Consider the following 125,630-nt stretch of genomic DNA (forward strand, 5'->3'; position numbering starts at 1 on the left):
TCTCCCTCCACAGTGGTACTTTTACTGATCACACCATCTTTTGGGACAGCTTTACAGCATCATTAATTTTATGGAGATCTTTGAGATTCTTGCATCGGGAGGGCAAAGGGCTGTTATATCATTGGGCATCTCCATGGAGCAGTGGAGGTGCCCACCACAAAACAACCCTTTGCCTCTCTCTTCCAGGACTATTTAGGACCCTCAGCCTTGCTGAGTTAACGTGTTGCCGGTCTTCACCTCTGTTGCTGCTGCTTTTTTCCTCCCTCTCTCTCACTCCCTGTTTCTCTCTCCTCCTCCTCCTCCTCCTCTCCCGGCTCCGTAGCAGTTTCCTCGGGAGTGTTCAGCTAGCTGACACATTTGCCACAGATGGATGGTGCACACGGAGACAGCTGTCACTCCCGATTTGTGGTCCACTGCGTGACAGCGGGACTGATGCCTTCTGAAAGGCCGTCTTGCGGAGCACATGCACTCTGACATTCTTCGAGATGAGCCCTACAGACACCTCTCAGTGGACCTCAGGAGAAGCTGGCAAGCTAACCCTTCCTGCTCCCCCTCCCCGAAGCAGCCTGCAGGCTGGAAGAAAGCAAGCACTCTAGTGTGCGCGCACACACACACACGGCCAACCTCCTTGGGTAGTTCTGTGCCACTACTGGTCTGCCAGGTCCCAGCCCGGCTGTTTGCTCCTGATGCTGGTGTATGAAGTGAGGCGGGTTGAGATTTGCAAGAGGGAAAGGTCACCAGCAATGCTGCTCTTTTCCCCTTTTCCGCCTTTTTAATTGCAGGAGGGAGGGATGTGGGCTCCAGTTTCATGCTGTCAGAGCAGCTGCCTCCAGCCTCTTGAGTTCTCCTGTCACAGCAAAAGCTGATAGACTTCGCAGCAATGGCCCCGTCAGGCCTCCCTGTCTTCTTCATCACCCATGGTGGCCTCTATCGCTGATGATGGTTGCCATCACCTATGACCCACACAGCAATATGGAAACTGCCCCTCTTGGCAGAGGGTTTCCCCCCACCTCTCCACCCCAGTGTGGCTCAGTGCAGTGAGGCAGGCTGCCCTAATGTGACCCTGATGCTTCCTACAGAGGTTCCTCTCACCAGCTTGAGTCTAGCTGCCAAGGTAAGAGTGACATAGGCAAGACTGGCTTCTTTGGCAACAAAGCCCTCTGCCCTTAGCCAGGCTGAGGTTCGTAGACCCAGCTCTCAACCATCTGTACCCATCCTACACATTGACTTGTAGACATCCAAGTATTCAGCTCTGAGACCTTCAACGAAACCCTTCTGGCGGGGTTTCCAGTTGGACAGACTGAGCAAAACAGAGGAAACAGAATTTAGCTCTGGGCAGAAAACAAAATCTTCTGGATGCTAGACTCCATGGGAATGGGAACTGGTCCTACCTTTGGTCCTCGGAGAAAAATCTTCCTTACAAAACCCAGATATGCACGGCTGTTAATTGTCCATCTTGCTTGTGGAAGGTTGTGGTCAAGGAAACAGGTGTCTCCGAAAGAGTTAGGGTTAGGATTAGGGTTCTAGAAGATCTCATTTGGGCCCCTCTGGAACTGATTTGAGATTTCCCTGTCTTGTTCAGGGTCTGAGCAGGTTACACAAGAACCTGGCAGCTGCACAAAGTCATGCCAAAATTCCTTCTAGTAAGGTATCTGGATGGTGTCCAACAATAGACAACCAGGGCAGACAACAAAAGCAGGGCAAACTATTTGAGATTTCTCCTGTATGCTCTCCAAGCGTTTGACCAGTCATAGCTGAGGGACTCTGTGAAACAGCCATGATTTCTCTGTATTTGGTAACTCCTGGTGGAGTTTAAACCCCAGCAGTGCCTGGCTAGGTCTGCTTACCCATCCACTTCCGAAGTCTTTATGTAAATATACAGGATGACCTACAGAACCGCAAGGACATTGGTTACCCTGGTTGCTTTCATCCCTTGACTCCTCCTCCCACCCCCTTGGAGCAGGCTGGGTCTGTTGCTCAGCAAGACACAGAGGGTGTGAATTTGCACCGGGACTCAGCTTTCCTGGGTCCTTCCACAATGAGAATGGTGTCTCCCATCGTGTTGGCCACGCTGGCTGTGTGGTGGTTCAAAGCAGTCAGCAGGTCACGGGCACAGAGGGTTTGTGCCTCAGATGGGCTTTAAGGCTGAATGTAGCTCTGTTACCTGGGCAAGGACACCTCCAGCTCAGAGGGATGTCATGCCAAGCTGGAATCAGCATGAGAGGAAGGCTTACTTTCATATAAGATAGTGCTCCTCAGAAGGAAGATAGGGCACTGACTCAGTACGAAAGCTGGCAAGGCGTCTGTGTGTGTGGTAAAATATCAGGAAAAGGATGGATCCAGCAAGAAACACCATCATCAGAACCTTAAGTTCAAGATTGCCGAGTCACGGAAAACCCCAAGAAGAGACTGAAATGAACCAAGTGCAGTTGAAACTAAGGAGGAAAGAGCAGCACCATTTCCCTCTTGATGAGAGCACCCCAGAAAGGCAAAGACATACTCTGCCTCTGGACTCATTCACCGGTCAAACTACCTCTAAGCAGGGCTTGCTGACCCCGGGAGATGGGATGCCCAGGTCATAAGCCAGCAGCAATGGCTGTGAGAAAGGGTCCTGTGAGGGAACTGCGCTCCTCTGTTGGAGAGAAGGAGCTATGGAGTCTACAAAGCCTCAAGCCATTCTGGTCACAGCTGTTATCCTCAGCTTCATCTGCAACACAACAACGAGTCCCTGGAGATGATGGTCCAGAGGCACATCCTTTACTCTGACAAAGCAATTTGAAATGAGGTTGGGAAGACCAGACACATTGGCATTGACATGGGCTCTTCTACAGTGGCATCACCAGGCTCCAGAGCATGCAGGGACATGAGAAGGAATTATGTTGTGAAAATGTGGTTTGCTGGGGAAATCCAAGTCCATCTGGACAAACCATGGCCTCTCCAGGACTTCTCCTCTGAGATCCTCCTGAGAACTCATAAGACTGGGCTGCCCAAGGAGGCTCTGAGCTTTCGCAGGGTGTATGCAGGAGCTTCCAGGTAGGAGACCTCAAGTCAGTCCAGCTCTGATGAACCAAAGGCAGTAGATACAACCCCTGCCAGATGTCTTCTGCCCAGATAGACTCTTCTGTGCAGAAACATGACCAGCCTGACCCTTGGCCCTTTAGCTCCTAAGACATTCTAAGGAAATCTTTGCTTACGACCTCAGGGGGTTCAGTTCCACATGACATCTAATAGATGGTCCTATCAGATGCCACCTCAAAGTGAAATTCCCTGTTTGTGTCAGTTGGAGATGGAGGGTCCCCCTCCCATGGTCAGCTGTGAGTGTATCTGACATTCCAGAATTGTTTCCATTAAGTATTGTCACACAATGCTCTTTTTCTTTCCAAATATTTTTGAATGAGGTGCAAATGCAGGTCACAAAAAGAAGAAGATCCGTGGGCAGGATCTCAGTTATCAGCCCGGACCAGCCAGGCGGGGATGTTTTGGGAAGGGAGCAAACCAAGTTTTAAATGAGAAATTCTTAGGTTTTGAACCTTAGAATAACACAAATAGAAACATTTGAAAAAGGAAACATGATACCTTAGAGCAGCTTCCAGTACTGAAAGGGGCTCCAGGAGAGATGGAGAGGGGCTCGGGATCAGGGGGTGCAGGGATAGCATGAGGGGGAACGGTTTTCAGCTGCAAGAGGGGCAATTGAGATGTGATCTTGGCAAGAAATGGTTTTTTGTGAGGGTGGGGAGGCCCTGGCCCAGGTTGCCCAGAGCAGTGGTGGCTGCCCCATCCCTGGAGGGGTTCAAGGCCAGGTTGGATGGGGCTTTGAGCCTCCAATCCAGCGGGAGGTGTCCCTGCCTGCGGCAGGGATGGAACTGGATGGGCTTTAGTTTCTTGGTTCTCTTCCTACCCCAACCATCTCAGGATTCCGTGATTCTATGATTCATAGAACAGCTGGGAACACATAAGTATGTGTAGAGAAATTATTTATCTGTGCTGTATGTGACTAAGCCCACCAGGAGAAAGCCTGCTCCAAGGAAGATGGGGTTTGGGAGGGATGTCAGTACCTTGATGACCCCTTGCTGAGGACAGGGAGGCCAAGTCACCCGCATGGCTACTGGGAGAACCAAGCCACAGTGATGTGGTGACAAACCCTGTGCTGACCCAGAGACGTCCCTTGGGATGTGCCTTCCTGGAGGAGCTCCAGCTGGGAATGACAATGTGCCCCACTTAGTTCCCAGCCAAGAGGCACAGAGGGTGAGCAAAGAGGCAGGACTGGCGCTTTGCTCTGGGGAGCTGGTGGGGTGGCACCAGGGGCTGAGAAACCACCAGGTAAAATTTGGTGAAGGTGATGGAAAGGGGATTTCTGCCCACAAACTATGGCCACCATGCCATGCAACCGGGAGTGCACTTGGCTGCTGGGGAGGCTGGAGATGGAGAAAAGAGAGAAAGATGCTCTGATCCTGCTGGATTCAGTTCCTCAAACCATTGGGGACATCAGGCAGGACAGGAGGTGCAGCAGCCTCCTGCCTCTTCTCACCGTCCCCACCACAGTGGTGGCCGGGACACCTGGCAAGCCTGACCATGTTCCAGTGGCTCCTCACCTGCACCCCTTCCCTTGGATGGATGAAGAGTGCTACCCTGTCCAGACACCACACAGAGCTCTTCCTGGCCAGCCCCCAGCTCTAGGAGATGCTGTCTCAGCAACTTTGCCCCAGCACGGTGGCCCTGGTGCCTCAGGACCTGGTCTCTGGGTGTGTTCAGGGAAGGATGGTTGGAAAGCCCTGGGAGCGCCCAGCTTTGCCCTCCCTGGCAGCACTGGGGGCATTACTGGTCAGGGAGGAATGTTTTGCACTCAGAGAGCTGCCCGGGGACGGTGGTGTTTGGAAGCGAAGCTGTAGCCCCTCACCTGCTCCGCACCAAGGCAGGCGCGGGATCAAGGCAAAGGCGCCTTCGCATCTCGCCGGCCTTGAACAGCAGATGAAAGGGGACTGCTGGGAGCCAGGGATAACAAAAGGAGAGCGGGGAAAGTTCGGGTCAGGCAGGGATTTCTGGCTGGTGGGTTTTCCACTGAGAAATTCTCTCTGCCTCTTTCATGATGATGAAGATCCTTTTAATTTTTTTGTTCCCCCTTTCTCCTCTCCTTCTTCTTTTCCCCCTTCGCCAGGCTGATAGCTGGGAGCTGCGGAGCATGTGATGCATCTTCCATATAGGGGCAGGAGCAAAGCAAGACCAACTGATGGACGCCCTAGGGCCAGACTTGCAGACAATATATAACCTACTGCATGATCTAAAACGCTTCCCACTTTCATAGAGTGAACATCAGGCAGAGCAGAGCCGCGGAGAGCGAAGAGGAGTCCTGCACGCAGGTAAGCCCTTGTCATCTCCTTCCCCAGGAGGCTGTCCTGGGGAGGGGGAAGGTGCAAGGGACTTGGATGTTGTGCAGGCAGGTGGGATGGGGCAATTATTAGTGTTGTCAGTGTGGGGGGGGTGGGTGTTTAACCTTTTGGTGCCAGCAATGCTGTGAAATTTGGAGTTCAGAGTGGCAGTGAGGTGTGTGGGAGATGGAGGCTGGCAGAGCTCAACCTTAGCCTCTGTCCCTGCAAACACCGTGAGCTGGAGAGCATCCCAAACCAGCCGCAGGTTCGTGTGCTCACATTTATTGGCTGTGGCAGCACGCAGCTCCTGCTGGGCTGAATCTCTGAGCCATCTCCCACCCAGGCACCGTCCCGGCCACGTCAGGAGTCCCGTTGCCTTTTACAAAGGAGCAAAAAGAATTCTCAGACAACTTTACAAAGCACTTGTGCTCAGCCCGCTGCCTCCGGTGCCTGCTTCGGCTGCCTTCACTTCCCCGTGCTGGAATCTCCTTTGCGAAGGGAACAGTTCCCAGACTGGACTGAACGCGGGACGTGTGCTGGAGGCAATGCGGTGGCAAAACGTGAAACAATGCGTGCGGGGCGAGTGTCTGTGCTTGTGTCTGTGTGTGTACGGAGGGGTCTACGCTGCCCACTTGCTGTGGCTTTCCCTAACCCATATACCCAGCCTCCCGGTGGGGAATGGACTTGGTGCCTGAGATAGTTTGTGTCCTGTAGAATGGAAAATAATCCTAGCAACAGCTCCGTGCTCCCCATGGCCATGGAGGGTTTACAGCAGTGTGGGGGGTGTTCTGGGTTTTCTTTGGGGTATTAGCTGTGTCTGATGGGGCTGTGGGGACTGAAAGAGTCCCTGGCTGTGTTTGGGGCTGGAAAACTCTCCAATCTCCAGGATACTTGGGCAATACCCCACGATCCCAGGTTGTGGTTGGAAATAGGTTAAAGAGGGGGAAGATCATTAAAATGAATGTTTTGAGGCATTTCTGCTTATATACTCCCTGCAATTGCATGGATGATAAAACTGCTCTTTGTGTCCAGGGGAGGCCAGGCTGAGGATGTTCCCTTGTTCTGTGCCTCAGTTTCCCCGCCTGTGCTTCACCTTTCCCCATTGCCCCCTCACAGCAGTAGCATTTGCTGCAGACTCCGCGCACGTACAAAGGGGTCTGCCCAGGGCAGCAGCTTTTCATCAGGGCATCAGAATCCAGTCATAGGTCATAATTAAGACTGTAATTAGAGTTGAGGGTCTGTGCTGGGTGTCCTGCCAGGCAGTCAGTGATTTGGGCCAAACTCTCTGTGTTGCCACGAGCTTTTCCTGGATGAGGAGGCAAATCTGATTGCACTGAGTAGCTCAGTCCTGAGCCCATGGCTTGGACCCCAGCCCTGGGAGAGGAAAGGACACCAGGCAGAGGCTGGTGGTGGCTGCATTCCCTCAGCTCTGTGAAGGGGATGGCTGATGGACCTTTGAAAAACCTTTCTGGTGGCAAATGCTCTCAGATTTGCGCCATTGAAATGAGGGCAGTGCAAACCCCCATGGCTTTCCAGAGCCTCCTCCTCTTCTCCCCAACTAAGCCCGTTGTGCTCAGCCTCCTTGCTGCAAAATCCCAGCCGCAAGCAGGGCACGAGCTGTGTCCCCCAGCGGGGAGGATCCCCCAGTGCAGGAGCCCAGCAAAGGGCTGGCAAAGCAGGGACCACTGGGTGCCCATCCCAGCGCCCGCTGGTGAAGCAGGAGATGCACGGTGCTGTGCACTTGTGCTCAGCCAAAGAGAGAAGCGAAGATGTCAGGGATTGTTTTCCCCTTGTAGGATCAGATCATCCCCATTTCCCAATGCATTTCTCCTCTCCCATCCATCCTAGATTTTCAATTTGGGACAAATTTCAGGGCTCTTTTAGCCAAACTGAAGTCTAAAGTCAGCCCTGCCCCTTCTCACAGATCTCAGATTGGTTTCACCTAGCAGCTGTGGTTTTGGTGGTGAGGCCTGAAGCATCCACTCCATCGCCATTCCCTTGACATTCCCACTCTTGATGAGCACCATCTGGAGAAGATTTAGCCTCTACAGTGCCTTGCCTTAGTGCAGGGATCATACCAGGTTGTACTCTGGGTTTCTCAGTGGCACTGCCTGTATAGGAACCCCAGCCCTGCAGGGAGCAGGGCAGCTCCAGAGCTGAGAGCAGGACCTGTGTCCCTGGTCCCCGTCTGCACCAGCGCTTGCTGGACCTGGAGATGCCCTCAGCTTGCTCTTCTCATGCTGGTGGACTTGGTTGCCAGACTTGGCACTAGGGCTGCTGTCTGTGTTAGGCTTGGGCTTGTTATTATTTATGATCTGCTTGGAGCAGGGAGGTACAGAGCAGTGGGGCTGGTGGGTGCGTTGATGGGCACAGAGGGCAGAGCCGTTGTTGTTCCATAGATCCTCACCATGACCCTACAAGAGCTTGGGAGCAGCATCCTTCAGATCTGGGGACAAAAGGGCCAGATTTCCAACGTGCCATACCACAACGAGCAAGATGCAAGATGCAAGCCTGGCTGGAGGGAGCCGCGGGCAGTGCAGGGACTGCAGAGGCATCCAATTGCTCTCCGGCATGGGTCCCTCTCCGGGCTGCATGTGGTTTCCTGGGCACGATATCAGCTGCCCCAGCCCAAATCTGGGGTGGGCATCGAGCCTGGCACTGGGAGCGCCGGGAAGCGCTGGCAGAGGGGCTGGCACAGCTGTGTGGCTTTCAGAGATACTTGATCGATAGCTTCTTCCTACCACTCCCCCATTCCCCCAGTCCCCATATGCATTTTTCATGCTAACCCCTCCTGGGCAAAGGCTGTCTGCGCAGGAAAAGAATGAGAAAAAAATACCAAACACAACAAACCGCAACCCAAATCTACTTTTGTTTCTCTGGTCCCCGGAGGTTGGTTTGGTTTAAGGGCCGATCTATAGATTCAAGGCTGGGAATATCTTTGCTGCACGAACAAAGAGGCATGAAAAGTCTCCCCGGGGCTTTTCTTAAGCCTCTTCAGGTTGGTCCAAAGCTGGAAAAGACTGGGCTTTGTACAACAAGGCTGAGTCTAATGGTACAACACCACCTGGGCAAGCTGCAGAGGCTGGAAACAGGAGCTGTAGCTCTTCTTGGGTTCACAGCCCTCCCAGGATGTGCTGGGATGAACTGGGTAGCTATGGGGTCAGCAGCCACACTCCCTGGGCTGCAAAGGGTTCCCATGTCTCCCCGTATACCTGCAAGTTGATCTATGCACACAGAACTGGGTCCAGGGTGATCCCAGGACACTGTGGCTGGGAAACCCAGTGGGTCCCTGGGCTGGTCCTGCCCAATCCCTCAGGAATCAAAAGCTCAGGTGAAGGTTTGGGCATTTCCCATACTTAGGGAAAAAACTGCAGGGTTTGAGCAATGGGCAATCTTCAGGGCAAATCCCTTTTTTGGGTCTCCTGTTGTCTATGAGAGCTGCCCCCTTTTGCTCCTCATTTTTGGGTGGTGGCACCAGTAAGACCCAGGAGCATCCCACAGCCTGCGCTTCACCAGTGCTCCTGTGACTCTCCCACCACCAGAACCAGCCCAGAAGAAGCAGGGATGCTAAGACCCGCTGGCAGCTGCCTGCCTTCTGAAGGACCGAGCCCCTGGGCTTGGTGCTCCTGGTGGTCTCTCCAGACCCACTCTCCCCATGGCACGCCTATCCCCACCCCACCATGACATTGGGTGCACCTTTGTGCCCGTGATGCCCAGACCAGACCCCTTTCCTGTGGGTTTTGCAGCAAGGACACTCCAGCAGCATCACTTATGCTGCCTGCATACCCAAATTCCCATTATTTCCTTGTGAAACTGATGGCACCGAGGCCGCGCACAGCTCTCATTGCCCAGCAGCAGCTTTTCTGATCTGAAAAGAGCCCAACCGGTGTGGGCAGCTGGAAAGCATCCTCCCCGCAGCCCTCCCACACACCGCCGGGGCCAAAGCATCAGTGATGCAGCCACACCAAGACAACGTGTCCGGGGTCCAGCGGACGGGAGAGCTTCCCTGCTCTGGCGGCGAAAGGGCACAGGCCAGAAATAGAAGGGGGAGGAGGACACTGTGACCTTTCCAGCAGCCAGCGATGAATAAAACTTTCTGACTACCTGTAGGAAAGCGCAGGACAGGCTTCGTTGTCTGCTCATCAAAGGATGTTGTCCCTTGCGAGCAGGACAGCGGTGGCTGCAGTGCCAGCAGCTGTACAGCACTGGGCACGCAGCAGGCTCCGGCCGTGGCCTCTCAGGATGCTCCTGGAGCGGATCAGGGAGGGACACGAGGATGTCAATCGCCACCAGCACAAGCAGCAGGACAGATCAGAGCTCGTAGCCAACAGGGTTTTGCGGCTGCTCCCCTCGGGACACCCCTGCTCCAGCCCCGGCCAGGAGGATGGGACCCAGTGCTCGGCCAGGTGCACAGCGTGGGGAGGGTCCTCATCCCAGAGATACACTTCACTGGGGTCTGTACCTGCACAAGGGAAGCACAGAGGCAGCACAGAGTGCGATGCTGCAGCCATGGGGGGGGAACGGGGTGCAGACTGTCCTCCTCCCACAGAACACCCCAATCCTGGGTTACCCCCATCCCCTCCTCTTCCTCCCACCGGGGGTGGGCGGCAGTGCCAGCACCCTCAGATGAGCGAGTCAGCCGTGCCCCCCCCGGCTGTCCCTCTGCTCGCTGACCCCAGCGGGGGGACGGCAGCCAGCTCCCCCCCTCGCAGATGGCGTGGGCAGCCAGCACAGGTGGCCCTGTGCCACAGCAGATTGGGGCCATCCGCCCGCAACGTGCCTCAGAAGGGCTCTGTCCCAGCCACAGCTCGGGGACAAGAGCAAAGCCAAGTGCCCCCCACGGCCCGGGGGTTGCGGAGCTGAGGGGGCACCGAGGGCAGCTTCAGGGCCCTGCGGTGCCATGCCTGGTGTCGCATCCAGCGCGTCGGCATCGGCACTCTGGGAAATACTAACCCAAGGACGCAGCCAGGCTTCAGGGACTGGTGGGTCAGCAGCGAGGGGAGGCACAGGGTCCCCTCACTTGGCCACAAAGAGATGAGCTGGGCCAGAGCATCGGGCAGCTTTGTGAAGGTCCAATTTTAAGGAATTGCATTAAGCAACCTCATGTCAGGCCAGTCTGACCCCAGTCTGGGCCAGATGCAGCATCTCCTTGCAAGGAACTTCTCCGTCTACAGCTGCCCCTGGTCTTCCCAGCCAGAGAATACACTTAGGTGGAAACCAGATGCCAAAACTGGGTGCGTGGGGGCTCACCAGTGTGGGGGAAAGGGACCTGCGAGAGGAGAAGGAGGCACTCAAGGTCTGGGGGGCTTCTGTCTCTCTCCAGGAGTGATGGTGCTCAGCCCCACACAGGGATCCCAGGGAACAAGCTCCAGGGTGGGCATGGTGTGAGGATGATGGTGGGGCTGTCCCAGCCCAAGAGGTCCATTGCATCACGTAAAAGGGGCAACTTGTCCTGCAGATGTGCTGCAGGAGTTGTCAGGGCAAGGCTGGTGGCTGGAGCAGGTAAATCATTAATGCCGGAGAAAACCAGGTTGGCACCCTGCCCGTCACTCATCAGTAGGGAAAGCTGATGTTGGGAGGGGAATTTTCACGACTAACTTTCCCCCCCTGTCCCTGCCTCCCCCCCCTCCAGGAGCAGAGCACAAGGGAACCAGGCACGCACCCAGCCCCAAACCAGCCTCTCCCGGAGCACCTTCTCCTCCAGCCCAGCTGGTTTTGCTCCTAGCCTGCTCCGTCTGTGCACAGTAAAGCTTTTTCTAGGTCTGAACTGCTTTTGGCAAGCCAGGCTCCTGTTGGGCTGTCCCTCTGCCCCCACCCTGCCCACGGCTGGCTCCCCCCATGCGCTCCCCGTCTGCTCCCCCTGCACGGTGGAAGCCCTGCCAGGGACAGAGCAAATCAGCACGAAGCCTGCGGGGCAAATCGGTACAAATGAGACCAAGCGAGAGGGTGGGGAGGGACGGCAAAGGGGGGGAATGACTTCTGGGTTGGCGCTTCTGTTCTCGAGTTTGATGTTTCCTGCAAACAACCCCATAAATGCTCAGGAGCAGCTCAGGAAGGCACCTGCCCTGCGCTTCGGTGAGGTCCCAGCCGCGGGTGACAACCCTCGCCCTGTTATCCCAGTCTCCCCGCAGCCCCCCGGCCCTGAGCGCGGCCCCGGCTGGGACAGGAACAGGGGCCAAGCTGTAAGTCTGGACATTTCAATCTGCTTTGGGGCTGGACAGGGTGAGCGGGGGGTGGAAGGCATTGCGGGTGGCTGAGGGTCTTTGTATGAATGAAAACGCATTGAAGACCCAGCGGGGAAAGTATCTGCTGTTTAAAGCCTCCTTCTCCCACCGGTTTGGTGCTCTCCCCAAAAAGCCCAACTGTCCTGTGACGAGCCCGGTGCCGTGCTGCGTCCAGGCACTCAGCTAGGAGGCAGGAGCCGGTGCCGGGATATGCAAACTGCGGGAACGGGCAGAGAGACCACTGCGTGCAGCGATGCAATCGTTTCCAAGTGATGCTCTTTGATCCAACTTGCCAGCCTCTTTGCGAGCCCTCTAACTCCTTCTTATCAAAGGCGCTTGGCACTGGGGAGGTCAGATGGGGCCTTTCTGCTTGGGTTGCTCTCCTAATAACACGTCCGATCAACTTCACTGGAAGTGTGCTCACGTGAATCTCTGACAGTGGGAAGTTTGTGGTGGATTTTGGATGGGTTCCCATGACCGTGTGGTGGGTGCAGGGTCTGACTTTGCTGCTCCCCCAAAAAATGAAGCAATGCATTGAGAACTCGCCTCGGCAAGCACCAAGTACAGAGGGATTTTAACGTATTTACCTCTTCGCATTCGTATAATGATCAAGCGGAGAGATGGTTTCCTGCAGGCTTGGAGAGAGGATCAGTTTGCAGTTGCGAAAAAGAAATATGAACAGAGGGGAAGGGTGAAATTTAGCAGTAAGACAATATCATCTGTATTATTTGTGATTTTGTTTTCTTTTAAATCCTTAATGGAAGTGAAAACTAAACCGAGCTACTGCTCTGTTGGAGGAGGTTTGTTATTGAAATGCTTAATGGTGCCGACTAGGAATCTAGAGCTTTGCAGCAGAGAACGCGTGTTTGCAGTGATATTGGCAATTAAATCCAGAGGTCATGTAAGAAGGAGCACCTCACAGCGGGCAGAGCCTTCTTTGGGCTTTGAAAAAACAAATAGCAAGGCAGTGTCAGTCTGGTCTGTCGGAGTGGGGTATAAAGCCGTCGACTGGGTTGGGGAAAGGTTTGGGATCCATTCGGTGCTGCCTGCAAGGATGCACAGGTTTGCTCTGCTCTCACCCATCCCGCTCCCTCATCTCTGGATTTGAGTTACCCTCTGTGAAAATTCAGGGTGGGAGGTTGTGGATGTGTCACACACACACCCCTCCACCTCCTTGGATCTTTTCACCCTTTCCTGGACTCCCCAGGCATTTCCGAGCCCTGCCTGACTCAGAGGTGGTTTTGAGGGAATCCAGGTTTGAAAGGAGGGAGGCAGAAAGTCATTCTTCTTCCTAGGTGGGCATCTCGGGAGCTTTCAAGGTGTCTACTCTTGACATCCCCAGTCCAGCATCCTCCGACGCGCGGTGCTGGAACCCGCAGGAGCGCAGCTGCACAGCCATTTCACAGGGGCCCATGGAACAGCACCGGTTAATGAGCTGCCTTCCCGGCTTTATGCACCAGCTAATAGCATCCCTGGTAAAGTCCCGGTGGCTTTGCCTCAGGCCGTTATTACTCCTCCTGGTCATTCCTCGGCCAGCACCGGCCTCGCTAGGTGATTTTGTGGCCAAGTGCTCTCTGCCCGCTCGGCATCTCAGGCTGCCGTCAGCGAGATCCCTCTGCTCCAGTTCCTGTGCCACAGCCCAAATGCTGCCAATGGTGCAGAGCCGGGGACTGAGCTGCTCTGCTCTTTCTGAGGGGGGTGAAAGGGCTAGAAAGGCAGGGAGCAAGACCACCAGGCAGCATCACCCTGGGAGCTGCCTTGGTCTGCATTAAAAACCCCCAACCCTTATCCAGAAAGAGGCAGAAGGCAGCAAGGCGCCCGCTGCCTGCAGGTGAGCCCGCAGCATCGCAACTGTTCCTGCCGGAGCCTAAATATGTGGGTTTTGGGGAGGAATCTGCCTGCAAAGCTGCTGCAAAAAGAAGGGCTGCCTGGTTCTCTCCTGCCAGGGCTGTGTCCCTCCTGCTTCTGTCTTCTCTGTTGGGAGTGCGTTATCCCACAGGAACAACCAGCGTTTCTCTCCCGCGGACTTTGCCTCCTGGCCCAGGGTGGTCCTATCCCTATGAGAGGGCTTCTGGCTGCTCCAGCACCTGCGCTTTCATTGGCATTGATTCCAATCGTCTCTCCCGCTCTGCAATTCCCTTTGCTGTTCCCACACTCCCAAGGAGCAGCAAACCGTTTCCCCTTTCATATTTCAGATGGCAGCTGGAGTTCCTTGGGCTCACCTATGGATGGAGAGGGAAAAGCAGAGGAGGGTCCTGACTGGGGCTGTTTCACTGCGGGGTTCACAAAGGGCTGGATTTTATGGATGTGGTTTCCAAACTGTCCTGGTGCTGCGGTCTGTGCTGCACGCAACGCTGCCGGACTGGCACAGCAGCCCAAACACTAGTTTTGTTTATCAGATTTCAGCTTAAATCTTAGAATCATAGAATCACAAAATGATTTGTGTTTGAAGGGACCTCAAAGCCCATCCAGTTCCACTCCTTCACCATGGGTGGAGACACCTCCCACTGGATCAGGGGCTCAAAGCCCCATCCAGCCTGGCCTTGAACCCCTCCAGGGATGGGGCAGCCACCACTGCTCTGGGCACCCTGGGCCAGGGCCTCCCCACCCTCATCATGAAGAAATTCCTCGTGTCTAGGCTGAATCTGTCCCTCTCCAATTTAAAGCCATTCCCTTCATCCTGTCACTACAAGCCTTTGTAAAAATTCCCTCCTCAGCTTCCCTGTAGCCCCTTCAGGCACCAGAAGCTGCTCTAAGGTCTCCTCGGAGCCTTCTCTTCTCCAGGCTGAGCAACCCCAACTCTCTCAGCCTGTCCTTGTATCACGCTCCAGTCCCCGCATCATCTTTGTAGCCTCCTCTGGACCCGTTCCAACAGCTTCATCTCTTTCTTATGTTGAGGGTTCCAGAACTGGATACAATACTCCAGATGAGGTCTACACAAGAGAGGAATAGAGAGGCAGAATCCTCTCCCTCCCCTGCTGGCCACGCTCCTTTTGATGCAGCCCAGGACACAGTAGTTTCCTGGGATTTGAATGCACACTGACAGCTCATCTCGAGCTTCTCATCAGTCAGCAGATTTGGAGATTGCCCTGAGTGAGCCAGAATCCCAGACAAGCAGAAGGAGAGGTGTAGTCGGGCTGTGCCTGCAGTCCCCTCTCCCGCCCTCTCTTGCCCACTCCTGCCCTCCTGGGCTGTCTTTGTGGGAGGAAGGGAGTGAATGAATGTGTCTGCCAGTAAATCTGTGTCCCGAGCATGCATGGAGGAAGGCTCTTTGGCTGCATGGGGTGAACCAAAATGAGAGCTTGGTGGCTGTCACTGGCAGAACGCTGCTTGGGAAGCCCCCAGGGATGCTGACCCACCTATGAAAGTCCAGGAGGATCAGCTGTAGGACAACCGAGCAATCCTCCAAGCACTGCTTGCTCCTCCCCATGCTTGGCTGAGGTGTATAGGAGGCCCTGCAAGAAAGTGGTGGCCCGTGGCTCAACGTGACCTGTGGCACAAGTGGCTCAAACCCTTCAGGGAACATCCAGGGTGGACCAACCTCATCTTGGAGTCTGGGATGGCTGTGAAGCAAATCCTTCCCAACATCCTTTCCAACATCAGGCTGGAACTACCGGGGCAAACGGTGCTGGAGCAGCATGACTGCTTTCTGCAAGGAGATGACTGACTGCCTGGATAAGGCGAGAGAAAGGAATGGTGTTCATGTGACCTTAGAAGGTCCTCTGATGTGGTCTCCTGCAGTATCCTCGTGGCTGAACTGGAAACATAAAGATAAAACTGGCTGGGCTGCCATGCTCAAAGGGTTGTGCTGAGCAATGCAAAGTGCAGTTGCTGGCTGAAGAAATGGGCTGGCAGTGACCTGCTGGAGCTCGGCAAAGTACAAAGTCCTGCATGTGGAATGGAGGAACCTTGTGAAGCAGGACATGTCCTGGGCCAACAGGCTGAAAGGCAGCTTTGCAGGAAAGGACCCACAACCACCACAAGGGCGAAGCCAGAAAGCTGTCTGCCAGGAGCTGAACCAAGAGGAGCGGATGGGAAAGACCCTGAAGAAAGCAAGAATCATTGAATGGGAACATGAAGATATGGATGGGGAAGGCTGGAGGAAGTGCTTGTGATGTCCTTGTGAGGACATCATCTCCTGTAGCAAAGGCAATGAGGCAAGTGAGGATACACAATGAATACATACAGTAGCAGGAGAGGGCTGGACTGCAAGGGAGAAGGTGGGCAGGCAGGGAAGGAGTGCAGGGTCTCTGCTTCATCCTCAGAGGACATTGGGTGGATTTGAACTCCAAGAAGGTGAATTTTCTGGTTGCAAGATGGAGACAGATTTGGTGGAGAAGGACACATAAGTAGCTCGTACCAGCACAATGGGTATGTTCACGAGAGAGAGCTCAGGGTACGGAAATATTCTAAGACAGGAACCTGTAGCCAGCTTTGGGGTGTCTTAGGAGAGGCAATAAGAGCGGGGCTCTTCTAGGTCAGCCCAAGCAAAGCAGAGAAGGCATCTTCTTCCTTTCGCATCATTCTCATCCCCAGTGCATTTAAGGAGGGTGAACTGTCCAAGGATAAATGGAAAGGGAAAAGGAAGACAACATTTCTAAGTATTGGTTCTGAGGAACTTGATTGCAGAAGTTTGAGAAGGACATGGATCTTCTGATGGGACTGGGGGTGACAAAATGCACCTCATTGTGTGACAGACCTCATTGCTTTCCAGGGGAGGTGGCAAGGTGCACTGTGCACATAATCGGCCTGGAGACCCATCCTCTCAGTGGCGCAGAAGAAATAATCCAATGTCTTTGACCACACTGAGGACCCTCACATGGCTTGGTGTGTGATGGCAAAACGAGGTGGATTTGGGGAATCAGCACAGAGCTGAGCCCCACATTGCCTTGCTCAGACTGCCGCCTGGGTGCCACAGCACATGGGAGAGGACGAGCCTGGGTGACCAGGAGGAAGGGGGTTTTGGAGATGAGCCACCATCCCCTGAGGTCTGCCATGGGGAAGGCTGAGAGGGCACCTCCCAGAGAAGGTGGTCACAAGCAGTGGGACACTGTCCTGGGTTGTCAGACCAGCAGGAGAAGGAGAAATTTGAAAGTGAGGAAAGATACTTCAGGGGTCACAGAAACTAGAAGAAGTTATAGAAATTATTTATGCACAGCATATCATGTCCAGCATGAAGGTGACTACACCAAGCACCCTCCCAGCCCCTGGGAACAGGGAAGGTAGCGCTGCAGGGCCATTTGGACCTCCAGAAGCCCTGCACATGACAGGCGTGACACAGACTTCACTGCACAGGAGAGCTGGACTGTACCTTCCTATTCCAGCTGCATGCGCTTCTCAAGTGCCCCCACATCTCTCCAGATGTTCATCATCTTTCCCTGCTCACCACGCCCGTCTCAGAAACCATCTCCTCTGCACACCTTTGGGTTCCAGCCGTGCTGCTGGCCCTCCTGGCTTGCACACAGCCACCTTCCCCTCCACCCAGCTTCACAGCTTCCTTTGGAGACTGATGTCTTTACAGATTTGGAGGCCTGTTTGCCATTGAGCCACTGACTCCATGGCTGGGAGCCTGCAGTCTCCTGGGGCTCCATTAGCAGGTAGAAGTGGAGGTGGAGAAGGTGTAGGAGACTCCTGTAGTGGGGCCCAGGCACAAGCTTGTGCGGATGGTTGATATGATGCGGAGAGACAGTGCTATATCTCCTCACCAGGTCCTGTCTCTTCCCCTGAAGGGCTTGCAGCAGGAAAGGCTGTGGGAGGAAAGCCTTTCGTGGTGGAGGACACTCGCATCTCTGGAGAGTAGCCTGGAGGCGGTGACGGCCTGATCTCATCTCTCAAGGAGCCTGTGAGTTGTGCTGTGTGTGTCACAGGCAGAAGACAATGATTCCAACCCATTGTCACTTGGTTGAACACTTGCCACCACGTGTGCTTTTCATAGGAGGCTGGGGTTGCCCCGGGGAGGCTTCAGGCTAACGGAGATTCAGGGAGAGACAGCTGCTTTTTCAGGATGGAGGTTGAAGGCAGAGGTGCTCAGGAGAGCTCAGAGATACAGAAACACCTCTTGAACAATGGTAGAGAAGGGAAAAGATTTTGACCCAAAACTAGGGAAGACTTGTATGCGTGAAGGTGCTGTGGCTGTCACACAAAGCAAGGAGTAAGTCCATCATCTGACCTGAGGGACACTCTCAGGCCGGGTGGGTGATCCCTGACAGCCGCAACTCGGCAGTGCTCACAAAGACAGAGCCACCTCCTGCCTGGGCTGGGGTTCGGGAAGGGCTACAGACTGGCTTTGAGTCTGCAGGTGGCCCTCACCAAAACCTGTCTGTGAAGGGAACAGGACTCTCCCAACCAGCAACCCCAGAGCCCCCCAAATGCTGGAAAAGGGAAGGTTGGAAACACAAATGCTATCAGCGTTTTGGACCACGATGCTGAGTTTGCCTTTCCCTGGGATGAGAAGCAGAGGGTTTGGTGACCCCACCCACATGCAGCTGGTGATGAAGAATGCTCAGAGCCATGCTGAGCTATGGGACACGGGTCACAGCCTCTGGTCCTTACACCTGAGGATGTCATGGTTGGGCAGACATGGAAGGACTGGGAGTCTGGGGCAGATGGGAAACTCTGGGCCTTTCTGATGACATTTTGTGGCCACGGCACGGAGGAGAGATTTTGGTGCAACAATTGAACCCCAGTCAGAGGAATGCATGTCTCAAGGTGGGAACAGTTTCAAAGCTGCTGACGTAGAGACCCCCAAAGGCAAAGGCAGCAGGATGGCTGCACACGGTGACTCTACAAGAGCCATTCAGTACAGCCGTTCGGGAGGTGCAGAGCTCCCAGGCCCCACCAGCCAGGCTTCTCCTCTCCTGCCGAATGCCTGCTGCTTTGCCATGGCCAATTGCTCTTTTCCCAGCCTCCAATAAAAGCTTAAAAGCTCAAATCACACAACCCCAGGCTATGAAAACAAAAAAGGGACAAGATATCTGCTAATAGCCAAGCAGCCCCTGCGGCAAAAGCGTGTAGCGTAGGGAAGTGGTTTGTATTGATCGGTGGCTCCCGCTCCCCTCTGGCTGCTCTGGCCTCAGCACTGGTGGAAAAGGGATAAAAACCCACAGGGAGCACCAAATTAGGAGAGTCTGAGTAGTGGCAGGAAAGGGATGGTTTGTGGGGTCAGAAAAGACACCCTCCCCGTTCTCCCCACAGTAGCATCCTGGCCAGCACGGTCATCAGGGCAGCGAGCTCCCTGTGATGGCCATTGCTGCCACCAAGACAATGCTGGGACCGCACATATGGGTGTGATGCTGGCCCTGAGAGCACGCGTGACCTGGACAGCCCAGAAGGGAGAAGTAGGGTGGATGTAGATGGTGTTGTGAGACCTCATCTGGAGTATTGTGTCCAGTTCTGGAATCCTCAACATAAGAAGGAGATGGAGCTGTTGGAAGGGGTCCAGAAGAGGGCTACAAGGATGATCCGAGGGCTGGAGCACCTCCCATATGAGGACAGGCTGAGACAGTTGGGATTGTTCAGCCTGGAGAAGAAAAGGCTCTGAGGAGATCTTATAGCGACCTGAAGGGGCTACAAGAAAGCTGGAGAAGGACTTTTTACAAAGGCTTGTGGTCATAAGACAAGGGGCAATGGGTATAAACTGGAGAGGGGCAGATTTAGTCTAGACATAAGGAGGAATTCCTTCACTGTGAGGATGGTGAGGCACTGGCCCAGGTTGCCCAGGGAAGCTGTGGCTGCCCCATCCCTGGAGGTGTTCAAGGCCAGGTTGGGTGGGCTTTGGGCAGCCTGATCCAGTGGGAGGTGTACCTGTCCATGGCAGGGGGGGTGGAACTGGATCTTCGAGGTCCCTTCAACCCAAACTATTCTACGATTCTATGATTCTATGTCAGTGCAGGGAAGAGTTGTCTCTGCCATTGGGGTTGGGGATGCAGGGGACCGCAAAAGAATTGCCACCTGTGCAGGACAGGATCGGTTCCTGAGGGACCACGGGAGCCTGCAGCTGCAGGATGAGGGGCAAGACAGGAGATTCAGCTCAGCATCACTGAATGGAGAACTTCAGACTCTTGCCAGAGCCCCTTCATCCTGTGGCCATCTAGGAAGGCTGAGGGCAGGCAGTTTCCATGGGAGCATTGCTACTCCCTGGCAGCCTACGTGCAGTGTTGGAGGACTCAGAGGACAGTGGCAAAGAAGAGAAGAAAGATCAGGTCTTTGTTCCAGCCAGAAAAGCTCTTGGGGTTTTGCGAAAGCAGCTGTCAGGACAGGTTCACATCTGCAGAGCTTTTCTGATGGCCTGACAGCCTGCAGAAGACCTGGCTTTGAACCAGACTGCTGCGCTTGAACAGAGCTTCTCTCTCCTTCTTCTTAGCAGTGGGCACAGGCAGGCCTAGGTGAGGGTGGAGAGGGCTGGAGCCACGGTTTGTGTGGATAGAGGAAACCCACCAGCCAGAGCCTCTGCTTGCAAACAGCTGCTGCAGATCAGGAAGCTCAGGGAAGAAGAGGTCTGGAAGGGCTTGGCATTGTGTCCAGCTTCAGCCTGGAAAGGAGATGGTGAATCAGGGGTGTGATGGTGTGATGGTGAACGATGTGGCTGGAGGATGGACAAAGGCTGCGGCTACTGTCTCCTCCAGCCAGACAGTTGGGGCACATCGAAAGAACTTGTGCGGACCAGTTGGCTTGAGAAGGCAAAGGAAGAAGCCCTCTGTGGTGTGCCAGGAGGTCTCTGCTGCAGGATGCTTTGCAGGCTGAAGATTCCCAGAGCTCCCAGGTTCATGGCGAGGAGGTGTGATCTGCTGGGGGCTGTGCTGAGGTGGCGAGGGGTTAGGAGGACTAACATAGACGCTTGTCCTACATCCTGGGCATCTGTTTTTAGCTGTGATTAGAGACACAAGCTAGCTGGCCTTTTGATGCCATCCAGTTCAGCTGTCCTGACGGTTGTATGTGCTTCTCTTCATCCATGTCTGGAGCTCAGGCTGGGATTTTTAATGAACCGGAGCACCAGAGAGTGCAGATCTCTTTCCTGAGCATCTCTCCCTTCTTCCTTCCCTTTGTCTCTCCCTCTCTTTCTTCTCCCTTTGCCATTCCACTCCCTCCATCCGACCATGCCCCCCTCTCCCCTCGGCAGTCCCGGGGAGAAGAGCGGGGATGCTGCAATTCCCAGGCACAGGTGCGCGGTCCCTGCCGTGCGCTGCCCCCAGGCACGGCCCCCACCGCCCGAGCTGACAGCCCACTGGAAATAATGTGTTGTGGCAGAGAGAGACTCAGCAGACCACGAAGATCTGCTGGTGCGGGAACTGCTCAGCAATCAGGAGCCGCAACGCCTGTCTCCCAGCTCCGCAGGGCCTGATCCAGCTCTGGGGATGCCTCCACTCTGCCAGAGTCTGCCTGGCTCACACGCCAGGCACTTTCTCACCCTCTCCCCTTCTTTTTCTTTGCTCTTTCCTCTTCTCCTTTGCCGTTCTTCTCTGCAACAGCCGGGAAGCAGCCAAGCTGCCTGTCCTTGTGAGGGACGGCTCCTGCTGTCCCCGGCATCGCCTGGCACAGGAGGGGAACGGCTTTTGCAGCAGCGTTGGAGAAGGAGGATCAGGTGTGCAGGAATGGAACAACCAGTTCCAGTCTCCCAGCAAAGATTTAATCTGCCTCTGGCATATAAACGACAAATGTTTGTTCAACTGACCTGCAAACGGGTGGCGTGCATCGCAGCGGGGCCAAGGCACCCGGCTCCCCGCTCCGACACTCTGGCCCTCCAGCAGGGCAAGGGTACCCGGGGATGGGGCAGGAGACTAGGGCACAGCCAGGATGCTTGGGGCACCCCAGGCTCGGTGGTTGGAGCCAGAAAGTGATACTCAGAGGGACCTCATCCTACGCAGTTGCTGCCGCATCCCTTCTGCTCCCGTGAGCATCGCAGCGGGTGTGCAGAGCTCTCACAGGTGTGACTCACGCAGAAAGTGTCTGAGGGCTCAAGGACGAGTGTGTCCCTCCAGGCAGGTAGTCAGGCTGTCGCTTGCTGCGGTGAACCTGCAGGCAGGAGGCTCTGAGCTCTGCCTGTGCATCCTGCAATAGGAGAAATCAGCCTTGGCTGCTGCAGGTCAGGTCTGCATCCCTGGAGCCCCCTGCAAAATCCCAAGGGACACACGGTCATCATGAGGGGATGGTTCTGCCTATTTTCTGCAAGACTAGGTCTTAGTGGCAGGGCCGGCTTCCAGCTCAGCACATATATGGACATGCAGAAGACTGTCCCCAAACCCTACCTGTGGCTTAGCCTGTCCCACAGCCTCCAGCACCACACTGCGAAGCCACAGCGTGGCTTGTTCCTTGTCTCCATCACAGGCAGGAGACACTCTCTGCTGCTTGATGGCAAATATCAGGAAGAAAGTGGGAAGGGTAGGGCAGATAATGCCCTCTCCCACTATGTGAATGCTCTCACCATGCTCCCAGGGGAAGGTGATGCCCCTTGAAGCCGGTGGTGACGAGAACGGGTAGCAGAGCATCCTTCAGCCAAGCACAGCCATTTCCTCCGCGTAGGTTGGTGGCATTGTCTCTGGGTGCCACCGCTTCTGCAAGGCATGCAGTATTCCAGGCTGTGGCCAAAGCAGGGATGTGTACCTGGAGTGGGATATTCAGGAGAGAAAGCACAGGGCTATGGGATGAGCAGCGAGTCCTGAGGACGGGGGAGGTGAGTAGAGCGTTGTGGAGCCACATGGCCACCTACATCCTTGTGTAGTGGCACTGCCACATGACCCCCTGATCTGTTGATCCCATTTGGATCCCTGCTGTGCCTGTCCCCACTGGGAGCTGCCCTGCTCCCCCCAGCCCTGCAGGGAATGTGGCCAGGTTATGGGCTACTGCTGGGATGAGTCAGGTCTAGCGCACTCTGGTCTGGTGGGGAGCAATGCCTGCTGTAGGGGCAGCTCCTGGTCCTGGCTGCCCAAAGCCACAATGTGCCCTGGTGGGCAGGGACATGCTCTGTCCCTTCCAGGCCCTGCAAAACTCATCTCCACCTTCTGAAAAGCCAGGCAGCAGATTGTGAACAGCCCTGGCTGCTATGTCTGCAGCAATTCCAAGATGCTGCTGCCCCTTCTTCTTCCCAGCTGTGCACCCTTGTGCCAGCCTGGCTGCAGGGTCTCCTGGGGGAGACCTGCCATGTCAAGGAAGGATTCATAGAATCATAGAATCATTTGGTTGGAAAAGACCTTTGAGATCATTGAATCCAACCATACATGTCCACTACTAAACCAGATCCCTGAGTACCTCGTCTGCCCACCTTTTAGACCCCCTCCAGGGATGGAGACTCCACCACTTCCCTGGAAAGCCTCTCCCAGTGCTTGAGAAACCATTTGGTGAAGAAATTTTTCCTGATGTCCAATCAGATTTGGCCTTTGAGAAATGAGCCCCATTCACGCAGAATGAGCCTGCAGATTCACTGCCCTTCTCCAAAGAAATGCAGGGTTTGTTCCAATGGGGAAGAAGCCAGAGTCCCTGCAGGACAGAGTGGCATCTAAGGGGTGATGCAGGCATGCACATCATCAGATACCCTGCGACTGCAGGAGATTGCTGCTTGGCCCTGTGTGGAGGAGTCCAATATTATGAGCACAGAGCATCTGCAGATGTGGTTCCAGGGCAAGGTGAGGAGCTGGAGCGAACGGAGTGACAGGCACCAACCCGCCATCCCCAGGTGGCTGCAGTGGCCAACCCTGCATCAGGGGCTGCGGGGACATTTCTCAGACGTTTTGATCTCAGGAAAGACACTTGGAAGTGGGGAGGTGAGTTCTAGCCTGGGCTGGGTCTCCAGGCTGGATTGCTCTGTTCTAGCACAGGAGGGGGACCCAGGCAAGGGTCAGCCCCTGCAGCCGGTGAGGCAGGACCACCTTTCCATGTCAGGTAAAAGGCAGTCAGTTCGTGGCCTCTCCCCATCCAGTCCATCTGTCTCTTTGTGCCACAACTGCACATTCGTGTGCAGGGTTGTAGGTATCTGCTTTCAGCCCAGCTCTGCACCAGCTTTGGCACGTTAGTTTGGGAACATCTCAGTCAGGTCTGGCACTGCAGCACACCAGGAGATGGCAAAGCCATGCAGGTCCATGCCCACAGCAGCGCCTGGGACTGTGGGAGAATTTCTCCTCTATTCCCTGCCCTCAGCAGGGGAATCATCCCTGGGCTGGCCTGGGGCTGCCCCGGTGAGGCTCCAGCTGGGCAGGCATGTCATCCAGGAGCTTCAAAGTCAGCTCAAGACGGTTTAGCTTCAACGCCTTTAGGAGTGTTTGTTTTCCTTTTCCTCTGGTGTCATTTAACAGAAAAAGGGTAAAAATGGGACCAGCGGGTATGGGTGTACCAATAGGGTTTAGGCAAAAATTCCATTGCTTGCCTGGGTTTAAATCCCAAACATAGTAGTTCCACAGTGAGGTCCCCCGCGCTCCATTCCCCGGGGCCAGGAGGTGCCCATGGAACAGAGCCATCATCCCAGGGAGCCACAGGCACAGCTCACCAGCTCCATGCTGTCCTTCTTCCAGGGCACACAGTGGTTCCCAGAGAGGTGTGGGAAGATTCACACGCCGTGCCCCTCCATTCCCACAAAGAGCCATCTCCAGGCACCTAGCACCATGTCCAAGGACAACGTGGGCTGCAAGCTGACCTCAGTCTACAAACACAAGGAGAGGAAGCCAAAAAAGCCCCACTACATCCCAAGGCCATGGGGAAAGCCGTACAACTACAAATGTTTCCAGTGTCCCTTCACCTGCATGGAGAAGTCCCACCTCTACAACCACATGAAGTACAGCTTGTGCAAGAACTCCCTCTCCCTCCTTATTGAGTCTGACTGGCCCTACAAGAAGGGCAATCTGCTCCACCCAGAGCTGCGGCTCCTGCACGCAACAGAGACCTCCCGCATGCGCGGGCAGCAGGACGAGCAGGAGACCTGCGACTCCTCGGCCACGTCAGGAGGGTCAGTTAAGACCAAGCAGGCCTCCGTCAGGGATGGCCATGAGGACAAGCCGACATCAGGGGTAGAGATCTTGCCTGCTGAAGGAGCTGGTGCAGAAGGCAGCCTGTTCCAAGAGGAGGAAGAGGATGTTGCTGGCCTGTTGAGGGACATTGATGCAGGAGAGAAGAAAGATAAAAATGAAGAGGCGGGTTGCCAAGGTGACCCAGCTGAACCAGAAGTAAACACTTTGGTCTTTGGTTTCAAGAACAAGAGAGACAAGCCTTGCAAGGAGGTGGAGCCCGACTTCATCATCACAGATGTGTTCTCCCTCAAAAACCATGTCATGAAAAGCAGGGAAATGGCCTCCCCAGACCTAGATGCTAAACCAAAGCATTGCAAAGTGCCAAAGAAATGCCTGGCCAGCAGTGGGATCCTCATGGAGCAGTGGAAGCTGGTGGCAAATGGGCAAAGGAGGAACACACCTGAGGTCTCCCCACCTTGTACTGACAGCAATATCATCCCGTGCTACCCTCCTCCAGCCTACAGTGACTACCATGAACCTCAGGGCCTCAACCTCTCACTGCTGGGTATTAATTACCCATTAAACCCCAGTCTCTTCTCCTACCTGAGTCCCACCATGGCCAACAGTGCTACAACACACTCACACTTGGCACAGCTGCCCTTCCTGGCCTCCACGGCCCAGCTGATGCACCCACATGCCTCCCACTTCCAGCATCTGCAGAGCCCTGAGCGCTCAGCCTTTCTTCCCCGCTTCTACTACCCCTTGTTCTTTGAGCACACCTTTGGCTCCACTGAAAGCAAGATGTCCTCCAGCAAGCCAGAAGCCCAGCAGCTGGTGGGCTCTGTCATGCCCACACCACCCCAAGCCAAAACTCCCAGTGAGCCAACCAAACCAGGGCTGCTGAAGGTACCAGTTCTGAAGACAGGTTTTCCTTGGTCCAAAGGTGTCAGAGAGGAGCCAGCCTCTGAGCGCAGCCACCCTGTCATGCTGGGGCAAGAAGAAGAGGAGAAATGGTTGTCCCAAGAGAAGGAGAGCAACCCAGCTTTGGGTCTCAACAACCTACACAAAAAGCCAGCTGCTGACATCTACCAAAACATGGTGGGGATGAAGGATGGTGCTTTTGCCCCCAGCGGCATCCAGAAGACAGAGCTACCAGTGTTGACCTGTCTGGAGACCAGCAGCCCTTCAGGCAATCCCCTGAAGAGAAAGTTCACCACCAATGGGATGGATTTGATAGGACCTGAAAGGCTGATGCCTGGAAAACTCAGCTACCAGAGCAGGTAAGGTACCTGTGATGTCTTTGCCTTTTCCTCACACCCGGTTGGCCCTAAACATCTCCATACCGTACCGTATTATTGATCCCCCCCCACTTGCCCCTAAACCATGAGATAAGTCTCCAAGGGCTGAGCACAACCCAGGCTGGTGGTCCAGACCAATGCCCACTCCAAGATGCCCCCCAGGAACAAAGGACCTGAAGAAACTTCAGCTGTACCCAAGCACCTGGGCGATGTCACTACTCGCTGTCCCTCATGTTCTCCTGGTTTATACAGAGCCAGAATTGCCATGGTGTCTGTGCGGTGAGACCTGCACTCCCCAGGTACGAGGAAATGTCCTCTCAGGTCCCCAGATATCCCAGGGCTGCTGAAACAATCATTACCTATTTTTAAACACACACATTTGCATTCCTTTGATTTGCCTTCTGGTTCCAAAGCCCAGAGGGAGGGTCACGTTTCCAAACATTTCCTTTTACCTGGGGCTAGAAATGTGCACAGCTCCTTTTAACCAAATCTCCATCCCTCCCCTGGCTGTGCCAGTCCAGCTGTGGCTCCAAGAAAAATGTCACAGTAAAACCCACCACTTTTGGCACCTGGAGGAGCTTTCTCTGGAGATGCTCTCCATGGTTTTCTGTCTCCACCTGCCTCTTCCCTGCTCTCAGGGTGGCTGGAGATATCTCCTCCAACTGGGCTTTCAGGACTGTGGGATGGTCATTTTCATCAACAATCTCCGGTGCTCCAAGAAGGAGAATCCAGATTTGGCTGGGTGAGGTGCAATCTCTTACTAGCACCAGGATGGTCTCTCCATTTGTTGATGGGTCTCACACAATAGCCTGTGTCAGGGTCCATCCACCTCCTGGGAGAACAGTGCCCAAAGCAGGTCCAGCCAGGGCTCTGCATGCTCAGACCAAAGCCCTTCCTGGAAGGGCCTCATGTTAGCAGCAGACAGTGGAGGAACCCTGGCTGAATCTGGCAATGCTGGACACATGTTCAAGGATTTTCCTATCTCTTCCCCTACTGACTGTACCTACTTCTTCTCTGCAGTGGTTCAAAAGCCAACCCTGGCCACATCCCCAAGGCCCTGGACCACTGGCACACGGAGGTCCTCGCAGGCTGGCCTGAGGAACCAGAGAGGGGCAATGACATCAACATTCTTCCCTCTGTGGGTGCTGGCCTCGACCACAACCTACGCAAGCAGAGCAGACCCCAAGAGATTTCTGCCACCATGATAAACTCTGAGGCCACAACCATGCTTATAGGGGACCTGTCCAAAACCTTAGAGGAGTACCAAGAGGTAGAGAAGAAACTGTCTGATCTGGCAAAGGAGGACACCCCTGGGCAAAAAGAGCTGAGGGATCAGCTGGTCAAAATCCGAAGGGAACTCTACCACATCCACCAGGCACTGGAGAAAGCCACCAAATCCCACGAGGGGCCTCTGGACCTCTCGGTGAAGAGATCCTCTGAAGGTCTGGAGAAGGTCCAGCCGGCCAAGAAGGAGCCCTGCAACATGAGCCTGGGAAGTGAGAAGCTCCAGAGCAAAGACCAAGGGGCCCTCAACAGATGTATGGCCACTGGGGAGGCTGGAGATGGAGGGGGGCTGCCAAACTGCCTCCTTGAGGCTGAGAACAAAACCATCGATCTGCTGATCAAGATGAGCCGCTCTGAGAGCCTCCGGGCATCCTCTTCCGAGGCTCAGCTGGGAGCTGTAATCAAGGCTGAGGTCCTGCCGCTAACCATGCCCCTGGAGCTCCGGCACGTGATGGAGCCTTACTACAGCCGTACCACCAAGTGTGAGGCAGACTCCAGTGTCTTGCTCTGCTCCGATGGCAGATCCAGCACTACCCAGGGCCCTCAGCTCCCGGTCACTACTGAGGATGGGCCCCTGGGCTGCCGAGCCATGCAGCGCTCCCTGTCCTGCAGCCTTCCCAGTGAGACAGACACAGTGTGTGTCCACAGCCCTCTGCATGCCGACCCCTAAGTCCACTTTGCTTGAAAGCTCCTGGATCTCATGGACCACCTCATGCTTCACCTTCCTAGTGTCCCACCTCTCCACTCCCCCTCTTCCCCATGGATGAAATCTTAACCACTGCCTGGCTGGGGCGACATTGCGTGGGGTTCCAGCACGCTCCCCTGGCTGACTCCACTGGGTATAGAAAACCAGTCCTTGTCTCACACCGATGTCAAGGACGGTGTTCCTGGGCTCTGCATGCTCCACAGCCTCAGCCTCCTGGTCCTGGAGCTCCTTTCCAAAGGGAAGTCACTGGCAGGCAAAAAAAGCAAACTGCTAAAAGCACCGAGCTTTCAGCAGAAGGCTCATCCAGCCTTGTCGTCAGAGACACTCAGGGACTTCTGCAACCCAGCTCCCATGGTCTGCGGGCAGAGGAGAGACAGGGCACCTGCGAGGCCGAGCCTCAGACCAGCCATGGTTGAGCTCAGAGTGCTGCTGTCATCTCATACAGAGCAGAGACACGGTGGCTTTGCCGCACGGCCCCGTGAGGGTCACAACAAGGAATTGATGCCCAGCTGGACTGACCTAGAGGCCAGATACTCTCCACACTGTGGAAACAAGAACATCCTCCCAGTCTCAATGACAAGATGACACAGGAGCCATGTTGCCACAACTCCTGCCCGGGTCCCGAGCTCTCCTGCCAAGGGCATTTGCCATGTGTGGGGACTGCTGGGCTGTAGGGATTTGTTCCTGCCCACCGGTCCTCCAGTGTCTGGCTTCTTCTTTTGCCTTTACACAGAAAGGACACTCCCTCCTTCTGCCCCCATGGCCTCTCCCCACACAGATATGCACGCTTCTCCCAAAGGCCCTGATCCTGCAGACTACAGCTCCCATGAGCTCCTGCTCACTAGTCCTAATCCCCCAAATGACGACACATGGGACAGCAAAACCGGTGAGATGATGCCACAAACCACACTGTTCAAGGGGCAAAGACCCTAAAAACAACTGTGAAGGGACAAACTTGGCCTGTCCTGAGTTGGAATGATGCTGAGCAGCCAGAGCACTGGACAGCCCACCACCTGGGCAGGTACCTGCTTCTTGCAGGATGACAACCAGCCTCTCTGAAAGGTGCACCTTCTCCCTGTGTTCTTGCCTCTTTGGGGCAGGCTGGCACCTACCACAGGGCAATTGCACTTCCCTGTCCCTGCCACCCTGCTGAGCAGCATCTGCTCTGGCTCAGGATGTCCCCATGCTTGGGGCAGGATTTCTTGGACTCCCTCCCACTGTGGGAGGTTTAATGTGCTCTCCTCAGCTTGGCAAAGCCAAGATACCTTCCCTCTTCCCTCCACACTCCCTGTTCAGGGGATGATGGGGTCTTCTGTTAGCAGCCAGGGCTTTCACTGACTTGACCTGGCAGCTTGTTCTTTGCAATGAGAAGAGCTGGTATGGGAGAGTGGGACAAAGAGGACAGCAAGTAAAGCCACGAATAAGGGACCTACACGGAACAGCAAGGGAGCTTTTGACATTGGCTCTTCTCTGGGCACAAAGTGGACAATCTGACTGCAGGTGGCTGAAGAAGGCAGAAGCCTCCATGTGAGACTGGTGACTCCCAAGTCCAGGGACTCTCAAGTACTTTGATGGACTCAGACAACAGGAAGAGTTGGCTCTTCTCACCTGGTTGCTCTCTGGACAAAACTTTCACCTCCTCAAAGGGAATTATTTCTCACTTAATGACTCTGCTTAGAGCACACAGGCCTGTGGAGTTATTGATCTTTTCTCTTTGGAGAAAAGCGTGGGGATGCAGGGCAGGGAACATCAAAAGGCTCAGCTCAGGACTGTGGCCCTTTTGAGCCAGCTCTTCCTCTTCCTGATGGGCCATATCCTGCTGCTTCCCAGCATGGCCCTGGCCACAAGGCCCAAATGAAGGTCATGAGACTACAGTAGAACAGACAGCAGAGCTTGGGTGCAGGATGTTAAACACCAGAGCCCAGGGGAGGTGGCATTGGGCCTTTCTTTCTGAGTTTGAATAGTGCTGTCATCTTCGGATGCCATAACAGCAGTAGCACAGCAGTCCCTCCCACACCAAGCATCTTGCTCACATTCACCATTCCCAACGGCCTGGCAGCCTCTCTCCAGCCTCTTCTGTGACCCTGTACAAAGTCTGTCACCCACCCTCGCTCACACAGCTCCTGCTGCTCCCCCAGCACCAGCAGGTCCCCATATTTCCATTCCCATATGTTGGGGCTCCTCACTCTCCCCCACACCAGCTTCTCTGTGCATCTTTCATGGTGGGACCCTCATCCAGCACACAGCAGGGCACCCACAGGCACAGCCCAAAACCTGGAGCCCATTTTTCCCGTGACATCCTTTCCTGCCCATCCAGCTTTCACCTCCTCTGAGGAACAACAAGATGTGTAGGTCCCTCTGCCCACCTGGGAGCCCCAGCTCCTTTCAGCTCCAAGCATTGTGCTGTTTTTCTTAGCAGATCCACAACTGAATTTGGTCATCTTGGAGGTCCGAGACATCTGAGGAGCAGCTGAGCTCTGTGAGCAGCAGCCCTGCCCTTCAGCAGGAGACCCGTGCCCAGCCCACCAGGCAGTGCTGCCTTTCACCACTTTTCAGCTGAGATATTGCCTGCACACAAGTCACCTCTCCCACTGCAGCCCCAACTCCATCCTGGCACCCAAACTGGGATGCTGCCCTGCTCTGTGGTGCCCTTGCTGTGAGCTGGGCACATCTCCTGTGTGTGGAGCGGGCGCCAGCAGCTCTCACCACATCGCTCACGGTCACCCTCGCCTCTGCAGAAAGCTGGGGGGGCAAGCAGGAGGTGGAGGCTGATCACACAGTATTTAATGTTCACAGTTTTACGAATGTACAAAACCAAACCAAACCATTAAAGGGAAAAACCTGCGAGCAGGCATTGCTGCTGTCTGCTTTGTTCTCCTCACCCGGGAGCCTTAGCCTGATCCTCCTGCGGCCCCATGCTATGGCTCCTCATCCCAGAGGTTTTGGAGGCTCAGGGTTAACCATCAGCAGATGTTGACACTGGCTGTACATAGTCGGTGTTTGCACGGGTGGGTTTTGACTGTTGGATTCTGCTGGATCAGCCGCAGGACCCCACTGGTTGGACTGGTGCTGGGGAGACAGGTGGTCATCAGGAGCAGAAATGCCCCCATAGGACCCGGGAGGGTCCTAATTCCTCCTGCAGTACTCACTGCATACACACAGACACTTTTCCTTTGGAAAGAGGCAGAGCAGCTCCTTTGACAAGGAACCACGGCTGGGCCATGGAGCTGCAGGACCAGAGCTTGAGTCTTGGCGCAGGGCAGAACAGAGAGGGCGTGGGGTCAAGTCCCACGTCCCCAGTGCCACCCTGCCACTCAGGCTTTGCGTCTTGTCCCCAAGCGTGCTGGTGGCACCTCTGCAGAGGGGATTGCTCCATTTTCTGCCCTGCCATGGCTGTCCTGGGCTGTCCCTGCCCAGGCACTCCTGCCTGCAAGCCGCCAGGATGGGACCTTGAGGAGGTGGCTAAGCTGGTGGCACCATTCCAGCTGAAAAGATGAAAGCATTTACCTTTGCATTTAAATAATGGATGGGAGTTGAACTATCGGGGTGGCTTATCCAGTCTGCAATCTGCACCCCGGGGGCCCTCAGCCCACTCCAGCACGAGGCCCATTACACAGCTATTTGGTCACCCTAAAGGCATCTGATGACGAGCCATTACTTGCCCTTTACGGCAGGCCCACCTGATAGCCATCTTTCTTGGTCATGGTTGACCAAAGTCCCCCTGCTTTCATGTCCCCCCACTTCCCTGTCAAGCCAAGACCAATCCCAACTGACAGCTGGAGTACCCAGCCAAAGCCGTCCCCAACAGCCCCCCTTCTCACAGGGATGGGGGGATGTGGGGTCACAGCAGGTCCCCAGCACAGCTTGGAGCCCAGCAGCTCCTGGTCAATGGAGCTGCACAACTTTTATGGGTTTCTAACCCCAGGTGGGTTCTCCTCCAGGTTCAAGAGCAAAGGAGAGCTCAAGGATTGGGAGGGGGGAAGTTTCCTAATAAACAAACCCTCAGGGAAGGCTTATCTGGAGCAAGGCAGCAAAAGGAAGGAGATTTCAAGGTTCCTTGTAACCTTGTAAGGAGGTTGTTGCTCTCCCCATCCCATTGGCACAAGGATGTGTCCCAGGGAAGCTGAGTATGGAGGACACAGGGTGGGTTTGCTGCATCCCCAATGAGTTTTCCAGCCTTGTTGGCATGACTGTGAGCTCTGGTTCCGCATGCTGCTGACGTCAACAGCGAGGGGAGACAGCGAGGGGCAACCCAGGACCCTGCAACACAGAAATGGGGGGACAGTTTTGGGGGAAGGGCAGCAGGACATCAAGGCAGGATCCTTCTCATGAGTAGGGTGGCTTAGAGCACAAGGTAGGAACATCACACAGTCCCACGAAAATGCTGTGTCCCTCAATTTTCCTGGCTTTTTGGCAAAGGGCCAGTGGCAAATTTTGGGGACAGAACCCAAGCTGGAGCAGGACAGTCACTACAGAGGCACAGCCCCAGGCTATGGCGTAAGGACACAGGATGACAGGGGCTGTGGTGGGCTTCACCTTCTCCCACCATATCCCAGCCTGGCAGGGTAAACCACAGTCTGAAGGCTGGAGCGGTCAATGTCCTTGGCTTTGGCTGCAAGTAAAAGATGGGGTAGACACAACCCCGTGTTCGGGGAAAGAGGGTACTGCCGCGGACCGGCAGAGTGGCTGCCGTGGCACCTAGAAATGGGGACATATTTGATGCCAGAGTGACTCAACCCCTTGCACACGCCCACACTGGTGAGGGATATCTAAGTGATCTGGGACCACACAGATCCAAAGGCTGCGGCTGAAGTGACAGTGGGAAGACAAGTGCCAAGGTGGGCTGCCTGTTGCGTCTTGCCTGGCCAGCCATGTCAAGGCATCCCGCAACTCACCTGCAGCGGGGCCGGGGAGCTGGGCGCTCACTCGTAACGGTGGGCTACCAGGTGGAACCAGCTGGGGATGAGAAGTGGTTCCTGCCCAGCACAACCAGTTTTCTCTTACCCCAACATGGGCAGGCCAGAGCTCGGAGCAGTGGAAAGTTACCAAACGTGGACTAAAGAAGGGCCAAGGTCGGCCAGGAGATTTGTGAGCAGACGTGTGAAGCTGCAAAGACAACCTGGAGCAGAATTTCTCTGTCTCGGGCAGGAGGGAAGTAATGAACCAGTTTGCAGTAGTGACAGGCTGAGTGCAGTGCACGGTCTGAGGGCAGGTGGAGATACCAAGTTGGGAGGACTCTGGAGATGGGAAGACAGCTCAGGAATTGCCTCACAGGGTTCTCATTGTCCCTGGGAGCCTGTCCCAGCCCACCTTGCACTTCCCACTTGGGCAAAGTCATGCTGGTCATTCCTGCCATATGACCACATAGCCCAGGGAAGTGGTGACCGTAAGTGAGGAATGGTGGTGTTTTCAGAAGAAGCTCCAGCTGAAGTGTCCTAGAAGATACGAGCAGGGCCTAGAGGAACACCATTCTCTTTGTCTCTTCCTCAGTCCTCTTCTCAGCCTTGTCCCTCCCTTTACTTGGAAGCATCTGCACACTAGGAGCAAGCAGAGGAGGATGCCAACTCCCCTGAAGGCAGAAATGCCATCCCCAGGGCTGGTGGCACATCATGGAAGCAGCACAGATGTGCTGAGAGCTGGCAGGGGGTTGATCTGCAAGGGCAATGCAGCCGCATGGATGGACACCCAGCCTGCGGCAGTGCCTGCTCCCACCGAAACTGCAGCTCTTGTGGAAGAACCACAAGTCCTCCACGGCCTCCTGGGATCATCTCCAGGGGAGGGAGAGGAGGCGAGCTCAGCCAGCCCAGAAGGCATCACCCCACGCATTGCCTGCAACTCATCTTGGATCTGCTGGTCCCAGCTGTTTGTGGCAGTGGGCACTACTGCTCCTCTCTGCTCTCACCACCGCAACCACCGTGGTGGTATCACTGCTTCTGGCTGTGCCCTGGTGACTGTCCCCTGGCTCTGCTGGGACACTACTGCCGTGCTGTCTGCCACAAACTCTGCAATCCCCAGCGGGCAGCAACAGACACTGAGCTGCAGGGCAGTCCCAGGGAGCTGCTGCTCCTGAGCTGCTCCAGTAGCAGTCATGTTCTTCATCCCTCCATGGCGAGCAGCGTGGGTGGGCGTGGAGGAGCAGCTGTCCCATCCCCTCTGTTTGAAGTGTGGATAAATAGAGTACAAAAAGCTACAAAACTTCCCTGCTGTATTTCCCCCCTGCCCATCTGTTACTGCAGTTGGAGGTTTCCTTTCCCTGCTCCTGGATGCCTTTGAATGGATCCTTTCTGTGGGTATTTGCCCAGGGCAGAGCCATTCTGGCTTTGGAGTGGGATCAAAGGCCCATGGAGAGAAGCACTGAGGGTTTAAATGCTTAGAAGTGTTGGGGCAGGTAGAGAGAATCATGGAATAGTTTGGGTTGGAAGGGACCTTAAAGATCATTTAGTTCCAACCCCCCTGCCATGGGCAGGGACATCCCACTGGATCAGGCTGCCCAAGGCTCCATCCAACCTGGCATTGAACACCTCCAGGGATGGGGCAGCCACAACTTCCCTAGGCAACCTGCTCCAGTGTCTCACCACTCTCATGATGAAGAAATTCTTCCCACGTCTAGTCTAAATCTGCCCCTCTCCAGATATTGCTCTGGCTCTAACCCGGGCTGATGCCTCCCTGAAGGCAGCCAAGCCAAGCAGGGAGAGATTTTCCCTCAGGCACCCTGACCTACGCTGGGGTGAGATCCCAACTGAGGAAGGTGTTTGATCAGCTCCTGCCTTGCTGCCTGCTCTCCTGCTTGGAGGCTGCACCCAAGAGGCCCCCACCCTGGTTGGGACCTGGTGATCTGGGAGATGCCAAGGCACCAGAGGCGGTATGCTCCCTGCTGCTGCATCCTTGGAGTGCAGGGAAAGATGTTGAGTCAGAGGCTTGAGAGGGAAGGAGGAAATGTTCCTCCAAGGATGTGGATGGGCAGGGGGAGCAGAAATTGCGGTCGCTTCTTGTCCATCTGCAGCTGGTGCCCAGCAGCCCACCACATGCCAGCATACCAGCCTGGACTCTTCCTTACTCGAGCTGGAGCAACCCCTTCTGGAAGCCCAAATGGCCCAGTATTGTCCATAAGAGGATGATTCTGGCACCTAGTTTTGCTCCAGCAATCCCCATGTCCCTGGGGTTCAGTGCCCCTGGGCCCCCAGGACCCTCCCCACTGGGATGAGAATGGAGCTGTTTGCAGAAAGCATTCTGTCTCTCTCCGATTTCCATACAGCCTCGGGACATTGTCCCCTGCCAGGACATGAGGACACTTTGCTTTCCTCCCACCAGCCTCCTGAAGCCAGCATGGAGAGGCTGGAGGAGCTGGGCCAGAGCAGGATGGAAGGAGCCAGCCTGGTGGGGCTCCTGCCCAGGTCCCAGCACCAGAGACAGGCTGATGTGGGGTGGCAATGGGGAGGCTGCCACCAGGGCTGGCTGGGGCTCACCCATGGGGCTGCTCCCTGCGGGAAAGGGGCCTTTGAGGCTGTGCCCCACTGTGCTTTCACAGTTTTTCTGCCTCTCCATTAGGGTCAATGGGGAACTGGATGCCTTAACGGGGATTTTACTCCCTAATCCTCTCATGAGCCTGTGAGAGCAGGAGGTGGAGGAGGAGGAACAGAGGTGTCAGCTCAGCCCTCATGAGACCGTGGAGAGTCTCCACGGGGTGGCCGGCCAGCATCAGGGCCTCTGGGGTGCCTGTGCTGGCTGTGGGACGGTGTCAGTGCAGTTTTAGAGATCAAAGTAATTACAACTTTCCTTCTTGGAGGGGTTTCTGTGATGCCGGAACAGGAGTTCAATTCCTGCTCTCTCCACATACCGGGGCTTAGGAAGCCCCAGCGCCAGTGTGTGTGGGATCTGGGCTCTAAGCACCATCCCCCGGTGTCTCCCCGTGCCCCTGCATGACCCCAGCTGGACATCTCTTTGGGGACAGTGGGGGAGCGTGGCTGGGACGAGGGCTCTGTGTGGGCTGGAGATCATGTTTTCTGCGTGTGGCTGTGCGGGGAGGTGCTCTGGCTTCCCACCAAAAGGACTCTTGAACAGTCCTTTCTGTTGTCCCCCTCCCACTTCCCCCCACACAAGGGAAATTGCATATTTTGGATAATTAGAGCCAATCCCCTCGGTTGTTTGGACAAATGGAGCCGCCTGGCGACTATGCAAAGAAATGGCAAGGCCATGTCCAGCCCCCACCAGCTGGACACTCACCAGCCGCCCGGCTTCATCCCTGCACCCGCTCCTGCTCAGAGCAAACAGCCACAGCCCTCAGCTGAAATTGAAGACGATGGTCTGGTCTGGTCTGGTCTGGTCCTGAGTAGCTGGGGACCACTGGGACCCTCCGGGCTGGAGAGCTCCAGCATCTACCTGAGCTACTTGGAGGGGGATGAGGGTGGTCATAGAATCATAGAATCACTAGGTTGGAAATGATCTTGGAGATCATCAAGTCCAACCATTTCATTGCACCACAATTACCCCTCCATCCACGCCCTCTGATCCTCTCCCCAGCCAGGGAGGGTGGGATCCAGTTGGGGAAATCATAGAATGGTTTGGGCTGGAAGTGGCCTTAAAGCCCATCCAGTTCCACCCCCCTACCATGGGCAGGGACATCTCCCACTGGATCAGAGTGATGAAAGCCCCTTGAACACCTTGAACACCTCCAGGGATGGAGCAGCCACCACTGCTCTGGGCAAGGTGGGCCAGGGCCTCCCCACCCTCACAGCAAAACATTCCTTCCTGAGATCTCATCTCCATCTCCCTTCTTTCAATTCAAAACCATTCCCCCTCATTCTATCCCCCCACTTCCTGATCAAGAGCCCCTCCCCAGCTTCCCTGGAGCCCCTTTCAGTACTAGAAGCTGCTCTAATGTCTCTCTGAGCCTTCTCTTCTCCAGGCAGGACAACTCCAACTTTCCCAGCCTGTCTCAGGGGATGGGTCTGGGTTTCTTTCCACAAGTCTATTGCAGGTAGAAATGACATTGGCTCATCCCATAGGATCTCCCTCCAGCTCCTTGTACACATCCCAGGCAGATCCTGTGCCCATATCCTTGGGCATGGGGACAGGCAGAGACCCAGGTCTTGTGTGTTCCTTGTGGACTCTCAAGCAAGAGCTGTTGTCCCTGGGCCAGGGGAGGAAAAGCTCCAAGTGGAGAAGTTCACTACTAATGACTGCAAGTAAAGTGCTCCAGGAAAGCCTGAATTGGACCCAAAGTTCGCTTGTTCCATCTCCAGCGCCAGCAGCCAGACCATGCCTCCATTCTTGAACGCTGCAGCTCCTGGTGTCAGTGTTGGTGTGGGCATGGGCTCCACCAGGACCCTGCTATGACACAGGCATCTCCTGGGGTCTGGGGGTGGCTTTCAAACAGGTTGTGACAGAGTCATGGACCTGGAAAGGTGAACAGGAGCCCCAGGGCCAGGCTGTGTTTGTTTATCCTGGTGATGGAGCACACAACAGTGAAACAAAAGGTCAGACCCTGTTGCCCTGGGAGATGGTTTTTGAAGCTGCCTACCATCCTGCTGGGGCTAGGATGGAGCGGCCCGACGCTTGTCACGTCAAGTCATTTTTTGTAATTTTGGCTGGTAATAGGTCTGAAGCAACCTCCCAGATGCCGTGAACTTCGAGAGGACACTGATATAGGACCAGAAGGGCCCTAAATGCGCTGAGAGAGGAGCACCCAGCCTCAGGGCTTTGGAGGCAGATCCCTGGCCTGCAAGCTCCAGCAGCCAGCTGGACCCCAACCCACGTCCATCACCTGAAGGGTCCGGCACACACGGCTCATCCAAGTATCTGGAAAGGTCGAGGAGTCTGACCCAAACTTCATTTACCTTTGGCCCATCTGAGAAATGAACGGACCAAAATTTCTTCAATAGCCTTGGCCAGGTTTAAGGCAGATGCTCTGAGCTCACTGCTGGCAAAGGGTGGGCCTGAGTCAGGGAGGAAGGGCAGGCTCGTACTGGCCCCTTGCAGGCTGGTCCTAGCCAACATTGCTTCCATTCCTGACCCTCTTTGCTTGAGTGAACCAACAAATACCGCCGTCAACTCCAAACGCAGCCTTGCCCAACTTGAGGGGAGCCAAGGTTGAGTGTCACGGACATGGAGAGTGGAACTGTGCCGAGGAGGCCCAGCTGGTCTCTCTTCCAACGCTGGATCACAAAGCCTGACACAGCAAACATCAGCAGTTGCCTTTTTGCGAGTGGGGAGATGGCAGCCACACAATGTCCAGGCTGGGAGCACGCAGGGAGCAGTGAGGAAAAGCCAGGAGTCCTGATGCGAGGTGTGAAATGTCCCTGTCCCAGCCCAGTAGCTGTGCTCCCACTAAGGGTCAGGAGCAGCACATCAGTGCCTTTGCCTCTGCAGAAGAGCCTGCAGCTGGGCACCTTGGGGCTTCTTCTCCCTCTGGCAGGAGCAGGTAGATGGGACATAGCCCAGTCTTGGAGGAAAGGCACCTTCTCTGTGGGCATGAGAGCAGCAGGGAATAAAAACTGTGTGTATCAGCCCTCGTCTTGCTGTTTCTCGTTGTTAGCACAAGGAGCTTTTTTGTTTACCCAGACTCAAGGGCAATCGCCCGTCACTAACAACACAATCTCCCTGGCCCTGCTGCCTGAGCCTGGCATAGGAAACAGGACAGAGCCGGTGGAAGGGCAGTGCTGCCAAGCAAGGACGAGCAGCCCCCAGAGCAGCAGGACAGAGGTACGAGATCAGGTAAGCTGGGCTTGTAGTTACAACTGGTGGTTGTTGGCCTGAGTGGTGCTGGGGGCAGGGTCAGAGCCTTTGTTCTGCATTTAGACCTTAAATTGAGCAGCTCAGGCTTGGCTCAGGATACACCATCAAGGGTTTGATGCCAGCCCAGCACCTGGGAAGTGTGGGAGAAACTCCTGGTGCGGGGTAGTGTGGTGGTTGGCATGTTGGGTCCCTAGGTTGCTGACTCAGTTTCCCCATCTGTAAAATCCAATTTCTTGGATTTTAATTCTGTCCAGGTCTGAAGGAGGACCCTAGGAGCAGTTGCCGATGATGTGGGTGGTGGAAGGTTTAACTTCTCCAAGTAGGTATCTGCTGCCAGAGACACAAAGCACAACTGCTTTGGGGAAAGAAGGTGGTCAAGGCTGTACCCAAGCCCCAGAAATTGGATTCCCTCCTATATTCACACTCATCTCCACCATCACTCAATTTGCATTTGATAGCTCTGCAAGTATTTAGGGGATGATTTGTAGACAACTGTCTACAACTGTCGGCTGTGGTTGGGGAAGCAAAGAGCACATGATTATGGGACAGAGGGCGATCAAGTTTGAGCAGTGACTTACAAACAACTCCGAACAGGCAAGTGTGTCCATTACAATAATAATTATAATCACATTTAAAACAAAGTTATCTTCTGGCTCTCCAGGAGCTTTACTGAGGCTACATTTTCTCTTACCCGTGGTCCTGGCTGTGTGCTGTGAGCCATGCTCCGTCAGCCCCCGGCGAGCACAGCAAAACCAGGCCATTGGCTCTGCCTTTTGGGGGACTCAGTCCTTACAGTTTTAAAAACAGAGGGAGAGGAACAAAAGAAGAAATTATGGTTCTCATGGTGGCTCTTGTTGTCTGAAAAAAATTGTATTGAGTGTGCCCTTCAGAGCAGCACCTCCTCCATCCTCTAACAGGTTGGTTGCTGTTTCAGGAATGAGTAACTTATTTGGATGGGGAGGGGGCTGCCCTCAGCAAAGACGGGCACTGGCCAAGTGTGACATCTGACCCAAGTGGAGTGGAGTCATCTGCAGCGTCAGCATGGACTGAGCATGGTTTGGAGACCTGAGGCTTGTAGAAAATAGGGAAAGAAGTGTTAAAGGCCTGAGAGACGTAACAAATTTCAGGAAATAGAGAGGTGGAGATCACCTCCAAAGTGCTCATACACAGGGCTCTCCTTACACATCAACCCTCAGGCCAGATCTGCATCAGTCCAGCTGTTTGTTGAGGCTCATGGACCTTTTTGGCTGGTTACTCCAGCCTGCAGATCCAGCTTGCCAACACTTTCATTTTTGTGCAGGGGCCCCTGTTTGTCTTTATAATCTGAGCACGGAATTAGCTTGGTAGGGCTACACTCTGGTCTCTGCCGCATCAGAGTGAATCCAGACTAGCACCGACACCTTGACCCTGGATAGACAGCAAGGACCTGAGCTCAGAGCATGTCCCCAGCGATGTCAGCAGGCAGAACAGTAACAGTCCTACTGCTTACCCCAAACAGGGACGAGAGATTTGTCATGGACTACACTCTGGAGACCAGTCAGCAAAAGGAGAAGCTTCTAAAAACCATCTACACCCTCCAGCTGAAGTCAATCGCCACACTCCAGACAGCCAGCCCGCTGCTAAGCAACCAGCGTGGCATGGGCATGGTGACGGAGCACCAAATCCACCAGCTGGCAGATAAAGCCAAAAGCCTGTGTGGAGATCTGGACAACATCAAGAACCTTCCTCCACTATTGCCAGGATGACCTGGTCCGGCGGATCCCCAACCCCACTGGCAGCCGCTATGGAGGTGTACATGGAATCCATTGTTCTCTGGATGGATCCATCTATGTGACAGCTGAGAGTGCTCCCGGGGTTTCACGTCCTCAGCAGCACAGGCCAAACGCTGCAGTCCCCTATCCTGCTGGCAAATGGGGAAGGAAAATGGCAGTTTCTTTCCTGAAGATGTGACCTGTGACTCGCATGGGAATGGTGGCTGTGGCTGACATGATGAATGGAGCCATCTGGGTCTTCAACCCTCACAACACCTTCTCCAAGGGGGAATGGATAAAGATCAGAAAGGTTGATTCCCCTATGGGTATTGGAGTGGACTCCACGGGCAAGATCCTGTAGCAGACTACTGCACAAGGCCAAGTCCACAGCTTTGCTCTGGAATCATGCTTTCAAAGACACTCAACATCCACTCTGTCCCCAACCTGCAGGGACCCTCGCTATGTCAGTCCAGCACCCAATGGCGGTTTTGTGGTAAGTGAGGAGTGTGGAGATGTCAAGGTCTCACAAGCAGCCGTAAGCTCCTCTGCTCCCTCAGCAGCAAATACAGACACTGGTTTGGCAACCCAGCTGGGGTCTGCGTTGACATTGGATGGCAGTATCCTGGTGGCAGACGAGCAGCGCCGCACAGTCCACTTGTTCCCAGAGCAAGGGGCTCCTGTCTGCCTGGTGTCCACAGGGCTACGGAGGCCCGCTGGTGTGGCTTGCTCCTCCTTCGGGCACCTCTTTGTGGCAGATGCGGGAGAAAACTGTGTCAAAGTCTTTAAGTACCACACGAGACACCGTTACAGCCCCGTCAACCCTGGGGCGCCGTGTGGTGACCCCAGCCTATCACCCAGAAGGGGCATCGGGCAGGGTCCACCGCAACCCTGCTGAGCTTTGGGTCTGTGGGTGGGCTACCAGCTTCACCACTCCCATAGCCAGGCATTGTCCCCATACTCAACTGCCTTGTTGCCTTCCATCTCCTCCAGACAGCAGAAGCAAAGACTAAGCCAGCTCTGAGTTTCTTGGACCCACCAGAGTAGCTAATGGGAGATGGAGCAACTTGGAACTGGACACATATTGATGCCTTGGCAAAATTCTTATCACCACAATCCCAAATCCTCATGTGTTTTCGCAAAGATGATATAATTATTTCTCTTCCCTGCACATCATTTTCAGAGAATCACAGAAACGGTTTGGGTGGAAGGACCTCCAAAGATCATCAGTTCCAACCCCTGCCATGGGCAAGAGACATCTCAAGGCCATCCACCGGGCTTTGAACATCTCCAGAGATGGGCAGCCCACACTGCTCTGGGCAGCCTGGGCCAGAGCCTCCCCACATCACAGAAAACTTCCTTAAATCTCATCTCAGTCTCCCCTCTTTCAGCTGAAAAACGTTCCCCCTCATCCTGTCCCTGCCACACCCCTGATCAAGAGCTTCTCCCCCATCTTCCTGGAGCCCCTTTCAGTACTGGAAGCTGCTCTAGGTCTCCTCATATGGCCATGGTTCCACCTTCCTGATGCTGGAGCATTGACTGCAGGGGCAAGGTGGAGCTGGCAGCCAAGGTCTATGTGGCACACTAGGGTTTACAGCAAAACTTCAGGAGAATGCCAAAATGGATATAACCTGTTACGTGCTGCATTCCTGACCTCTGCAGGGAGCCAACAACCACTGCATGCAGTAAACTGCATAGGGACATGTAGGGCTACTCACACCAACCCAGGACCTGGGGCTGAGCTGGCCCTGCCACCCTGTTTACCCCCAGGAGAGGAGGGCTTGGGGAGACAAGCCACCCCATTCTCCCTGGAGAGGTGAGCTCAGAGAGCGGTTGATAAGTGCAACCGCTGCATTTATCAGCAGAGGCCAGGGGAAAGCAGGCAGGGTGTGGTGGCAGAGAGGAGGGCATTTTCCTCTCCCTGCTCCACCCTTTGGTGTTGCACAACTTCTCAGCCTCTGTGGATGTCCGAGACTGGAGCGCAGTCACGACCTCTCACCCCAAACAAACCTCAGGGAAGACCCTCTCTCCTTCCTGGCTCTGAACAAGTGTTAAAAATGATGGATACCCTGTGTTGCCCTCACAGCCCTGGCAGCAAGCGTCACAGCAGGGAGGGAGGCTTCCTGGTCTGCCGGAACAGGGAATAAACCTGTTCCATCCCCTCCCTTCATGTGAGCGCCCAGAAAATCAGTCTTGTCCCCCTAACTTATTTCCAGTTCTGTGGCACCCAACAAAAAATATACCGACTTTTTGCCTAGCCCACCCTCAGGAGTCTTGTGCTCCCACTACTGCCACTGCTCTCTCTTTCCATTGTGGGACCCCTGCAAAGTTGCTCAGTGGCACCCTGAGGTCAACTGGCAACCTGGAGGCCCCAAAACAGGAGGGAAGCTCCTGGATGCTGGAATCTGATGGCCATAGATAACTGCCAGCACAAGGGCCTTGCTGAGGAAACGGGAAAGAAGGACAACAGGGTACTAGGAGGACAGGAGAATCCCTGGCCTTTGGGGATGGGAGACAATGAGGTCCAGTGAGGAAAGGGTGAGTCCTGGCCTTTTGGGATGAGGAACAATGGAGGGAGGGCAACTCCTAGGACTTGGAGATCGGAACAATGGGGTCCTAGGATAAAGGCATTTTGAGATGGGGAACAATGGGGGTCCCAGGAGGGAAGGCAACTCCTAGAACTTTTGGGATGGGGATGATTTGGGCCCCAGGAGGGAAGACAGACCCTGGCCTATGCAGATGGGGACAATGGAGCCCCAGGATAAAGGCAAAGAGCCTGGTGTCTGGGAATGGGGAACAATTGGGGTCCTAGGAGGGAGGCAGCTCCTAGGACTTTGGGGATGGGGACAATGGGTCCCAGGATAAGGGAAAAGTGCCCTGGTATTTGGGGATGGGGAACAGGGTCCCAAGACAGAAGGTGAATCCCTGGCCTTAGGGATGGGGGACAACAAGGTCCCAGGAGGGAAAGCAAGTTCCTGGCCTTTTCCGATGTAGGATGTCAGGCAAATCCCTAAGGATTATAGGGAACAACAGGGTTCCAGGAAGGAAGACAAGTCCCTGGCCTTTTGGGATGGGGGGTGATGGCAGTACAGTGAGGAAAGGCAAAGTCCTTGGGGATGGGGACAGTGGGGCCTCAGGAGGGAAGGTGAATCCCTGGCCTTTGGGGATGGGCAACGATGGGGTCTCAGGAAGAAAGGCGAATCTCTGGCCTTTGGGGATGGAACAATGGGGTCCCAGCATAAAAGCAAAGTCCTTGGGTTTGGGGATGGGGAATGCAGGGCCCCAGGAGGGAAGGTGAGTTCTTGGCCTTTTGGGATTGGGGGACATCAGGCGAATCCCTGAGGATTACGGGATGAGGGAACAATGGGGACCCAGGAGAGAAGGCGAGTCCTAGGACTTTTTGGGATGGGGGACAATGAGGTCCAGTGAGGAAAGGTGAGACCCTGGCCTTCGGGGATGGGGAACAACGGGGTCCCAGGAGGGAAGGCGGTCCCCTGACCATTGGGGACAGGGACGATGGGTCCCAGGCTAAAGGCAAAGTGCCTGGCGGGTCCCAGGCGGGAGGCGGTGCCCGGCCTCGCCCCGCCGATAGCACAGCGAGCCGGTGCCCGTCACCGCCCAGCGCGGCCCGCGGGGACTCGCGCTCGGGCGGAACGCGGGATCGCGGCTGCGGCGCCGGCCGAGCCCGTCCCACTGCGCACCCGCGCGGCGACCCGGCCCCGGGCTGCGGGCCGGCAGGACCGCGGGACGCCGAGCAGCGAGGAGGCGGTGGGACCCGCGGGCGAGAGGGACCGGCCGTGCCCCTGCCCTGCCCCTTCTCCTTTCCTGCCCCTTCTCTTGCCCCAGCCCCTGCTACTCCTGCCCCGCCTCCTTTCATTTCCCCATCTCCTGCCCCTATCTACTTCTCCTGTGCCCTCTCTCCCGCCCCTGCTCCTTTCCTTGCTCCTTTCCCTGCTCCCTCCTCCTGCCCCTTTTCCTACGCACTGCTCCAGCCCCCTTATCCATCCCCTGCCCGTCTCCTTTCATTGCCCCCTCTCTCCCTGCCCCTTCTCTCTTCTGCCCCCTTTCTCCTGCCACCCTCGTCGTGCTCCAGCCCCTGCCACTTCTCCTGCCCCTTTCACTACCCCCGTGGCTCCTGCCCCGTATCCTTTCATTACCCCCTTCTCCTGCCCAATTTCTCCCTTCTCCTGCCCCTGCTGGCCTGGAGAGGTTCAAGGCCAGGTTGGATGGGGCTTGGAGCCCCCCTGATCCAGTGGGAGGTGTCCCTGCCTATGGCATGGGGTAGAACTGGATGGGCTTTAAGGTGCCTTTCAACCAAAGAGTTCTGTGATTCTGTGATTCCATGTCTTCGGGCCTAGGAGCCCTCGCCCCACGGAAAGACTGCAGGATGCTCAGGGGTGGTTTGTCAAGGGCTCAGCACTCACTTTGGCATGGCCGGTGGCAACCGGGCAGCCCATATGGTGGGACCGGGGCCACATTCCACTCCTTGCCCTTACCTCTCTGTCTAAAATTCTGCAGTGAATCGATTGTGGGCTCATGTCTTCGTTTGTTGGCTATGTTGATGCATTTTAGGCTGTGTCCTTTCACTGGTGTTATTGCTGCACCTGAGATCGTTACATTGATGCTATGTGGTATCTTGGAGGGAAAGATGGAATATTCCAGCAGAAATGAATGCATCGGGAAGACTTAGCTGCATTATGAGCACAGACTGAGCACATCAGTAGGCTATTTCTGTTAAAATTAGCAGCAGTGAAACAGTGGACTGTGATTACATTTCAAACGTCAACTTCAGGCTTGAAACAATCTATTGAAATGAATAAGGTAGGATGCAGGACCAGTTGTGGGTTTGAGGATGCAAGCTCTGACTGCTGCCTGCTCCCATGCCAGGTCCCGGTCACTGCCATGTGCCACGCAGTAACATAGGAGTGGCTGATCGGCTGGTTTTCAGGAACCGAGATACTTCCTACTGCCGTACTGAAAATTGCATCAGAGCCTCTGCCTTATCTACAGCAAGCCAGAGGACCTAGGATGTGTTTGGGTATCATTTGGCATGAGCTATAGCAAAGATAGTGAGACAAATAAAACTAAGTTAATTTAAAGGTTCAGACGAGGTATAAGAGGAGAAACTCGCCAAACTAGAGAAAGATAAGGATAAGAAATGTTTTTCCCTCTCTGCAATTTCTCCCAGATGACCGTGGCTAACTTTCAGAAACCCTCAGTGACAAATAAGAGTTTGAATTCCAAGTCAGTTGATAATTCCTCTCTGAAACATCCATGGAATGGACAAACTGTTAAGGAGAGCCGTGTAGGAACACTGGGAGTCTCGTAATGATACTCTCAAGCAATTGGATATCTCTTGAGGAAAAAAGAAAACTAAAACTCAATTTTTAAATCTGTCCAGTATCACTGGTGGTAGTTTTCGGTGTTAAAAGAGAAATACTGAAAAACTATCCATTCAAGTACGTATTTTCTTCATTTTTTCTCAGGTTTCTTTAAAATCTCGAGCTCAATTTCAGTTCCTAGAGTGTTCAGTTATTGGAATGCATCGCTTCTAAGGTTTTGGTGCTGCCGCTACTGCTAGAATGTCTTCACTCTAGCTAAGTTTATATTATGTTAAGTAATTCTGAGCATATACGTGTTTGTATGTTCCCAACATGTTCAATTTGTTATTTTTCCCTTGGAGCTCCTGTATTGATGTAACTTATTTTTTTTTCCCTGGGAATATGTCTGTGGGTCTTAGGTTGAAAAAAAAAGAGAAGATCCTTTTCAAACCCAAGGTAAATGATGGAGCAAATCTCTTCTTGCCTGGTAATGTTTCTTTAGCAGCCTGGGTTCAGGCAAGGAGGTGGGAGAGGCAGCGCCGAGGAGGAGACCACTTTGGCTAGTATCCTCAGACAAACAGCGGAGTTAAAGAAAAGAACCAGTGTAGGGGATGGGCTTTATGCCAGACTTTGTTAAGGCACTAATTGTGCCTGTTTAGCTGCTTTTCACCAAGTTTCCCTGTGGGTGTCAGGATCAGGTCTTTCAGGTGGGGTCTGTGTTCTTTGTTGCCCTTCATGGTCTTCCAAAGTACCCACCCAAACTGCTCAAGCCTGAACTATTTCAATTGAATTGAAAAGTAAGCTCAGATGTCCTGGTTTTCGGCCCATTCGGGTCTAATAGTTTGTTAAGCTTTGTCCTGGTGAAGGATGAAGTTTCTGAGTTTTGTGCTGCAAGTCCTTGGTTTTTTCACCTGCCTGGTGTCCTGTACCCTCACAGTCCCAGGGTGTCACCTCTGCCATTTTTCTACCCTTCTGTCATCATTCTTTCTGCTTTCCCCTTCCACTTCTGCTGGAGGCTTGCAGCCCTTTGGAAAAAGACGTATCTGAGGTTCATTCTGAGATCCTGCTTCCTCACAAACTCCAATTCTCTGAGGTTATCCTCCTGGTCAAGGCAGGGGAGATGGAGATCCCTCTGTGGCCGTCCAAATCTCGCTGTGGGCCGGAGGGTCTGTGATCCGCAGGGAAGGATGGACCTGTGGATGCTGCCTGCTTCCCACAGCAGACGTGAACAGAATCCTCAGCAGTGCCCTTTCTGCCTGTCTGAGGGGAGGTCCCTGGGTGTGCTGTGGGCAGTAATAAAGCAAAAATTCAGTGCTGGCCTCCTTGCAATATGCGGCAGTACTGCCGATGTCTCTTCTTCTGCCCATGTGCCAAGGAGACCCGGCCTTGCTGCCTGAGGGCCTGGCAGCTCATCCCTGAGCATGCATTCCTTATCACCTGCGCTGGGCAGGGCTCGGAGGCTGGGAACAGGTTCATCGCATGCCTTTGCTGCTTCCCCATCGCCTCCTCTGTGCGGTAGCGAATTGCCAGGTGCCAAGATTTGCGTGGATCAGTTGTTCTGTCTTAAAAAGAGAAAAACAAAACAGTCAGGACCTCCACGTTGTGCATCCTCTCTGCGTGTTATAAATACACTCTATTGCTCTTTCCGACTGACTGGGTCCCTCGCAGAGGAGCCAGCCTCGAGGCCCTGCGGAGTTTTGACATCTCTAGCAAAACACTGAAGGACGGGAAAGGACAACGGGTGCTGAGTGCCGCCTGTTCTGTGCCTGTGCCTCCTTAATGCAATTAGATTTCTGTTAGAAACCCTCTCCTTACTGAAAGAGACGTTGTCAACTGCCTGCAGAGCTTCACTTTGTAAGAGACTTACAAAACCATTGAGTTTTTTTCTTAATGACATGAGAAAAATATGTATCGCAAAATCACAGAATGTCCTGAGTTGGAAGGGACCCACAAGGATCATCAAGTCCAGCTCCTGTCCCTGCACGGGAACACCACCATATTAACCCCGTGGGGCTGAGGGCCTTGGCCAAATGCTTCTGGAATACTATCAGGCTTGGCACCATGACTGCTTCCCTGGGACACTGTTCCATGGCTCCACCACCCTCTGGGGAAGAACCGTCTCCTAATGTCCAACCTAATCCTCCCCTGGCATCTTCTGCCATTCCCCTCAGGTCCAGAGATAAGAGCTCAGCACCTGCTCCTCCTCCTTCCTGTGTGAGGAAGCTGCAGAGTGCGATGAAGTCTCCTCCAGGCTGAGCAGACCCAGTAACCTCAGCTGCTCCTCACACTCTTTCCCCTCTAAGCCCTTCCCCAACTCTGTGCCCTCCTCTAGACACTCTCCAGCAGCTTTAGATCCTTCTTATCTTGTGGCCCCAGAGCTGCCCCCAGTGCTTGAGGTGGGGCTGCGCCACGGTGCAGAGTGGGACAATCCCCTCTCCCTTGCCCGGCTGACAGCTGCTGTGCTGGATGCACCCAAGGACCTGGTTGCCTGGGCACCTGCTGGCTCGTAGTCACTTGCTGTTGACCAGAACCCCCAGATCCTAGTCTGCAGGCTGCTCTCCAGTGCTCTTTACTGTAGATCAAAAGTACTGATAGAGCAGGGATGCTTCAACTTTTTAAGATCTGGTATCTAAAGAGTTAATACTACTTTGTTAGCTTCCATCAATTAATGACTGTAGTCCGTTTTTGGGAAAGTTTCTAGATGAGGAGAGTGATCTTACGAGGATTGTGCAGAGAGGTTGTTGCAAAGCATGGCTCTGGGTTCCTGGATGATAAAGGAGGCCTCTGAAGTTACCTGGCAGTGTAGCATAAGCCAGCATTTGATGGTCAGTACCAGGAGATATTTGCCAAGTGGCGTTGTGCTGTGCTGCGATGGAGTCCCTTCTCTAGGAAATGCGCACGCGCATCCAGTGTCAGATCCAAGATATGAGGCTGGATGGATTTCTGGTCTTGGCTGGTCCAACTGGCTGTGCTTCTCAGTGTACCATTGTGAAACTCTACTCCAGGACTGAGAAATGGGGTTATGCTGAGGAAACTCCAGGCTCAACACCCCTCAAATTCAAAAGCTGCAGGTTGTCAGGAACCTGCTAAATCCTCCTCTGATTTGAGATCCCTGTTGGCTGTCCTTGAATCATTATCTGGTTCAGTGCACAACATCCTCGGCTCAGTATTTTAAATGTCGGCTGCACCTCCTCACCAGTGACTTTAATCAGCTTGAATTTTCCTTGCATGTGATCACTAGTCTCACTTCTGTTTCTGTGTTTATTGGCAGGTGTGCTGCTCTTCCAGCATCGCTGCCATGGTGCTCAAGGTCTTCTTTCCATCCTGCTGTGCTTCAGCAGAAAGTGGCATTCTGATTGGCCGCTGGATCTGTGAACAGAACTCTGCTGTGATCCTTGCCGTGGTCCATTTCCCCTTTATTCCTGCCCAGGTGAAGCAGTATCTCAGCGAAGTCCAACGGGTGACCAAAGTCAGTGTTTCTGTGCTCGGCTCGTGGAGCAACAGCAAGCAGGAGAAAGAAGAGAGTCTGAGTGAGTTCTTGAAAGACCTTGGGACAATATTCTCCCATGAGCCATGATTCAGATAAGCAAAGAAGGAGACAGCAATTCTGGAGCTGTTCTACCCTTCAGAAACACACTAGCAACCCTGAAGAGGAAGAAATCATCTTTGTATACTATGACCAGTGCAAAAGTCATGCTTTCCCATCTGCATCCTCCTTTGGATACGGCTTGCCTCCACTGACCATAAGGCCGATGATGCTTCCAAGCTCTCTGCCATCTTTGACACAGTTGCGAGGAGCAAGGTACTGTTCATGACGGACCGGTACGATGAGGGGCCCATCAAGCTGACCCACTGGCAGTCGATGGTGTCGAAGCCAGCATCATCGTGGAGCTGCTGAAGCAGGCCTCAGTGCCTGCCTGCATGCTGCTGGCATTCCTGCTCTCGCTGGTCTCTGGGGTCTGCAGGAGCAGGTAAGGAATGTGCCACCAGCCAGCTTATGTTTTCCATGGAAATGGAATTAATGTTTAGGTGTTTGCAGGGTTCATTCCTCAACCCCAATGCGAAATACAGTCGATACAAAATTGTTCTGTTGGAAACAGGCTGCTCAGAGCTGATATTAGAGTCTGGGGAGCTCCATTGAAAACATGAGGCTGAAGGCCTTGTGGTAGAACCTCGCCAGGGAGCTGGAAGATTTCCTGGGAAGTGCTGCTCTCCCCCTGTTTGCAGTAGGGGTAGCTCAGCCCCACTGCAGTTTCATCTCAGCTGAAATGTTGGGTTCCAGCTGTGGCATGGCTGATGGAGTGCCATGAGGATCTGCTTGATAGCTCCATAGCTGAACTCCCTGCTCCCTGGTCACTGAATCCTACCACGGCTGTGAAATTCCAGCATTTAGCATGTCCAATATCCGTCATTTCACTAAGTCAGTGGTGCTGCAAGCTGGAGACCTCACAGCAGGTTACAGGGAATAGCTGGCCTACAGGAATCTGTGGTGAAATCTTACTGTCGCAACAGGACAGCTGAGCAGGATCCATCCAGTGCAACGCATGCAGGTACTTGCACTGAAGAGGAATGCTGAGCAGATTTGAAGGAGAGAAGCTCCTGTGTATAAATCTCAGTGCCACATCTGGTCAGCCTGCCTGGAGAGGGGACTGGGCTCAGGTTCCAGGCTGCAAGGGGGACACTTTGAGTGATGAAATTTGGATAACAGCTACTACAGTATTCATAGATAAATCTTCTCAAGTACAGCCTAAGGGTTTGGGGAACCAGAGCCTTTTAACAGATTTCCAGTTGTGCCATGCTGTCGTAAAAAGTTACAGTGAAAACACTCTTCATATGCAAAGATTTTGTGAACGGTTGGGTTTTCACAAAGGGAAAATGGTCTGGTTTTGGACTGCTCCATTGGAAGAGATTTAGGATCAGACCCAAACCTGATATAATCAGGGACCATTCGTTCCTGAGACTGCTCTGTAGATGCTGACTGTGGCATTACTGGTTGTTAATGGTGAATGATTGTTAGTGGTAACTAAACCAGAACGTAGTGGTTGGTATGAAGTTAGGGGCCAGCTCTGAACGTCCTGTTTCTGGCTGTGCATCCACCGTGTGTGCCGCTACCAACAAACAGAATGATCCAAACAGGTTATCTTTTCCTTTCAAGTCCCAAATCTAGGCTTGCCCACCTTGATCAGTGCTAGAACTCAGACCAGGCTCAGAGCCAGGGTGAAGTCAAAGCCGTGGCTGGTCTCCAGAAGGCCACAGTCTGAGCATCGTTAGGGAGCTGTAGCTGAGCCTGGCAGGGTGGGCACAGAGAGCTGCTACTCGGTTTATCGCCCGTGCTCTGGTTTCAGCTTTGCGAAGCCCACTGTGGGCGTTTCTGAGCCAGAGGAGCAGCCAGAGCAGCAGCACTGCTGCAGGTACCAGCAGGCTTGCAATGCACGAACCTGAGCTGAACTTGGTCTTAACCATGTGAGGTAGGTACCGGCTTCTTTCTGCTTTGTTTATTCACTTGTAGTATCAGCATGATATTTACTTGTCCTACAGGTAACATCTCTCAGAGAAGAGACATTAGTATCTGGCTTTATAACAAACCTCCTGCTTGACCTTCTGATGATGCAGGACACCCCATAATATAACATCTGCCAAGTTTGTCTTCTCATCACAGGACTTATTTCCTTCCCAGGTTTTTGTGATGTGAAAGGATAGGCAGCTTTGTAAAGCTAAAGAAAGAGATCAGCGATGTCCTCTCGTCTTGGGGGGCTGGTTTGGATGTGCCACTGTTTGTGTGTGCGCAGGGGAGGCAGAGCAGCGTGGCTGGAGATCTCAGAACGCGGGTGCTGACATCCAGCACAAAGTGCTCTCGAATCCTGTATATCACAAATGTCAGGCATTTTTTTAGCACCACCTTGTGCTGCGGAGTGGTCGTTGCAGCTCTCTCTTCTGAGGGATTGGTGGGCAGGATTTCCATTGCCGCTGAAGCGATGTGCTGTTGGGGACTTCAGGATGAGTTAGTATTGAAACAATAAACTGTGCACTCCACAGTCCATTTACGAACACCATGAACCCAATTCCTCATCCAGAAGGGAACACTGGTCCTGCAGCTTCCAGCAAGGAGCAAGAAGGCAACCAGGGGTTCTGGTCCACGGAGCTTTCACATTTGTGTGAGATCCTGATTTGGAAAGATTGCTTTTCATCCGATGTCTGGAAAATTAACTCTCGCTTTTGAAAAAACTTGGATTGGAAAATCCAGACTTACTCCTACAGGCTAATTTATTCCCAAAGTCCCTTATATTGGAAATACCCCAGAGATCTCCTTCTGCCTAATGACACAGCATCCCTGCTTTGCGTTTGGTGAGGTTTTTTTGGTTGGCTTTCCATTGCACTTGTGAAAATCATTCCCTATGCTGTGTGGTGAACAAGTGGGAGCGTTTATGGCAGTGCAGAGTCAGTAGAAGGGGTAGGAGACTACATGAGGAGTGGTTTTGGCTTTCTTCCATTTGTAGAGGCAGAGTTCTTACAGCACATGTTGCAAACTGTACATTGAGCTTTGTACAGTGTGTTTGTATTTCTGTTTAAATCAGTTTGTGTGTGGATTTACTTCCTAGAGGAAGCATGTAAGTGGGATTGAGGCTGTCTCTTGATATGAAGTGAGAAGAAAAGAGAGCCAGTTGTGGTGCAGAGAAGCAACAGACATCTGATGTGTCCTCTGGGCCCATCCTATTCAAGGAGATGCGTTTACCTGTTGGGTGCACATCTCGGAGGGAGGTGCTCCTGGAAATCACTTTGGCTTCTACAAGAGATGCCGCAGGCAGAAGAGAGCAGCAGCCTGTCTTCCCTTTGAGACCAAGGGTGTCTGATCAATAGGTGACCGAACAAGCTCACTGCTTCCAGTCTGGAGCATCAATGGGTGCTAAGAAACAGGCGTTGGTGGAGAGGATGGGGCAATCATCCTCACAGTGAGTGTTTAGCATGGGGCCCCAGAGCTGTTGCTTTTTGCTTGAACTGAAATGCTATGGCGGCTGGTGGGTTGGCTGGTAATGTGTCACCTTCAGTTGTCTGTACATAACCACAACAGGCAAAGCCCTTCTCCTGCCCACATTCTTTGCATTCCAACTGCCCTCCTCTGCTCCTAGCAAAGGTTTGCCACACCAGGATTTGTAACCACCAGGCAAGGATGTAATTGAAAGAGAAAAACTCATTTGCGCTCGTGCCTGGGTGAGCCTGCAGACCCTGGTCTCTATGGTCAGTGGCCATGCCGTGGCCCCATGGTTTCTCTCCCCTGCGCAGCGCTTTCCTCCACTGCTTTAGATATCGCCTCCCAACAGAGGCAGCTGAGGAACAGCGCATTGCTGTCTCTCCAGGTGGGAGGCTGTTAGTGAGGAGCTGAGTAACTCGGAGGGCTTACGTTAAGAAGAATGATTCACGGCACAGTGCCTGCGCAGCCGGATTGGGAACGGGGAGGGGAAGGAGGCACCTCAGCACTCTGTTTTTAGCTGACAAACCTCACACGAAGGATGGGTTGAAAGGGCTCAGGAGGCTGGGGGAGGAAGGGTTTTGCAGTCACAGAGAATCGAGCAGGGCTGTCAAAAGCCATACCCTTGCCATTTGTGTGCAGTGTATAAAGAGCAGCCAGAGCTCCATCTCAGCCATCCTGGCCAGTGCTAAACAGCACTCGCGTGCTGTCTGGCAGGCTGAAGCGCTCCACGTGAAAATCTGGGGGCAGCACGCACATACTGCAGGGACGTCTCCAGGCCGTGCTCCCTAATGATCCAAACAGCTGTACAATCTCAAAAGCGAGCAGAATCCCAGGGATAATTTTAGTGTTTGGGGTGAGTGGTAAACTGAAGGAACGTGCCAGAGTGGCCAGAGAGAGTAGGTGAAGGAAAGTGACTAACAGTGAATGTAGGCTTCTTGCCTTCAGTGCAGCACAAGGAGACACTGCAGCATCATGGACAAACCTTTGTGTAGAGGAAATGAGTGATCCAAATTAGGTCCACATGTCATTGGTTTAGTCCCTGACCAGCCAATTTTGGCTGCTAAACCCAGCAGTTGGTCTCCTAATTCATTGCCCACCCACTCCTAGGGAAAGGGGGAGAGTGAAAATGAGAGGGAAAAAGCTTTTGGGTTGGAAACTAAAAACTAAAGTTTTAATCAAGTAATAATACTACCACTAATAATGGTAAAATAAGGCAATAGTAAAATATATACAAATATACTGAGATTGCAACACCTCAATGACTGCGTTGCCACAAATACTGCGAGCACGACGCAAGGGAAAAGGTCCGAGGCTGGGAGGGACCTGGGCTTGGGAAATTAGATTCAGGACACATGGATCTGAGAGCAGGAGCAGTCAGACAGATGAGGTCCTCACTGGATGCTGGCAATTCTGGAAGGAGTGCAAAGACCCTCTTGATCACTCAGTTTTATCCAAGTATGATGTGTATGGGATGGGAATCCTGCTGGTGGTTGGTTTAGGATCACCTGTCCTGTCAAACCCCATCCCTGCAGATGTGGCCTTTTTCACCAGCAACAAGGATGGCCTTGGTTTCTCTAGGAATAAGTACAAGCAGATAGCTCTCCTGCACAACCAATGCCCGTGTCAGCACTGCTAGAGAGAACAGTGTCTACAAAAAACGTGCAGTTAACTTTCAAAAAATAAAGTTAGTTAGACTGAGTTACTGAACTGAAGTTGGAAAACTAACTGTGCTTTAGCTCAAAACCGCAACACAACATCAGAATTTATTCCTCACAACAAGCATGGTGCTTGGTGTTGCTGCAGCCACCACATCCTTCTGTGACCGGTGTCATTTCAGACTGCACGAATCACTGTTCTTCCTTTCTTCATACATTGTATGGCAGTAAAAGTAACTGCCCAAAATAAACTGAGCATCTTCTAGTGCTTTTCATCTGAGTTATAAAATAGAACCTCATGAGGTTCACCAAGTCCAAAGTGCAAGGTCTTACACCTGGGTTGGGGCAATCCGTGGCTTCATTACACAGGATGGGGGAGCAATGTGGTTGAGAGCAGGTGCTGAGGCGAAGGACTGGGGGTGCTGATTGATGAGAAGCTTGACTGAGCTGGCAATGTGCGCTCAAGCCCAGAAAGGCCAACTGTGTCCTGGGCTGCATCAAAAAGCAGCGGGCCAGCGGGGAGGGAGGGGGATTCTTTCCCTCTATTCCTCTCTTGTGAGACTTCATCCGAGTATTGGTGTCCAGTTCTGGAATCCTCAGCGTAAGAAGGAAATGAGCTGTTGGAACAGGGTCCAGAGGAGGCTGCAAGGATGATCCAAGAGCTGGAGCACCTCCCCTACGAGGACAGGCTGAGAGAGTTGGGGTTGTTCAGCCTGGAGGAGAGAAGGCTCTTGAGGAGACCTTATAGCAATGTTCCAGTACCTGAAGGAGCTACAGGAAAGCTGGGGAGGGACTTTTTACAAAGACATGGAGTGATAGGATGAGGGGCAATGGTATAAACTGGAGAGGGGCAGATTTAGACTAGACATAAGGAGGAATTTCTTCTTCAATGAGGGTAGGGAGGCTCTGCCCAGGTTGCCCAGGGAAGTTGTGGCTGCCCATCCCTGGAGATGTTCAGGTCAGTTGGATGGGCCTTGGGCAGCCTGAGCCAGTGGGAGGTGTCCCTGCCCATGGCGAGGGCGTGGAACTAGATGATCCTTAAGGTCCCTTCCAACTCAAATTATTCTATGATTCTATGAATATTTCCTTCCTCCATGGGTGTTACTTTGAAACCTGATTCAGTGCTAAAATGTCCTGTTACCTGTGTAGTGCTGATCACCTGTGGTGAGCAATAGAGAGAAGATAGAAACAAAGAGCCTGAGAAAGGAATTTGGAAATAATAAAGAAAAAAAGCATAAAAGGAGTAAGTGAAGGAAAAGGAAAAGAGGGGAGAAGGAACAGGAACTGAAGAGGAGGACCTAGGCCGTTTGTTTTGCCCAACTCACACCAGCTAGAGATGTGTGCACGGTGATTTGGGCTGGCGAAAGCGAGTTGCCACCCTTTTGTGGGTCACACTGTACACATAACTGTCTTGACCTCCAGTCTCCTGGCAACTTAGAGTGGTGTGCAATCCCTGTGATGTATCCCAGAGGCCAAGGTGGAACCAGGAGTGCCTTCTGCCTTCCTTGGAAGAGCAAGACAGTGGGTTCTACAGAAATGGGAATTAAGAGTTCTTAATCTGGAAAGGCTGCCCTTAGTGCTGTTACTCTTTAGGAGAGGAGTTGGCATCTAGTATTCATCTAGTGGATACGTTGACACCATCTCTGGTTGCACGACCTTAGCTTTACATGGGACGCTTTGCATGGAGTTGTACGCTGTACATCTGCTGTATGGCCAAAGCCGTAAGGAGCTGTTCCTGTGGTGTCTCTGCGGGTACTGAAGTTTGGCCACTAGTCTTTCCTTTGGAGCAAGCTCTCAACTTGTGAGCAGCTGGGACATACGCCTGCAAGCACCTCCAGGTCATCAGCAGCAGAAGAACGCTCAAAACCAGACTCAACTGATGAGGTAGGGAGTACCACATGAAGTCATGCATGTCTTTGCTGGAGCCCTGTCCCTCTCTGGGGAGCCCAAACCACGGATTCTGTGCCTGCACAGCACCTCGGGGTCTTCACTGCACCACCTCATGTTGCCTTCACTGCTCTGCTCCCTGGAGTTTACAGATCTTTGCTCTGCACTCCGTTTATATTAATTATGCCTTTTGCCATATATATGCCTTTCTTCCTAGCCTAGGATATTGCCCACAAAGAGCTTGTGCTGCACCCTGGTGAGCAGTGCTGTGTTATCACAGCTCCCACAAGTTCTTTGCTTTCCCAAGTGCTGCTGCTAACCGAAAACTGCAACCAGTATTTCATTAGCACTTTCCCTAAGAGCAGAATGATTTAAATGCTCCCCTCTTTCATTCAGGTCTTTTGGGGAAAGCTTTCTTGCAGTGACTGCAGAGCGAGAGACTCCAGCAGCAGCAGCAAAGTCAGTGTAACATGAAAAGCAAACACGCAGCACAGTGCATGGAGCAGGGAGAAACGAAGGATCTGAGACAGATATTGAATGCCTTGTGGCCATTACACCAGGAGTCTTATTCTCTGTGGTTCTCCTAGCCTGCGGTACAGACTCCTAGGCAACACTTAAAATAGATTAGCAGCTTTGAAGGCCAAAAGTAACTGTGATTGTTTAGGCTGATTTCCTGAATACCTCAGGTCATGGAGTTTCATCTAACATTCCACTTTCTAGCGTTCAGTCCAGCTCTTCACAGTCCCCCTACTCAAAAGGGTTTGTGGTGTGGCGGGCTCTGAGTGGCTCTAGTTTGGCCACAGAAAGTAGCAGCACATCAGTGAAAAGTGAAAAAAAGATCTCTACACTGTACCTCTTACAGTGACTTGTAACTGGTGTCCCTGGGGCATTAAAAATGCTGTGTAAGTGAAGCCGACGGTTGTCATTGAATATTAAACACTGTCCTTTCTTTTCCTCTGACACTGTTTCTCTTTATCCTGTGTGCAGGAAAGCCAACATCTTTGTTTCTCTGCTGGTGGATGTGGGCGCTGGGGTGTACTGCTTATGTCCTTGCTGTACAGAAAAGAACCGAATTGGGCACCTTGCTGACACTCTGATCCCTGTGGCTGATGTAAGTCTGGCCAAAGCCTTTTCTCTTTCACCTGCTGTGGATACTGATCAGCTCTTGATGCCTGGGGTAGTTGTAAGGCCATACACACAGGGATTTTGGAAAGCATCCTGTCTGAAGTCACACTGTGAATTTCCTTCAAGGATGGTGAAATCTTCAACAGGCCTGCTTGAAAGGAACACAGCTCTGCTTTGTATGTGCAGTGAGTAGTACCAGAAGGCTGCTCCAGCTCCTGAAGTAACAGTTATGGCTTGGACAGAGCTCTGCAGCTGCAGGTGGAGTAGTTATCGAGCCAGAACATTTTTATTCTGGAGTCAACAGGAAGTGTCCTCAAGTTGTTGCTATATGGGGCATTTGGGACAAAAAAAACCCTGTAGCCTGGGTTGAATCTGATAAACTGCTGAAAAGTGAAACTTGATAAGCAGTGCAGGTGTGGGATTTCTTGGGGAAGTCCTAAGGCGTTGGCTAGTCAGGCTACAGACACCTGAAATCCTGCCTAAGAGCTCTGGGGTACAGATGGCAAACTAGGAAAGCTTGCAGTGTTCGGTGATTTTCCCAAACATAATTCCTCTTGCCCACTAAGATCCCTTAGCATCAGCATCAATTCATGAAGGACAGATATGACTCATACTGTCCTGCTTTTCTGGTGGCTCATTTGAGGTTCAGAACTCCAATATGTGTGTTCCGTGGTAGTGGGGAACATATAATGTAATCCAGAGGCTGGAGACCAGCCTGCTCGGCTGAGGTTAGTTCCATTTTAAGAGCTTCTGTGCCCTGGGAATACATGTGCAGCCGGCGCTGAGCAGTGCTGTGCAGCTGCACAGCCTAATCCTTTCTCTGCCCACTTTCCTTTCGTTTCTAGGAGAGAAGGTGTCTCTTTCCATTGATTTCTTTCTAGCAGCTGGAGAGCATCCTCTCTTTGCTCTTTCTTTAGCTTCTTGATTGGGGGGAATTTTATTTGGATTAGAGAATTCCAGCAGCGATTTATTTTTCCTACTTACCCTGTCTTTCTTGGAAAGAGCTCATGTTTCCCTTGATGATGATCTGCTTGGTCCATGTCTAACCCTTTAACCATTACAAGCCATAGGGCTCTGATCATTCCGGTACACGGTATGCGTTCAGAAAGTGTGTATGGAGTGTCCAGCATAGCTGCGGGTCGTGATTAGTGCTATTTTCATTATCTTTCATAGTCAGACTTCTAAGGATTGTGTTTTTTAATGGTTGTTGCAGGCACTATTCAGCAGGAGGCAGGGTAGGAAAGACCACAATCCTTGTAGGACATGTGCTCTTGTATTTGAGCTATAGTCTGAAAATATTTCTCTGAGTCTCATTCCTAAGGTTTTCCCTTACAGATAATCCATCTGGAGAAATTTAAGTTCTCTACAGCTCTCCCTGTGGGGTTACTCTAAGTGTCCAGCTCTCAGAAATCTGATTTCTTAACAAGTCTGCAAGGAAGTGGCTTTTGGCTGCGTTCCTGTTTGCACAGGTGGCTCCAGGAGGGGTACCATCTGCCCAGTGTCTTTGGCAGATGGGCGCTCTCCGTGCTCAAGGTGTACCCAATCCCAGCACCTCTCTGGGATACGCTTGCTTGTGAGAGTTGCTTGGTTCATTCCTCTTTCAGTAATCCAGCTCGTCTGTCACTCAGCTTACACACTATGGTGTCAGTTGTTTTCACCATGTCTCCTGTGAGTGTGGACGTCATTGCCGTGCTGTCACCAGGAGCTGTTTACTTGCTTTCTTGGAACTGCGAACTCCTCCTTGTATGAGTGGCCCAGCAGCCAGTCAGGGCCTTTCTTCTCTGCTTCTCCAAGCTTATCAGTTCAGGCCACTCACAACTCTTCATACTTTCCAGCCTTACTTTCTTCTTTCAAGCATGTTAGATAGTGGACATAAAATCGTTTGGAGTCCTTTTCCTGCCTTCGGTGGGCATTGATTTGTGTGCGTTATGTGCAGGCCTTAAAAAATGCAGCTCTGGGTGATCCCAAAATACACTGATGACTTCAGCGTGTGGCGTGCAAGCCAACACCACTTCTCCAGTATGACAGCAAAATCTCCCCTCAGCCATTTAGCAGTAGGTTTCCTCTTTACTGCTGAGTGTCCATCTGGTATGCATTATCCCCATCACTTGGCCTTTCTCGAGTGCTTCTGTGCTGCCAAGTGCAGTAATGCAAACTTTCCCATGTGCAGAATGAACTGCTTTTCCTTCCCTAACACTCCTCAGTCTTCTGCTTTTGGTATGTGCCCCAGATCTGACGGTGACATTGACCTTACATCTCTGTGTCTATTAGTAAAGAGATGACACCAAGCTGAGTGGTGCAGTTGTCACACCAGAAGGACAGGATGTCATCCATTGGGACCTGGACAAGCTGGAGAAGTGGGGCTGTGTGAACCTTATGAGGTTCAACAAGGCCAAGTGCAAGGTCCTATACCTGGGTCGGGGCAGTACGCAGTTTCAGAACAGAACAGGTGAACAATGTTATTGAGAGCAGCGCTGAGGAGAAGGCCTCGAGTTGGTGATTGCTGAGAAGCTCAACATGAGCCCTCAGCGTGTGCTCACACAGCCAGCCATGTCCTGGGCTGCTTCCAAAAAAGCATGGCCAGCAGGGCGAGGAATTCTGCCCCTCTATTCCTCTCTTGTGAGACCTCATCTGGAGAACTCTGTCCAGTTCTGGAATCCTCAACCTAAGAAGGATATGGAACTATTGGAGCAAGTCTAGAAAACGCCACAGAGATGATCCAAGGGCTCTGGGGAAGTTGGGGAGGGACTTTTTCCAAGCGCCTGGAGTGACAGGACAAGGCAGACTGGCTTTAAATTAGAAGAGGGAAGATTTAGATTACACATTAAGAAGAAATTCTTCATTTTCTAAAATGAGGGTGGGGAGGCCCTGGCCCAGGTTGCCCAGAGCAGTGGTGGCTGCCCCATCCCTGGAGGTGTTCAAGGCCAGGTTTGATGGGGCTTGGAGCCCCTGATCCAGTGGGAGCTGTCCCTGCCCATGGCAGGAGGTGGAACTGGATGGGCTTTGAGGTCCCTTCCAACCCATTCTGTGATTATTTATTATAAAGATATATGCATAACCTTATTTTAACCTTATTGATTTGATTTGTTTTTATATTGACAAGCTGACCTTATATAACACATAACCTTAGTGGTTCGATTGATTGATTTTTATATTGACAAACTCGTAGCTGTGTGGGGACTGGATGCTGTGCTCGTTTGTTTTCCCAGCAAACCTCCCTCTGGAAGGAAGCATATGCAGGTAGGTTATTTTGGCGCTCGACAACTGCCAGGGTCACGAGCTCAGCCTGCTGACGTGGGATCAAGCCGCATTCCCTGGCCGTCATACGTCCTCCTCCAATATAATGGTTGACAAATCAGCACTTAGCTGGCAATTGTTGACGAGGCACAAGACACCACTGAGTGCAGCTCCCACATTCCCAGCGTGATGCACTGCGCAGTGCTGACTGTAATAACAAGTTCCTTTGTCAGTAAAGGAGGCAGCTGTGAATCAGAGGCACCTAGGGAGGAACTGGCAAGTAGCTGTGCAGCGTGAAGGGCTGATTTCGGGAGCAGGCTTTCAAATCCAAGAATGGAAAATGTGAATAATCTTCTCTCTGTAGGTGCCCTCACAACTCCTACCCTCCTCCTTCATCTCCATCCCACCAGGCTTCACAGTGCTCGTCCTTGGTTTTGCCTTTCATGAGACAGCCTTCTTTCAAAAATACCCTATTCAAAGTGGTACATTTGTCTGTTTTAAAAACAAGAATTGCTTAGAAACCATCTTATTTGTTTCTTCTTCACCTCTTTCATCCTTGCTGATCTTTCTTAAGTTGTAATCTCTCTGAAACAGTTAAATATTTATCATAGATTGTGCCTCTAAAAACGTTACTGGGGCTTAGAGATAACTGGATGTAAGCTGCAGTTCAGTCATGTTCAGCTAATCCATAAACAAAGCCAGCAGAGAGGAGCTTCCTGAGCGGTATTCTTAGATGTTTATTTGTAAAATAGTCTAAGTTAGAGTCCAGACACCTGCAACAGACACAGGGCAAATGGCTGGTGGGGAGCGCTTTGGCTCTGCTTTCTCTGACTTGCAGAAGGTGCTCCACTTGGGAAGCTTGCCCTGTGTTCCCCGGTGCCCTCCCGCAGCACACTGTGAGTCCTGCTCCATTGGTGTCACGTCACCATTCGACCCTCTGTGTACGGAGACTAGAAGAGCAGCCCAGTAAAGACAGCACAGTCATCTCCTCCAACCCCTGTTAGTGTTGATCTTCAGCTGGTAATGTCCTGCACCTCATTATGAAACCCTTCCCATTGCCTATATCTCATTGATGAACGCTGCTCAAATCCAGTTTTCGTGACTGCAGCAGGAGAACCACACTTCCGGTCACCTTTTCTGGTTCTGCTTGTATTGATCAGTCCTAAAATGTTTGCCTGGAAAATAACCTGCAAGGTTGTGCCCTAGGACTGTGTTTTGAAATGCCCTGCCCAGCTAACGAGCAGCAGGCAAAGGCACCTTCCCCAAGCAGAATTCAGGAGGCCCTCTCAGCCTGACAGCCTCCAGAAGGACTCACTGCTGGAGAAGAGCCCGGCTGGAGGATGCTTTCAAGCATCTAAATATTTCATTGAAATCCCCAAATGCTTTTTCTGAGTTACGAATCCAACGTTTTAAATATTAAACCCCGTCTATTTATAAAGTAGCAAACACTTCTCAGCCATAGAGGTGAGATCCGCAGGCTCAAATCCATTCTGACTTGCAGAGAGACAGAGGGAAAACGAATGAAATGAAAAGACAGTCCTTTTGGAGAAGTTGAAGATGGAGCCCTTACTTTTCGCTGCTAAGCTAAAAGTAAATGTTTGCAAACTCATTTTGCAAAGATCCTGTTGGTTAGTTAATAAAATGTAATCATTCCCTGGAAATAATTTCCCCTTAGGGGAATTATCCATATGAATTATGGGAAAAGTAGGCTACAGTGCATCAGCTTTATGTAGCATGGCTGGATTCTTCATCTAGGGATGCGGAGATGATGTGAGGGCTGGAGCACCTGCTGCATGAGGACAGGCTGAGAGAGTTGGGATTGTCCAGCCTGGAGAAGAGAAGGATACGGGAAAACTTAGAACAGCTTCCAGTACTGACAGGGGCTCCAGAAAAGCTGGGGAGGGGCTCTGGATCAGGGAGTGCAGGGATAGGACAAGGGGGAATGGTTTTGAGCTGAAAGAGGGGTGATTGAGATGAGATCTTAGGAAGAAATGGCTTTTTCTGAGCATGGGGAGGCCCTGGCCCATGTTGTCCAGAGCAGTGGTGGCTGCCCCATCCCTGGGGGTGTTCAAGGCCAGGTTGGATGGGGCTTTGATCCTCCTGATCCAGTGGGAGGTGTCCCTGCCCATGGCAGCAGGTTGGAACTGGGTGGGCTTTGAGGTCCCTTCGGACCCAAACCATTCTGTGATTCTAGAATTTCTGATGTAACCAGCTGTCTGGGTGGGTTTTTTGCATTGGTTTGCAGGATGTGGTGAGACCACTTGGCAGGAGGCAGCATGTGTGGTGCCCCGGACCTGCTCGGTGTGGTAGCAGGCTTTTATCTCAAGCGTGTTCTTCTGTGTGTTTGCAGCACGTCGCTGAAGAGCTCCAGAACCTGCTCCAGTGGCTGATGGGAGCACCAGCTGGACTGAAAATGAACCGAGCTTTGGATCAGGTTTTGGGCCGCTTCTTTCTTTACCACATCCATCTTTGGATTAGTAAGTGCAGTTGTTTAACTTTTCTGCCTCCCTCCCGAGCATTTAATGTTTGCCTAGAGGTGAATAACGAAGCAAAATGCACTACTACAAGTACCAACTTGACTGTGAGTCTTCCTGCTGTGGGAATACAAGCCAAAGTTGGATTCCCACACACAGAAGTCACGTGCGTTAAATAAAGTGCTTGTACTGATGCTCTGCAAGATGTTCAGGTTAGGACAGAGCATCCTTACTCAGTGCCTTTAGCAGTGAGCGCCCAGGGGAAGGTGTTGGGCCTCATAGAGGCTTTCAGAGGCTTCACCGTGGAAGAGGCAGCTGATAGGACAGGGATGAGAAGCATGCTCTGGGGATGCAGATGCCAACCCTGTCTTGTCACTGACTCCAATGTGGTGCAATTTCCTCATTTCAAGTCCCTCCTTGAAGTAAGACACCCTGCTTCTCCTTGATAATGTCCTGAGTATAGTCATGAGGGACGTGAACTTTGTAGTTCTTATACTGATTTACTTTGCTCAGCAGTCAAATATGGTCTTATTTGTCTGACCTTCCTCTGCTTTAGTGATGAAAGAGACTGTGTGCATCCACATAGTTGTATTTTACAAAAGCCGTACAGGATAGCTTTGTTGGAATAAGAAGAATAGGGGAATTGTTCTAATACAGGCTGATGTTTGCGGTTAAAACTGTAATTAGGAACCTGGACACAAATCATAGAACCATAGAATGGTTTGGGTTGAAGAGACCTCAAAGCCCATCCAGTTCCACCCCCTGCCATAGGCAGGGGCACCTCCCACTGGATCAGGGGCTCCAAGTCCCATCCAACCTGGCCTGGAACCCCTCCAGGGATGGGGCAGCCACCACTTCTCTGGGCAACCTAGGCCAGGGCCTCCCCACCCTCATCATAAAGTATTTCTTCCTAATGTCTAATCTAAATCTTACCCCTTCCAATTTAAAGCCATTCCCCTTTGACCTATCACTCCACGCCCTTGTAAAAAAGTCCCTCCTCAGCTTTCTGGGAGCCTCTTTCAGTTCTGGAAGCTGCTCTAACGTTTCCAGGGGCCTTCTCCAGGCTGAACAACCCAAACTCTCTCAGCCTGTCCTTGTACAGGTGGTGGTCCAACCCTTGGATCATCTTTGTGCCCTCCTATGGATTTGCTCTGATACTTCTATCTCCTTCTTATGTTGAGGATTCCAGAACTGGACGCAAGGCTCTAGGTGGGGTCTCACCAGAGCAGAGCAGAGGGGCAGAATCCCCTCCGTCTTTGGATGCAGCCCAGGATACGGTTCTAGAAATCTAGAAAAGCAAATCACACATGTAGCAAGGTCACTGCTCTGTTCAAGCTGAGCGTGTCCTCCCCTTTCTCACAAAGCTGGACAGAAGCTTGGGGGGCAAGAGTTTTTGTTGGCCCTCCTGAAGAGCAGGTGGCATTTAAATGAGTTTTCCAGTTTTGCTTCCATGATGAAGCTGTGATTCCTGGAGCAATGTTCTGGGTGGGGAGAATCATTCTGTTGAGAATGTCACCTGGAAGATGACTCCTGTTGTCTGATACTGACCCTTTGCAATGTCCACTAGGCTACATCCACCTGCTGTCCCCGTTCATTGAGATGATCCTCTGGTACGTTGGTCTGTCAGCCTGTCTGGGCCTGACTGTGGTGCTCTGCATCCTCTCCGACATCATTGCACTTTTGACCTTCCACATCTACTGCTTCTACGTCTACGGAGCCAGGTGAGTTAATCTCTCTTGGTTGTGGTTGGGGTGTGTTTGGAGAGAAGGGACACTAAGTACTTTAGTAGGACACAGCTTTATTTTGTGAAGTATTCAGTGCTGGTGTAGTTCCCTTGAATTCACGGTTTAGCCAGCAGTTAATTTATTGCGTTCTTTGATGCACTTAGAAGTGATGGCCAGAGAAACGCAAGCAACTTTAAATATTTATTGTGTCAGTGACCTGGAAAACTAAAACTGTGTGGCAGGAAGAAAAAAAAACTAAAACTGTGTGGCAGGACAAGAAGGCAGAAGACAAAAAATGGTTCATCCCCTCACTTCAATTCAGCCTTATAGTAGTCTCTTCCACATAGTTTTGAGAGGAGCTGGAGGGGAGGAGGAGGAAAGGGGAGCCCTTGTACTTCTGGAGAAGGCCCCATGTCCAAGCCTCTGCCTTGCTTCAGGGGTTCTGGTCTGCACTGTGGAGCACAGATAGTAGGTTTAGGATTACAGCATGGCTGTGACACCCTCGTAGTGTCATTGTCTGGAGCTACTGCAGGACCTCACAGCCTGAGAGCCAGGCAGAGGCTCCGAGGGAGCGTGTAGGAGTGCAGGGGGCACTGGGCACATCCGGGGCATGGCAGGGTTCCAGTGCAAATGGTGCCCACCAACATGCTCTGTTCCTGCCCTTGGTTAACACGTGCTGCAGCAAGACAACATGCAGGCCACTGAGAATGGCTACTCTTCTGAGGAAATGAGAGTTGAGGTGATAAATAAAGAACTTTTCGCTTATGAAGTTCAGGACGGTTATCTTTCCTCCCAAGGCTGAGAGTAGAGGGCTCTACACTGCAAACAGTGGAAGCAATAGTAGAATTGCAGTTATGGTAGTTATTAGGGAATGGTTAGAAATATTGAGATATGATTTATGAATGGTACCTGTTGTGAGGATGGGGCTTACACCTGAAATCAGTGCTGTCAGTAATGGAGGGTCTCCTCCCAACACCTCTAATGACTGGAATTTCTGTTTGGGGCTGTCAGGAGTGGCCTTGCTCCTCCTAATTGTGCAGAGTGGAAACAGGAAAAGCATTTTCTCAGCTTATTGCTTTTCCCTTGTGAGCCGCAGGGAGCCAGCCTCCCTGCCTCGGCTGTTCCTTAGAATTGGAGAGCAGCTATTTGTTATCTCACCGCTGGCACCAAATGCCCCTGCTGTGCCAGGTGCCCCCGTGGAAAGCAGTAATCGCCCATCAACACAGCCATGACAACACCTTGTGTTTCTGCAGCTGGTGGAAGAGTTTGCTGGCTCAGGTGCTGGTGAAGCCCGAGATTCCCTTCTGAAATAAACCACAGAGTGAAACGAGAGCAGACAAGTCTGTGCAGGCGTCCAGGGAAGGTGGAGTGGGTGCTGCAGCAGGAACACCCACTTTGTGCCCTGTCAGGGAGTGCGGGGAATGTGTGGCCTCATTCAGAGCCACGGGGAAGGCGTGTACAATCTGGAGGAGTTGTCCTGGGTGCTCTCCTGCCTAGGTATTGGTGCTCTGAGCTGTGCCTGCCAGTCTGGGGGCACCCTGCCAGTTCCTTGAAGCAGTTGGTGTTCCTCAAACCAGATTCTTGTCCAAGAGAACACTCCTTGCCTTTGCTTTCACAACAGTGCCTTGAAATCTGAGCAGCCTCCACGCCTTAACTAGGCTGGTTAACCAGCCTGGCTTTTGTAGCTCAGGCTTTCTCAGGCTCTGTTCTTGCCCCACAGGCTGGTTGTGTCCCCTTTCTCTACATCCCTGTAGTAAGCTTGCAGATATCACCTAGCTGGGTGGAAGTGTCGATCTGCTTGAGGGCAGGAAGGCTCTGAAGAGGCATCTGAACAGGCTGGATCCATGGGCTGAGACCAACAGTGTGAGGTTCAACAAGGCCAAGTGCCGAGTCCTGCACTTGTGACACAGCAACCTTGTGCAGCTCCAGGCTTGGGGAGGAGCATCTGGAAAGCTGCCTGACAGAGAAGAACCTGGGAGTGTTGGCGGACAGCAGCTGAGCATGAGCCAGCAGTGGCCCAGGTGGCCAAGAAGGCCAATGGCGTCTTGGCTTGTATGAGAAACAGCGTGACCAGCAGGTCCAGAGAGGGGATTCTGCCGCTGGACTCAGCACTGGTGAGGCTGCACCTCGAATCCTGGGTTCAGTTTTTGGCCCCTCACTACAAGAAACACCTTGAGGGGCTGGAGTGCGTCCAGAGAAGGGGAACAGAGCTGGTGAAGGGGCTGAAGAACAAGGGTTATGAGGAGCAGGTGAGGGAGCTGGGGTTGTTTAGCCTGGAGAAGAGGAGGCTGAGGGGAGACCTCATCACTGTCTACAATGCCCGAAAGGAGGTTGTAGAGAGGTAGGTGTTGGTCTCTTCACCCAAGTGATAAGTGATAGGATGAGAGGGAATGGCCTCAAGTTGCACCAGTGCAGGTTCAGATTGGACATTAGGAAAAATTTCCTCACTGAAAGGGTTACCAGGCACTGGAATGGCAGCCCAGGGAGGTGATCGAGTCACCATTCTTGGAGGTGTTTAAAAGACAGGGAGATGAGGTGCTTAGGGATATGGTTTAGTAGTAGACAGGTACAGTTGGACTTGATGATCTCAAAGATCTTTTCCAACCTAGGGATTCTATGATTCTACGTTGGACACTGCTGCCAAGGGCTCTTTGTGCCTCTTCTCCGTGCCAGGAGCTCTTTCTTGCTCTTGGCTATTCCATAGGTGTCTCTATTTCCCACCCCTTGTCATCCCAAGCTTCCCTCACTGTTGCCGTTTTTCTGGGAGGGAAGTAGCTCCAAGTGTCGAAGCACTGAGTTATGAAAGCCTAAGGAAGGGATGTGGAAGGGTTTCTACCAGCCACTTAGTTGCTGTCTTCCCACTCTTAGGGAAGTTGGAAGCGGGATTTACTGAAGAAGGCGCAGGGGCTCCAGTCCTCATCCTGGCCTCTCGGTGCCTTGAGGGTGGAATTGAATTGCATTGACTCAAGTGTAAGTGGTGAGACCTTGGCTGCTTCTGTCGTGGAAGGGCTGTGAAGCAAGGGAAAGGGGCAAATCTAAACTGGAGAGACAGAGGTGAGCTGTGGGGAATGAGCATACTGCTGCTTCTGCTGCAGGAAAGGTGGTGACTTGGGGCTGGTGATTGCTGCTGCTCACAGAGCCCCCCTCCAGCAGCACTTTTCATTTCCCATATGCCAACGTCTTCATCAGCAAGAGAGAAATGGAGAGCTTTGACGCAGCCCTGGGACACGGCGTGTCTGTTCCCATCTGTGGTCTGGAGCTGTATGCAGCAGCCTGTGCTGCCCGTGCCCAAATACGGTTGACTGAGCAATTTGTATTTTATCTTCATCATTCTTGCACTGATTTCTTTTGCCGCCCTGAGTGAGTGGGTGCAGGGTGCAGCAATGACAGCTGTTTTGTGTTGAAGCTCGGGAACTCACAGTTCTGATGCACAGCATCTTCTCTTTGCTCAGGCTCTACTGCCTGAAGATTTACGGCCTGTCATCCCTCTGGCGCTTGTTCCGTGGGAAGAAGTGGAACGTCCTACGGCAACGGGTGGATTCTTGCTCCTATGACTTGGACCAGGTAGTGTTGCAGTGCCAGGGCCTCGCTGCAGGACGCTACCTACGGGCAATGTGATCCTGTCCTGCTGGGCTAATCGTGGAATCAAAGAATGTCATGAAGAGACGTTAAATCCCATCCAGCTCCAACACCCTGCCATGGACAGGGACACCTCCCACTGGACCAGGTTGCTCAAAGTCCCATCCAACCTGGCCTTGAACCCTTCCAGGGATGGGGCAGCCACCACTGCTCTGGGCAAACTGGGCCAGGGCCTCCCCACCCTTGTAGCAAAACATTTCTTCCTAAGATCTCATCTCAATCTCCCCTCTTTCAGCTCAAAACCGTTCCCACTCATCCTGTCCCTGCACTCCCTGATCCAGAGCCCCTCCCCAGCTTTCCTGGAGCCCCTTTCGGTACTGGGAGCTGCTTTAAGGTCTCCCCAGATCCTTCTCTTCTCCAGGCTGAATAATATTGAGAGAGGAGCCAAGGGAGGCTCTGCAGTGTCCAGACAAGTGTATTCTGCAGCACTCTGCAGCCGTGGCTCTTCAGTCAAGCCCTGGGCTCTGCTGCGCTGCAGCACCCCTGCGCTTCTCTGCATGTTCAAGAGGCCTCAGTCTGGCAAGTGCTGAGCACCTGAAGGCAGCTGGTGAGCTTCAGTGGGTGCTGCAGATGCTCACAGCTCCTGGAGCCACAGGATTGGGTGTGGGGGAGGGAGGCGGTGTAAAAGTGGTGCCCAGCAGTGTTGCCACAGTAACAGCCGTGCCAGCGTTTCTATTAAAAGGCCCTGTTCCATTCACGCTGTGCTGGAGGCTGGCCCACACGTTCTCTCTCAAGCAGCAGAGGCAGTTTTTTGTCCAATGCTGTAAGCTCTTTTTAATTTCTGAAATGCCATGCAGAAGTTCAGCAGAGCCTGAACAACTCCGCACCGGCAGCTGCAAACATCACTAAAATAACATAGTGATATTGGGTAACTTCCAGGGCCGGTGCCTCTCTCTTGATAACCTCAAACTTCTTACGCCACAGTGGAGGAGTTGTTTTCCTGTTTCTTTGGTGATGGAAAAGTGCCTCCATGCCAGCAAAGCGGTTTGCGTCAGGGCTCGGTCCTTGTGTGCTTTGAGGAGAATTGGTTTGGCACCTTAGGCTTCGTCCTGCTGCTCCAAAGGCCTGTGGGAATGATGTCATTGGCCTGGGTGGGAGTAGACATTCAAAGCAGACTTTGAAAGACTTTTGGAGATGTTAGGCAACTGCAGCAGAGTGACAGGAAGGGAGAAACAACTGCTGTGAAGAGAATCGGTTGGGGAATGCTCTGTTTCTGCCTGTGGGAGTGAAGCTGGGGAGTGGGTCCACCTCTGTGACAAGCCGATTTGGGTTATTGTCTTTCATAATAAACCATGGCTAGGATCTCTTTTGCCGAAACAGCAGAGCTGTGCTCCTGTGGGCTCTGCGTACTGGAAGTGGTGACTGAAAACTGAAGAGTCACATCGCTGTTTGTCACAACTCTGCATTTCTCCCAGTTGGAATTAGTTATGCTGACACCAACTGGGCTGGCCCAGACTAAAAATAACTTTTCCTGTGGGCAGTGAACTTAATGACACCTGCTTTCCTATGGATTTTCCTCCCTCATCATCTGAATATTGCTCCCTCCACCCCAGTAACTCCAACTTCTCTCTCTTTCTCAGTTTCCCACCAAGAAAGAGGCACAAGTTGTGTGCTGGACTGGCTGCTGTTCCGGGGAATATATATCAACCACATTTTGTCAGCTTTTCCCCTTGTTCTGCTGAAACAAGGAAAAACGAAAGTACTTCTCACTTCTCTGTAAAATCTCCTACCAAATTCCTACTTCTTTGTACCCTTCCATCTTTTCCTGGTAAAAAACTAACCAACGGCTTTAAAACTTGCGTGGATGGGGAGGGGACAAAGAGCCGAATCCTGTCCATCCTGTTTCATAAGGAAGTTGGTCTGTAAGTGGAGGTCTTGAGTATTGGCTATAAAGGAAAAAACGCTGTCAGAATCTGGCTTATTTATCTATTCAGCTTATTTATCTATCCAGCTTATTAGCTTTATACGTAATAAGGAGCCTTCTGAAAAGGTACTGAAAATATTCAAGGTAACAGCATTATACACAGAAGTACAAAAATAAATTAAAGAGCCTTGCAAATTTCATCATCTCATAGTTTCCTATGGTTTTATTTTATTTTATGCTCTGCTAATGATTGTTTGTGTTTCCTTTCTCCTAGTTATTTATTGGCACTTTGCTGTTTACAATCCTGCTGTTCCTCCTGCCTACGACTGCGCTGTATTATTTGGTGTTTACTCTGGTAAGATTCAGCCCTCGAAGCCAGTGAGAGAGAAAAAATAAGGGTTCCTGGTCATTGACCGACAAAGCAAATATAAATTTGCCTGAGTGTCCCAGGGGGGTTTGACACACAGGCCGTGTAGGCCAGGCAAGTGGAATTCAGGATACAATTAGACATTAGGATGGAATTCTTCACAATGAGGGTGGGGAGGCCCTGGCCCAGGCTGCCCAGAGCAGTGGTGGCTGCCCCATCCCTGGAGGTGTTCCAGGCCAGGTTGGATGGGGCTTGGAGCCCCTGATCCAGTGGGAGGTGTCCCTGCCCATGGCATGTGTCAACTGGATGGGCTTTGAGATCCCTTCCAACCCAAACCATTCTGTGATCCTATGATACGCGTTTGTGTTTCTCCAAAGGGAATTCCCAGCGAACACCAGTCAGCAGGACAAACTGTTCCCTTCTCTTTGGCTCAGAAGTCATTTCCATCCCCCGTCTGGGGTGACAGCCTCTCTAGTTTGATCCAGAACATTTATTACAGGCAATGATCTCTCTGTGTTCAGTGCTTTCAGGCAGGCTCTGCTTAAAGGGTTGGATTTCTTCATTTGTCTTTTCTTCCTCCAACATGTCCAGTCCTCTCTGAGCTATGCCTAGAGCAAAGTTTTCCACAGACAGTGGCCATCACATGGCTTCAACATCTTTTTTGAGCCCTCTCGTTTCGGATAAGCTTGGCAGCAAAACTAAATGCAGCCTGACAAAAGGAGGTGCTTTAGTCAGGAGACAGAAAACACAGAGCAGGAAGCTCTTTTCTGACTGCTTTGCTCTCGCTTAGATGCTCACTGTGGGGTTTCTTCAGGCAGAAATCAGCTACTGCAGTTCTCTGTAAGAGAAAAATTTACATTCAGTGATATGCAGTGACAGGTTTTACTGGAGAGGGGAGCCTGGATTCTCCTATATAGACCGTGGCCATTGAAAGTGGAATAGCTCTCGTATCCTTGCAGGTCACACAGCCTCTCCAACCATAGGAGATTCATTTCAATTGCACCCCTAAGCTAAGATTGTTTAGGAACCTCATGCAGGATCTGGATGCCCTGCAACCGTAGACATTAAACCCCTTAGGAGGCTTAGCTTAGCACACAACAATGTCAGTTTGCAGACCTCATGAATTTCAGGTGTTGCAGCTCCTGTTTCTCCAAGATTTTCTTATTGAACTTTTTCTCTGCAGCTCCGTTTGCTGGTGGTGATTGTGCAAGGCCTGATACACTTGCTAGTTGACCTGATTGACTCTCTGCCTCTTTATTCAATCATCCTTCGGCTCTGCAGGTCTTACAGACTCGCAGGTAAGTCCTTCAGCACTGCACGTGCAGAAAGTCCAGGACTTTGCATTGTGCATTGAATTTTGATGCAATGTGTAGTGGCTTCTGAATGGAAAGATACCCAAGGCTCATATTGTGCAGTTGTCCATTCTGTTAACCAGTTGCTGCAAGAAATGGGATGGGGATGGCAATGGAAAGAAGTTTGATGCTGAGGCAGAATCAGGAGCATCTTTACAAAGCCTGTGGCAATGAAAACTGACATCCAAACAAGCACCGTATAATGAGTTGATCCTTTGATTCCAGTTCTAGCGTACCAGCTCAGGTAATGCTTCTGAGAGTTAAAGAAGCTGTTAACCTTGTGGGTTGGGCTCTGGAACAAAACATATTACAAAAATTACAGAAACAGTAGGAAAATCTGCAGTTTTCTATAGTTTCAAAGGGCTGGACCTACAGTGGCTGTGAGCCAGCGGAGCTGCTTCAGTTCTGTGCTGGCTTGACTAACTGAAGCCCTGAGCTGAGGTGGTTGGGTTCATTTCAGAGCTCTGGGCAGATTTCAGATCATTGTTCTCTTTTTGAAACTGATATGTTCCCATTTTGAAGCATTGTTTTTCCACTTTTGGTAACTGTTGGCGTCGGGACGAAGGGTCATTTTAAAGGGGTTTAACTGTCAACAGCTGTAGTTTATCTAGTTAAAGTCAAGCAGGCCTGTTCTCTCCCATCCATTTACAGACCATGCAGTAGGAACTTTAAATATAAGAAAGAGCTTGATCATCACTGAACCAAGGCTTGTCATCAAATGCAAAGAAAGCTTGAGGCAACCAGCACAGTGTTGTCTGTTGGAGCAGTGCCAGGCTCGATGTTGGGAAGGTAGAGCTGAGCCGTGTTCCCAGCTGTGTTGCCTTTGCACGAGTGCCTTCAGGGGGTCCCGATGAACTTCCTGGCAGAGACTCTGTAATCCTTCAAAGCTTGCTTTGGAGGACGGGAGATGCTGCTGAAGAAAACTGACACAGTAGACAGCGGGTTGTAGGGCAGACAGAAATATCATTGCCATGAAGAGATGTAAGGCCATATATTCCCGTCAGTCTTGGATTATTCCTCCTCAACTTTGTTCTGCCAGCTGTCTTCTGCAGGAAGATCAGCCTCCACCCAGGTAGAGGATTCTCTGCTCAGCTGAGCTTGTTACCTGACTTTGTTGGCTGTTTGTTTGCTCCTCTTAAACATTTAAAGAAGAGAGAGCCTAGAGAAAAGAAGGCTCCAGGGAGACTTTAGAGCAGCCTTCTAGTACTGAAAGGGGCTCCAGGAAAGCTGAGGAGGAGCTCTTGATCAGGGATTGCAGGAATAGGACAAGATGGAATGATTTTGAGCTGCAGGAGAGGAGATTGAGACGAGATCTTGGGGAGAAATGTTTTGCTGTGAGGGTGGGGAGGCCCTGGCCCAGGTTGCCCAGAGCAGTAGTGGCTGCCCCATCCCTGGAGGGGTTCAAGGCCAGGTTGGATGGTGCTTAGAGCCCCTGATCCAGTGGAAGGTGTCCTTGCCCATGGCAGGGGGTGGAACTGGGTGGGCTTTGAGGTCGTTTCCAATCCAAACCATTCTATGAAGAAAGACAACACAGCAATGCTGTGCTGTCTGCAAGATGAAGGGGCATCTCAAAGAGTTTCTGCTGCTTGTGTTCCTGCCCCAGCACACAAACGTGTTATTGGAATGGTAACAGATGGAACAGTTGAATCAAATTCAAAGGACTTCAGAGAGTACACATCACTTGATGTTCTCACTGCTGAGGTTATGCCTCCTTAATTCAGACTCAGAACTTGGATAAGACATCTTCTGGCATATGTTACGGCAGCTGATTTTACAGGCACCATCAAGATGGTTCCCTCAACAGAAATGGATAGCTTTCCTGTCAGCATGGGGCTAGGGCAGTGTTTCAGTTCGCCTCAGTGCAGTCATGACCTGTGACCTCCAAGTTCTTTAACTCAGTTTCTGAATGGATAAAGCATTGTGTTGATGAAGTCCAGAATGAAGGGTAGATGGACTATCCATCCACACATCAGAAACAAAACATCAGAAGCACCAAAAACACATCAGGATTGAAACACTTTGAACTTCAAAAAGCCTTTTACAAATGTATCATAGCTGGCGTCCTCTCTGTGAGAGTTCTGGCCCCCAGTGTCAGCTCAAGGAATGCCACCATGGTTGGGTTGGGTACAGTTATGTCAGTTTAAAGTGTGAAGGCAAGCACAGCAGAGGGGTTCATGGATCTCGAGTTCTGCCCACACATGGTTGACAACATGTGGTTTGGTCGTGCGCAGGGCAGTTCAGTTTCTCTGTGCTTGTCTTTCCCCTTTGCCTTATATGTAGATATTCACATCACAAACTTTGCAGCAGGTTTCGTTGTGGTTCTGTTGTCATAGAATCACAGAATGGTTTGGGTTGGAAGGGACCTCAAAGCACATCCAATTCCACCCCCCTGCCATGGGCAGGGACACCTCCCACTGGATCAGGGGCTCAAAGCCCCATCCAACCTGGCCTCGAACACCTCCAGGGATGGGGCAGCCACCACTGCTCTGGGCAACCTGGGCCAGGGCCTCCTCACCCTCGTTGTGAAGAATTTCTTCCTAATGCCTGATCTAAATCTTCCTCCTTCCAATTTAAAGACATTTCCCCTTGCCGTGTCAGTCCAGGCCCTTGGAAAAAGTCCCTCCCCAGCTTTCCTGGAGCCCCTTTCAGTACTGGAAGCTGCTCTAAGGTGTCCCCAGAGCCTTCTCTTTTCGAGGCTGAACAACCCCAACTCTCTTAGCCTGTCCTTGTACAGGTGGTGCTCCAGCCCATGGTGGTGTGTCCGTGATCACAGGGATACAGACAAGCAGTGGGCTGTCTTTAATGCACTGTGTGTGAAATAGAGCAGGTGGGTTCATGTCCTGGCCTCTCTTGTGCCTTCCATGATGCCTGTGTACAGAATAAGCAGAACCCCAAGCTCAGGAGCTCATTGGCAGTCACAGGATGGTTTTTGGCTCTTTGCTGCTGGAGTTATCTGCAAGAGACTAAAACTTCCTGCTTTCCCTCTGACATGAATCACTCCAACTCCTGGGCATTGTAGTAGGTTATTCTAAATTAAATTTGAATTGTAGTCTTTTTGTGCGTGTATTTTTCTTGGAGTTTAAGACCCTTGAACAATTAAATAATCTAATTAAGAGATCATTGGCTTGCAGCTGTAGGAGGGAAGTGTGTGGCCACGACCTACAGAAGCAGCATTTTCTGTTCTAATGGTCTGATCCTACGATAAGGCTCCAGCGTGCTCGACCACGCACCTGAAACTTCAGTGCCCACTTGTTTCTGTCTCTAACAAATTGCCTGCCTGGAAAGCTGTTCCTGGAATGGCTTGGACACTTCCTCTTAGCGAAGCTCAGGGAATCACACTTAATGCTTCTTGTCATCCAGCACATCAACTTATTGAGACCCAGGGCACTCAAACATCTTTTTGAAGCCATTGGGGAAGCCTATGTGTCAATATAACCCAGCAAAACACAAATAAATCCTTCGTGAGTTATAAAAAAAAGGCTTTGTGATTTGGGGAGGCACTTGAAACCAGAGCTGTCTGCAGGACAAGAGGTGTTCTCTCCCAGAAGGAGCAACATATATAATTTGAATTAATTCAAAGCCTGAGGAAAAAGAGAAAATGTTTTGGTTTTTTAAATGTGTAAGAGTCGCACAGATACCATAGCGATAGGGCTTACACAGAGGAAGAGCTTTATTCCTGTTTGTACCCTTGAGCCACTGTTCCACCTGTGTCGGATCACATCATTACTCTCGGCTCATCTTCTTACCTGTAGAAAGGAATAATAGGGGCCCACATGGCTGGAACAGGTTTGCAGAAGATGGATTGGTTTTGTTTCTGTGAAGTAATTTGAGATCTTTCAAAGGGTAAAACCTCGCTAGTCCTGGTTACCTGTGTTTGAAACTTTGCATTGAGTGTTGGTGTGCAGCAGGTCACCATTGGAATCCAAACTCTTTCCTATTTATCTTTGACGTGTTAGGAATGTAGCAAGTCCAAGAGGAAGTATAGAAGTGGTAGGTTTGATGGGGTTGGTGATGTGTTAAAAACATGAATGTAGGGGTTAATAGGCAGTGATTGCTTTGAAGTGTCTTTAATGCCTCCAGGCCAGCCACTTCCTTCCCTTAGTATGAAAAAGAGAGAGATTTGTGCTCGTGCTCTATCCACATAAGCACACGTTAAAGGTGAGTTCTCTGCCTGCTGTTAATATGGAATTCCATTCTGGTGGAAGTTTGAGAAAAGAGAAAGATTTTCCTCAAGTCTGATGCCTAGGATTTATTTGCTTTAGGACTCTTGTTTTCAATCTGGAAGTTGGAGGGCTGCTCTTAATGGAGCTCAAGGTAAACACATTGTTTGTCATTCCTCTTAAAACAACAAGAGAGAGAATCCAAGCCACCTCCTGAAAATGTGGAAGGATTCACAAATCAAGAAGGATGGAAGCCTCAGTTTCTAGGAAATGGGTACTTGGCCAACAGAGCTGAACAGCAAATGCCATGGGCTTTGCTCCTGCATGGAGCTGATTTCCTTGATTTGTTTCTTTTCAGCTGGTGTGAAGTTCAGAGTCCTTGAGCAGCAGGATGGAAAACCTCTTCGACTCCTGATGCAGGTAAAAACCTGTTGTACCCTCCTCCGAGGCATTTCCTGCTGCTGGCTCCCCTCAGACTGACCCCAGGTCTTTCTCTGCTGGAGCAGCTCTGGGACCAGCCCTGCTGAAAGGCCCTGCTTAGACCTCAACTGTGGAATGCTGAAACAAGGGAAATGCATTTCACATTGTAGTGCCTCGCTGCTGCTTTCTCTTCTTTTTAATACCTTGTTTTAGTCCTCCTTTTAGAGAAAATGCAGTGTCCAGTGTAGAAACGTGAAAGAGAGGAGGAACATGGAGCTCTGTTATTTTTGGAATTCCTGCTCTGTGCAGCTTCACCTTAATCACTGCTGAGCCCTGAGAGAAGCAAAAGGTGGCAGCTAAACCCCTCGAGAATGAACAACAGTGAGGGACTTGCAAAAGATGTTCCCCTCCTGATGTGCTGAAGAGCCTTCGTGGCTCCGCGGTGCTGGCAGGATGAGTGTACGGGCGAGCCAAGAGAGGGAAGGGCCTCCTGTTTTCTCCCAAGTTGCTCTGGTGAGGTGCATAGGAAAAGGTACCCTCTGCTTCCATAATCCCGTGTTTCCGTGCTCTGTCATCAGAGATACTAAAGGGAATTTTTTTCTGAGAAGAAACAGTGTGATTCTCCCCCTCTATTATGCTCTGGTGAGACCCCACCTGGACCCCTGTGTTCAGTTTTGGAATCCCCAACATAAGAAGGATATGGAACTGTTGGAACAGATCCAGAGGAAAACAAGTTGATGATCGAGGGCTGGAGAACCTCCTGTATGAGGCCAGGCTGAGAGAGTTGGGGTTGTTCAGCCTGGAGAAGAGAAGGCTGTGGGGAGACCTCAGAGCAGCTTCCAGTATTGAAAGGGGGTTCAGGAAACCTGGGGAGGGGCTTTTCTCAAGGGGCCAGAGTGATAGGATGAGGGGGAATGGCTTTTAAAGGAGGAAGATTTAGATTGAAAATAAGGAAGAAATTCTTTATGATGAGGGTAGGGAGGCCCTGGCCCAGGTTGCCCAGAGCAGTGGTGGCTGCCCCATCCCTGGAGCCAGGCTCAGGGTGGGGCTTTGAGCACCCTCATGAAGTGGAAGGTGTCCTTGCCCATGGCAGGGGGTGGAACTGGATGGGCTTTGAGGTCCGTTCTGGCCCAAACCATTTTGTGATTCAATGGTAGCATGGGAGTTCTCAGAGCACTTTCAGGAGCAGTGGTGAGATTTTCATTTCCTGACTTTGTGGGAGCATTGCCATAGCACAGGGTTGCTTTTATTGCTCTTTGAATCCTAGAAGCAGAGTCTGCAAGGAGTGTATTGAATTTATACAAAACTCTTGGACACTGAGGGAGTGCATGGGAAGGAATTAATTGTCCTCTTGCTTTTTCTATCACCTGTCTGGCCCCAGCCCTTTCTCAGTAGAGATCAGATCAGCACAGAGTCAGGACACCAGCTAGCAACAATTCCAGAGGGAATCCCTTCAGAGATGGTTTCTCAGGCAGAACTGGCATTTCCTAAGCATGCCGGCCTCCTGGTTCCTGTGATTCGGTAGGGTAAGAATCAAAATATGTCATTCTCTGTGGCCAGAAGACTCCATAGAAAGAAAACCAAGCACCAGAGAGGAGGCACAGGAGCTGCTGAGCAAGGAATTTGTGTGTTTGTGAGATGAGGTGGATGGCTTCTCCAGAGGAAAAAGATCGTGACTTAGAGAGCAGAGGCCGTGAGTCATATGAATATGATGAATTTTCCTTGGACCGCTGCAGAAGGATCCTTCTGCTATCTAGAATACAGCATAAGTCATCATCTGCAGAAGTGGAAGTGCTTTAGTGGATGTCTCTCTTGGCCTTCTGTTCAAATAATCATGAGCAGCGAGTCCATAAAGACACTTTCTTGCTCTCTTGTGCTGGTGGAAATGAAAAAGGGGCTTGTGTCAGAAATTCTGCTGAATACACTGCTTTCTGATGGGTCTTTTGAGAGGACTATCTAAAAGCCTATTTTTAAGTGACATGCTAAATGTCTTTTTTATGGTACGTGATGCTGTCACTCTCTAGAAGCACCCAGTGGCTCTGTCCCCTCCTGCTGCAAGGAAGCAATGGGGTGTGCGTGGAACTGTGCCCAAAGCACTTTCAGCTCTGCGTGGCTGGAACGTTCCCCACTGTCCTTTGGGGCACTGGTAATGGATCAGGAATCGATAATGCTGGGGCTGAGCATTCGTTTTCGCCTTGTGGTTCAGCCGAGTGGCTATTTTTTATTTTTAAGATAGTATGCAAAGTCCAGGCCCAGGCAGGCGGAGGGCGGGGGATGGTATTTCCATTCCAAATGCCACTTAATTTTCTCCAGGCAGTCTTACACAGGTCAGTATTTTCATTAGCGGTTAAAATCATTTATTGTGGTGTACAAGAAGAAATCTTTCTGGCAGTGAGGCTCAGCTGAACTGGTAGCCCAGGGAGAGGATGAGGTGAGTTTGATTCATCTGTCAACCTTCTGCTAGGAGTGTTATCTTCCCCAGCAATTGCTTTGAAAGGGGTTAAGCAAAAGAAGAAAAGGGAATGGATCCATTGTGAAACAAAGGACTCGTGTTATAGCAGGGTATATTACAGCTTTGGACACAGAAATTGCGTAAAAGGAGCTCATATTGCCACTTACCTAATGAACAGTTTCTTTAGTTTTATCATAGAATCACAGAATGGTTTGAGTGGGAAAGGACTTCAAAGCCCATTCAGTTCCACCCCCTGCCATAGGCAGGGACACCTCCCACTGGATCAGGGGCTCCAAGGCCCATCCAACCTGGCCTGGAACCCCTCCAGGGATGGGGCAGCCACCACTGCTCTGGGCAACCTGGGCCAGGGCCTCCCCACCCTCATCATAAAGAATTTCTTCCTAAAGTCTAATGTAAATCTTCCCCCTTCCAATCTAAAACCATCCCCCTCATCCTGTCCCTGCACTCCCTGATCAAGAGCCCCTCCCCAGTCTCCAGGGGCCTTCTCTTCTCCAGGCTAAACAACCCAAGCTCTCTCAGCCTGCCCTCATACAGGAGGTGCTCCAAGCCTCAGATCATCTTTGTGCCCTCCTCTGGACCTGTTCCAACAATTCCATCTCCTTCTTATGTTGGAGATTCCAGAACTGGACACAGGGCTCCAGTGGGGTCTCACCAGAGCAGAGCAGGTCAGGGTCCCCTCCTCACCCTGCTGGCCACGCTGCTTTTGATGCAGCCGGGGACATGTTTGGCTTTCTGGGCTGTGAGCACACATCCTGCGCTCAACGTGCAGTTTTGCTTGTTCATTTCCATTTACATAGGAGAGGCAGGGGCCTGCCTTGCGCTGAGCATGATGCCATCTCCTGTTTGTTCTCAGCAGACAAGCATCACCACCCGCTCTCACTGCTGCCTAGGGGTGGTCTCCAGTGAGCATGTTCTGTCCAAAACTTCCAGCCCATGCAGCAACTAGTCAGAGGGCCACGTGCTGTGCTCCTCCCTGGTACAGCAGCAGCTCCTGTCCTCCTCCAGCATGTTTCCACTTCCAACATCATGGTTTGCCTGCAGCTGAGGAAACAGGCAGAAAGATGTCTGCTGTTTAACTGGTGGTTGATTTTGGGGCAGGTTTCTTTGGTATTTTATCCTATTTTTCCCTATTTTAGTTAACTGTCTGTGCCCACAATGCAATGAGGTTTGTTGGAGTCACGCAGAATGTCCCATCAAGGCTGTGGTTGCTCCTTTGGCTTTAGGCTGTAGGATCTGTTTGACACAAAGAATAACTGCGCGTTTGGGTCAAACATCCCTTAGGTGTGAGCTCCGCTCTCCCATTTCTGATAGCAATGTTCTTTTTGATTGTGTTCAGAACTGGCAGCCTGTGAATCTCTTTTTAACCACTTAGTATCTGCTAATGAGTCAGTGTCCTGCAGCCGGACTGCATGGGGTCTGGCTGCTCCGTGCCTTCCCTCAGCCTGTGCGAGCTGCTGCCCTGGCCTTTCTCCCTATAAAAGCTCATGGCCTCCGATCATGGTCACAAAGCTGCTGTATTGACCTTTTGGAAGACGTGCGAGGCAGACAGATGTGTTAGTCCAGCTAACAAGGGGCAGGAGAAGTATGTTAGACCTTGGGAAATCTCATTCCAGTGAAGCATTTCAGGGTACAGAGACAGATGAAGTCCAGCCTGGCCAAGATCTGATACATGGAAAGGATGCACAGCGACAGATTGACTCCAAAAGAGTAAAGAGACTCCACAGAAATGGTAGATCTTGGAAAACAGATCATGAGAGACGCTGAGGTGAGGAGACTTACAGAGCCAGAGGAAGCTTGGGAAGTGAGGAGAAATGGAAGGACATCCTTCTCTAGTGAGAGGGCCCAGCTATGCTGGAACCAAGCAAGGAGCTGCGTGAAAGGAGACTATAATTCACAGCAGAAAATCCAGCCACAAAAAGGAAAGAGAGACAGCAAACCACACGCGGACAGTCACTACTTTGTCAAAAGCGGAGTATTTCTTTCATCCACTGCAGAGCAACCAGTTTTCTGGGATTCTGCCTGCACCACCAGTTCGCTCCAGCTGTCCAGTGCTCATGGAGAGGGGGAGGAGTGCCTACAAAGACGGAACTCTGGGAAAGGGTGATCAAGCAGCCTTTTTTAGAATTAATCCTGGACACCTTTTGTCAAATTAGTTTCAAAGTACAATGTTGCTAAAGCAGGAGGAGAAAATGCTGGTATGCAGAGGCATCCCTGTGAGGTGGTCAGTCTTGGGATGGTGATTAAAATCAAAATAAAAAAGATTAACTCAGCTGAGGAGACTTAGTTTAAGATGGTAACTTTCCAAGGCACTGTGTGGTATGCATCCTGTTCTGCTGGGACTTGATTCTGCTGGGTGGATATGGGATTATATCAGGTTTAGCTTGAAGCCCAGCTGTGTGCTGAGGGCTTAGCACATTAGAGCAACAGGATCGTAAGAGATACAGCTCAGCTGGTACAGGATGGAGGAGTTCCTGGAGCACAGTGCACCCCGACAGAGTGTCAGAGTCTGTAGAATCATGTTTGTGTGTGTGAGTTTGGGGTCAGACATCGCTCAGATGTGAGCTCCGCTCTTCTGTTTCTTGTACCCTCTCTCTCCAGCCACTCAAACTCCTCACCCAACAAGGCGGCAGTTCCACAGCCTCTCAAATCCTGCTGCTGTTTGTATCTGCTCTCTTCTTGAAGATGGTTCTAGTAATACTCCCTGCCAGCTTAATTCATTACTGTTCCAGGATATCGAAGGCTGAACAGCTTTAGCGAGCCAGTGAGGGATTCTGATGCTCTGGAGAGTGGCAGCTTCGATGTTTGAACACGAGGCCAGTGCTGGGCAGGATTTGCCCTTATCCCTCCCCAGCTGTCTGTGTTTCTTCCTACAGCACATTTTCATCACTGCTTTCCTTCTTCCTTCACAGATAAACCCTCTGTCATACGCAGTGTGGTACAAGACGTACAGGCTGCCAACCTACAGCTGTTACCCCAAGTATTCCTGGTCATCGCTCTGCAAGAAGCTGTTCCTTGGAGAGCTGATCTACCCCTGTAACACAAAGGAAGAGAAGCAGGAATGAGGCAGCAAAAGAGCTTGAAAAGACTTGGTCAGAAAAAACGTATTGAAATCCTAATGCTTTTGGACCAAAGGATCGCAGAGCACGGAGCTGCTGGATCCTTTTCATTACATTTTGGTTACATGTGGGGGACCGAATTTTCAAAGGCAAGTATTTTTACACATTATTTTTCCACTTTCCCCATCCCCTGCACCGTGTTTGTGTAATCTGCGAATGATTATTTCTGAAGCAAAAGGTTCCACCCCTCGGTGCCTCATGAAACCAGCATTTTGTTAATGGACGCAGTAGTACCTCCAAAGGGTTTGGTGATGTATACATCCTTCAGTGAGCTCCCAGGCTGGATAAAACAAGCCTTTTGGTTGGTCAATGTCAACAATCATAGATTGCTTGTTGAAAAGACCTTTGAGATCATCAAGTCCAACTGCACCTGTCCAGTGCTAAACCAAGATCCCCTGAGCTTCTCCAGGGCTGCCTGTGTGTTCCAGTTGGGAGCAGGTGGAGGTGAGGCAAGGAGCCGCAGCAGCGTCCACTTTGGTGGCCTTCAGTCAGCAACTCCACTTGGCAGATAATGAGGGTCCTAATCCAGCCCTGTGTTTTCATCTTTGTACTTGGAGATGTCACAGCAGAGAAGGGGTTATGGCCTCAGGAATGTAGGTTGCTTTAAGATGTCTCTGGTGAGATGTTTGGTTCATTCTGTAGCTGCTAAAAGCCTCTTGTGGTGTAGCCACTGCCTATTCCGTCAGAGCTTAATCAAGAGAAAAGGAAGCTCTGTGGGCAGGTCCAGACATTCCTGAGCAGAGGAACCAAGGAGCTGCCCGCAGGGCCTTACAATGTCCTAGAGGACATTGTGGAGGGAGGCAGTGTTACACGGTCACTGCTACCAAGAGAAGATGTCCTCTTACCTTAATCCAGGGGAAAGGAGCACATCGTTGCAGAAAGCAGGCATGGCAAAGCCCCACCAACACCACTACTGTAGACTCTGAGTGGAACATAACCAGCTGCAGGAACTGAGGAGAGAGGTCTTTGTTGTTCTTTCACAATCAGTGCTCCAAACTCATGTACAAATACAGTATCTTCTTCCTGTGGAATATCTTCTTCCCGTGGAAGTATTGCTCTGCATGCCAGGTAAGCGTGACTCCAGGCTGTGATCCACTGAGTGGATGGATGCTCTGAATGGTGTTTCTCACTTTAGCTTAAGTCAGAGGCATGGAGCCCATCCTTACCTGGTGGTCAGCTGAGAGATTCACACTTCACCTCCCTCTCATGTTTCCACTGGAGCTACTGAATGAAATTCCTCCTGCTTCCTCCCATGCCTGCATAGTTTGGGTTATTAACTGCAGCAAGAAATTTTATGATTTTTGGTTTTGTGAAAATAATGTTCCTAAATATCCTGGCTTTCAAAAACTTTCTGTGAGACCAAACAGCTCGCAATGGTCCTGATCATGGCTGTCATAGAATCATAGAATGGATTGGGCTGGAAGGGACCTCAAAAGCCCATCCGGTTCCACCTCCCTGCCATAGGCAGGGACACCTCCCACCACCCCAGCTCTGTCAGCCTGTACTTTGGGATTGGGTGACCTGAAAGCCCCAGAGGCAGTAAAGAGCCATGAAATGCAGATGTGACATTCCTGTTGGGAACCTGCCATATGAGACCTTTGATTGCTGGGTCTAGTTACTGAAGGCTGGTATTGACTCCTGGGATGGTGAAATACCAAACTGAGCAAAAAGCTCCTCCTCAGACCTGAGAGATGGAATCTTCTGTGTTGCAGAGGACCTTGAGTCACTCAGCTGGTAGACAACAGCCCCCCGTGGGTGCAGTTCTGTCAGGCAGAACCGGTGCCTGGGATCTGCTGCTCACACTCATCGTTCTCCTTGCCCATGATGATATTCAAGCCTATGAGTTTCTACTGCTGGACGTTTGCCATGGCTCTCCTCTCCCTTCCCAGTCACTGCTGTGGAATAGTTCTCCCACACCCTCTTCCGATTCTGCACGGAGATATCACAACAACTCAGCAGACATTCTGCTTCGGAACATTTGACCTTATGTCATCTCTCTAATTAGAAGCTGGGATCAGCATCATCTTCCACAGCAGCGCAGAATGGCCTAGCACTGGCATTTCCTCAAGGAAGAGCCTGCTGGCAAGGATCTGGCTCTCAGTTTATCAGATCTTTGTTGTCCATATCAGTCCTTGAAGAAGTAGTTAAAAATTCCAGGTCCTCTCTGATTCCCACCACCACCCTTTACAGCTGGTACCAAGCGGGCTTTGTGGCAGCCACAACTTCCCTGAGTAACCTGTTCCTGGGCCTCACCACCCTCATCGTGAAGAAATTCCTCCTTATGTCTAGTCTAAGCCTGCCCCTCTCCAGTTTAAAGCCATTCCCCTCATCCTATCACCACAAGCCTTTGTAAGCAGTCCCTCTCCAGCTTTCTTGTAGCCCCTTCAGGTACTGGAACATTGCTATAAGGTCTCCTCAGAGCCTTCTCTTCTCCAGGCTGAACAACCCCAACACTCTCAGCCTGTCCTCGTATGGGAGGTGGTCCAGCCCTCAGATCATCCCTGTAGCCTCCTCTGGACCTGTTCCAACAGTTCCATATCCTTCTTATGCTGAGGATTCCAGAACTGGACACAATATTCCAGATGAGGTCTCCCAAGAGAGAAATAGAGGGAAAGAATCCCCTCCCTCCCCTGCTGGCCACGCTGCTTTGGATGCAGCCCAGGACACGGTTGGTTTCTGAGCTGCGAGCACACATTGCCGGCTCACGTCGAGCTTTTCATCAATCGGCACTCCAAGTCCTTCTCCTCAGGACTGCTCTCAATTACATCATCACATTAATACTGCATTTCATTATTATTTCTCCCACCTTATGGTTCCCGGCACAGCCCTCAGGTTGCCTCTGCACATGCACGTGGGGTTTGTGTAGGGAAATGTGAATCACTGCATGCAGAGCTCCATCCCAGAGAGAAACTGCCTTTGAGAAATACTTTCCTTTCCCAACCAGAAGAGCATGTGGCAGTGCTGGGAGGCGATCCCAGTAATTACTGCTCTTAAGGCTCTAGTTATGGTTTGGGGAGTTTTCCCTGCCCGTGCAGTTGGACTGTGCCTCATTCCACTGGCACGTGTGGATGTACCATCAGGCCCACACATCTGTATAATCCATCCGTTGACTTCCACTCTTGGGAGCATGAGGCAGGAAAATGTCCTGCTTTGTCATCATGCAGCTAATGAGTTGCTTTCCTCATGCCCTGTGCTGCCTCATCATGGTGCCACACCACCATCGTCTTGCTTAGCTCCAGCCTTTAGTGCTTTCCTGTCTGTACCTAGACCTGCTGACTACACCATTGCAGAATCGCAAACTGGTGGAGGTTGGAAGGGGCCTCTCAGGACCATCTGGTCCTACCCCCCTGCTCGAGCAGGGCCACTCAAAGCCAGCAACCCAGGACCATGTCCAGATGCTTTCTAAATATCTCCAAAGAGGCTGCCCAGGGAGGTGGTGGAGTCCCCATCCATGGAGGTGTTTAAAAGACAGGTAGATGTGGCACTCAGGGATATGATTTAGCAGTGAACAGGTACGGTTAGGCTCGATGATCTCAAAGGTCTTTTCCAACCTAGCAATTCTGTGACATTTGCAGTTTAACAAGAAGTGCTCGAGTGTGTTTGCAGGTGACATTTGATGAAAAAGTGTGATGTCCTGATTAAAAAGCACTGGTGCGCTCTCTCTTTGCATTCTGGTACCAAGTGTTAAGCAGGAGCCAAGGGCTCACATTGCACCAGCACTGTTTGATTTTAAATATCACCGTAAACACCGTTTGAAGGCGATTTCCTTCCCACCACAGCCTTGATTTAAAACACAGCAGTCCTGCTTACCAGCCCAGGGAACAACCCCTGGCTCAGGAAACAGCCTTGCTTCCTGCTCACCGCAGTGCCGTTCCTGCAGACAGGAGTGCCAAGCAGGGTGGTGGCAATACCGACAGTGCCGGTGGCGGCAGCTCCATGCGCAGCGGGGACTGGAGCGGCTCTGTGTGTACCAGCTGCAGGTGCTTGTGTTTGAGAGCTTTGGGATGGAGGTGTTTGTTCTGCTGACAGGTGTGGACTTTTTGGTTAATTAAACCTTTTAATCAGAACCTAAATAGATTTTGATTACACTGGAATAAAGATGTTGGGAGAAAAAACGAGCTCTTCTCTCTCGTTCAACTCGCTCCCAGCAGTGATGTGGCTGCCTCAGCAGCGTCTGCCATGGGGACAGGGCAGAAAGGCTGCTGAAGGCTCAGCTTGTCATCGCAGTCCTGAGCCCTGGCCGGGCAATTCGTTGGTCTCTGCTCTCCACACACACAAAGTATTTTCCTGCTCATCCAGCTGAAAGCATTTTGCTAAGGCCAAAGCCTGTGCAAGGAGCGCTGATCCGGTGCATCTGCCACAGACCTGGGACACAGTGGGTCAAGTTGATGCTCCTCCAGCTCTGTTTGTCCCTGTAATTCAGTGCCTGGGTCCTTTGTTTTCTGTGAGCTGCCCAGGCGATGCCATGAGGGGCAGCGTGTTTGGCGTGAGGGGCAGGATGGAGGGGGACGAGCCTCTGTGACGCTTACACAGTGCAGGCTGAGCAGGAGCACAAGCTGTTCCTGGGATGATGGGTGCCTTGTGGTCACTCCTGTCCTCTCATCAGAGCAGTTGCAGATTCCCTTTCTCTTCCTCAGCAGTTTGCACCCAGCTGCCTCTTGCCCAGCTCACAGCACCCGCTCCGTCTGCCGCCTTCTGCCAAATGCCACCACCCAAAGCAGGCCCTGGTTGTCTGAGGCCACATGCTGTGAGCAGAGAGAGTGGTCTTGGGGAGGGCTGCTCCTTGGCAGCCGGCTGATGGGGAAGAAGCGGCTTCCCCAGGTGCTCAGGCTTTCACCTAGGCTCCCTTGCAGCTGCCAGGCTGTGGAAGCCCAGTGGTGAAGCTGCTCCAGGCCAACTGATGTCCAGCACAGCCAGCTGGATGTACGACCGTGACAATGTCCCCATGCCACAGTGAGCCCTCTGTGGCTGCCCCTGCCTCCTGCTCATGCTGGCCTTGTGCTGCTGTCAGGCTCCCAAACAATCCCAGGCGCCTGGGCCACCGCCTTTCTCTTGTGGAGCTTTTGCAGATACTGAGGGAACTGGGGTTTTTAGCCTGGAGGAGGCTGAGGAGAGACCTCATCGCTCTCCTACATACAACTACCTACAAAGGAGGTTGGAGCGAAGTGGGTGTTGGTCTCTTCCCCCAAGTGACAGGTGACAGGACAAGAAGGAATGGCCTCAAACTGCATCAGGGGAAGTTTAGATTGGACATTAGGAAAAATTTCTTCACAGAAAGGGTTCTCAAGCACTGGAACGGCCTGCCCAGGGAGGTGGTGGAGGTTCCCATCCCTGGAGGGTTTTAAAAGGCAGGGAGATGATGTGCTCGGGGTACATGATTTATTAGTGGACAGCTACAGTTTGGAGTTGGTGATCTCGAAGGTCTTTTTCCAACCAGGCCTAGTGATTCTATGATTCTGTGGATTGGTCTGGGCTCTGGTTTGCTTTCTGCTGTCCCACCGAGGAGGTGAGGAATTGCTGGAATGAGCCATAAAGCTGGGCACTGAGCTGGCCATGCAGAAGGGGCAGAAGCTGAGAACAGAGACTAAGCAAGAGAAACAAAATCGAGATGATTCCTGCCCATAGCCTTCTCCTCTTCCCATTCCTGACGTTTGGATCTGATGGATAGAAATGAGAGGAATGTTTTACTTTCCTCCTGGACTTTTCTCCCACTCTCCTGTCCCTCTGATGTCACCACCTGGGCTCTGTCTTGGGGAAGGAGTTTCTCTGCAAGCTTTACCCTCTGGCCCTGCTCCCCAGGGATGCTTGTTGGCAGTGGCTGGGGGTAGCAGCTCAGGATGGAGTCAGCAGGACAACTCTCTTTCATTTTGCTTTTCTCTGCTCTTTCATTCTCCTTTTGCAGAGGCCGGATGAACGAGGCAGTTTGGAAGCAGGGGGTGGTGGAGCTCTTTGGCTCCTGCCATGCGCACAAGCCAAACTGAGCAGCGCTGAGTGTGAGGATGCCCTCACCCCTCCTCAAAACAAGCCCTTCCAGTAGAGTTTAGACCACATGGCTCCAAAGCAGCAAATGAGCTCAAGCCCTCAGGCTGTGGGAGAGGAGAAGGGGATAGTTGGAGACCCCAGAAGTGGGGGGCAGCCCCTGACCCTACGAGCAGGAGGGGAGGGCTCTACCACCTGCCTTCCCCAGGCTGGGCGGGGGCAGAGCATTGCCCTCCTGCATGCAGTACAGTGCCTTAGGGGCAGAGACACTGCACAAAACTTCCTGGAGCACAGCAGGGTCCCTTGTCTACAGAGCCACAAGGTCTGGCCACCCCATGGCATGCTCTGATGAGGCAGCTTGATGCCCAGAGCTTGCGTCTCAGCTGGCTGAGGAGCGATGCATTTGTCACTGCCCGGTCCCCAGGGCTGCATGCTGCCAGCTCATCTCCTCCAAGGGCAGAAGGTCCCCTTGGCTGCCCGCCATCCATCCCCTCTCCCTTCATCCCTTCTCCACCCTCCACCCATCCCTTCTCCATCCACCCCCTCTTCCTCCACCCATTTTTCCATCCATTCTTGCTCCATCCATCACCCCTTCCTTCTCCATCCATGAGTGACCGCAGTGTGGGCAGCAGCGCTTGGGGGAGTTTGGTTGGTGGGGTTTTGTTCCCTCACCGGCCTCAAACCTCTTGGGCAGGCGGAAGGAGCAGAGCACGTGTGCCACTGCGGACAGGTGGGTGGGGCGCAGTCCCTGGAACCCCATGATGCCACAGCGGAGCTGGGAACCTGCAGACTGATGGCCCTGGCCAAACACGTTGACCCCTGCTCCTCCAGCACAGCCGTAGGGCTGGCACTGAGACTTCATTTGCCCTAATGGAGAGGCTGTGCTGCAGGCACCTGGATGCCCACCCACATCTGGATGCCCCCACACCTGGGTTCCCCTACATCTGTCTGCCCCCACATCTGGATACCCACCCTACATCTCTATGCCCATCCCACATCTGGATGTCCACCCTACACTTGTATCCCTTACATCTATTTGTCTGTGTCACATCGGGATGCCCCCACAGCTGGGTGCTTGCACAGGTGGATGCCCACCCCACATCTGGATGCTCGCACATCTGGATGTCCATCGCGCCCCCCCCCCCGCTCCCCTGTCCCGGCTGGGCGCTGAGCTCCGCCTGCCCCCACCCCGTGCTCCCCACTCGCTTTCCCTTCATGCTCTGCGCCAGCGGGGGGCGGGGCTCCCGCAAGGCACGCCGGGAGTAGTAGTCCGCGCCTGAGCCCGTCCCCTCCCCTCGGCCGGGTGTGACGGGAGCGGCTCGGCCAGTGGGCGCGGGGAAGCCGAAGGGCTGGGCTGTTCACCCCCTATTCCTCCTCCCCATTCTCCTCCCTCCTTTTCCTTCTTATTCCTCCACCTCCCGCTCCTCCTCCCTCCTCATCATTTCTCCTCCCCATCCTCCTCCTCTCCCTCCTCCTTCTCCCACTGTCTCCTCCTCCCTCCCCATCCTCTTTCCTCTCACCATCCTCTTTCTCCTCCCCATGCTCCTCCTCCCTCCCCACCCCCTCTTCCCCCATCCCCTTTCTCCTCTCCCTCATCTCCTTTCTACTCCTCATCGCCTTTCTCCTCCCCATCCCCTCCCTCCTCCTCTCCCTCGCTCTTCCTCCCTCCTCATCGCCTTTCTCTTCCCCATCCTCCTCCTCTCCCTCCTCGTCTCCCTTCTCATCGTCTTTCTCCTCCCCATCCCCTTTCTCCTCCCTCCTCCCCTCCCTCCTTCTCCTTCGCTCCTCCCTCCTCCTCCCCTTTCTCCTCCCCTTTCTCCTCCCCATCCTCCTCCCCATCCTCCTCCCTCCGCTCCACCTCCTCCCCATCCTCCCATGCTCCTCCTCTCCCGCTCCTCCCCATCCTCCTCCTCCTCCTCTCCCGCCGCAGGTCCCGGCGCGTCCCCGGGCGGCAGATGCGGGGCCGGCCCTGAGCGGGGCCCGTGTCGGGCGGAGGATGCGGAGCGGGGCCGCGGGGCGCTGAGCGGGAGGATGGGCACGCAGGGCAGCCCGGTCAAGAGCTACGATTACCTCCTCAAGTTCCTGCTGGTGGGCGACAGCGACGTGGGCAAGGGCGAGATCCTCGAGAGCCTGCAGGACGGCGCCTCCGAGTCCCCCTACGCCTACAGCAACGGTGGGAATGGGGATGAGATGGAGCTGGGGATGGGATGGGGTGATAGAGGGATGGGGTGATAGAGGGATGGGGTGATAGAGGGATGGGGTGAGGTAATAAAGGGATGAGATGAGGTGATAGAGGGATGGCATGATATAGGGGTGAGATGGAGATGGGGATACAATGGAGCCAGAGCAGCACCGGTACCCCCAGGGTCCTCGTGCAGGAGCAGGGGATTTGCCTTTTTCTTTGTTATTCCCCCAGCTTGGAGCGTAGCGCGGTTGCTGGCAAAGCCACTGCTGTTGCCTCCCATCTCAAGCCCTGCTGGAGAATTCAGCCAGGGAGGTGGCAAAGGGGTCTGATGTAACCTTGGGATGCAAGAACCCCTCAGCCCAGCTGGACCCTTCCAAGCAGAGCTCGGCCTCACACCCCGAGCCGCTCTGCCATGGCCAACGCCGGGGCCCAGCCGTACCCAGGGCAAGCATAACAAAGGAACTGGAGCCTTGTTTCCAGGCCGACACTGCTCGCCCTTAGCGGCTTGGCTACCTCCAGCACAGCTTGGCTGGCCGCCTCCCGCAAACATCAGGGTTTCTAATGGAGCCCATGACAGCCCGATGTCACAAGACCATAATTAAGAGCCAGGGAGCGGCGCTGAGCTGTTTCCTACATCCCCTCACCGCAGTGAAAGCATAACACGGCCTGGCGGGGTGCAGGTCTTGGGGTGGTTTGCAATCTGTCATCCTTCCCCCAGCCTCCATGCAAAATAACATCCCCAGGGCCTTGACAGAAGCGATGCAGCTCAGAGCCCGCCTCGTCGCCGCGGCCCTGGGGCTGCAGCTGGTGGGATTTCCTTCTGAAATCCCGTAAGCAGGAGTCTGAGAGGAGCGGGTGCTTCTCGATGCTCTGCGTGTAGCTGGCTGAATTCAGAACGTAAAGGAGCGGCACGGCTCCTGGCTGTGTGCTCAGTCTCTGGAGCTACTACAGCTTTGAAGGAGCTGATGCAAGCACGCACCTGCTCCATGGAGATTTACTGAGAGGTGGTGACTCAGAAGCCAGGATGCTTGTGAAATGAGAGCAGCAAATTCTGGAACTAGAAGGCTGTGGTATCATTCTCCTCCTTGGGTGTCTGGCTGAGCTAGTGTGGTTTGCCTTCAGGGAGATGCTTGGTGCTCTTAAGCTTCCCTGAAAAGAGTTTGTGCCTTGGAAGAAGCTGCCTGGTCTGGGAGCTATAGAGCTGCTCCTGGGGTTAGCGATGACTGAGCAGGCAGGGATGAAGAGTGTAACGGGGCTGCTGCTAGAGGTGTTAAAGCTGGAATTGTCTGCTGGTTTGAAGCAGGTGATGCAGGAGTAATAACTGCAGTTGTGGAGTGCGTACGTGGTGGGTTCTGTGCTGTATAAACGCCACAGAACTGTCGCTTTGGCTGTCACTATAAATGCTTTGTCTCTGTACTCGCTATTTTAGAACAACAGTGTGCCACCATCTTTCCTCTAGGAAACAAAATCCCTGTGAACTGAGATTTTTCGGAACCTTCCCTCATCTTGTGAGCAGTCAAACCTGTTCCCAGTTAGAGAGTTTGGTCCTGTACTGGTTTGTGGCAGGGACAGACGTTCAGATAGGCTCCGCTTCTGTTGCTTCTGTGAAGCTGTGCGCCTTTTGGATAATCAGATGGAGTAGGTTTGAAATCTGATTGAATTTGATGGTGCTGATATTCCTGACAGCCTCGACAATCGGACTCCCTCTGTGTCTGGCACGGCCAGGGTGTTCGTACAGACAGGGTACGCTGTCGCTTTGCCCTGACAGAGCCCATCCCTCAGTGTGAAGGCGCGTGGATGCTGGGAGCAGCCAGTGCTTGGCCTCCTTTCTGACACGTGTCTAGTGCTGTCCCGAAAATGTGGTGGGAGGTTATGGAGAGGCTCTTTTTGTAACTCTTGCTTGCAAGTGCGTTGTCCTCAGCCCCTCCCAGACCCCACAGCCCTGTTTGAAAGGAGTGTTGTATTGCCTGCTGCTTGTTTGGTGTGTGCAGGAAACAGGTCTGGCCACGGTGAGGGTGAAGCAGAGTGTGCTGTGGATTTATGCTGGGGCTGGGACTGCTGTCCGGCTCAGATCCCTGACCTCCACCAGGCAGGGCTAAAGCCTTGGTGCTAATGCACTCTGTCTCCTTGGGAGCTGCTGCTGTGACTGTGTAGGGCTGTTTGGACACAGGTTTTTGCAATGCGGTGTGAAATGGAACATCTGTTCGGCTCTGGGAAGGGGAACTTTTCAAAGCGATGCTCTGGAAATAAAGTGCTATAGTTTTACTGCTCTCGTCTGCCGTACACCTGGCTTCTGGAAGAGGGTTGGAGGGATTCCTCGCATCTCTGTGTGCATCTGAGTGTTGGAAGGGCGGGAAACTGAGAGATGCAAAAGCTCTTTTTCTATCAGCATTGCTTTGCTAGCCATAAGCAGCAGGCGGCCCCCGCTTGCTGGTGTCCGGGATCAGAAAGCCTTGGATGCAGTGTGCTGTGTCTTTCCTGCAGTTGCTTCTGTCCTCCTCGCTCAGGATCCCTGAGCAGAAGCATCGCTTCTCAAAACAGCCTCATAGCTTGGCACCTCATACTAAATCGGGCATGTCTTAAATTAGACACTGTGGTTCCAATTGTGTATAGCAAAGCCTTAGCGATGTCCTGTATCTAAATGGCAGCTAGAAATCAGTCTGATCTGTGGTGGTGGTCATTCCCTGGGTGCTAGTGGCTTTGGCAGTGCGAAGTGAGTGATGCCCCTGACCATTGCTGCACCTGAGCTCAATACGGAACTTCTGGTGACATGAAGATGGCGTTTTGAGGGGCAATTTGAGGTCTGTTTGATGCCTGCGTGTTTCATAGTATGTGCTCAAATTACAGTGTGTGTTGGTCTCCAGGAGCATCAGGGCGAGAGCAGGGAGTTTATGTCCAGTGACTGGACATTGTCACCTTCCACCCCAGGAGGGTTTGGAATTGAGTAGCACTCACATTTTACTTTCTCTTGGCCAGCTGCAAAATGCCCTAAATTAAGCAATCTTACCAGTATTTTGGTGGGAATGTGGGCTTTTGGGAGAACGTTGTGGTTCTTTCCTCTGGGCTTCTGGTTCTGTCCTTCTCCCTGATCTGCAGGAGTGGAGGCAGGGGGCTGTTCTCAGAGCCCCATTGCTGCTCTAACCATCTGGAGGACCTCACCTGGGAACCAAAAATTCTGCCTTTCTTCAAATGCCGTTCCCTCTCAGCCCTCGCTCTTCTCCTGAGGTGCAGGGGAGGGTGGCTCTGTCCCCTCTGTTGTGAGCTGCCATGGTAGGTCTGGCTCAGAACAAAGCTGCCTGCCTCACTCACAGGTACGCGTCAGCCACACAGGTCACTTCTCACTTACGTATTTCACTTGCCTGCTCGGGGTCTGTCCTGGTGTCGTTGTCCTTCCCCAAGTACCCAGGTGGGAGAGAAGTGTCTCTGTTTGCAGGGTGGATGATGAGATGTGGTGGAGCTGTGTGTGGAAGCAGGGCTGCTGCATGTGTCCTGCCAAAGGGAGTGAGGCTGGTCCTCACCCAAGGGACGAAAGCTGTGTCACTGCGCTGTCACACCTCCACCCGAATACCCAGTTACTCATGTGCGTGTGCTGAAATGATCTTGCCTGTCTGGTTTGTTGGCTTGCTGGAGAAGCCTGCCCTGCTGGGGCTGCCCCGGTGAGTCAGGGTAGGACGCTGTGCACGGGAGTGCTGGGCAGGCTCGAGTGCCATTGCTGCTGGGTGACACGGTGCCCTGCACGGTACCCTGCATGCAGCAGCAACAGGGCCGGTCTCCCCACACAGACGTGACTGTGGCGCGCTCCATCCTCACGTGATGGAGGGCTTTTTCTACAGCAGCCTTCCCCCTCACCTGCTGCTGTTCCCATGAGAAAGGAGAAGCATGTGTCAGGGAAAGAGTAGAACGTGGTTCAGAGCAGATGGTTTTGATTGGAAGTGGAATGGGTTTTCAGTTTTATTTTTTCCCCTGTCCTCAGCTCGTACTAAGAAAGTGGTGAGAAGGAAGCCTTATGCCTGCACTCTTGTCTCCTTTCGAAGAGCATGTGGAAGCTAAATGGAAAGCATTGCCCTCCCGCAGGGATGGCACTGTGTCGGGTCGGGGTGCAGGCAGCCGTGGTGCCGTGCTTTCACCCCATCCCTTAGCTGGGGCTTTGTGTCTTTAGGCACTGTCCTTAGGTGCTCTGTTATCCCACTGCTGTCCAAAGATCCAAGGAAGTGTTTGGAAAAAGCCAACTTAAGTACTCAATTGCAGGAGGTACTGACAGGTTTTATGGTTCAGATAAAAACCAGTGCTTTTTCAGGAGCTCTTCCTCCAGGGCAGGAGAGCAAGGAATGCAGCTTTTGGGCCGGGGCACGCGTTACCGAAGAGTGGCTGAAGGCCCTGCTCAGCCCGGGGAGGGGGTCAGGACCCTCCCAGCAGTGCTGCTTGCCCAAGGACCGCATGAGTGCTGGTTAATTACCAGCTTGTTTATTTGAGTGAGCCGCAGCTTTGGATGTCTGTCCCCTCTGGTTGTTTTTGTGCAGCTGTCTAAATTTGGAAGTCCCCGAGCTGTCCCTTTCTTTGCAGCGGTTGCTCTCTTGCTGTGTCCTGTGAGCCCTTGGTCACCAGTGCACATCCAGAAATGTCTCCTGTAAAACCGTTCTGCTTTGCTCCGCAGCAGCTTTCAGGTCACGCCCAGCCAGAAGAGTGGCTGTGCCACAGCCGGTGTGCAGGGATGTAGGAAAGGTGCACCTTGTCTGGCTTCCTCGCCGCCTTGAGGGCGTGCGAGGGGATGCTCCTCCATGCTCCTGGCCTGTTGAGGTTCCCAGACTGACTGGGGAGCCAGTCCTTTGCTCCTCCCCTGCAGCCTCTGCATGTGCTGCTGTGTTGCCTGCAGGTCCTGCTGCTGCAGAATTTCCCGTCGCTATTTTGCTTTTCCCAAACGAAAGGTTTTGTCTAATGATAATTTGCTTTGTATTAACGAAGTATGTGGCCGAGCAGTTCTGCTTTCAACTTCTGCAGCTCCAATAAGGACAGGACTTCTGTAAATACCCAACAGCATCTCTCCTCCCCTTCTTGAATGTACAAAGAGCAGTTGCTGGGTGTTTTGTGTGCGGTGACACCTCAGGCACTGCTGTGGTGGCACCTTCTGGACATGGACATGAGAGCTGCAGAGGTGGAGCACCGGCATGGGGTTGCAGCCAAGTGCTCATCCCAGCATTGCTGCAGTGTGTCAGGGTTCTCTTTGGCATCAGTGGGGAGGGAAACATTGATCCTGGTGCCACTTCTCTGTGACTGCCTCCTCCTCCAGCCCTGACCGCATGCTGCCACGTGTGTTCCTGCTGGCTGTGGAGCAGCGTTGTCCCAGTTGCTGGTGGACACAAGCTGTCCAGCGGGGCTGGCCTGCTGGTTCTGATGCTGTGCACACATAGAAATGGCTGTTCCTTTTCTGGTATGACTGTATTAATTGGAACAATGTTTTATTTTGAGGTTTTAGCATTCTGATGTGAGGGGAATTGAGGCAGAATGTTCTAAGTGCAGCCTTGCCATCACAGCCTTATAGTGGCTGCAGAATTGATCTTCAGGGAATGCTTCATCTGGACCGCACTGGCCATGCTGCTGGAGATCTCTTCCGCTGGCTGGCAGCGTGGAGAGAGGTTGCTACAGCAATTCCCTGTGTCTGCCAGCACTTGCATCAGTGTCCTTCAGGGATGTTTGCTTCTCTGTCATCAGGGACGCAAAACTGATCTCATCAGAGCAGGCTTTGGCTCAGAAACAACTCCAGCATCTCCTATTTCTGCATTGTTTACTAGTTATTCTTTGTGTGAAAAACAGTTCCAAACATACGGTGTTGAAGCTCTGCCTCTGCTTGATGTGGGAATAAGTGGCTGTGGCTTCAGTTTAACACAAAGCAAACCCTGAAATGAAGTGAGCAAACGAACCAAACTCCCACCGAAACAACACCCACTCTCCAGACCGAGTCCTTGGCAGGGTTTGATGTCTTCAGCACTTTCTCAGGTCAGGATTCAAGATGCACAGCGCTGTAGGTTCTTGTTTGTGCATTGTTATTGAGGGAGGCTGTGGTTTTGTTGTGATTTTGTAAAGCTGGGGACTTATTCTGCAAAGTTCTCGATGGCACCGGATGGCTCTCATCACCTCTAACCTCTGGATAAAAACTTTGCTTTTAGGGGGCTGTCAATGCATTTGAGCTTTAAGTACAAGGGTAGCACAAGCTAAGCAGGATAAATCAGAAGCAGGAGCAATGTTCTTCCAGTAACCAGGATAGCAAGTTTCTCTGTGTTTTTTACTTTTAAAAAGCAGGTAGGCTTTGCTCTGTCCCACTCACTGTCCCCTCCTCTGTGTGTGTGCGTGTGGGTTTGTTTGGTTGTTTCCATATGTAAGCCACATAGGAAAGCCCGTGGAAAATGTCTCCTCTTCCTCCGCCCCGTCTCCTTCAGCTTTTGTTTCCAGCTGTTTCCTGGCATGTTTTCCACCGGCAGCCTCCCTGTCTCGGAAGAGCAGAGCATCTTTCCCTTGTGCTTGCAATAGCTGTGCTTCCAGCTGAGGGGTTAGAGCTGAGGTTTTATAACCCTGCTTTTCATCTTGTTCTCTCTGCCTTTGCCCATCACCTTCCTCAGGCAGCCCAGGCTCAGCTGTGGTACAGAACATGATGTCATCCCAGTTTCTGTTTGATTGCAGGCAGAGGAGGAGGAAGGAAGCTCCGATGTGAAAATCTTCGGCTCTGTTTTGCTAAAGGGTTTGCTGTGAGCTGGGACTCACCTGGAGGAGAATTGCCCTGGGCCATGGGTGCCGGTGGCTCAGGGCCAGGTCCTGCATGTTCCAAAAATGCTAGGTCCTGCATGTTCCTTACAGCAAAAGCTGTAAGGTTGCAATACCATCTCCAAAGGCATTTGTTCCTGTAGGGCTTCTCCTTGCCGAGAGCATTTTTTATGTAGCTATAGCTTTTTAGCTTTTCTTCCTCTTTTCTACCTCCCCTTTGTCTCATTTCTATCACCCACTGGGAAGCCAGGCAATATCGTGTCATTTTGAAGCTCTGGTGCCTGTTCAGATATGGATATCGCCCTGAGGTGCCTGGTGGGTGCTGAACAGTGCATAGCCCTTTTGGCATCGGGCACTGAACTTGGACAAAGACCCTCATGATATTCAAACAAAATACTTGCTGTTTGAACCATCAACAGTTAAGGAGGAGACAGGCAGAAGGGGACATGGAGGGGCTGTGTTTAGCTGGCAATTTAACAAAAGGTGCTGTGCATCTCTGCAATAATCTCGTTTTAACCAAAATACACATTTTTCCATTTCTGTTTTTTCCAGAGATGTTGTGTTAACTTATTTTCCAGTCCAGCATTTGAGTTCCCTGACCCATTTGGGGGCTTTATTGTGCCACTTTATTGTTCTTGCAAATAGTTGCTTTCAGCACAATCCCAGTCACATACACAGGAATAATCCCCTCTCCTCTTCCCTTCTCCCACGGTTCTAACAGCAGCAGCCTGCAAGGAGCTTCACCCACAGTCCTGGGCAGTACGAGGATTGACTCTGTCCATACGAGGCCGGGCTGAGAGACTTGGGGTTGTTCAGCCTGGAGAAGAAAAGGCTGCAGGGAGATGTTAGAGCAGCTTCCAGTACTGAAAGGGGCTCCGGGAAAGCTGGAGAGGGGCTCTTGATCAGAGAGTGCAGGAACAGGATGAAAGGGAATGGTTTTAAGCTGAAAGAGGGGAGATTGATTTAACATCTTATAGAATCATAAAATGGTTTAGGTTTTGAAGCCCACCCGGTTCCACCTCCCTGCCATGGGCAGGGACACCTCCCACTGCTCAAAGCCCCATCCAACCTGGCCTTGAACACCTCCAGGGAGCAGCCACAACTTCTCTGAGCAACCTGGGCCAGGGCCTCCCACCCTCACAGGAGAACATTTCTGCCTAAGATTTTGTCTCCATCTCCCCTCTTTCAGATTAAAACCGTTCCCCCTCATCCTGTCCCTGCACATCCTGATTAAGAGCACCTTCCCAGCTTTCTTAGAGGCCCCCTGTACCACCCAGGTGGTGCTTATCCCATCCTTGCCCAGCTGAAGTGCTGTAGCCCGCTTCTGGGGTGTTTGAGAGCACAGAGTCCATGTGGAGACGGCTGCCTTGCTGCAGCTTTGCAGTGTGACCCTTTACATGGCAAAACCTGGAGCTGCTGCTTGGCACCGAGCAATGGGGTGCGGGTGGCTGGAGGCTGTGGATGTGCGTCCCACTATTGGGAACTGCCACTGCGTGCGACCAGATCCGTGTGCATGATCCCAAGGAACTGAGCAGCTATAGGTGAGAGCCCAGCATCTTGAGCACTGTGCTGCCAGGAGGGCCTGGTTGCCATAAAGAGCATTTGCTATGTGTTAACCTGCACAGTGCCGGGAAGTGGAACTCTGGCAGGGAACCTCTTCCATATTCTGACAGTGAAGGGAATTTGGACACATACTTGTATTTTTTTTTGCGTGTTGCAGGGTTTTTTTTCTCTGAGTGTTTGTGGGGTAATCCAGCAACAGTGAGCATTGTTGTGATGCCCTCTGCTTTTCCTCACAGCCTGGCTTTGTTTCTGAGTGCAGCTGTAGGGTTTTTATGGAGATCTGAACTGCAAAGCATGAATAAACTCTTTTGTTTGTTGTTGCTTCTGTACATAAAATCATTTTTTATTTTCTTCTAAAGCACAAATCCACTTAACATCCCTGGTTCCGGGCTGACTTTGGACTGTTTCGGTGGCTTCGCGGGTGTCCGCTGAAATTGTCTGAGCTTTAGGAACAGATTTGCTTCTGGCTCCGGATACTGTTTTCAGCTGTAGTTGTCATCCTTACATGAGCCCAGCACAGAGTTCCTCTCTCCGAGGACCACATAGCTGCCGCAACACTGCTGGACACTGGACTGTGCAGCAAGAGAATCATAGAAACCATAGGATGATTTGTGTTGGAAGGGACCTCAAAACTTCCTCAAACAGGTTTGGTAGTTTCCAACCTGTGCCATGGGCAGGGACACCTCCCCTGGATCGGGGGCTCCAAGCCCCAATCCAACCTGGCCTTGAACCCTCCAGGGATGGGGCAGCCACAACTTCTCTGGCAACCTGGGCCAGAGCCTCTCCACCCTCACGGAAAAATTTTCTTCCCAAGATCTCATCTCAATCTCCCCTCTTTCAGCTGACAGCCATTCCCCCTTGTCCCCTCCCTGTCCTCCCTGATCAAGAGCCCCTCCCCAGCTTTCCTGTAGGCAGAACTGAAGACTTTGCAAATCTGGGCTTTCTAGAGGTCTCGCAATAAGTGGTTTGCGTTTGGCTTGTTGCAAAACCAACCAAGCAGTTATTTGTCAAGATCCCCATCTATAATCCCTGAGCTGCAGGTGAAGGTGCCTGGGAACAAACACACTTGGACATGAGAAGCCCGCTTGTAAAAGGCTTCCAGTGTAAACTGACAGCACTTGCAGCTGCAATGAGGCAGCCATGGGGGGAAGATGGGATATGTTTTTTTGGGAGACAATCCAGAAATGTGGATAATTTCAATAACTGGAAGTGTTTGTACTCTGTGGCTGCATGTGTCTGTACATGCTGACTGTATGCACAGAGCTGCCAAGTACCACGGCAGCAACTTGAGCTGACAGGCACTCTATGATGCCGCTGAGCTTCCTTTGGGGCTGTGTGCTCCCTGACTGGGGCTGTGGGCTGCCCTCCTTGGCTCAAACCAGCTCCAGCTCATCTGTTGCGCAGTTAAAGAATGGGAAGATCCTGGTTACCTCCTGGTGAGTTGTGCAGCAAGAGTGGATTTGACATTTGCTGTGTGAGCAGATGATGAAGGCTTGAGCAGATGGCTTCTACTTCTCCCTGTACCCCTGCCGCACTATGTTGGAGCTTCACTGGTCTCCTGTGTGCCTGGTGAGAGCAGAGACCTTTTGTTCCCGTTCCGAGGGTGGCTACTCAGCTACAGAGCAGGATGGGAGCGCAGAGTAAAAGCACATGCATTCAGGCCCTCAACCCAGCTCTGCAGGCAGGACCGGGGCTGTTGAGGGAGTCCTGTCCCCAGCTTCACCCAGAGAAGTGGTATTGCCAGCGTGAGCACCCACACCAAAAACGCACAAGACCTGGATGAATCCACCTTTGATTTAAAGTGTATGTTTTGTGGAGTACTCTTTTGATGGAGTTAATCTGTTGTTTGTCTCCTAAAGAGTAGGTGATTGGAGTGCGTGACTCAAACTGTGAGCTCATGTGTTGTTTGGAAAGGATTTTTTTTCTGTGGCTTACAGCTCTGAGCTGACTGGCTAAATTGCTGCTGTTAATGTGCTATTGCACACATTTTTAAGGGTCCAAGGATGACTTCATCAGTTGTTGTGTTGAATAGCTCGAATTCCCCTTTTTTCATCAGCTGGTGTTTATGTGCTCATACTATACGTTTTTTCTAAACAATTTAGTATCACTTAGAAGCTGATGGAGAAAATAGCCCCTCCTTCTAAGTTAGGAGGAGCTGCAGTGTTAGGGAGTGCTCCCGTGTCTTATGTACAGATGCTGCTGCCAAGGTTTTAAGTCCCTTGAATTGGAGGTCCTGATCCCTTTGGATTGTCTTTGGTGCACATTTTGATGTGGGTGCTGGCCCCAGCACTGTCTGCTGCCTCGGGGAGGGTTTTGGTGTTGGACTAAAGCATCCGGTGGCTACACAACCTGTTTGCATTGAACATGGCATTCAGCAGCTGGCAGCCCCAGCCTCGTTTGGCTAGAAATGAAACAAGTCTTTCTGTATCGATGGCTGCCCACAAGTGAGCAATTCGAGATGAGTCTCCAACCCCGTCTGCCTTTACAGCTCATGGGCTGGTGAAGGCACAAAAAAAACCCAGAACCTGAAAACCCCCAAATAAGGCATTTTGAAGTACAGTCATAATGCATCCCAGCTTTACATTCTGCTTCTGAGAGCAATTCTGGTTGCTGACTCAGAAAGTGGAGGGTGGCAGGTGTTGGACATCTCATTATAAGCCTTCTTAACCAAAAAGGTGCAGGATGTGGATGCAATGAGAGGGAACGTGTGGACATGGTGACAGGAGTATGCCGTGCATGTGTGGGAGTAATAACTACAGTTTTGCTGTGGAAATACCAGTTTGTCCTGCAGGAAGGTGAGTCCCAGGAGCCTCTCGGGTTGTGCCAAGAGGCTGTGGAGAAGCCAGGCAAGTTTGTACAGGCGCTGCCCATGTTGCAGAACGTGCTCTGGAACTTCTGGAGTAGCTCTGTCTCTCTTGGCCTGACCTTACTCCAGTACACCCCTATAGCCATGGTATCAGAGAGGGATGCCGCTGGAATGCAGCTTGGTGGGTGCAGGGTGGGGAGTTATTTTGCCCTGAAATACTAGCATGGGGAGGGTCTCTGTTTAGGCAGTGGTGTGAGCCAGCTGTCCAAAATTCTTGCCGTGGGGTCCCGGAGTGGATGCGTTTGGTTGTGGCTGTGGGGGAGGGTCTGTGGGCTTTTGCCTGGGTTTTGTGCACACTGAGGGCTGGAAGCAGGAATGGTACTGTTGTTCTGGAGCTAGTCTGTTGTTATGTCCCAGCGGCAGACCTGGAGCTGCTGCACCTATCTTTTGACCTCAATTTTGTGACTTCCCACCACTTCTTCCTGTTTGTTCTCTTGGTTTTGTTGGTGAGGACGGGACTAGCTGGTTGTCTCTTCTTCACCCCTTTTTCTGCCCTCAGCAGGGATTTCCCACTCATTCCTTTTGGGGAAAGCATGGCCCACAGCCCCTGGTGCTCTAGGCTGTCAGGTGTGGGCTAGTGCTGCTGCCCCAGAGGAAACAACTGGTGCTTTTCATCATTAAATTGCCTCTGTGGAAGTGTATTTCAGGTCAGTTTACCAGCCGGTGCTGTTGCTGTTTCCTCTGCAAGGCGTGGCACACCATGCTTACTCCGGCTTTCTGAAGGACCTGGCAGCTTCACGCAGAGCCTGCATGCAAAGGGGCAAGGCTTTCCATCTCAAACCTAGCCATGTCAGCCATGGCTTGGAAAGGCCCAATTAGCATTTGTGACACCAGGAGACTTGGTAGAATAAACGATCATCTTCGGACACTGCTTGGTTATTGCTGGCACTTGGGATAAGTGAATTCCTGCACTGATGGCACTGGGCTGACCTTAGTGGCTCATGGAAAGGCTCCAGTTATCCGGTCTGTTGTAGAGGCAGAGGTGCAGCCACTGTGCTGGGTTTTGCACAGATGAATTCATTGGTTTTCCTTTTTAATCCAGCTGGAAGGTTTGCAGGAGCCCTTTGCAGGGAGCGGGCAAGACACATATAAGACGAACGAGAGCTTATGTTACTCACAACTTGTCCATCCCAAAGGCACACCGAGGGGCCATGCCATGCTGGGGAGAACAAGTGTTGCCCAGACAGGCTCTGCCAGACCTGCAGGAGGGTTTTGAGGAGGGGACAGCCTCACCAGACCTCTCCTGGGGTTGTCCTGGGAGCCTGTCAGCTTGGCTGGTCAGGGACTGCCAAAGGAGGGGATAGGGTTTCTCATGCATAGTCCCCTGTTCTCCTAAAAATCCACAATTGGCTGTGGTATTCTCGCTGGCATACACAGCATTGGACTGAAGTGGTGATAAAGTGTTAAAACTCAATTTATCCACAGTTCTTGGAGTTCTTGCTGCTGAGAAGCTTCATTGAAGATTTGTTCTTCATATTTTCCTTTCGTGAAAGGGAAGAAAAAAGTGCTTACAAACCACTGATCCACTCCAAAGCTTTCCGTGGTGTTTATCTGATTTTGTTGTCATTAAAACAATCATTTAAGACCAGCTGCAGCCTGGGTGGTTATGGCTTCTGATCCGTCCTAGTGTGTGAAGTAATATGAGCCAGCAGTGGCCCAGGTGGCCAAGATGCCATTGGCCTTCTTGGCCAGTATCGGAGACAGTGTGGCCAGCAGGATCAGGGCAGTGACTGTGCCCCTGTACTCAGCACTGGTGAGGCCACATCTTGAATCCTGGGTTCAGTTTTGGGCCCCTCACTCCAAGATAGACGTTGAGGGGCTGGAGTGCATCCAGAGAAGGGAACGGAGCTGGGGAAGGGTCTGGAGAACAAGGATTATGAGAGGCAGCCGAGGGACCTGGGCTGTTTTAGCTTGGAGAAGCGGAGGCTGAGGGGAGGACCTTATGTCTGTTTACAACTGCCTGAAAGGGAGGTTGGAGCGAGGTGGGTGCTGGTCTCTTCTAGCAGGTGATAGATGATAGGACGAGAAGGAATGGCCTCAAGTTGTACCAAGGCAGGTTCAGACTGGACATGAGGAAAAATTTCTTCACCAAAAGGGTTATCAGGTGCTGGAGTGGCTACCCAGGGAGGTGGTGGAGTCACCATCCCTGGGAAGGTTTAAAAGATGGGTAGATGAGGTACTCGGGGATCTGGTTCAGTAGTGGACAAGACTTGATGATCTCAACGGTCTTTTCAAACCAAATGGTTCTGTGATTGCCATAACACTTGGGTTACAGATTTATCACAGTTTGTCGGTGAAGTTGGCCGTGGCTGCCTGGGAGGTGTTCAGTGCTGCCCAGGAGAAGCAGGGTTTGCTCAGTACTCTTGACAGTGGTTGCCTGGTTTATAATCACAGCATTCAAACTTTTCAGTTACTGGTTTGCCAGCTGCTCCCAGAGACCTGCATCCCTTTCTCCTGAGGATGCTTTTGAACACTGCAAAGCCCAACCCCTTCGCAGCTGGTTTCTTGAGCTCACTGCGACATCTCAGCAAGTTAAAGATTTGACATATATTCTCTTTTTATGTTTTCTATTTTAGCCCTATATAATAATATTCCAGCCCTAAATAATAATCCACCAAAAGGCAGCATTAGTCAGGTAACAAAGTTGTGCTCAATTGATCTTATTTTCCTATTTATATAATGCACTGAGTGTAGGGCTGGCCTCGGCTTGTCATCATCGTACACTGCAAGTTTTGTCCATTGACCTTAGATATCACTTTGCAAATGGGCTGGCTGACTTCTTTTGCATTATAAATAAACTGAACCCAATTTAATTTAATTTAAAACAAAAGAGAATGAGAAAAGTTGAGGTGGCATCTACAGCATCTCTGTATGCTGGGGGAGCTGTTTGTGTTTTTAATGAAGTTCAGCTAACATGCGTAGGGTGGACAAACAAAGTGAGGTGGTAGCTTCCAGCTCCCGCATCAGAAAACAATTCACATAAGAACCGAGGTGACAAAAGCATCTCTCTCAGCCTGTTCCCATAGCAGTGGTGCTCCAGCCCTTGGATCATCTTCGTGCCCTCCTCTGGACCCGTTCCGACAGCTCATCCTTATGGTGGGGATTCCAGAACTGGACCCAGGATTCCAGGTGGGGTCTCACAAGAGCGGAGCAGAGGAGGAGAATGCCCTCTCTCTCCCTGCTGGCCATGCTTCTTTGGATGTAGCCCAGGATACCGTTGATTTTCTGGGCTGTGAGCACACATCCTGGGCTCCAAGGTCACATCAATGGAAAGCGTGCTGTGCTCTGCATGAGTAATTTGGAAGAGGTCAGATTTTCCTATCACACATCCTGCCTATTCCCATGGGAAAATGACTTGCTTTCTTAGGTACTCCTTATACCGACTGTCAAAAGAAATAAAGGTTTGGAATTCCCTGGAGTCTTGCCCGGGAGTGTGAAACCCGGCTCTGCAGCGGGGTGTTTGACATCAGGCTCAGTGACAGAAGAAGATTGCTTTGCAGAGCACCCTGTGCCAGCTTGGCTGCCGCTCGGAGAAGCGAGGTTGAGATGGCATCAGCATCAGTGGGAGCTGAAGCAGGGCTGGAAAAATAGCAGAGGAGTCAGCTTGAATGCTGAATGAGAGAGAACAGCCCAGACTTGTCTTCCAAGCCTTGTTGCATCATGCTAGATATTGGTCAAGAAAGAGATGGGTTGATATCAAACAAGCTTTAAACAGGACGGATTGCTTTTCCCCCAGTGCCGTGGGGGCCAGGCAGGGCTGTGGAGGCACCTGCGGGCGGCTGGGCTGCTGCAGGAACATTGCGTGGGGTTGGGAGCAGCTCATCCCTTCTGGGGGATCAAAGCGAGTTGTGGTGTAGTAGAAATGTCAGTCTCACAATGAGCTGTGCCTGGCTGCTTGCAGAGGTGATGCTCGGGTGGGGGAAACCCTGCCAAGTACAGAAATTCAATTGTAAAAAACTTCCCTTAACTTCTTGGTCTCGGCTGCCTGAGGTGAAAAGGCAGGGAAGCAGTGCTGATGTGGTGGTGGCCACTGGTGGCTTCTGGGACCATCTGTCCCAGATCCCTGAGAGAAGGTGGAGGGTGAGGCTGAGCTGGAGCAGGGAAAGGGAGCTGGGAGCTGCTCTGAGTGCTAAACAGCTACAAAATAGGGGGAAAAAAAACCCATTTTGCATATAAGCTGTAAGGGGAGACTGAGCTCTCCCGCTGCACCAAGTGTGTATGTAAGAGGGAAGCGGAGATTTTCTTCAGCTGGGTAGTTTTTGTGCTTCTCAGTAAGCTTGTGGGTAGAGTTTTGCTCAAAAACCTCTTTGTAAACGTAGTCCTTGCTCCCAAGCTGGGTGTAAGCTGGTTAAAGCACATTGCTTCCTCCAACCCTGCTTAAATGCTGACTGCAGCCTGGGATAAAGAGTCAAACCCGCTTTGCTTTTAACCAGAGCCTTTGGGAGTTCCTCGGGCTGCTTCCATGGTGATAGTGCCAGGGATGTGACCCTCGGAAAGGCCATTGCCCCTCACCCCCAACACTCAGAGACCAAGGAGACCAGTTCTGCATGAGGCAGGGATGTTCCGCAGCCAGGCAGCAAGCCTGGTGACTGGCAGCTCTGTGGAACCATGAGGAGATGGGTTTGGAGATTCCCTTTCGCTGGGCATTCAGCATTTGACGCCAAGCGTGGCGAGAAGCAAGTGCTTGGAGAGTGCTGGCACCCCTCTGTTGTGGTGAGCTCTGCTACTTCCTGGACAAGCGATGGGCTGCCATCCCTGCCTGTACCCTGGGAAGGATTGTACTCCACCACCTCCCTGGGCAGCCTCTGCCAGTGCCTGATGACCCTTTTGGTGAAAATTTTCTTCCTAATGTCCAATCTGACCCTCCCCTGGTGCAGCTTGAGGCCATTCCCCCTTGTCCTGTTAGCTGTCACTGGGGAGAAGAGCCCAGCACCCACCTCTCTACAACCTCCTTGTAGGTAGTTGTAGGCAGTGATGAGGTGTCCTCTCAGGCTCCTCCTCTCCAGGCTAAACAACCCCAGGTCCCTCAGCCACTCCTCGTAAGACTTATTCTCCAGCCCCTTCACCAGCTTCGTTGCTCTTCTCTCAACATCCTTCTTGTAGTGAGGGGCCCAGGATTGAAAACAGTATTCAAGGTGTGGCCTCAGTAGTGCCAAGTACAGGGGCAGAATCAAGGAAGGACATGAAGGACTTCTGCTTTGCTTATTTATCCTCCCTGAGCATCCTTGGAGCAAGGAGTCGTTGCAGCAGGAGCTCAGGAAGGTTTCCGAGGGTGGTTTCTGGTAGTTGCCCACTTTGGTCATGGCTGCATTGCTCTGCTCGGAAGCCAGTATTGCTCTGATTTAAAGTACGTGGCATAGTTTCAGATGGGCGCAGAGGGAAGACATATTGAAAGCATTCCCAGTCCTTGGTGCTCGCATGTGTTGCTCTTCTGTGCACCTGGGCTTCTGGTGGGGAGGATGCTGAGGACTTGGTGCTTGCAGGAAGCTCTTTTGTCTTTTTTGGGGCAATTCTGCCTGGAGCAGAGGCTCTGGGGATTTGGGATCTGAAGCAGGGCAGTGGGTTTAATTAGCGCCTTCCCTAACGGCCCATCAGCCTGTGCCAGGGGATGATCCTGCTTCTGAAACTGGAGAGGGACATGTCTAGAGCTGCTCCTGGTTGTGGAGCTCCCACTGCTGTAGTGGTGCCGCTCGCTGGGGACAGGGGAGATTTATGTCAGAAAATAAATACAGATCATTCACTTGTCTCTGGAGGGAGATGAAATGTGAACTGTCTATTTTCTGTGATAAAGCACTGGAAATAGTTGGAATTTAAGATAATTATCTTTATTGCTTTTTATAGCACCATGTGAAGGGTGAAATCTAATTTATTGTTCACTAACAGGGAGCTCCTGCTGATGACTCAGGAAAATCCATTTGCTTTATTGACAAACTCATCTGTTTGGTTACTGGGGCAGTGTTCTCCTTGCAGGAAATAGGAAATACAGGGTGTAACACAACAGTGGAGTTTTAATATAGATTCCAGCTTTGGTATCTGTTAGCAAGAGGGGGAAAAATGAAGCTCATCCAATCAGAGTGAAGCAATGCTGCTTTAGTAAAAGCGATTATAAATTAAACATTTTTAGGTGCGCAGTGATGGTGCACAGCGCTTTGTTGAAGCAACTTCAGTGCACTTGAAGCTTAGGAAGCTTGCAGAGAAGCTGCTTTTTCCAGGCACCTGGTGCCCCTTGCCTGTTCCCGAGACCAGGATTTGGGGAAGGAGGTGGGAGACAATGCCTCTTTCCTCCTGTGCCTGGGGCCATGGCGAGCAGTGTATTTGGCTCGTCTGGACGTGTTGCTGGTGGAGTTGCCCCTTGTTTAAACAATTTCTCTGCCTGAGTGTGAGAAATGGGTCTGTAACAGACTATGCATGTCCAGAGGTGCTGGGCAGCTCTCGTGTGAACAGCCCAGTGGCTGCTGCTGCTCTGAGCCAATGGCTAGGTAGAAAGGAGTTGTTCTTGCTGCCTTCTCAGGTGCTGGTAGAGAGGCTTTCTGCCTCTCCTGACCCTGTGTGACGCCCACTGAGAGCTGCTCAGGAGCAGAAACAGCCTTCTCTGGACAAACTTCCACTGTCAGCCACCTCCCAGATGTACTTTGGTCATTTCGGGCGGTGGTGTTTGAGAGATGGTGGGTCCGCAGGCTCACTTAGCAGAGATGCCTCTAAACTGTTCGTCTCTCTGGCTCACCCTCCAAGTTTGTAATTTAACTCTGTCATTGGGATGATAACACTGTACCTCCGACAGCCTGAGTCCTAACGGGTTTTATCTGACAACAGAGAAGTAAGAAGTGATCTAGGGGTTAATTGTATTTTCTGGAGGCAGACTAGAGCTCCACAGGGGTGGGCTTTGCCTTGGAGCAGAGCTCTGTCTCTGTCAAGGCTCTGTAGCCATCCACAGACACACAAGTCACCGTCACTGTCTGTATGCGTGAAGTGATGGACGGGGTGGACAGAGCAGGTTTCCTGTTCATCTCTGAAGACTTGCTCAGAGTTTGCTTAGTTTCTTATTGATTTCCTTTCAGGAATTGACTACAAGACCACTACGATCCTGTTGGACGGCAGAAGGGTCAAGCTGGAACTCTGGTGAGTGTTTCTGAGACGCTTTGACTGCGAGTGCTGGGCTGGTGTTGGGGGCTGTGGTGCTGCTGGTGGGATGCTGTACTGAGCTGCGGAGAGTGCAGAGCATCCCCAGGCATGTGGGGAGGCTGGCTCGCTGTTACAGAATCATAGAATCACAGAAGAGTTAGGGTTGGAAGGGACCTTAAAGATCATCCAGTTCTACACCCTGCCATGGGCAGGGACACCTCCCACTGGCTCAGGCTGCCCAAGGCCCCATCCAACCTGGCCTTGAACACCTCCAGGGATGGGGCAGCCACAGCTTCCCTGGGCAACCTGGGCCAGGGCCTCACCACTCTCATGGTGAAGAAATTCCTCTTTATGTCTAGACTAAATCTGCCCCTCTCCAGTTTATACCCATTGCCTCTTGTCTTATCACCACAAGCCTTTGTAAAAAGTCCTTCTCCAGCTTTCTTGTAGCCCCTTCAGGTACTGGAAGGTCGCTATAAGGTCTCCTCAGAGCCTTGTCTTCTCCAGGCTGAACAACCCCAACTCTCTCAGCCTGTCCTCGTATGGGAGGTTCTCCAGTCCTCTGATCATTCAGAACCATTCCAACAGTTCCATTTCCTTCTTATGTTGAGGATTCCACAACTGGACACAATACTCCAGATGAGGTCTCCCAGGAGAGGAATAGAGGGGCAGAATCCCCTCCCTCACCCTGCTGGCCACACTGCTTTGGATGCAGCCCAGGACACGGTTGGCCTTCTGGCTGCGAGAACACATTGCTGGCTCATGTCAAGCTTCTCATCAATCAACACCCCAAGTCCTTCTCCTCAGGGCTGCTCTCAATTACATCATCCCCCATCCTGTACTGAAACCACAGATTGCCCCAACCCAGGTGTAGAACCTTGCACTTGGCCTTGTTGAACCTCATGAGTGAAGCCCTTAATCCCTACAGAAGCTGGGTATTACTCAACGACTTGAGTAGAAAATTAAAGCAAGAGCAATGAACAGACCTCACGGTTGGTGTCAGAGCGTGGCAAACCCCTAGAGAGCAGGACTAACTGGAGTGACCTGACACTGGGGTGAAGATGGGAGAACACTGTGTGGGAGGGGCGACCGCTGCCTTATCTGTCAGCATCAGAGGGAGACCTGGAGTCCTTCTGACCCAGCTTTGTCTGAAGTGTGACCTGCTGGAAGCTGGCACAGCAATCCTGTAGGTGAAGGAGGACGGGTGGGTAGTCTGCCTCGCTTCTGGGTGTCTTGTAGGGAATGACACAAGCCCCAATGCCAGGGAGTTAAATATCCCCTTTGCTAACATTTGTATCGAGTAACAGGAGTATCGGTGATCTACATGGATTGTTAAACAGGAGGGAACGCTTTGTTCTCAGCCTCAGTGATGGACTCCAGCAGCATGTACTTTCGTGGTTTAATCACACCCTGCTCTCTGGAGCTAAGTGTCCTCGTTTTTCTTACAAAAGAACAGAAGCAGCTCAGTTATCTCTTCCAGCTGGTATATTTATCGGTTTGTGCTGCTTATGTTCTGTTCTCTTTCTTGCTGGATGTCTACTTGAACATTTCAGCCCCGAGTATGTAGTGACTTACTGCTTCCCTCTTGAAATTCTTCTTTTTATACTGAGCTGGAGAACCTGCACAGGACCTTTCCTGAAAACCAGTAGCATGAGTTAATGATGCCTTAATGTAACCTTTTACACTTGCTTTCCTCGTACAACCCAATACTTGATTGTCAGGGAGAAGGAGGTTCAAACACAGACTTAGACTGATGCCCAGGACCAAATTCTATGATACTTGAAAGCTTTAGATCAGAAAGAATGACTGTCCAGAACCTGAGGTCACTGTAGCTGGTGCAGGTCTGTGGCTGAGGATTTCATCAGGCTCCTTAGTGGTCATTCATGCCTCTTTTATGCTGGCCCTGTGAACAGAAGTGACAAACACCATAACGTCTCTGCGATTACCCTGACACATTTCAGTATGTACCGGATAAATTGGTGTACCGGGCACTGCCTTACTGTCCTGGCTGTTCCCACAGGCACTGAGAGGTGCTGGTAGTGCCTTCAAGCTGACTTACACCATGTCAAGAGTTACAGTCAGGACAAAGGAACGTGGCAGAATAGCTCCTTATTGTCCCAGGGGGCTAGAAACACTGTTCCCTGGGCGGGTTCCTGAGCTCTCTACAGGGTGTGATCAACCAGATCTGTCAGATCTGGGGTATAAAGGTACTTCCTCTCATTTCTGGTTAAAACGTGTTTGGAAAAATAAGTGAAACTAGGCAGTGCAGGACAACTTCTCCTGTCTCAAGTGGTCATTTTATGGTCAGTCAGCTGTTCTGAATAGAAGTCTGCAGTCTTGCTCTGCATTTGAACTTGTGGTGACTGCAGAGAACTAGAGAGAGAATCCTTTGCTCACAGGAGTAAAATGACTTGTACATCATCAGGTAGCGCTGAGGCTGAGAGTTTTGGGGTTGTACTCTCCACTTGGGAAGCACGGTGAGAATGAGGTCAGACACACGCTGAGTGTGTCTGAAGGTGGTGATGGACTCACCAACTCTTCCCAAAGCCACTGTGCAGAGCAGTTTGGGTACCGGGCATATTCTAAAGATCCAACAAGATCAACACTGACTTTTATTTATTGGTTTTTAGGTCCTTCAGGAGATATGCAGTCTGGGATTTGATTCTCCTCAACTCACAGCTGTAACTTTTCTGTATTGCAGGGACACATCAGGGCAAGGAAGATTTTGCACCATTTTCAGATCCTACTCTAGAGGAGCCCAGGTAGGTGCTGCTCTCAGTGCTTTGGTGGGGAGCTGTGCTTTTCCTTTGGTCTGTAAAAAATCTCCAGTGACAGAGTAAAGAGCTTTGAAGAGGAACGCAGCAAGTATCAAGAGGATGGGATCTATGGAAATGCCAAGAGGCGCTGTGTGTCATCTTGCTGCCTGGTGTTCTGGTGTGGTGAAGGTGGGAGAGAGGGGAGTGAATGCCAGAGTTTTGGAGGCTGCCATGGAAAACATCTGTTACCATATTCAGCATTCATTTCTGGGGACGAGCTGAGAAGATGGGGTTAGAGAGGACAAGGCAATTTCAGCTCCAGAACTGCCTTAGCTGTAGTGTGGGAGCTCAGGCTTTCTGAGGTTTGTCAGGTTTGTTTAAATGTGGCACTGGCTTTCCCAGTGGAGTTCTTCCAGTCGATGTTGCCTTCAAGTCTGTTCCAAAAATAGGGTGGCTTCTACTTGCATGTTTGATGCTGACTTGAAACTAGAGCAGCTCACTTGGATCGTGAAGTAAGCTCCTTAAAAAACAAGGCAGAGCGTTGCAGTGTGAGTTTCTCCTCTGGGCCCTGCTCCAGAGCTGGATTGGGATGCTGAACAGCAGAAGAAACTTGTGGTCCTCTGAAAAACTGCTGTTAGTTCTTAGCACTTAGTCACTGATTTATTGGCGTCCTTTTAGTAACATGACAGAGTCCCTCCAGGATGAAGTTTCCCTAAGTTCAATGAAGTACTGTATTTTCCCTTTTGTTTCTGAATTGGAGAACTTTGGAGGAGATTCTTCCTCTCTTAGACACTCAGAGTCAGAAGGTGTATATTGGCCTCCTGACTGTGCCAGTGTCCTGGCAGCCTCTCAGCCTTTGGAAAGTTTTGCCACCTTTTTTCAAGCTCTTGCCACTATTGCTTTTGGCTTTTTGATACTTGTAGCTGTAGAGTTTTGCTTTCCTAACTGGCAAAATCCATAAACTCCCTGCAAATTCACTCGTGCTGCAGATGTGAGAGCTCTTTGCCTGGGATGTGCTGTTGGTATCCATATCGGTGGCTCATTTATTCCTGTTAGGACACATCTCTGGGGCTGTGGATGCTTTGAGGCAGCGCCTTTGAAGCAGAGACCAATTTCCTGATGCTTCCAAAAGTGCAAGGCAGGGAGTGTTGGAGCGCGCCTCAGGCAGTGGGAAAGTACAGGATCTCCCATTTGCATGCTTTGTCCAGCGTGTGAGTTTATCTTTAACTTCCCCCTGCCCGTACTATGTTTCAGAAAAATCAACAGCACCAATCCTAATAAAACTTGTGCACTTGAGACCATGGAATCTGCCCTACCAGCTGTAGCTGAACAGAATCAGTCAGCGTTGTTTTCTGGTGACCACGTAACGTAGCTTTGGTCAGTCTTTTTCTGAGACCTTGCTGTGTCACATGCCAAATTAAACTAGGAACAGAAAGCAGCAGGCTTCCCAACTAATGTGCCTACAAATATCATCCAAGAGCTTTTACCTCTGTTGGCAGCGTGACCTGCTTTTCCAAATTGCTGCATTAAGGACTTTCTCCCCTCTGTGTAGCCTGTGAGCTCCTCAGAGCAAGAGCTGTGGCTGCCCAAGGCTGCACCCAGCAGAGCCTGCACCCACATGCCAGAACTCGCCGTGCAGCAAGCTGGGGCAGACAGGAAAGGTGAGATAGGTTGTGATGGGAATACCTGAACTGGATGGAGAGACAGGTACACATGTGCTTGGAAATTGCAGTGGAGCTGTCAGACCCTTGCACGGTATGTCCGTTGGGTTCCTGCAGCCTGCTGTCCCTGCAGGCTGTGTTTGGTGCAGGATGCCGACAGATGTTGTGTATCTGCCTGACCTTAAGTTTGAAACTGAAGATTGCTTTCATCTTCCTTTCTCAAAATGAAGTTCTTGACCTTATTTGCTTTGGAAGCAACATCTTGCCCTTCTGCTCTATTTATCAGTGTTGCTTTAGGAACTCACCTGAACATCTGCAAAGTTCGCCTCATCCATCATAGCTGCTTATCCCTCCAAGGAGTCTGTCTGAGAGCTGCTGGCAATAACCTTGGCAGCCAGGCAGAGGCACTGTTAACGTGATAGCTTTGTTGCTGAATGCCGCGCTGCAGAGCTTGCTTGTGCAGCAAGGCGTGCCTTACACTTTTTCCTCAAGCCTTGCGTTCTGCTTGGGCAACAACTGTCTTTTCCAAAGTACTGTTGTGATGCCTTAATCCTGATCTGCCAAAGTAGACAACCTTTACCCCTAAAACCGACAGAATTGCCCTAAACAAGGAGCCTGCCCAGCAAGGGGGGGGGGGGGGGAGAGGCGGTTCCCATATGAAGGGTCTCCGCTGCCCTCTGAAGTCTTAGTGAGATGAGCACAGCGAGGAGTGGGTGCCTCTTGAAGACAGATGACAAGAGTCCTTGTACAGGCTTCTGTGGGTGGCTTGGAATAAAACTTGGATTGGTTTCAGCATTGGTGGCTGGCTCCCACGTCAGAGCGATATTCCTGTCTTAGCAGGAATACAGGGGATGTCTCTCTTAATTCACATCTTTCAATGAAAGAAGAAAATATCTTAGTTTAAACTCTTAATCATTAACCAAAGTGAGAGGACTGTTTGTTTTGAATAACAAATGCCTGGGTGTCTGCAAGAATGGACTTCAACACCTCCAGGTATTTTCAGTGTGCAGAAGCCAACTTCTTCTGGCATAGCGTTACCAGAAAGACAACTTAACCCAGTGCGATCTCAGGGGAGAAGAGAGAAAAAGCTCCCAAGGTCTCTTATTTCTTCAAGATGTATTTAATGCTGCGTGTTGTCCTGGCTTCTTTGCTTCAGCTGTCTGCTTTCCCCTCTGCTGTCTTGGTATCAGCAGGCTTCAGGATTTCTGTTGTGGGAAGCCTGATGCAAATCCACTTGGAGGCAAGAGAAACATCTTTTTTTAACCTAGCAAGTCAAAACCTCAGGAAAAATAAATCCCCTTGAGAAGAGAGACGCGACAGTGGGAAAAGCTCTGTTTAAAATGCAGTATGATATTTGTACAAGAACAGCTTGGCGTTAACTGGCCATGAGCAGCTTCACACTGAAGATCAGCAGAAGGTTCTCACTGAGCAGAGGGATGAGACTCTGAACTGAGCGTCCTGTGAGGACCACGTGGAGAGCTCGAAGGATGAGTTTCCAAAGAGGACTTGCCAGGTTGGCTGTGAGAGCAGCTGCCTGGGAACAGGGTGAGTCTGTCTGAATAGCCTGTGCTTAAGAGAATACTTGGTATGAAAAGTGCCTTGAAGGAGGAGGAGCATGCCTGGCTTTCCCACACACCTCATTGTTTCTCAAGTGTAGTTTTAGGAACCAAATAGTCTGAAGTAAACACTGAAGAGGTTGCAAAGTGGAAAACCAGTCTCCAGATAGGGAGCAAACCTTCTCGGGAGTTTTTCCCACAGCACAGCCTCATGCTTTGCTCTGTCAGGATGGCAGTCTCGTCACTCCCCAGTGCGAGGACACTTCTTCAGCACCTCAATGCCTTCACCAGTTTAGACTCCACAACATTTACCTGGTTACCCAGCCACATGGCTTTCATCTTCAGCAGAAACTTCTTCCTCTTGAAAACATCGGAAGTAAAATAGCTTTACTGTTCTTGTTGAGTTGGCCTCAAATGAGGACCAGTCATTTCTTTCAGCCAGGGAGGAGCAGCCACGTTCACCTCAGGATTTGCTGTGAGGACCACAGCTCTATCTTGCTTTCTCTCCCTCCTGCCGTGCCTGGCTGATCCGGTCTTATCAGGGATGCAATGAGCTTTTTGGCTCAAGGTGGCTTGTGGCATCCTGGTATGCCTGGGGCCCGCCTCCTTTTCTCTTCTTGCTTCCCTAAGGTTTGAGTGTCTCTTCCATCACAATGGCTTTCAGTGTCCTTTCCCTCTCAGGGTCTGTTGGGCCAGCAGGTCCTCACTGCATCACTTCAGGGTCTCGCTCTGGGGCAAGAGAGGAGCAGTTGTGTCTGGGGTAGCAGAGCACTGGCCTCTGGGCACTGGTGGGGCAGGGAGAGCCTGCAGGCCACCTCATGGTGACTGCTGGGCCACAGGAGGGTGGAGATAGAACCCCATGCTCATGGAGTTGGGAGCTTGCTGTGTTGCAGGTGGATCTTTGTATTAATTATTGCAGCGTAGTGGATGGTGAAAGGCATTCACTGGTGCTCAAAGATGCTTTAGAAATCTTTCATTTTGCTCTTGAACTTCTGTTCTTTGGCTTTTTCTGCTTGGCTTTAAGGTCTCAGTCATGCTGACAGCAGAGCTGGCACGCTGTTCTCAACTGTTGGGTGCAGCTGTGGCTCTTCTGGCTGCTGGGAGCAAGTGCAAACTATTCCAAGAGTCGTCACGGAGGGGAGAAAGAGGCTTGTGGTGGTGCTTTATGATCTAGCAAGGAAGAAGCAATGCTGGTATCATTCCTGATGCCCTCATATGCTGGTGATTTCAACTGTTTCTGGAAATGTCGTTTGCCAGCTCTTCCCAGGCAGCATGATACAAAAGGTCCTTCGTGAACAGTTTCAGACCATCTACAGAAAGATAATGAATGTTGAAAAATGCTCCTGTCTTACAGCAACGCTGCAGCCCGAACACAGTAATGAATATTGCTGAGTTCTGCTTAGGCAGGTGATTTGAGCAGCTGCTGTTTATTCTGTTCACAGGGCTTTTTAGTATGCAGAAAGGTGGTGGCTTTATTGGCAGCTCAGCAGACTTCAGCTCTGGTCTACCTTATGGCTTTCTTGATTGCTGCAAATACCCTACCTGGCTTGGGTCATCTGGATGGGGTTTTCCAGATGCTGGAGAAGCCCGCCCTGCCTGCCAAAGTGTTCATCAAAAGCTCCATGATAAATAACACCTCCCCCCCCACAGTGTGTTATGCTGTTGGGAAATGGTTTGGCAGCAGAATGTCATTGTCCATGAGCCAAGGTCCAAGGTGCCAGTTGGAAAACCATGAGCAAACGTAGCTCTGAAAGAGCACGCAGAAGAGACAAAGTGTTCTGGTTATCATCAGCGCTGGGTCTTTTGTTTATGGTTTACTTTGTCATGTGGGCCACAGAAGTCCAGTCTGGGGGATCTTCCAGGCTTCTTCAGCAACAGGTCTTTCCCATTGGTGGAGAATACCAGCGAGGCACACTGTCATAGAATCACAGAATGGTTTGGGTTGGAAGGGACATGTACTTTGTGAAAAGATCTGAGACAGGTCTGGGGATGAGCCCAGTCATCTTCCACCTCATGCAGAAGCCTGTAGGCAGGTTGAAGAGAAAGAGAAGAAAGGCAGCTGGAGGGTTGGTGAGGGCTCCTGGACACCCTTGATCCGAGAACCTGAGTACACAGCTCTTCACTTCATGCTGTGGGGACCTGAGGATGTAACACTTACAGAAGGTCTCTGTGAAACTGAAAATTGAGGTGTGTGGTGATATTGAGAGAAGCACTGAGGAGAAGGACTTGGGGTGCTGGGGGAAGAGAAGCTCAACATGAGCCGGCAATGGGCGCTCACAGCCCAGAAACCACTCGTGTCCTGGGCTGCATCCAAATCAATGGGACCAGCAGGATGAGAGGGCATTCTGTCCCTCTGCTCTACTCCAGTGGGAGATGTCCCTGCCCACGGCAGGGGGTTGCAACTGGATGGGCTTTGGGGTCCCTTCTGACCCAAAGCATTCTCTGATTAGTGTTACCAGCCATCAAGGCACACGGAGAACAATTCAGGCTGCAAATGAAAAGCTGTTCATTTGTCCACTTGAGCCAATTAAAATTCTGTGCACATTATTCCAAAGGAGACTTTTAAAAAGAAAAACTGAAAAAGCCCGACAGCTCTCGCTTGGAGTTGTGTGCAGAGCTGGAGCCACTCCCTGTCTGCCTGCATGTCTGGACTGGTCTCTCCGGGGGAGAAAATGGTGGGGACAAAGTGTATTTGGGATGTGTGCTCTAGAAACGTGGTGGCTGTTGCATGCCAGTGCTCCTTGGAAGACGGACAAGGTTACCCGGCAGCACCACGGGCTGGGCAGAGTTTTTTAAGACTGCTTCCTCCACCTTCTGCTGAGTAGAAGTGGACCTGGTCCTACACCCCTGCTGGGGAGGATGGGGACAGAAGTGAGGCATTAGGGAACTTGGCTTTGGTGTCTCCGGACCTTGAGGCAGCTCTCGGCAATCGTAACTCTAGCTGTGCATGCATGGAGCTGTGTTGTGACTCGGAGGGCAAGCTGGAGGGCTGCATCTCTGCTAGCAGTTAGAGATTATGGTCTTGACCTTCTACCCTGCCACTGAGAACTTGGAGCTGCATTTTTGCTGATCTGTTCTCCTTATTCCTATTTAAAGAGGATCCAGGCAGCAGCTGCCAGCAGCCTTGAAAACTGTCCTTTGCATTTCTGGCAGAAGCAGTTGCACAAAACTAGGGCTTGAGTCTGCTGCTCTTGGCTGAAGGATCTTGTCAATCTAGGAATAAAATAAGTAGACTTTATTTAACTTGCTGGCAGTTTGTCTTGGAAGGGGTCAGCGGACTTTTTGCTTTGTTACTTCCTTAATTCATTCATATGTGCAGCCTGTAAAGCCAGAAATTGAAACAAATAGAATGAAAAGAAAGCTTAGAGTCTGCTTTTCTCCCAAGTGCACTTAAAATATGGCGTATCTCGGTGGCATTGATTGGCTTCTTGCATAGAACTAGGATTTTTTAATTATGGAAAATTATTATTTCATTCTGATTTTTTCCTATCCAAACCTAGGAGAAACTGTTTTCTCTTCTCCAAAACAAAACCAACCTCCCATCTTGAAGATTTTTTGGCTGTTCTACGAATGACACTGCAAAAAAATTCTGGACTTTGGACATGAGCTCCAGGCTGCTTTGGAGGAAACCAAAGACGCATTCTCTCCCCCCACTCCAAACGTGCTTCTGCAGTTGTGAAAACTCATTGTCAGATCTCTCAGAGCAACTTGAAACCCAGCAGTTGAAGGGCTTGCTCTCCGTGTTGGGCTGTCAAACATCAACACCAACCCACCACACATGACTTGCATTTTGGAGTTTCTCCACTTCGTTCTCTGTGTTTGAGCCTTTCTGCATCTGGTACAAGCGCAGAGATGCAGGGGTTGGAGAGGCAGCAAGGACAGTAGAAGCAAGGTTCTCCTGGAGAGAGACTGCCTGGGGTGAAGTGTTGTGCATTGAGGACAGAGCTCTGGAATCAGAATCCTTGTGACCAAGACTGGGGCTGACTTGGTGAGCTGTGTATTCTGAGAGAACTTGGGGAGGAAAGGCAAACCGTGACAAGGCACAAGCAGCATATGCAGAGACAGGGGGGAACACTGCAAGCGCCAGCTCAGGACACGACTTCATTATGAGGATTCCAGTGCTCTGTGGCTTAGATGCCCTGGCATTGATCCTTTCTGTGTGCTCCAGATCTCATGCTGCTGGTTATGGCTTTCATGAACTTGAGGTACATCACGTCTTTGTACATGGCTGCTGTACATGGCTGCTGCACAGGCTTCCCCCAGCTCCTCATGGGCTTTGGCAGCAGCAAGTATCATAAAGCTGGAGGGCTGGGTTGTTTGTATTTCCCACCTGTGCAGTGGATTTTCAGATTTTCCATTTTAATGAATAAAGGGGCAACTCCGCTGGTACGTGAGGGTGCTGGATGGTCTCTGACTTGTACCAGGACAGATGTGAGGCAGCTTGTCAGCTCCCTCCTTCACTGTGCCATATGCAGGCATCTCCTGAGGAGAACTAGGCTGCTCATCGAGGTTTTCCCAAATTAAGATCTTTTACTTGCCCTGAGGACTTGCTGTAGGGGAGGCTGTTCCTGGAGGACAGCCCTGAGTCAGAGAAGTCTTGTTCTGCCGAGTTCACCACTCACTGATCTGTTACCCTGGAGTCAGCTCGGGCTGGTTTGGTTTGCCCTTAGCTTGGTCCTGTTGCTGCTGGGTTGCCTTTCATCCGACACTGTGATCCCAGCTGCGCTGCCTCCTCTCACTGTGTGAGATCATCTGTTCCTCCGTCGTCCCCATTTCAGGGCATCTTCAGCTGCGATTCTGGGAAGCAACCTTGGAGGGCCTGTTGTCACTCGAAATGTCCTTGATTGCAGAGAAGAAACTGGCATGGAGTCAGAAAAATAACGGGTGACTTGCAGATGGGCTGTTGCTTACGACAGTTCTCTAAATGCTGTGTGTGCCCACCCGGTCCCGAGAGGCAGCTCCTGATGCACTGACTTGTGTGCCTGCAGGGCCAGGCATAGCCTACTTTCCTTCTGCCTGTCCTCAGAAACACTTTGATTTGAGAAAAGCTCACTTGCTCAGGGTTGCCGTCAAATGGCAAGGCCGGCGGTCTGCTCATGGTGCTGAGTCCTGCTAGCCAGGCTCAGAGCAAGGGTGGAGACCCTCCGAGGGGCTGCTCCACGTCATCCTCTGCCTTGAGCTGTGCCTGTCCTGGTTGCCAGCATCATTGTGCTGCACTGCGAGAGGTGGCTGGGAAGTGAGTTATGGATGTGGGTGGTGTTTAGGGGAGATGGATGTGGGCCTGAGGATGCAGTAGGTCCAGAAGAAAAGATAAGGACAAAGGTTCTTCAGGAGGATCTTTGACGGGACCCTCTGGGGTTTGCCAGCATGACTGTGCTGTGTCCCCTCTGCCAATGCAGCAGTGGCAATGGGCAACACCGGCTGCCTTCAGCAATGTCTGGCGTGGATCCTGGTCCACATCATCCTCTGATGATCTGTCCTCCAGATGATTCTGCGTTGCTTAGTGGCATCACTCAAATTCTTCTCTGCCAGCAGAGTGATAACAGAGTGAGGCAGGTCCTGGAGATGAAAAATGTGTTGAAGATGGATGAGCTTTAGTAACTCCATCATGTTCTGCTACCATCCCACCACTGGATGCAGCTAGGCTGTGTAAGAGGACAAGAAAAAACTTGTTTCTGCCCCAGTGAGTCCATTTCAGGTTTGTGACAGGAGGAGGCGCACAGCCTTGCTTCTCCAGGTGCACAGTCTCTGAGGCAGCCCCTCTGCCTTTGTAGAAACTGCTGCTTTGGAAACTGTTTGGGGCATGAAGCACCCATGTTTTGGGGCATGAAAGCCAAAACAGGAGAGAAACTTTTCCTAATAGTCTGGGACTGAGTTTATATAGGCTGCTTGTCTCAGTTTTTGTCCTAGCAAGCACACAGATAATGCAGCTGGAGTACTGCAGTGTTCTGTCTCTGAGGCTTTTGGTTCTGGCATGTGAAGGTGGTCCTTCAGGTACATCTCCCTTCTATGAAACTTCCTGATTGTTCCTTCTTTTCTTCAACCAGGGAATTCTCTTGGTGTATGACATCACTAATCGCTGGTCCTTCGATGGAATAGACCGATGGATAAAGGAAATCGATGAGGTGAGTTGCAGTGGTCTAGAGCAAAAATCCTTGGAGGTGCCACCTCTGATACGGGGACAGGAAAGGCTCTGCCATGGGGAGGGAATGATGGCATTGAATCACATCAAGGGGATGTGTCTGCCCTCCACCTCTGTATAAACCCAGAGGAGTAGGAAAATGCTTGGGAGTAGCCTTGAAAGAGAAGAAGGTTCCCTCTAGAATGGCCTGCAGAGAGGATAAATTCCTGTTCTTCGCTGTGCAGTACTGATGTTGGCAGTCCTGCTTGGTCATGGAGCAGCTTCTCTTGTTTTGTCCTTCATGACTATCACAGCTGAGCAGAATACAGGTTGTGGGCTACCCTTACTGAGGACAAGCCATGATTTCTCCGCTTCTTTCCCTCTTTCAGCATGCCCCAGGTGTCCCTCGGATCCTGGTGGGAAACAGGCTTCACCTCGCCTTCAAGCGGCAGGTGCCCACGGAACAGGCGCGGGCCTACGCTGAGAAGAACTGCATGACATTTTTCGAGGTCAGCCCCCTGTGCAACTTCAACGTCATTGAGTCCTTCACGGAGTTGTCCCGTATCGTCCTCATGCGGCACGGCATGGAGAAGATCTGGAGACCCAACCGAGGTCAGTGGTGAGGAAGGTGTGGGGAAGGTGTGAGAGCTGGCAGGGTGGAAACAGAAGAGTGAGACTGACAGCCTGAGTGGGAGGTGTGTTTTTTTGTGGGGTCTCAACATGCCTGGTGCGGAGAACAGCCTTGGGTGGGAGAAACTGAGCAAGCCACGGGGCTGCCTGTACCAGCACAGGAACCCGGCAGCCAGTGGTGATGGATGTTCAGCATGTCTAGGATCTGAGTTGCTCCGGGACATCCCACACCTCTCCACTTATTTTGGATGAGGGCAATTAAGCTCACAACTTGAAAGTACTTCAATCAAACGGCTGTGTGGGATGGATCCAAGTGTAAGCATATCTGTCCTTACCCTTTGCCTGAACCTGTGTCTCCTGTTTTGGAGAGACGCAGAGGCAGTATGAGCTCAAGGAGCTGAAAGGAACTAAATCCCATCCCTGCTTGTCAGCATGTGCCAGTCAGCTGACATGTTCCGTATATCCAGGCAGACGTGCTGCTGTGGGCAAACTGCAAGCAGAGTCTGTGTTACATCTCAGCCTTTTGCGTTTGAAGCAAAATAGTCTTAGGTGCCACGTTCCTGACTGGAGGTAGCAGTGTGCTGAGCTGGCAGTGAGAGTTCAACACTCCTGGGATGACCTGCCTTCATATGGATCCTATGGATCCACGGAGGAGGGAAAACCCTGTTTGCCAGCCCCAGTTACCAAAGTATCTGTCAGGACTCCTGCTTCTGGCCTGGCTGCCATGCTGCTGGCTCCAGCTTGTGGAGGGGTGGCAGGAGTTGGGCTGCGTTCACAGACCTCCTTGAACTTCTTCCAGAGGCAGGACTTAGACCTGCTGTCCGCTGGCTCTGCTGGCTTGGGAATAGGGGCAGTCGGCTTGGGAATAGGGGGTGCCAGCTTGGGAATAGGGGCTGCTGACTTGGGAATAAGGGCTGCTGGCTTGGGAGTAGGAGCTGCCGGCTTGGGAGTAGGAGCTGCCGACTTGGAAATAGGAGCTGCCAGCTTGGTAACAGCAGCACGGCTTTCCTGGCAGGCTGGAGGTGAACGCGTGCCCTCGTGTGGCTGCTTGCTGGGAGATCCCAGCCCAGTAGACTTCCCAGAGCAGGCTCACGTGATGTACACTGAATTAAGAGGCCACTGAGAAGCCCAAAAGGTAGACCCTCCTTCTGCCTTGATGGGATCTCTGTCAGTGCACGCACTCTGCAGGGAGCTGGCCCCATGGCTGCGGCTCCCCAAGCAGGTCCCAGGTGAGGCTGCTGCTCCAGGGCTTGCTGACCCTGTTGCCTCCTGCCCTGGGCATGTCCTTGTTGCCAAACGACAGCCTGAGAAGCCAAGTGCCTGGCAGGGATGTGAGTGAGGCCCTGGCTGCCCTGAGTGTTGTGCAGAGGCGGAGTGGCAGTGTCTGAGCTCCATGTTGTTACCAAAGCTGGTCCCTTGAGAAGCGCTGACCTCAAGTGGCAGAGCTTACCTCTAGAGTTGCCCAAGCTATTGTCCTAACTGTCCTAGCTGTTCCCTATTGTGAAAGGTTCCTATGCGACCATTATTAGCTTCTCTCCCCAAAGGAGCATGAACTGCACAGCAGAGGAATATTTAGGGAGAAAGCAGCCCTCGAAATTTCTTGGCTCTTGAATGTCTGGTCTCTTCCCCACCAGTGTTCAGCCTACAAGACCTGTGCTGCCGAGCCATTGTGTCCTGCACCCCAGTCCACCTCATTGACAAGCTGCCGCTGCCCGTCACCATCAAGAGCCACCTAAAATCCTTCTCGATGGCCAACGGGATGAATGCGGTGATGATGCACGGCCGGTCGTATTCCTTGGCCAGCAGCGGCGGTGGGAGCAGCAGCAAAGGTAACAGCTTGAAGAGATCAAAATCCATTCGTCCGCCCCAGAGTCCCCCACAGAACTGCTCGCGCAACAACTGCAAGATCTCTTAGCAGGATGGATGCACTGTGAGCTTCGAACATATCCACACCCACCCACCGATGTACAGCTGTTTGCACACTTAACCCTTTTCAACTGGATCCTTTTGGATGGGCCGCTGCTTTTTCAGATGGTTGTGTCGCTAAGCATTGGGAATGTTGCTCACATTTTGGCTTCACATCCGAAGCGCGGTGCCGGCTGGATCTCACGGCGCTGGCGGGGAGAGTACTCTGCCAAGTGACCCTCCAAGAATGCTTTGGACTTTGCCTCTCGGCCTGGGGTGGAAAATTCAGCAGCTGCCGGGTTGGGGAGGGGGGAAGGGGAAAAAGCTCATCTAGTCTCAATGGAGAAATGGATTTAATGGAAGATTGAGAGGCTTAAGGGAGTACGCAAGGAGAGTCTGTGCTGCAACTTTAACTCTTGGACTCCTGAACAGATTGCTGGTGCAATAGTGAGCATTGGATGTAGAGAAAAAAGAAACAGGGACAGGGGACTACAGACAGTTTTCACCGGGATGTTAACCTGCTGTTGCCAAAAACAAAGAACAAGGCAAGAGCTGGCCCATGGGAAAGGGGAAGGGAGCAGTCTGCTTGCCTTCCTTGCTTATTTATATAAATGTTATACATATATATATCTCTCACTTGTTTTCTAAGGGTTTTTTTAAGAAGTAGTCAGGGAAAATTTTATGCAGCCATGTAAATACAAGCACTGGATGAACCTTCACAGTGCCAGCAAAAGGGGAGAAGTGGAGCCGATGAAAACATAGCAATGCTTTAATGGGACATTCAGTTGCCACCGGGGCTTGTGCTGGGCTTTTTTAGATACATGTGCAGAAGGAAAGAACAACTCCTGTGGAATGTATCCCAAGCTGCTTTATTGCAATCATTCCCTAAAACTTGTGAGTGCTGAAGGCAGGGTGGGGGGTGGGATGTCAAGGCATCAAGGGGCAGAGTGGATAGGCCAGCGGTGCAGGGTTTGTTTCCAGCAGGCAGGACGGAGGGGCAGCTGTGAGGTCAGACTGATGCCTTGCTCACTTTGCACCTTCTGATGAGCGGCCGATGGGAGACTGAGGAGCAGAGGCTGGAAGCATCGTGCCTGAAGCAGAGGAGAAGTCCTGGATTTGTCCCTTGTTGCTGCAAAGCCCTGTTTGCCACTTCCCGAGCCCTCCACCCCCTGACACCACCCCGCACAACAGTCCTTGGATCCCGGCTGCTTCTTGCTTTGCTTTCCCAAAGACGCTCTGCCTGGGCTCGCATTGCTGCGGCTGCTCCTGGATGAAAGTGGGCAAAGGACAGAAGCAGCTTTTCCCACTGGAGCGTGAAGGAGCAGGGACTGAGAAGGTGAATGGAAACAGCAGACCCCAGCCCACGGATCCCATCGCAATGATTGTGCTTGGCTCTCGTGGCAGCGCCAGGAAGCCGGGAAAGCAAACTGCGCTGCTCTGTAGGACCGCTCCTGGATTTCAGAGGGCAGGCGTGCTCAGCTTGAGGTGTGCATGTGCTGTGGGAGAAGATCTTCCCTCAAGCAGTGCCATGAGCTTCCCTGGCTTGGTCCCATGGCTGATCTGTGCTGGGGATTCACCTGGAAACTTAGAAGTCTCACCGAGCCCTCATTGCAGAAGCTACATGGGACTTGGCAGCGGGACTCAGCTGTGTCAACAGGTCCTTGTAGGCAACCGGGATGTGTAGATTGTGAGTAGCGTGCTAGAAAGTGAACAGCTTTTCCTTTGCTGGGTTGGTCTTCTCCTCAGCAAGGAACCCAGCTAGTACAATGCTCCATCTTCCTGCTGGTGTCAACAACACCTCCAGGTGTGTTCTTCCCCCACCCTGAAGCAGATTGTTGCATTGCATGGGCAGAATGAAGCCGCGGCGGTTCCTACGCGGCCGACAGACCCTTTGTTTGGGCAGGGGCACGTCCCTCCATGAGGACATCTTCCCCTCTGAGCTGACCCAGAAGGTGAAGGAGTCTTCCCCCTCCCGATCTGCAAGGGCAGGACCTTGGCTCATCTCTAGCGTGCTTTATTGCCCAGCTCAAATGAGCAAGGAGAGAATTAAACCCCAGGCAGATGGAGGCGGGGGAGAATCCTTTGTAGTGCTGGCTTGGCTCAAGAGCAAAGCCGCATCCAAGCTCAGCATGGTGGGGCGAAGGCCGGGGGATTTGGGAACCTGTCTGGGATGGCTGGCACCTGTTTCCCAGCCCTTCACACACAGCAGAAGACAATCGCTGGCTCAGCAGCCTGGGATATACGGCTGACAGGTGATGGGCACCGCCAAAGGCGGCTGCTCCCAGCCACCACCACCCGTGGGGCCCTTCCGCTGGGCTGCTCCCGGCACCGGTGTGCAGGGCGAAGAGGGACGAAGAGTTCCTTCCTAGAATCACAAAGCTGCTGCATGTCTCAAAACACTTGATGTACCTCTGCTTCGTTTGGCTTTGCCACGTGTGGCACCTGCCCACCCCT

General features: G+C 51.9%; 4 protein-coding genes across 8 annotated transcripts; all 4 read left to right on the forward strand.

Annotated features, from left to right (window-relative positions):
* The first annotated feature begins 5,235 nt into the window (after positions 1-5,235).
* Positions 5,236-30,648, forward strand: PRR35 (proline rich 35). 5 transcript variants are annotated; one of them, XM_054081055.1, is made up of 3 exons: positions 5,236-5,357; positions 24,091-25,802; positions 26,841-30,648. In XM_054081055.1, exons 2-3 carry the CDS (start codon positions 24,181-24,183, stop codon positions 27,772-27,774), a joined length of 2,556 nt encoding a protein of 851 aa, XP_053937030.1. In that variant the 5' UTR covers positions 5,236-5,357; positions 24,091-24,180; the 3' UTR covers positions 27,775-30,648. The 5 variants fall into 5 exon arrangements, with proteins under 5 accessions (XP_053937030.1, XP_053937028.1, XP_053937027.1 ...); XM_054081053.1 differs by lacking the exon at positions 5,236-5,357 and adding an exon at positions 11,196-11,288; XM_054081052.1 differs by lacking the exon at positions 5,236-5,357 and adding an exon at positions 11,322-11,548.
* Positions 30,649-40,506: 9,858 nt separating this feature from the next.
* Positions 40,507-41,190, forward strand: NHLRC4 (NHL repeat containing 4). Its single transcript, XM_054080891.1, is given in 4 exon segments — positions 40,507-40,652; positions 40,746-40,816; positions 40,819-40,901; positions 40,903-41,190. Coding segments are annotated over 4 exon segments (588 nt in total).
* Positions 41,191-43,922: 2,732 nt separating this feature from the next.
* On the forward strand, positions 43,923-81,435 carry PIGQ (phosphatidylinositol glycan anchor biosynthesis class Q). Its single transcript, XM_054080802.1, is given in 17 exon segments — positions 43,923-44,060; positions 48,885-49,185; positions 49,188-49,214; positions 49,217-49,296; positions 49,298-49,342; positions 49,344-49,470; positions 49,473-49,582; positions 55,988-56,056; positions 56,058-56,122; positions 57,113-57,236; positions 62,838-62,964; positions 64,529-64,682; positions 68,138-68,249; positions 70,463-70,543; positions 71,739-71,853; positions 76,426-76,487; positions 80,955-81,435. Coding segments are annotated over 16 exon segments (1,731 nt in total). The 5' UTR covers positions 43,923-44,060; positions 48,885-48,911; the 3' UTR covers positions 81,114-81,435.
* An 8,406-nt stretch (positions 81,436-89,841) lies between these two features.
* On the forward strand, positions 89,842-123,322 carry RAB40C (RAB40C, member RAS oncogene family). Its single transcript, XM_009571003.2, has 6 exons — positions 89,842-90,228; positions 108,484-108,544; positions 111,249-111,309; positions 120,568-120,645; positions 121,031-121,253; positions 122,906-123,322. The coding sequence occupies exons 1-6, from the start codon at positions 89,931-89,933 to the stop codon at positions 123,184-123,186; spliced, it is 1,002 nt and encodes a 333-aa protein (XP_009569298.2). The 5' UTR covers positions 89,842-89,930; the 3' UTR covers positions 123,187-123,322.
* Positions 123,323-125,630: the final 2,308 nt, after the last annotated feature.

Source organism: Cuculus canorus, chromosome 15 (assembly GCF_017976375.1).
Source record: "Cuculus canorus isolate bCucCan1 chromosome 15, bCucCan1.pri, whole genome shotgun sequence".
Classification (NCBI taxonomy): Eukaryota; Metazoa; Chordata; class Aves; order Cuculiformes; family Cuculidae; genus Cuculus; species Cuculus canorus.

Bases quoted from the DNA above. Each gene is read 5' to 3' on its own strand.
- PRR35 (XM_054081052.1), top strand. From the start codon at position 11,339: ATGACTTCTGGGTTGGCGCTTCTGTTCTCGAGTTTGATGTTTCCTGCA. The intron at 11,549-24,090 runs GTAAGTCTGGAC...TCCTTCTTCCAG, and splicing joins ACAGGAACAGGGGCCAAGCT to GGCACACAGTGGTTCCCAGA. The intron at 25,803-26,840 runs GTAAGGTACCTG...TCTTCTCTGCAG, and splicing joins AAACTCAGCTACCAGAGCAG to TGGTTCAAAAGCCAACCCTG.
- RAB40C (XM_009571003.2), top strand. From the start codon at position 89,931: ATGCTCCTCCTCTCCCGCTCCTCCCCATCCTCCTCCTCCTCCTCTCCC. The intron at 90,229-108,483 runs GTGGGAATGGGG...ATTTCCTTTCAG, and splicing joins CCCCTACGCCTACAGCAACG to GAATTGACTACAAGACCACT. The intron at 120,646-121,030 runs GTGAGTTGCAGT...TCCCTCTTTCAG, and splicing joins GGATAAAGGAAATCGATGAG to CATGCCCCAGGTGTCCCTCG.